Source organism: Salmo trutta, chromosome 8 (assembly GCF_901001165.1).
Source record: "Salmo trutta chromosome 8, fSalTru1.1, whole genome shotgun sequence".
NCBI classification, from domain to species: domain Eukaryota; kingdom Metazoa; phylum Chordata; class Actinopteri; order Salmoniformes; family Salmonidae; genus Salmo; species Salmo trutta.
The window spans coordinates 40021767-40124642 of NC_042964.1; the positions used below are offsets into that span (position 1 = coordinate 40021767).

The following is a 102876-nucleotide window of genomic DNA, read 5'->3' on the forward strand; positions in this document are numbered from 1 at the left end:
TGCCTTTGACAACCAATGTGACTGTAAAATAAAATGCTAGTGAGGTATTGCATGATCTCAGTCAGCCTGCATCCCAATCAATATTACATCCTCGTTAGAGAGACAAATTACCCCTTGTCTCAGTATACAGATGTCACCCCATCCTCATCGTGGTAATCCTGGCTCTCCCATCTCCCCATGTTGAGATAATTTCTAATTACACCTAAAAGGAGCATTTTGATAGAGATTAATTGCATCCCTTGACACCCCCTCTCCCATACCCATTGATCCCTTACCCCCCTGTTTCTCCCTGGGGTATCAATTTAACCCTGGTAAAACAGCCCATACAAAGACAGGGTACAGTATCTGCAAGGAAGTGATCTCATCCCTGGGATCAAACTGAGTCACCAGGGAGGTTTGAGGCAGTTATGGAGAGGTGGATGCGGATTTTTGATTGTGTGTGTGTGTGTGTGTGTGTGTGTGTGTGTGTGTGTGTGTGTGTGTGTGTGTGTGTGTGTGTGTGTGTGTGTAGAGCAGTAGTTTTTACAGTGTGTGCGCTGGTCTTTTTCTCCCCCTGGTTCATACTCCACGCCTGAGTGGCTGCCAGATCTGACAGTTGAGCTTCCCAGAATTCCCGGGAGACCGACCTCTAGAGGTTACAGGGTCCCGTTGCTATGTGAACCGTACAAAGCAAGATGCACCGCACCGAGGGCTATTTTTCCTCTCCCAGCGGCATTTCAGGGCAGCGAATGGAATATGTAAACCACTGGAGCCTTAGACAGGGGGCAACGTCGGACTAAGCAAAACAAAAGGACTTGCTGATGCTCGATAAACACATGCATAGTCCCTCAGGCAGAGAGAAAGAATGCGTCAGGAACATTACCTTCTGTCTGCTCATCTTTCTGTCTGTTTATCTCTGTTGGAATCATCTGTCTTTATGTCGGCCGATATCTCGGAATATCCAAAGTTCTGCTTCTCCTCAATGCCAGCAGCACCCACTGTGTCTGTTTACCAGACGCAGCACGTATCTGACTATCTTCCCAACTGCAGGTCAGACCCCAGGGGGTTCGTCAGACAGGGAGATGGTCAGATGTGAGAGAACAGGTGTGAGACGAATGTTGTCACTACAGAGAATACCTCCTCAAGTCTTCATCATCTGCCTCATTTCATTACAGGAAATGAAATGTATCTCTCAGAGACACCGGAAAGGAAAATTGAGCTCTGGGTATCAACACATTTCACACTTCTGACTTTATTACAAGTCAACCATTTATTGTTGGATATGATATGATTTTTATACGTTTCTCTAACTTCATCTTTGTAAATGGTGATTTTATAGTTGTTTTTTATATTGTTTACAAGTAGTAGTCATTTTGGGAATACTGTATAGCTAGGCTATCCTTTATAGACAACCATACCACTGGACTAGGTCTTGCTCAGGCTAGGAAATATGTAGCGTTTGGGAGGAAATGGGTTCAACAGCATTTCAAGAGAAGGTCAAATACAAAAGGTCAGATTCAAAAGAAACCATAGTACAACAACATGACTACAGTAATGTCTGCTGCAATGGATACAAGATTATTCCTTCCAGTATGTTCCCTTTTTTAAGAGATTTATTCGGCTACTCTGTGGTTTGTTCCTTTGTCCATTTAATTATGGACTTTACCAAACTTAACCAGACAGTCTTCGTGGTATCCTCGGTATATTGTACTGACTAACATATCCTGCATTTTGTCGAAAAACCCTGCATTTACCCAGAGAAAGTAATTTGCACATATTTTCCGACTGTTTATGCTTCTATACCCTTCAGGTATGCAATCAAACCAACCAATGGGATTGTGGTGGCACTTAAAAATCTGGAATCGCAAACCCAGAGGTATCACAGACGGAGATGAATGAAATTAGTGGCAAATTGAAATTCATGATTAATGCTTGGTCCACATTTCTGGCTGAGCTCCAACGAGTGTCTATAAAAAGAGCAGTGTGTGACTCTCTGGCCCCTCTCCCAGTTGTGGCCAGGTGCTTGGGCTTATACAGGCCAGGGGAAAAGGGGTGGAGGGGGTAGAGGGCAGGGAGGCTTAGGTGGAGACGTTTGGATGTCGTGAGAGGAACATCCTGTCCCTGACATGGTCACTTTTGCTTTCAAGTCATCGCCCAGGAAATGGGGGGCTTGAGGTCGCCCCTATCATCAATTACCCACGCCTAGTCTCTGAAGGTATTTAATCCTGCCTCTTTGCTCCCTTAGTGAGCTGGGGCGACAGTGGTGTCAGTGTGCGTGGGCAGGGCGGGGAGATAGCTCTGTGAGGGATTGAGATGGGAAACCTCAGAGGTAAAACAGGCAGACTGTAAAAAGTATATTTTTAGATTTAACAGGCTAGGTAAGGTCCAAGTCATCTGGTGGCTGGCATAGAGATGGAGATGAGGAATAGATGTGGTAGAGTGGTTATCAAATCACCTTTGCGTTCAGCCTGCGTCTATATTGTGCAATTCGATCACCATTTAAAAACAAGGTGTATTTGTAGTGCTTATTGGATTTGAAATGAGAAACAGAATGGAACCAGTCCAGGTCTTAGGCAAACTGACTTGCTAATGTCTACTCTACTCTACATCTCATTACTGAAAAGCAAACAGTTAAATGTAACACTGCCCTGTACTTACTGCCATATATGCCTCACACAGCTACACAACACATTGGCAAAAAATAAATTTTATCAATAGGCTGCTTTGCCAGGAAATCATTCACCTATATAATTACAAATCGACAAAAGGCAATTTGCGCAGTATCTGATTGCAGGTGAGAAATGCATGTGTGGAGGGTAAATATTGTTTACCTCAACCAGATCAATATCCTCCTCAGTCCCTCTTGATGAATTCTGTACTCATGAGGATGTGTCTGTGTTTGTGTCCTAACACATAGGCCTAACCGTTTCCTCACCTCAGAGAAGCAGCTCTCTTTCACCTGTTTTCACACTCTTCCCTTCAGTTTTTCATCTTTCCTGACATTCTTTCTCCCCTTCCTCCTTCCTCTCTCTCTTGCACCGTCTTTCGTTACCCCAATCTCTCCATTCTTCTCTCATCCTTTCTCTGCTTGATTCTACTGAAAACCTGCCTATCTTTTCCCCTCCCCCCTCCCACTCCTCTACCTCTAACCCTCTCTTCCTTTGTCTCCACCTCTTCCTCTCTGTCTACTACCCTCCGTACCTGGGATGGAATGTGTGTCTCAGAATAATAACGTGTCTATCTGGCTCACCGCTGCTCTTGATGATAAGAGTTATTGTGCTACCTGAGTCGGGCTGCGTCCAGCCTCCTGCCTGACAGGGCCACTGGGCGATACAGGCGTGGATGAAGGTGACTGGGTATGACAGCCAGCCAAATGCCTTTTTACCTGCGGCTGATTGCTAAATGCACACGTCCTGATTTAGACAAATGGGAGCGGGGGCCAGCCATTACGGCGTGGCCGACCTTCAGCCTGTGTCTGCGCGTCGGTGTTTGTCCCTCTTTGATGAAGCTGTCAGATGCTTCGAGCCCGACCCTTTACCTTACTCTCTCCACAGACAAATGTATGCACACACACACACACAAACACACAAACACACACACACACAAACGCAGATACACACCGAATCACACACATACTCAGATACACACACTTCTCACCTTTTCACCTGGAAATACGTTTACTTCCCTGATTTCTTAGGTAATAGATTAGGTGCTTGTATATGCAGAAATATTTCAAATGAAATTGATTTGCCAGCTATTCAGACATTTTCTAATTTGATGTATTCAACATTTTCACAATAAGCACTTTGTTTTATGACTCATTTTCTTGATGAATCTTCTATTATGTTCATTTATTATGTAACAACAGGTTCTTCATCACTCTCCGAAGTTTCTCAGGAAATGAGAAAGAGACAAGGGGAAAAATGCCCCTAAATTCTTCATGTAATGATTAAATTTAAATACAGAGGTCAAGAGCCCTCATTATTTGCACTGAAATATTAAAATACTGTTAATATTTCATGGGCCCAATTATGCAGCTAGGGGTGTAATGCACCCATTATTTTAGATGGGGCACGAAGTACGTGAAGATGGAGTGGGAAGTCAGAGAATGGAGCATTTTCCAAACACTTGAAACATATTTTTCCTGGAATCTAGAGCCATAATCATTATGCCTAGTTCTATGTCAAAAAAAGTTCTGCATAGGTTATCTAAGCATACCTCTTTACCTGTTCAATTGTTAATGAGGGTGTCATTCTGACTGTTGGAAATCACACATCTCAATATACTGCACTAACATGCCTAGGATTTTACACCATAGTGCAAAATTACTACATAGTACATGGTGGATCATGACACACATCACATTACCTAGCTGGCTAACGTTAGCTAGACTAGGGGTTAGGGTTAGAGTTAGGTTTAAGTTTACGAGTTAGGTTAAAGGTTTAAGGTTAGGGTTAGGGTTAGGGGAAGGGTTAGCTAACAGGGTTAGGGTTAAGGGAAGTTTTGTCTAAAAGGGTTAGGGTTATGGGAAGGGTTAGCTAACATGCTAAGTAGTTGCAAAGTAGCTATATAGCTAAAATGCTAAAGTTGTCCATGATGAGATTTGAATTCGGAACCTTTAGGTTGCTAGAAGTTTGCGTTATACTCTGACCTATCCACCCGACCAACCGCCCTACTTTCGTTTTTGCCCTAAGTAAACACCTGTCTTATGTAACCACACCATAGGTAACATATCATACAAATTTGAGCGCCCCAGATCTACTTTTACTGTTACATGTAGTCTATGAGACCAGGCTGAGGTTAGGGTTAGGTTTAAAATCCGATTTTATGACTTTTTGGCTGTGCTAGCTAGTGACCACTCTGCAGAGCTGCCTCCAGGTCAAGAGTCATGATAATGAATGCCAACCTGCCAAAAATGTAGCAGAGGAAGTTTTGCCCAAGAATACAATATTGGGATTCTAAAATGTTCAGAAGCGCAGTGCATTGCAGGTGTCTCCTCTTGCATCAGCTGAAACCAGCATGACGCAATGAATCATGGGTAAAAACATCTGGTGCACCTGCAGATATGTTTACCCTCATCTTGATCACCTTCTCTTGTCTCCGTGTTTAGACAGACTGGAATTATCCAGGGGTAGAAACACACCCAGGGAGTCATGAATTTTCCAATGCTAGACATTCAATAAGAAGCCTACTACTTCCATCACTTGGCTTTAAATGGTGATAACCAGAGTCACGGTAGAAAAAAATATATATATATATTAACAAAGATTAATTTCAGTTAAGCATTATTGCAACTTCCTGTTTCCAAATTATGTTTAGTGGTGCTTAAAAAAATCAACAAAATTGCCATATTAAATTTACTTACATACTAGCTAATAAGCAATACTGTAAAATAAAGTGTAACCACTAAGACAAGCAAGTCAATTATTCAATCACAACATCCAGAAGTAACCCAGATACTCCAAAACAGAAAAAACAACAACACAATTCCAGAAGTTTCTGAATAGAACAAGCTAGCGTGATGGACAGGTTTAGAAAATTGTCACATTCCAGCAGAAGCCTTTTGATATCCTTGCATACATTCGGTAAGACACGTCGTGCCTGGATAGTGAGGGAACTCTCTTTTTCAGCTTTAATTAGTTCTGCTCTAGAAACAGGGAAAGTGGCGAGATAATCGTCCTAACTGTGGTGGGAAAAACGCTTCTCTGGGACACTGGTTCTCTGGTGGGGCAGAGGGTTATGCTGTGGCACAGTGGCATTAGCTGTACTGTACAGAAAGAGGGCCAACATAAAGCATAGGGTACATAAAGAACACAGTAAGGTCAATTTAATCAATGTACTGTACTGACTGCAGGACAGCTACTGTACCCCACTGTAATTGTGTTGTGTTGAGTGTGTCACATCAAAATCATGTGTTGTGTCTTTGAACCGCCAAGTTAAATTGCCTCTGTCAGTCACAATTTGTTATATTTACACCATACACCTGGTGTTCCATGTAAGTGCCACTGTATGAATTACTTGGCATTGTACTATCACACTGTATGATTTACATTTGTGGGAGAATCTCCACATTAGTTTAATGAGATTAATCGAACAATACACTTGGACATGTCATCATTGTCTTAGATCGGTTTTGTTCCCCTAAAACCAGTCTTTTTTTCCTAGGTTTGAGGTTTATCTATTCTGCACACGTGCCATGGTAATGTTTCAGCTGCCATGCAAGCTAGTAATGTGGAAAAATGGATCCCTCTCATTTTGACACACAGGTGTTAGGCAGACAGCACAGGGACAGATTGCTATTATTTCCCTGTATTTTATCTCCCTCCCAGCACATTGTTTCACGCACAGTCACACACCCCCTGTGTACAGTAATAAGCTAGTGCTGTACGGTGTGTCGAACGATAGTTTAACAGGAAGAAAAATGACCAATCATCTTGGGTTTGTAGCATTCTGTATTCTTTATTATCATTATGGAAATAATTGCTTATCACTCCATACTGTGTATATTTTTAACTTCAGATGTATGTTTTAATGGGCTACATACAGCCGCACTGCTATTTTTGATGTTTTCCAGCCCACACAGAACAGTTTATAAACCCATTCATGTCACTACACCACACAGCTTCTCAAAACCTGTTTAAACCAGAACGCATTGGCACTGCATTGTGTGCCACCAGGAGAGCATCCTACAGTATAGCCAGAGGACATGGCAAAACACCAAGTGCAACTGTCACTGAGCTTTGTACCTCTGCCCAACTGAGCCAATCCCTTGTGTTGAGCTACATCCTTAGTCACTCCAGTAACAGATCATAGCGCAGTCACAATTGTCTTCTTTTCACTGAAGTTATGATTGAATCACTCCAAACTACTCCCCTTATGTAGTCCTGCCCACTTGACTCAGTTCCTGATCGAACACAAATGTTTTTCTACTTCCGGGCTGGCTCAATGACAAACAAGCGAAACCATTGTTAAATATGAGTTACATTTGTCAAAACTATTAAATAAAGTGCACAGAATTAAAATATATTTAAATTCTCTGTTGAGAAAATGTTTTTAAACTTTTTTTTTCATGTAGTACAAGCACTCGGAAGTCAACGTTAGCATAATTAGCATTTCCATAGATAACATGGCAGGTTAGCTAGTTAGCTTATTTGATTGTATCTAATGGTCGTTAACCATACAGGCTGTATTCCTTTTCAATCAAAGATCAATGTATGAAAGGCAATGTTGTTAGACACAGAATGTCAATGACAAAAGACAGAAATTGTTCCAAAATGTTTTATGTCGATAACATTTGGATATTTGCAATCTAATGTGTGACAAAGCTAACTAGCTAACCCACCATGTTATCTCTGTGAGAATACTTATTACGCTAACGCTGGCTTCCAAGTGCTTATGCTAGATGAAAATGATCATTTTCCTCACCAGAGAAGTACCATATCTTTCAAATTCTGTGCACGTTATTTAATAGGTTTTACATGTCATTTATATTTAATCACCAACTGCGTGTCAACACGCCAGAAGTTGGAAAACAACCGCAACAAATTGGCTGCACCCTTGTTGCCAGGCTGCATAAGGTGGATTGGCCAATTGTGTAAGGACCGACGCTGGAGTAGAGAAGCAGGTACGGCAAGTCAAACATTTAATCGGAACAGACATGGAACAAGACAGGAACAGCGTCAGCACACGGGTATACAAGGACATATGACAATCAATGCTGAAGCGGGGAACAGAGCGGGGGAACAGACAGATATAGGGGAAGTAATGACAGAGGTGATTGAGTCCAGGTGAGTCCAATAATCACTGATGCGCGTGACGGGGGAAGGCAGGTGTGCATAATGATGGTGGCAGGTGTGCGTAATTCTGGGGAGCCTGGCACCCTCGAGCGCCAGGGGGGAAGAGCGGTAGCAGGCGTGACATATTGATTCAACTTGTCTATTTTTCTTTCAAATATTGATTTGGAAGTCAGAGTATGCTGACTTCCAAATGCACCTTGTTCTTTGAGGGAATATAGGCTAGTCAGTCCCTGTCCTGGTTGTAATGGCAGTCTTGTATAAGACAACGCATTAGCTTCTAAACCTCCCACAGTACAGTAGGATCTGAATGTAATCACAGCAACACTTGTCATCATGCAAATCATGACTTTGATTGGGGTCTTAGTGTTGCAAATTGTCTTTTGTTATATCCCATCTAACCTGCCTGTGGGCTAGAGGGGTTATTTCAATATAACACTGAGAGCAGTTTGAAAACAGTAAACATTCTCACCTGTCATACCATTTAAACAGCAAACATTCTCACTTTCTCATCCAACAACCTCTACTCTCAACTATCGACTTTTACTCTTCCTATCTCTTCACCGGCGCTTTCCCTACCTGTCCCTGTATTACCTGTCCCCTCCCTGCCTCCCCCTCGTTCATTCTCCTCCCTCGCTCCCTCTTTCCGCTGACTGACTCCTTGAGATGGACGTAATGAGACGGGCCCATGCGGAGGGAGATGGAGCGAGGGATGGAGGGAGAGAGCGCCGCGGAGGTGTGCAACCGTAAACAAGGTGAAAAATAATCAGGGATTGGGTCTCTCTGAGGGCCATGCCCAGCCCAGGGCTCGGCTGAACATAGAGCGATGGGACAATACATCACATTCTCTTTTAAAAATGACTCTTTACCTTCAGTCAGGTATGGTTAGGTATCCCTCCAGTATATTCTTTGTTGTGTTCCCCATCTGGTTTTCCTGTTTTTTGAAGATCTATGCTGAAAGATTCAAACTGATCTGGCATATAAGAGTGTTTGTGCCTGCTGCACATACAGCATAGATGTTTTAGCATTGACCGCACTTGATAATGTTGTATTCTTATTCCGTATAGCCAAATTGTTACGCTTTGTACAATTATTTTATTTTTTTTTACAAATGATTCATTGTTTAGTCTTCCTTTAAAACAACTCTCATGATTGTCTGCACAAACAAAAACGCAATTGGGTTATTGTAGTCCCACATGTATTTGCTAGTTTATAGCACTTTTGAACTATAATGTTAAGTTCATTTAAAGAAATTGCTTTTTCTTGGTCAAAGGAAATGTAATAAAGTACAATTTTCTTTAAGGAAATGCAAAACAGATGACCCGTCCAAGAATATGCACAAAAAAAATAGAAAATGGAAGACTAACGTCACAATCACAATGGGCACAATCATGTCCTGTTCAAAAACACAGACCTCCACAGTCCACATTCACTCTCTCTGTATTTTCCCAGGACAAACCACTTCCAATAGACTGTTCTCAATCTCTCCACCACGGTCTTGGCTAAAAACACACTACTCATTGGCATTACAGTATGTAACCGAGGGCCTCAAGTACCGTTCTATAAGAATACGAACAACCCAACACTTTTATAGGCCCCCACTTCCCTTTCCCAGTCTAGATGATTCGCTTGAGTTCAAGCGCCCATAAATGTTGCTGACGCGAGCGCAGGTATAATCAGATCCTACTGTGGATGCTGCCTCCCTCCCTTGGCCGCCGATCCAGATTGGATGAGTTGAGTGGGGCCAGCGTAGTCTGCGTGGTCCCCAGGCCTAGTGTGGACTTGGAACGGGGTGTGCAGACACAGCACTAAGCCACCGTGACGAATGACCCAAGCTAACGGCCCCTGGAGGCAATTAAAAATAGCTGGCGGACAGCCTTTCGACCAGTTAACCCTGGAAAATGTTACACTTCAAAACCATCTCCCAGAGGTACTGTAGGCTAGGTTACCCACCGGCTTGTCTGGGATACTTTGTTGTGATTATTCTGCTGGTAAGAAGCTTGGCTTCTAAAGGGAACAAGTTGGAGTTCTCATCAGAGTTTTGGCTCTTATACTTTTTGTGAGTAGTGTTATTGAGTAACTGTGTGCATCTCAAATAATAGGCAACCTCATCAATGGTAGTAAAATAGGTCTTTGATTTGTAGCTGTTAGCTGTTTGTTGATTGGTTTTACAAGTTCAGCACAGTGCCATAGTGAATAAATAGCGGCCTTGGAAGAGCTATTAAAGACCTACTCATGATTCACTATTTTACGACTGTATCTTTTTGTCCAGTGTGTTGATGTGTCGGTGTGTCAATTCTCACTTCACTTTCAAGTGATGAATTATTGGCAGTGTAGCTATTAGTCTTGCATTGAAGAATCAGTGTGTTCTGCAAATAATCTCTCAGGGTTTAGAGTAGAGTGAATGCTTTGATTTCCTTCTACAGTGTACATGCAGTTTATTCTAGTAGTTCCAAGGCAAAAATGATCCAACCAATCCAAGCTTAGTAATCTATATTTTCTTTTCACCGTATAAACCAGGGGTATTCTGATATTACCGTACGAGGTCCTGACTACTGCTGGTTTTCTGATAATTAATTGCACCAACCTGGAGTTCCAGGTCTAATTCAGTCCTTGTTTAGAGAGGAAGAATGAACAAAAAAGCAGTGACTGGCTTCGAATTTGAGATTTGAATTTAAGGGCTGTAGACTGTGACCATGGTCCTAGTGATAGAACATTCTCTTCTTAACAAATTAAATACACTACTGATTTGGATTTCTGCCCAAATGATTACTGCTGAGAATCAATTTAGCGGTTGGGTAATTGATTGGACAAAAGGCCATTTCCACAACCAGCATATCCAGTGGCTCCCGGGGTGCAATGGCAGGGGCCACTGAGAACAAAACGACAGGCTACTGTTTATGTAATAAACAGTGATAGGGGCACTTGTCCTTTGTAAAATATTTTGGTCTTGTGCAATATAATGAGTACCAGATGATTCAGAGATATAAAAGTTTGAAACTGCAAAATACCTATTTTTTGGTCCATTAATTTACCTTGACAGTTATTCAATTGGTTCATTGGTTACATTATATAACAGTTCAAACAAAGAGACTCAAATAGGTTGTTTCTAAAATATGTGGGATAAAATATTTTTATTACCCAGCGGACTCAAAGGTATCATAATGCCCTTCACGCAGTAAAATGTATTTGTGTTTTACGAGGCCTCTCATAATTCGTTTAGTGGACTTTAACGCACAAACACTGAGGAGGCTATGGTCAATGGCTCATGTTTAGCTGGGGACTGACCCAGCCATTCAACGAGTCCCCTTTAATCCTCCACTGTTTGAATTGAAAAATAAAACGCTAACTAGCCTTGATTGCTTCCCTGTGTAGACGATTAGAGGATGCAGATACGTGGTTCCCTGCCCTATTACAATACGTGATTCCCTACGACATGAAGATGTAAAGGTCTGTGCAATTAAAGACAATTAATCCTCATTGCCTTACATTTCATTAGTGCAGGTAGCAATCTGGGCTCTAGTCGAATTTGCGAACCCGCGCTCGACATTAGCGGCCAATACCCTCAGAGGCCTCCGCCATTACAAGGGGAGAAGCCGGTTTTCCAGGAAAGCAATTATTCATTAAACAAGTGTGGAAACGAGGTAAGGGTGGTTGCGTACTGATGAATTACAGCGGCGAGTAATTTGCACGGTAATTAAAGATTGGGGGCCCATGCTGTGGCGGTGAGCATAAATCACATTTGCAAAGGTGTTGGCGGGAATCTGTGATGCACTTTACCTCACCGGCCGTCGCCAACCTGTTTGTGTTTTCTCTATTTGACTTAATTGTTTAGCAACATAGTAGAATTATCTATAGATCAGGAACAAGTGAAGTACATAGCACAGTCTTCATTCCATTAGATTAGCCCATTACATTCAACAATTTGAACAGCAATATTCTATCACTGACAAGCTTGTAGCCTATGTGTTGATTCATTTAGTAGGCAGCAGTACTGAATGAGATGTGTAGAAAAAATGCTGGAAAAAAGTCCCTCTGGAAAATGACAGTTTCTAAGAGATGCAAATGTACAGCAGCCACACTCATTATGGTATGTAGGATTTGGCAGTTGTTGAAGATGGTAACCTTCTCATAAGTCATCATCATCCATTTATTTCTAAGTTGCTTTGTTCAAGGCCATTTCACAAAGAACTTTAAGAATGAGATGTATCATCTACTCCAGAATGGGAAAGCCTAAGGCAACAGCGGCAATGCAACGTCTCCAAGAAATAATGTTTGGTGGAGGAGGACATCCCACAAACTCTCAATGAAATTCTCTCCCATTCTCACATACTGTATACATTTGGCAATAGGTACCACTCGAATCTCTGTGACAAGGATTCAGTATGTTCCAGACCAGGATCATGTACCATATCTGCCAGAGATATAATTCTACATCTCTTCTTCCTAAAATATCTATTTTTTTGCTCTAGCTTTACGTTGCTAATGAACTGGGGTCTCGTCTGATATGCTTACGCTTTCTGACGTTCTTCCTTTGCCAGACAACACAGCAGATACTTGCCATTGTTTAATTAAGAGGAGCTGCTTTGCCACAAAAGAACATACATATTCTGGGAAGATGAAGAAACTCCTCTGCTGGGATTTCTTTCTTCTGTAAAAGAAAAGAGTGTGTGGGTGGAGGAGCAGAGAGATGCACGCTGGAAAAACCGACTCCCTCCCCTATCGCACCAATTCCCCAGTCCCCCTCAATACTGACAGAGCCCCGGGGGAGTTTGTGCAGAGCAGAGCATTACTCCCTCTCCCTGAATTCCCTTTACCAACAGCTTTTGCAATGAAAATGACTTGTGTGTTGCTAATTCATCAGGACCATTTAAGCTCTGTCTTCTTTAGCAGTGAAGGCTTTGAATGAGAGGGAACCATTTTCCAGAACCCTGTCCCTAGAACTGAAGGTGTGATTTAAGGGACTGTGGGAACCCTGGAGGTGTGCAGCTCTTCAGTACCATAGAGAATAGAATACTCATGATATAGCATTCCAATCCATCATAGCATATTTCATGCCATCATATTTTTATTTTACCTTTATTTAACTAGGCAAGTCAGTTAAGAACAAATTCATTTTTTCAATGACAGCCTAGGAACAGTGGGTTAACTGCCTTGTTCAGGAGCAGAACAACAGATTTGTACCTTGTCAGCTGAGGGATTTGAACTTGCAACCTTTCAGTTACTAGCCCAACACTCTAACCAGTAGGCTACCCTTTTTTTATAGGGGGGGGGGGGGGGGGGGGCGGGACGGGACGAAATACAATGGAACCTGCGCCTACAGGCCATGCAGCAACTGTTTAATCATGCAGTGCCTCCATCATTATTTTGTTAAAAGTTACTAGGCTATATGATAGGCCTACGTCATGTCTGTAATATTGTCTGGAATAACATCATTTGTTGAACACTCAACATCTATCTACTTTACTCCACACTAGAGGTAAACTCTTCTTTGAGAATATTCCTCGAAGGCTTCCTGGAAGTGCACGAACCGATGGCTCAATATTGTCATGTCAAGCTGCCGGTGTCTACTCCCAGTTTTAATTACAACCCAAGCACCGTTAGCACTGAAAGCTAATGGAAGCTCTGAGACTATAAACTGCCAAAGGTACCGAACACCATCTGCGACTTCGGCCAGACAGTTCCCTTGCCCAGCCCAATCAGCCGAGATAACACGCAAGATCTGCTGCATCAACACTTCCTGTTGAGATCTGACGCCGCTCTCAGCGGCGAGAAGGGCTTCTCTTTACCTGGAGCCAAGATCTGACTGCAGCACTTCCTCTCTCCAGCTCCCTCTCAAGCATTGGGGAGGGGAAGACCAGGCATGCCTCATGTTTTTGCAGAGGAGGATGCGGAGATGAGAGAGGCTGTCAAATTTTCTATGGCACCTGACCTCAAGATAGGATCATTCAACTGCTGCATGCCTGCAAACCAGCACACAGTGCTCCAGTCTTTTCATCCTCTTGTCTTGGAGATGCCCAGAAAACTTTGAATAGACTTTAGGCGATTGTTGTAGTGTCATGTTTTCAAGTAAGTGGATTTGAAATATTGGTTTCCTCTTACCACATCTGCACATCTGAACAAGACTTGTTGTTTAGCTGCAAGGCTGAATGATTGGCAGGGAGTACATTCTGGAAGGAAAAAACAATTCCCCCCCAGTTTACAGTAGGAATGAAAATATATTTGTGAATCACTTTAGGTTGTTGTGGACTGTCCAAACTAAAACAGACATATACATTCTATATTGGCTAAACAATGTAAAGGATTTGTTCTGAGCGAAGCCGGTTTACACAGTTCCCCCTTGACCTACTGTATCTTAGTCCTTCATCCTATATGGAAATAAGATGCTTTTGTTTGACCATGTAGGCTTACTGTAATTTGTGTACAAGGGCTGATTTGCAATGCATGCAATGTCTATTCATAGGCTCTGCCTTAAAGTTGAATCAAAAGAAGATTAGTAATACACTGAACAACTAATTACAGTGTTACAAACGAAGATGTTGGATTCCCCATAAACGTGTCTTCACATCAACATGATTAAATAGCAGATGAGGGAAACAGTTGTGCCTTGAACACAAATAGCGTTTGGTTTACAGCCTCTCTGTGCGTCACAGGATACATGAGGGAGGGGGAAGCTAGCTAGCCTGCCGTGTGGCTGATTACTTTTAGGTGCTCACAGCGCCGGGCTCTTGGAGAAAGGGCCTGTGTGGTGCCTGGTACGGCATGAGGGCACCAGGTGGGAGCCATGGAAATGAGAGGGTCTAATGTATTCATACAGGTGTCCCAATACCCACTTCAGCTCAGCCTCTCACTAAGGCTCCTGTCTGCAAAACAAACAGTGGCCTAAAATGTAATGAGGGCATCTGTTATTGAGTAGCAGAGCTCACAATGAATCAGTAGGCTGCATCCACTCATCATGGAAAGTAGAGAAATTAGGAGGAGGGCGAGATTCATTGTGTGTGTGTGTGTGGATGCCCCATTTGGTGATGAATGTCGCACGGGTAACATAGAGTAACATAGAGTCTGTAACTTCCCAAAGAATGTTAATGACTCACTCTCATATTACACAATACTGGAAGGAGAAAGAAGGGGATACCTTCTAGGAGGTAGTCCTATACATCTACATTTAAGTAGCCTCTCTACCATAATTTTGTTGGTTTTGTCATTTGTGGATTTTTTTGTTTTGTGGGTTCCAAATAGAGGTTCCCGATAAAGAGTTCTCCTTTCTTTTGAAACCAGCACTGATCTGATCTAGATAGTGAAACATAGATAAGACTACGTCATATTGCTGCCATGTTGCTTTTGCCTATCCACACAGATTTGGAGTGTAGCCAAGGAAACAAGGAAGTGAACCCATTAAACTTATTGGGACATAAAAGTGATCTGCCTGGTCGCAGTCCTCTGTAGATCAATACGAAACAGCTGATTAGTCTTCTCCTCTGAATTCACTAAAGCCTCTGCAATAGGGTCACCTCAGCCAACCAAGTCCAATTTTTCGCCTTCAGTCAGACAGAATACATCTTACCAGCTCATCCCTCCAGAGGACGCTGAACCGAGTCCTCCAGCCATGACGCCGATTGCTGTTCCGCTTCCATGGTTCCTCCCTGTTCTCCCCCAGCCCCACCCTCCCATCGCTCTTTCTCGAACCAAGACCTGAGCCCAAATAGAGTTGTAGAAATGAGCGAAGGCCAGGCTTAAAGAACAAAAGGAGAGGTAGAGTTCAAGGGAGCCGGAGAGATTAGAGACGTCAATCCCAGTGTCTTTTGCACCATCCAAGGCCCCCTTGTGGGATCAACCAGAAAGTTGTAATGAAAGCGCAAGAACTTTTCTCTCCCTCCCTCCCCACAACCTCCTTCCCTCTCTATTCAATCTCACTGCATTGGTGTGGAGGTGAAGAGAAGTTTAGGCGGGGGTGAGTGGGTGGGGCGATTCTGATGCGGACCCGCAGAGAACTTTATCTGAACTTGTGTCGGCTTTGTGTCTCCTGCTTTCATCTCAGGTCACTGTCAGTGGAGGGTTTATCGCAATAAAGATGAGACAGCCGTAAAAATGAGGTTGTCAGAGGCCAGGCTTCCATCGCAATCTAAAGGATCATGCTTTTCTTCTTTCAAAGTGTAAAGTCCGGGTTATGACCTGGGATGTTGTCAAGAGACTGATGTACACAGATGAGGGCAGGTAGTTCAGTATTGTCAAATAATTAATAAGTGAGTTGAAACATTCTTGAAAGGAAAAAGTAGAAGTTTACTAATTATACTGTATCACAAATTCAAATTACTTCAAAAACCCACCCATAAAAGTTTGAATTATAGTATTAGAGGTCATGATAAAGTTAGGATAAATTTGAACGGGTATAAAAAAAAAGAGGGCAGTCGTATAAGAATTATTTGATTATGATTCACCATAATTCATTAGCAACAGACTCATCTAACAATACCACAAAACAACTTGGCCACCAGGCCTTGATCATAAATTGAATGGCATGCCTTCATACCATGCTTTAATCATGCAGATAAAGAAACAGGTCAGAAAACAAAGAACCTGACAAACCCAACAAAGACACTACCCGCTTTTTCTGATGTTCCACCAGAAATGTGACAGTTATTAAAATTGCCTGCTTTCATTGAAAACCCTGCTATTTCACTCGTTTTAAATTGGTTATTGTCAATCTCTTTTCACCATTGTTGTTGCAAGCCGGGTATTCAACGCAGGGTTCTCGCAAATGATAAATTCATAACACAACAATGGGCGATACAATAGCAGTGCAAATCACTGTGGCAGCCGTTGTCGTGTCTGCTTCTCCTCCATTGGATGCATGTTAGACAGGTATATAGTATGCTTGATGACAGTGATAGGGAGGGTCACCGGCTCATCCAAAACATCATTCGTTTGCTTTATTTATTTACAATTGGTTGAACTGCGAGCCAACACCTAATTTACCACCCCTTTCACGGGGAATGAATCCATTTTTAACACATTAATAAAGCGGGGAATGTCCGGCGCATGACAGACAATGCAGAGATGGCTTTGTTAAATGTCTTTTCTCCCCAAAACATATCCTATGTCAGATGGCCAGATTTCTATTGTATATATTTTTGTTGTGTTGTTGATTTCTTGTGCTCACACCAGAATAATGTGATGCTTTTTAATACATTTATTTTGGCTTAGGAAGTTACCGCCTACGCAGGTTTATATTGATAATCAAATTTGGTGTTTTCCCCAAAATAATTGACTGACTGCTCCTCTAACTACAAGGTTCTGTGTCCAGAAAATGTATCATAAAATGAACTGCTATGAATAATAATTAGGGTGGATGTGATGCAACTCTGAAAGCAAGAATTTTTTATGGCTGCCCTTCATTTAGTGATTCCATTGACCTGATTTGAATAGAAGCTAAACTAGACAAATAAAAATCTATACTTTTGAAATCCAGTCAGTTGAACTCTCAACATCCCACTGGGCAAAAATTGGTTGAATCAACGTTGTGTCATTTCAACCCCAAAAATATATGTGATGATGTTGAATAAATGTGGAAAACTGACTGGATTTGCAAAAGTCATCAACTTAAGGCCATGTCTTTTTTTCAGACAACTTTCAACCTAAATCCAATGACAGAGTGACATTTTTTGTTGATTTCACATTGAATTCACATTAGTTGACAACTCAACCAAATGTAAACCAAAACTAGACGTTGAACTGACGTCTGTGCCCAGTGGGATCAAAATTCCAACATAGGCCTACAAATATGGCAAGGGCATCCTATCTTGCCATGACAACTGGAGAGAGAGCCTCCAGTTTAACCATAACACGTTATCATGTTCACTAACTCTATCAACTTACGGTTATGAAAGTACAGTGGTATCAGCCGAGCGGATGAGAACTTTGCAGACCTCCCTAGGCGTTTGATTAGAGAGTGCACTGATGAAATGGAGAGCACAGCCAAGCCTGTACTTTGACACAGAGGCAAGGCATATGAGAAAGAGGGGGGAAAAGTATTTAATCTATCACTGGAATGAATCTCCTCCGCTTCCTGTGTTTTACCAGTATGTTCCCTCACTGTGCTGTATGAACGATGTTCTGGTGAGCTCGGGGGAATGAGCCTGCCCAGCATGATCTGTCATGGTCTTAATTAGTGTCTCTCGCTCTCACTGTTGAAATTGGGCTGAGATAGACAGGACACATGTTGAAACATTATCCAAAATTTCTGCTCAGTCATTTCCTGATCCTCCCCCATCCCCCCGTTTCAATTCAGAATGTAGCCTTCACAGGGCCGGCTCTAGTGAAATTTGGTTGGGGGACCCCCCCCTACCCTGCGGGCAAAACATTTTAGGGGCCCTGTCTATACGGCGGAGAGAAAACATTTTTGTTTAATTTCCTACAATTTTGCCATGGGGTCTAGAAAAAATGTTGCAGTTTTAAAGCAAGTTTGCTGCAATTCTACACATTTGACATGGAGCAGAGAGAAGGTTTTTCAGTTTTCTAACTTATGTCATGCAAATCTACTCATTTTGACATGGGGCAGAGAGAAACATTTTCATTTTTACAGCTAATTTCCTGCAATTCTAGACATTTTGCCATAGGTCGGAGAGAAATGTTTGCAGTTTTGAAGAAAACTTTCTGCAGTTCTACACAATTTGGCATGACTTACGCTATGCTAATATGAAATCTGAGTGAGAGTGACTGACAAAGTCAATGAGGTCAGAGCCCCTTAGAGGTCAGAACCCCTGAGCACATGCCCTGCGTGCCCAGTTGGTAATTTGACCATGATTACTACAAGTTTAGATAGCTGGCTAATTGAGTGACTGACATAACAAGAGAAAAATTGGTGATGCACAATTTTGAAATTGCATCTACTATTCAACAGTAAGTTGAGACCACTTACCAGTCCTGAGCTTTCATACAGACTGTCAACTTCCAATTTATTGTTCTATATATCCACCAGTCTATGCTTTTTTTTATTTTACCAGGCAAGTCAGTTATGAACAAATCCTTATTTACAATAATGGCCTACCAGTGAACAGTGGGTTACCTGCCTTGTTCAGAATGACAGACTTATACCTTGTCAGCACCGGGATTCTATGCAGCAACCTTTCGGTTAGTGGCCCAACGCTCTAACGACTAGGCTACCTGCCACCCCACTTAAACTTCTTACACTGACACTTTATACACTCCTTTAGCTACATTCTTTAGTTCTGTGGATACTGTATTTTCTCCATAAAGACCACAGAGGTAATGTTATGCTGACAGATGGGCAAAGTAAAATAGGTTTAAAAAAATGATCCTCTCTTAATGATTTATCACCTCTGTCAGTGCAATGTATCAGAGATCTGTGACATTGTGTGACCTTTAATGGGGTTAGCCAAAAGATAGATGGAAAAGGTAAGACATAAGAATAAGGACTAAAAAGTTTAAATCTAGTCACTCTTTTTGAATTGGCAATGCAGTATCATACGGTACGATTGTCAGACTCATATATTGACATTCTTGTCAAGTGAAAATGAGTAGTGAGCTATGAACTGGAAAACAACCTGTGCTAATTGACTCAGAAAGCTTACTCGTTTGGAAGTTCCCGCAACTCCTTTTGTATGCTAGACTGACTTGTCTCACTTCAACAGTACTTTACAGTAACACTACCATACATGGTCTATTGTTCTAACAGGGAGATTTTTAGCCACGCTCTCCTTGAATATTTAACTGTGTCAAAGGCAGATTTAGTGGCCTTATCCTCAAGTACATAATGAAGTCGGAAAGTAACCTTCTTTCAAATAATTGCAAGCACTAGAGTACAGTAGTACCCACGGGCTATATGAGATGGACCACTCTGAAAAACTCTAGATTTACAACTATCTTGGTATGTGGAAAAAATGCTGAACTGGAGACATTTTCTGACTGCTGACAATAACATTGTCACCTTATAACCATTTTGTCTTTAATGGCTTATTCATCTAGTTTGCTATCCTGCATGGCTTATTAGATCCATTATCTATTGTATAGGCTACCTCCCATCCCCACGAACTAATATTTAGTTAACATTGGCAGACTTTTTACCCCATTGTTCTCTGTTAAAGGTGCTACACCTAGAATTTCTCTGAATATCTCCACTATGTGGAAGCTAGGTGAATTGCTACAGCACTAGCCTGCATTCAAAACAAATCTCCCACCTCCCCCGCATCCCATTTCTCCATAACATGGTGGAGACTCGCGCTTGAGCGTTTTACTTTTGTCCACTAGCTTCAAACAGCTGTAAAAACGATATGTTTTGTTGTTGAGAAGATATTTCACATCGATTTAGATGGTACAATGATTGTTTTCTCACATAAACTGAAATTGAGCGAACAGTGTAGAATGTTAGCAACCAGGAAATGACAGAGTGATTTTTACATTGGCCATTTGGCCATGTCCACTAGATAACACAGCCACAAAGTCAAAACAGCTTTCCCATTTTGACAACAGATGCCGCTCCGGCTTGAGAAATCAATAGGCAAATATCACAACCAATCACAACACTGGCGGGTAAGTAATACTGTGAAACACTATCATGACACTATTACTGCAGATATACACTGAGTGCACAAAACATTAGGAACACATTTGTAATATTGAGTTGCACCCCTTTTTGCCCTCAGAACAGCCTCAATTTTTCGGGGCATGGACTCTAAAAGCTGTCGAAAGTGTTCCACAGGGATATGTGTAGCATCTTTAAGGGAAGGGCAAGGCGCAGCTTGTATCGATTATTTCTATTGATTTTGTAGGCAAATTTGGTTTCGCTCAAATAATGTTCAGCTCAATTGAATGTGTTATAGCTGTATAATGGTGTGCCATGGCATTATTGCATTCTAAGTGAACTTTGCCATTTATGCTATGCATGATGTATGCAAGCAACATGTCCGCTTGGCCATTAGGAGGGTTCAGAGTTTTTTTTGCTAGTCATGGTTGACTGGGTTTGCTGTTCTTTGGTTTCAACCAAGCAAACGCACCATTACAAGCCATGATTAGATAATGAAAATCAAACACATGAAGTCTTCAAGAAGATGAATAGATGAGGTGTTTTACATGGTCCTTTCATGAGGAAAATTTGGATTGTTGTTGTTGTTTTATACAAGTGTTGGTGTTGTTAAATAGGTCATTTCAAGATCGTATTCACGATCGAACATGGAAGCATATGCAAATGACATAATTAAGCAATAAGGCCCGAGGAGGTGTGGTATATCGCCAATGTACCACGGCTAAGGGCTGTTCTCTGCACGACACAACAAAGAGTGCCTGGATACAGACCTTAGCTGTGGTATATTGGCCATATACCACAAACCCCCGAGGTGCCTTATTGCTAATATAAACTGGCTACCAACGTAATGTTTTGTCATACCTGTGGTATACGGTCTATTATAAACTGGGTGGTTCGAGCCCTGAATGCTGATTGGCTGACAGCCGTGGTATATCATACCGCATACCACGGGTATGACAAAACTGTTATTTTTATTGCTCTAATTACATTGGTAAACAGTTTACAATAGCAATAAGGCACCTCGGGGGTTTGTGATATATGGCCAATATACCACGGCTAAAGGCTGTATCCAGGCACTCCGTGTTGTGTCGTGCTTAAGAACAACCCTTAGCTGTGGTATATTGGCCATATACCACACCTCCTCGGGCCTGATTGCTTCTTAAATATACCACAGCTGTCAGCCAATCACCATTCAGGGCTCGAATCACCCAGTTTATAATTAAGCAAGAAGGCCTGAGGATGTGTGGTATATGGCCAATGTACCACGGCTAAGGACTGGTCTTATGCATGACGCAATGCGGAGTGCCTGGATACAGCCCTTAGCCGTGGTATATTGGCCGTATACCACAAACCCCCGAGGTGCCTTATTACTATTATAAACTGTTTACCTGTCACACCAGCCTTCACTTTGGCTCCCCCTCCTGTACAGCTCAGGCGTTCTGCGTCGCCGGCCTTCTAGCTGCTGCCAAACCTGCTGCTGGCAAACGCCCTTCACTCCTCAACCCCGGACTTGCATCGTCATCATTACACACATCTGGTTCCATCCCCACGCTATCACTGTATATATACTCCCTCTGTCATTTGTCTTTGTTGGTCATTATAAATGTTTGTTTTCCTGAGAGGAATCTCTCCTACTATTTCCTGAGTACTTTATTATTTTGCACATTGGATTTCATCCCGCTTTAATAATTATAGTGCTTTACTAAACTCAGTAGTTCTAAACCTGCGACTGCCTCTTGCCTACTCCTCTCTACACTTGTGACATTAACAACATAATTAGAGCAGTAAAAATAACTGTTTTGTCGTACCTGATATACCACAGCTGTCAGCCAATCAGCATTCAGGGCTCAAACCACCCAGTTTATAATAGACAGTAAATCACATTAATTATTGGTTATTGTGTGAGCACTGTGGTCTGCTGCCTTGAGCAATGATGTATTTTTTTGCCCCCAAACCAACTTCAAATACTTACAAATACAACGCTCAATTTGCGTTCTCTCTCTCTATCTCTCTCTCGCACACAAGCATGCCCACACTCATACAAATACCTGTATACACAAATGTATGGTAATGCAGCAGCTCGGTGGTGGGTTGTAACACACCCTTACTCTCACACTTTACAGTGAAACCACATTGTAGTGAAACCACAGTTGTAATGTAACCACAGTTGCATTTGGGAGTGCCGTTTGATGATGACGAATGCCTCATGTTGATCTTTGATCTCACCATCATCAGTAGAATAGGAGCTTAGACAGAAAAATCATGGGTCCTCTGATAGAGGTTGTGTGTATATCATTTGTGTATGTGTGTGTACAGGATCTTAATTTGATCACTCTTTTGTTGCTGATCATTTTCCTGTGCTGCAGGAAATGCAGATTAGCTTCATGATTTATCATAATTTCACTGAAAACCCGCACAAAAAAACAGTTAAATTAACATTATTGCACTTTTCATGTAGCCACATTTTGGCAAGCTAATAGCCTAACCACCGATCAAGCAACGTTATGGACTAAACGTTAAAATCCTTTTGCTGCAGGATTATTTAGCTGCAACAATACTGGTAAAATTAAGATCCAACATCTCTGTGTGTGTGTGTGTGTGTGTGTGTGTGTGTGTGTGTGTGATTAAGGTTTAATGAGGGCTCTGGCTGCTGGCTGTGCATAAGAAAACTGGTACACCTTGGACTGATGTAGAGAACATGAAAACTATACAATTATCGGCCAATCTGACCACCAGTCCTACCACAATGTCATTGTTTAGAGCTTTGTGTTCGGGCTTTAACTGTTTCTTATTGGAGGACACCATGGTGCAGTGTTATTTATGATTCCCATGACCTGTTAATAGCAGCTCATTTTAAAGCATTTAAGAAAGAAAGGGGACCAAACAGGTGATCATCATTAGCAGCTGAGAAGCAGAATGAATCACAGGCTATGACTCGTACAGTCCGTCATGGAGCTGCTTCAATACAGCAGGTCAGAGGAGGGCAATTTGAAGTTTGGCTTCGTAAAATGTCTTTGTGCGTCTTGGTTGGCTGCAACAGTGAATTGATGAGTAGGATAAAATGTTCTACTGGCAGGAGGTTGTCCAACATGCAGGTTGTAGGGACCATTAGCAATTAGTGTATTAGGACTTGGGTCTACAGAATGCATCAATATAAAAGCTGATTTTTGTGCTTAAAGTGCAAGTGCACTGCTGATCCTAGAGCTGTGCTTACCTGGGAGCTCTTATTATTACCCCTGGCATAGAAGAAACCCCTGCAGCCCCACAAGGCACTAACTCTGGGGACCCATGCACCCCATCTCACACCTATGTCTACATTAAAAAAAAAAAAAAATTCTAATAATTTGACAGTAACCTCATTTTTTTATTTCCACATGTAGCGAGTGAATTGTTTGTGTTGTCCAATCTACATGGGTAGTAGGTGAAACAGACAGACAATATAGTTGTCATGCATCTAATTAGCCTATTTCTCAGCGGCGGCTACAAAACTTTGCGGGGGGGGGGGGCAGAGAAACTGTGCTCGGCCAGTAATTATTAGGAACAGGAAATGATGTCATTTTGCTGGTTCTCCACACATGCTGTTGACTAGTCACTACGCCTACTGTCAAATGAAATACTATGAATTGTCTAGTGAATGAAATAAGAAATTGTCTGGCTAAATGCGTAAATGCGAAAAGTTCATTATCGGCCAAATAATCTCCCCATATGCTGTCTCTTATCGAAGTCCACGCTCAAACACATATCTCCAAGCCTGAGGAAAGTTTAGGGGAAAAAAACTATAGGCTATCAACACTCCCTGTCTTAAAATGATTAGAACGATTCATTCCATATCTATGCTTTTTCCAACATGTAAGCCTGACAAGTCCTTTTGTTATGCAAAACTATAAAATGAAATGAAAGTACAAAGCTGGCGATAGCATCACCAGTGTTTTACACTGAGCTGCTTTAATGAAATTTTCCTTTCCCAGAGAATCGACAAGCTCCATTCCCCTGGCGGAGCATTTAATTACAAAACCCACATAAGATTATGAAACTATACAGCATATGGTGAGAGGAACGGGATTCCTTTGATGTGCACTTGTAATGGCAGCAGTGGAAAAAAGAACGAGACAAATGCCTTTACCTCATTTGAATCAAGAAGCATCAGAGAAAGAGAGAGAGAGCTTCCAAGTTCAGCTCACTGTTCTCTCTTTTATTGCTAACTCCACCACCTCCCACCCCACCTCCCACCCCACCTCCCTCACCTTTCCCATCACAGCATTGAGACGTGTCAGAAAGCGGCGGAGAATCTGTGAGGGTTGTTAAAATGTCAACCCGTTTTAACGCTCTGAGGCTTGCAGGGTGTCATGGCCTTCCGACGGTGGAGAGCATGTGTTGTTCCGAATGGGGCGCCCTTTGTAATCGAAGGTGAAGCTCTGTGTTTAAAGGAAGCACTTGCTCGTCTAAGAGGAATCCACAAAACATGACAAACTGAGACGCTCGGGGCAGCAGCGCTTGTCTTCTGCTGCCGCTTCAACACATTTCACAGACTTACGGGTGGGAGCGCGTTAGCAGGCTTGGAAAGCCATGTCATTCAAGACGGTGTTGTTTGACAGTCGGAAGCGGTGCGTTGCAAAGAAACCTCAGTGGTTCAGTAAGAGAGGGCATTGAGGCTGCTGGGAGACGATATGAGTCAATCGTACAAGGATTGTACAACAATAAAACATGTGTCCATGAAAATCTATAGAGGAGCAAAATGAACTATATAAACATGAGGCACCTCCTTGAACCTTACTGTACATCGTACCTTGGTCAAGTAGACTAGAGTACAGTAATGAATCCATATTGCCATGACCTAAGAAAACAAAATAAGTAGCCTACTGTTTTGAGCCTAGTCCTTTCCATACAACTGACAATCTAAGTGAACATGCTGTTTTTCCATGTTATATTGCCCCAAAGCAACTATTCACTCATAGAATTACTGCACTGGAAATACACATTTTAATAGCTTCAAGAAAATCATTATTATTATGTTGACATTATGCCAATACGCCATTCATTTACTGATATTATTCTCGCAGTTCCATGCCTTTTCAGTTGTGATTTTATGAAGGTATTTTCTCTCCTGGCTGTCATGTTCTTGGAACTCAATAACCCCTAGATTTCATTAGCTCCTCTCTCGGTGTGATGTATTTACTCTGGTGACATCAATGTTTGTCTGCCCATGAAAGGCAAACAATGGTATTCTTGAGGGGGAGTGTTTGAAAAGGTAGGTTCCAGTTGAGTGGGGGGACAACTGACTTTGAGTTTGTGGGCTTTGCTTTCATAATGTTCCATACAGTACCAATTTAGGATTTGTAGTTTGCTATGTTTTTATCTTTTATCATTAAAATCTTTAATGTTCTGAATGTACATTTTCAAAGTGTGTGTGTACGTCTTTAACTATTCTTGTGGGGACCAGAAGTCCCCACAAGAATAGCAAACAAACAAAAATTTGACCAACTGGGGACATTTTGTTCATCCCCACAAGGTCAAATGCTATTACTTGGGGGCTTAGGGTTAAGGTTAGAATTAGTTCAGGTTAGAATTAGGTTTAGGGTTAGGAACTAGGGTTAGGTTTAGAGTTAAGGTTAGGTTTTTGGGTTAAGGTTAAGTTTAGGTTAAGAGTACGGGTTAGGGATAGAGTTAGGTTTAGATTTAGGGGTTAGGGAAAATATGATTTTGAATGGGACTGAATTGTGTGCCCCCACAAGGTTAGCTGTACAAGACTGTGTGTATACATATTTGTTTTTTGTACACTGTGTTGTGGCATAGCCCATAACGAGGACTCTGAAAGGAATCAATGTTCCATTCCACAATCGAGATGCTCAATCTAAGGGCTGTTGCATAATCATTATGAAGCCTTATCAGCTTCATACTGTAGCCTACACTGTGTGAAGCATAGCTAAACAGAGTCAATCTCTGGTTTCTTCTTCCTACACCTGAGGAGGTTAAGGGTCACATGACAAGCGTTAAGTTAAGACACAACCACAGTTTATTATTCGAAGATGTTATCACTTGCACAGACGAAGGAAGCGTCAGAGATACCTGTTGAAAAGTTATCAGCGAATCAGAAATACATTTTAAAAAGTACTTAACCGGCCCCTACCAACCCCATGGACTATTGCCAGTATTGTAGAATGAATGCATTTTAGCTTGCATACATTAACATAAACTTTACATGGCCATTCGAATCTGAGCTTCAGCATTGTGCAACATAGACAAACTAACTGGATCAGCTGGCAGTTGATAGGAGGATTTTCAAAAGAACATAAGCAAACGTTAAGCACACTAAGGGTAACTCATTTGCACACCACTTTCATTCATGTGTACATTTTCAAAAGTATGCACCTAGTGCCCCAATCTGCTCTAGATGAAATGAAAGATGATGCCCTTAGAATAAAACATGCAAATCAAACATGACCTTCAGTTTTCAGTTTTGGTGGTGTAAATCCTACACTGTAGTCTGCCCTATACATCAGTAGTCTACATCAATTTGTCCTTGGATACATCACATTCTCTCACTTGCCATTGGTTGGCCATTGATTGCAACTCTCATTTCAATAAGCTAAGTTCCCTACGCGCAGCACCATCAAGAATGGCCACCCATTTAAAAAATATGGAGGTGTAGATACGCCAATTCCAGTACCTGTGCCTTTTTTGTGCTCCTTTGAAAATCACCCTGCATGTTCAATGATTGGCTCAATACAATAAGGTTCACCAATTTTATATTTCTTCTTCTTACTATTTTCTGACCATCATTTGATTGTTAAAAACTGGATCGAATTCTTGATATTGATGATACTCTGTTACAGTAATGATGCACAATGCATTCTGAGGGTGGAAAAAACTATTTCCCTAAGGAAAACTATCACTTTCCAAATAATGTTTAGGCAAAATTCACCATTGTAATCCACTATAAGCAGAACAATGTTAGAGAATAAAAAGACATCCTGATGTCCAATGTGGTGATAGTCATGTCTGGGCTTTTCAAAATAAAGGTCCCCTCTACTGAGCAATCATTTAGTAGTGTCCACTCTTCTCTTCTCATCCAGATGTCCTTTGTTACCCTGTGCTTGTAAGTCTTCCAGAAGATTCATAGTATAGTCTCCAATAGAGGGAGTCTCTATTTACAAAAAGGGTCGCTGCAATGTTCTTGAGTCCATGATGGTATTCCACAGGTAAAGACCCAGTAACATTTATTGATCCACCTGTAACACAAACACATTTCCATGAACATCAGACCATCCAGATTTCATCTCACAATTAATACAGTATGTGCAGTACAAGCAACGCCACTGTTTTCACCACCCAGTTGTTGAGTTATAAAAGGATTATAGAGTGTCTTTGAAGTGTAGACATAAAGGTTAATGAACAGATTAATTAAAAATCCATTGTTCTACATTCAGTCCCCAGTGACTACAGAGTCAGTTTCTATCTTGTACTTTTCCCAGAAGAATTTGAGGTTATTTGGTGCAAAGTAATCACAAGTCTATCACAAGGCCTTTTGCATCTAAAGTTTATGGTTCATCTGCTTGCATTATGAAATGACCTTTTTTGAAAAGTTTACAATTCTTAATCTCATGACCTAATCTTGTATGAATTAGGTGGTTGGTTTTCTTTGCTAGTTTTAATGAGAAAAGGCAATAAAGTGAGCAAAGAAAAGCTATCAGGTGATATTAGCGTCTCCGCTCACAGTGGTCAACAAACAAAGCAAACTCATTAGCGTTCGCAGCCACTGAAATTACCTCTGTCACACTGACTGCACAAGTCACACATGATTTTGTCCACTTCTTTTTCCAGATAGGGGCAAAACAATAATGATAAGCATAATACTAAATCAAGATTTGAAAGGCACAAGTGCTTTCCCCTGGATAAAAATGTGCTTTCCCAACTAAATGCCTTCCCCCATCCGTGCTGGGAAATTATTTGTAGTGATAGGGCTACACTCAGTGGGAGGAAATTCCTTGAAGGAAATTGAAACAGAGAATATGTTTTGCAGTTTAGGACAAGTTGTTGTTCAAATTTTTCCTGTTCCACCTTCCATATCAGATTCTGGCCTTTGCTGACAGGGATGGTGTTTTTATCTTGATAAAGGACTTGTGTGGATAGAATTTACCTTACCGTACAGACTGAGGTTTTCTGCCTCCCCTAGTTTAATGCTGTCAGATACTCTCAGCACTTCGGACCCTTCACAAGATTAAATTGCCCGTCATGAAGCTCCGGCTCTGACTGACAGCTCCTCGGCTCAGGCAAAAGTACATTCCGGAAAGGGCTTAAGAAACGTGCCTTGCGAGGAACACCCATAACACCTTCATAACGACGTTCCACTATCGATTCCAGCAGACTGTCTACCGACTAGGCCAGTCTGACAGCTGAGGGAAGCTGCCACGGGAGTTGTCAAGCTACATTTTTACTGCTGAACTTTGCAAAGAAAACAGGCACCTTTGACAGACTAATCAGCAATTTGACTGTGGACAGGCCCATTTTTCATATGTCATAATACACTGTATTCTCTGTCTCTGAATAAATTATCTTAAAATATAGTGATAAAAAATGTCAATGACAACCCCCAGGCATCGCCTAACTTCATATTAAAAAATCTCTCATAATCATATCAAACACACTCTCAGTAAATTCCACAGATATTTAGGTTAGCACTACGCCACTTTGCATATGTGTAAGGAGAGAGCGTCTTCTTGTCGTTCATATTGCAATAAATTCTCCCCCTCAACGAGCCATTTACATTTCCGAGCTGTCACTGTGATTAATGTGGTACTAATTTGAGAATAATTCCATGCTACAAAGACAAAGAGCAGACGCAGGCTTTTGTCAGCAGAGAAAGGAGCCTACACGAGACAGATCTAACGGCATCTCAGTGGAGTTGTCGCAGAAGGGGAAAATGAATGCATCGACTGAGATCATCATCACCAACAGAAGACAGGAGGAATTAAATAGGAATGTGGCACCTTCTGAAGGTTTTTCAGGCTGCTTTTAAAACATTTAACTCATCTCTTTCTGAATCATGTTCAATCACATACATTGTGTTAAACCTAAGGCTGAGTGAAAACAATGAGCGAAACAGGCCTATAGCTGTATGGGTCAGAGGGTGACTCATGAAATCCGTAACACAAAGATACCCAACCTGGCTCGGCTCATTATTCACTGTACAATTATCATTTTCCAATCTATAATGGCTAAATGGGTTATTTGGACATGTTATGCTAGATAATCATTCTCCTGTTCATTCTCCTGCATTCTCAATAGGTTTTGCCCGTGGCAGGGAAGCACATTAGCGGGTAGATGGAAATATGCTTTCATTTTAATGTAAGGCAATTTTATTGAGATGGCATAATCACATTATGGGGAAGCAATGTATTTTCCATCTTCCAAAAGATGTTGAAGTATCTTGGATGGCAGGTAAAGCAATTAGAACACTCTCTCCAGCTGTTTTGTTGAATTTATCAATTTAAACCATACATTATCCATGTATAGTCATTACTTGCATCCTAATAAGTACAATTAAGGAGCATGGTGTAAATCTTATTTCTTCATTAAGCAAATGTTCAAACTAATAGAAATGGTTTGTTTGCTGTTTCTCACCAGCACTTGACACAGTAGGATGCAGATAATGTTTAAACTGTAATATGCAATATTTGCATTAAATGCAATAGTCTGAATTCAGAAAACAATGAACATTAACACTGATACTGGTCTAATTCAATCAAATGTATCTAACAAGATTGCATCACCTTGATTCGGTTCCGTGGCATCAAGGGTTACCAGAGCTGATCCCTGTCCGATGAGATCTTTCCGGCGTTCCGTGTTAACAAAGACAGGGGAAAAAGAAGAAGTGAAGAGATGGGTTTTACATTTCAAACCAGGCGAAATGAACACGTGCGTGAGGTTATTATGGTTGATCAATCCATCAATACAGCTGCAGCAATACCGGCCACCAAAAAAAAGAAAATCCATTTTGAGGTCCCGACTAATCACTGGATCGATAATTACAGGCTCCAGACAGGTGTGGTGTGGCCAGTTTAAATAATTAAGTACATGGAAGGAGGCAGAACTCAAGTCTAGGGGTCGTCATAACCCAGGGAAGGATATGGGCATCGGGTTACCGCGTTAAAAGCAAGTAATTGGAGTGAGTAATTTGCACGTTTCGGTCCTCAAATGGCTCTGATAGTGCTAAGGAGACATGTTGGACCCTCAGATATAGGCCCCCGGGGTCCCAGTAGTGACTGCAAACATTAGACCGTTTTAGCAATGGCACGGCAGAGTGCTGTAATTTCAGACTAAACAGTTTGACCTTGACCAACGATACTAATAGGCAAGGTCAATAGATTGAGAAACATATAGGTGCCTTCTTAAACTGAAGTTGACTGTACTTGGCTACTATGAGGACTACTATGACCGCTACCATGTTGGTACTCTGTACAGCTGAAATTAAATTCAATGGCTTGTTGCCACTGTCTAAAGTGCAATGTGTTGATTACGATGACCCTTACCTTGGTAGTCTTTATCTTGTTCCCCGTGGCGCAGCTCCATCCCTTTAGATCTGGGAGGACTTTACACTCCTCCCCATCCAGACATGGATGCATCTGACACCACCACTTCTGCTCCACTATAGAGGCTAGGGGAGAACAGAGGCACCGTTATGATGAGCAGCTTTGAGAGTTACTAGGGAGACATACAGGAACAGACATGTTCCTTGTTTTACAAAACACTAGGGCTGGGAATTGCCAGGGACCTCACGATACAATATTATCACGATACTTAGGTGCCAATACGATATGTATTGCGATTGTCACGATTCTATATGTACTGCGATTTTGATGTTCCAAACGTATTGCTCACTATGTGTCTGCTGCAGAGAGAGACATGAGAGAGCCATGAGAAAATTAGTTTTGATTAGTCAGGGAAATACAAGTGCTGAAAACATGTTGGCCCGCAATTTAAAAATAAGATGGAGAACAAGCTATAAGGATGAAAAATAGCGGCGTTTTGGCGCATGTACAGCTAACGAGCGCTACCTAACGCTTACGCTACCTACCTATTTCTTTTACAAATCAATACTTGGAGTCAAATATTGATAGAATATTGGCAAAAAATAATATGGTGAAACGTAACGGTATCGATTTTTTTCCCCCTCACCACAAAATACCATGAAGTTGTTGTATTGTATTTAATGAGAGCCAAACCATCATGCACAGAGACTTATTTGTATCCCACAGGCATGATTATAACAGCAATTTTGTGTAAAGCACCTTTAGAAGTGACAGTAATTGTACAACGTTGGCTGTATCATACGGTTTGATGTCCAACCAAACTGTTGGAACAGAATACATTTCAAACACTTAACAATGCTTTGAGGAGGTGATCAGGCTCAAACTGAGATGAGAGCTCAGGTAATCCCTGGATGTATAAAAAAGAATAATTAAAAGGTTAAGTGCTGATCATTTTTCAGAGATCACCCGTGGAGCACTTTAAACTGGGCGCCATTGGCACAGCACTTTAATTTGCTGAGAATGTCAATACTCAAATGTCATCGAATAGGTCAAACGCATCTGGTGCCAGACTTTAGGTGTGAACTGCTTTTCAAGCCCAAATTGAGGCAGCTCTTTCTGCCTGGTTGGTGGTCTGACTGCCACATTAGTGTGGGTAAGTGATGTTCTGGGACTGACATCGCATAGATGTAAGTCAACTTCAAGTGCCTTTTTTGAAAATGTGAGGGTTTCAAATCGTCCCCTTCCCTTAGAAAGCATAGGTATTGCTGTGCACTTTCTATTGATTTCAAAGCAAAAACGAGTGTTCCCTTCCCACTTCCTGTAGACCTAGTAGCATAATAAGGACTTTATGGGACAATGATACATTAGTCTTAACATTCTGATATACAGCACTGTATTCTGATATACAGCACTGTTCACCTACATTCACTTTGCAATACAAGGGAACAGGTTTGGAGCCTTGCAAATTAATCTGTGAGCTTTTGAATATGATACCAGGTGCACAAGGAATGCAGCAAATATAATATAAGCTAAGCAAAACTGGGAGGTTTGTGAATTCACGGTTCTGTGGTCAAAACTTCAGCCTTGTGGAATTATAAAGCGGTTTTGAGGATATGTAAAGCTGAGTTGACTTTGCAGTGAGGCCTGTTGAAGTGTAGCTAAACCTTGAATGTGGAAATCAGAGTGGCTGTATGATATAACCCAATGAAAGGAAATATGGCGCAGCAGTCGTCAGCTTTATGCTTCAGAAGCAGCACATCTACCATGAGGGCTCCCGTGTGGCACAACGGTCTGAGGCACTGCATCTTGGGGCTAGAGGCATCACTACAGACCCTGGTTCGATTCCAGGCTGTATCACAACCGGCCGTGATTGGGAGTCCCATAGGGCGGTGCACAATTGGCCCAGCGTCGTCCAGGTTAGGGTTTGGCTGGGGTAGGCCATCATTGTAAATAAGAAATTGTTCTTAACTGACTTGCCTAGTTAAAATAAAGATATGTAAATCAAGTACATATCTTTCTACTGGCAACTTTGAAGCACTCAAATCTACAGTTCACATGCAAACATACACTGATTTCATCACTGATACAGCATTAGACCTAGAAAATGATGGTCAGTATTGACATTCGTATTCTGTACATTGAAAACCTCTTACGAATCAAGAAAACAGTTAATAGAAGAGATTTAAGGAATACATCCGTTTTTGAAAGCCAAGAGTACTATTGGCATACTTCGCTCACCACATATGAATCAAATGTATATCTAATTTCACACTTATTTCACAGAAACACATTCCCTGCTTGCCACACATGAGAATTGCTCCAAAACAAGGAGCAGCCACTTATACCCCTGATCTGTCAGTAATTTGAGGATTAAGTCGTACGGTATTAATGGGAGGTGAATCTGGCTTCAAATCAAATCAAATTGTATTAGTCACATGCGCCGAATACAACAGGTGTACAGTGAAATGCTTACTTACGAGCCCCTAAACAACAACGCAGTTTTAAAAAATTCGGATAAGAATAAGAAATAAAAGTAACAAGTAATTAAAGAGCAGCAGTAAAATAACAATAGCGAGACTATATACAGTGAGGGAAAAAAGTATTTGGTCCCCTGCTGATTTTGTACGTTTGCCCACTGACAAAGAAATGATCAGTCTATAATTTTAATGGTAGGTTTATTTGAACAGTGAGAGACAGAATAACAAACAAAAAAATCCAGAAAAACACATGTCAAAAATGTTATAAAATGATTTGCATTTTAATGAGGGAAATAAGTATTTGACCCCTCTGCAAAACATGACTTAGTACTTGGTGGCCAACCCTTGTTGGCAATCACAGAGGTCAGACGTTTCTTGTAGTTGGCCACCAGGTTTGCACACATCTCAGGAGGGATTTTGTCCCACTCCTCTTTGCACATCTTCTCCAACTCATTAAGGTTTCGAGGCTGACGTTTGGCAACTTGAACCTTCAGCTCCCTCCACAGATTTTCTATGGGATTAAGGTCTGGAGACTGGCTAGGCCACTCCAGGACCTTAATGTGCTTCTTCTTGAGCCACTCCTTTGTTACCTTGGCCGTGTGTTTTGGGTCATTGTCATGCTGGAATACCCATCCACGACCCATTTTCAATGCCCTGGCTGAGGGAAGTAGGTTCTCACCCAAGATTTGACGGTACATGGCCCCGTCCATCATCCCTTTGATGCGGTGAAGTTGTCCTGTCCCCTTAGCAGAAAAACACCCCCAAAGCATAATGTTTCCACCTCCATGTTTGACGGTGGGGATGGTGTCATTCATATGTTCATTGGCAAACTTCAGACGGGCATGTACATGTGCTTTCTTGAGCAGGGGGACCTTGCGGGCGCTGCAGGATTTCAGTCCTTCACGGCGTAGTGTGTTACCAATTGTTTTCTTGGTGACTATGGTCCCAGCTGCCTTGAGATCATTGACAAGATCCTCCCGTGTAGTTCTGGGCTGATTCCTCAACGTTCTCATGATCATTGCAACTCCATGAGGTGAGATCTTGCATGGAGCCCCAGGCCGAGGGAGATTGACAGTTATTTTGTGTTTCTTCCATTTGCGAATAATCACACCAACTGTTGTCACCTTCTCACCAAGCTGCTTGGCGATGGTCTTGTAGCCCATTCCAGCCTTGTGTAGGTCTACAATCTTGTCCCTGACATCCTTGGAGAGCTCTTTGGTCTTGGCCATGGTGGAGAGTTTAGAATCTGATTGATTGCTTCTGTGGACAGGTGTCTTTTATACAGGTAACAAACTGAGATTAGGAGCACTCCCTTTAAGAGTGTGCTCCTATACTCAGCTCGTTACCTGTATAAAAGACACCTGGGAGCCAGAAATCTTTCTGATTGAGAGGGGGTCAAATACTTATTTCCCTCATTAAAATGCAAATCAATTTATAATATTTTTGACATGCGTTTTTCTGGATTTTTTTGTTGTTATTCTGTCTCTCACTGTTCAAATAAACCTACCATTAAAATTATAGCCTGATCATTTCTTTGTCAGTGGGCAAACGTACAAAATCAGCAGGGGATCAAATACTTTTTTCCCTCACTGTACAGGGGGGTACCGGTACAGAGTCAATGTGTGGGGGCACCGGTTAGTTGAGGTAATATGTACATGTAGATAGAGTTATTAAAGTGACTATGGATAGATGATAACAACAGAGAGTAGCAGCGGTGTAAAGGAGGGAGGGGGCAATGTGAATAGTCTGGGAAGCCATTTGACTAGATGTTCAGGAGTCTTATGGCTTGGGGGTAGAAGCTTTTTAGAAGCTTCTTGGACCTAGACTTGGCACTCCGGTAACGCTGCTGTGCGGTAGCGGGCTTGGGCCCAACGTTGCAGTGAAGGCGTAAAATTGGTTTCTGGTGGGAAAAGACAACAGATTTCTGGGTGCCTGAAGATAACACTCATTGAAACAGCTCTGAGATTCACAACATCTACTTTCACGTCCTATAGGTACAGTGCCTTCAGAAAGTATTCACACCAGTAGAGGCTGCTGAGGGGAGAACGGCTCATAATAATGGCCGGAATGGAGAAAATGGAATGGCACCAAACATCTGGAAACCATGTGTATTGATGCATTCTGCTCCAGTCATTACCACGAGCCTGTTCTCCCCAATTAAGGTGCCACCAACCTCCTGTGATTCACACCCCTTGAGTCAATACATGTTAGAATCACCTTTGGCAGCGATAACAGCTCGGAGTCTTTCTGGGTAAGTCTCTAAGAGCTTTGCACACCTGGATTGTACAGTATTTGCACGTCATTCTTGTTTATCTTTGCTAGACAGCCATTTTCAAGTCTTGACATATATTTTTAAACCAATTTAAGTCAAAACTGTAACTAGGCAACTCAGGAAAATTAAATGTCATCTTGGTACGCAACTCCAGTGTATATTTGGCCTTGTGTTTAGGTTATTGTCCTGCTGAAAGTTGAATTTGTCTCATAGTGTCTGTTGGAAAGCAGACTGAACCAGGATTTCCTCTTGGATTTTGCTTGTGGTTAGCTCTATTCCATTTCTTTTAATCATTAAAAAAACTCCCTAGTCATTGCTGATGACAAGCATACCCGTAACATGACGCAGCCACCACCATGCTTGAAGAATGGTACTCAATGATGTGTTGTGTTGGATTTGCCCCAAACAACACTTTCTATTCAGGACATAAAATGTATTTCTTTGCCACATTTTTAGCAGTATTACTTTCTGTATAGTATTACTTTCCTTCATTTTTTTCACTCTGTCAATTAGGTTAGTATTGTGGAGTAACTACAATGTTGTTGACCCATCCTCACTTTTCTCCTATAACAGCCATTCAACTCTAACTGTTTTAATGTCAACATTGGCCTGGTGAAATCCCTGAGTGGTTGCCTTCCTCTCTGGCAACTGAGTTAAGAAGGATGCCTGTATCTTTGTAGTGACTGGGTGTATTGATACATCCAAAGTGTAATTAATAACTTAATAACTTCACAATGCTCAAAGGGATATTCAATGTCTGCTTTTTTTACATTTATACCCATCTACCAACAGGTGCCCTTCTTTACGAGGTATTGGAAAACATCCCTGGTCTTTGTGGTTGAACCTGTGTTTGAAATTCACTGCTCGACTGAGGGACCTTACAGAGATGAGGTAGTCATTCAAAGATCATGCTAAAACACTATTACTGCACAAAGTCCTTGCAACTTATTATGTTACTTGTTAAGCACATCTTTTACTCCTGAACGTATTTAGGCTTGCCATAACAAAGGGGTTGAATACTTATTGACTGAAGACATTTCAGCTTTTCATGTTTTATTAATTTGAAAAACATTTTTTAAACATAATTCCGCTTTGACATTATGGAGTATTTTGTGTAGGCCAGTGACAAAAAAAATCTAACTTTAATTAATTTTAAATAAGGGCTGTAACACAACAAAATGTGGAAAAAGTCAAGGGGTATGAATACTTTCTGAAGGCCGTGTATTTGGCATGTTCAGCTCATTCTAATAGGACCACATGGTTCTACAGACTATAGGGAATGAGAGGAGGAGTACAATTCAGCAAGGCCATTACTGTAAAAGGCAGAGACACTACTGAGTTGTAAAGCATCAGACTCCACTAAATGTAAGGAATTTTAGGTTGAAAAACAAGAGACCAAACTAATTTCCCATGAGGATACGACTATGGCACAGGAGCACTTCTGGTAAACACTGTTTAACACATTTCATTACAGTTTAACACTTGTAAAGTGCATTGTAAAGTTTAAGTATAAAACAAAGTATAAATGAAGCCTCTGTGGATGGCTATGACTAAGCACCTTGTGGTCTGAAGCGTTACACAATTAACAACAATTCTTAAGAGCAGTTTCACTAAGGAAGACGGTGCGAGCTCACAATATAAAGATTTAATGATGATCTCAGCCTAATCTCCTCCTATTAGTCCGAGTGGAACAGACCATCAGCAAAAAATGACACATCGATAGCACATTAAATATTCAGCTGGAACGTACCATCTACACAGGACGGGGCAGCTCTGGTCGTCCCGGCCACTTGTCCAGGGAAGCAGGAGCATTTAACCGTTTGGGAGCGTTCTTCTATTTTGTTCTTGTTGCAGCATCGATGCAACGCCACAACCTCACAAGTGCCGGTTCTGACTTGATGCACTGTAGAAAACATAGAACAGACTGAAATCAGAATTAGCCACTTGAGAAGTCAGTAAATGCTTGTCAGAACCAAAATAATGCAACAGTACTTCCACATAGCCTAAAACTCAAGTTCTTGTCATAGTGCAGCACAGAAAAAAGAGCCACAACGCAAATACTATTGTGTTACTTATGCTGTGTGACTGCAAAAAAACGTTAGAATCAAGCGTTCATTTTTAACAGGCAATAGATTAGGCCTACTATATATCAATTGTAGAGTTAACTTTGTATTAGGTTGGCTAACAGCCTGTTCACATAATCAGAACACTGGAGGCAGGTAGCCTAGTGGTTAGAGTGTTGGATGTGTAACCGAAAGGTTGCAAGATCGAATCCCTGAGCTGACAAGGTAAAAATCTGTTGTTCTGTCCATGAACAAGGCAGTTAACCCACTGCTCCTAGGCTGTCATTGAAAATAAGAATTTGTGACTTGCCTGGTAAAATAAATAAAATATACCTGTTAAGGGAGGCTCCCAAATACTTTCGCGGTATCCAAACCCTGAAGGTACAGAATAACTCCAATTAAGCTTTAAAACAGTTTTTAACGGCAAGTATCAGCCGAGGAATTAGTAGGCTATTCTGCCATTCAAAAAACAATTGAAAAATACCTATCTTAGGAGTTGCTGTATTTTGAGCCAATTTACAGCTCAGGCTACATTGTCTGAATTATTTAGAGACTGTGCTGCTTCCTGCTCTTTTAATTACATGTGACATTTTCACGAGGAGTCCGTCCTTCTGCAGAGGCAGTTATTGCTCACTTGGTAAACAACAAATGAAAAGTGCTGTGGAACCTTCCCACTGATTGCTTTACTTTATACCAGTGAAGCCAGCCAAGCTTATTTAATTAAATTGCTTTTGCATGCCTTGTTATGTTATTTTCTTTTTTTCAATTAGGCAGAAATGTCGTAGGAGGAGGTAGGGTATTGAGTCGACTGTATTGCAGCTGCATCAACACCTAAAGTAACATCCTCAACACCACCATCACTGGGACACAATGTGGAAGAATCACACCTCAATCAATAACATTTGAATGTTTCCAATGGCTTCGATCAAACTGAATGCAGTGGTTGATGAACTCACAGTAGCAGATAAGAGTATTATTGCTCAGGTGAGATTCCTCACACTAACTGTCAGGAGTTCAAGCAGATGAGTAGTCGTGCCATGTTATAGAGAGGTGTTAGGTATAGGCCTATAGATCAAAAGACAAGCAGGAAGTGAAAAGGAGGGAGGCGGAGCTCTTTTTTGATAATACACAAGTTTTGATAGCGCTTCTGCTATCGCCGTCCCCCCTGTCCCTGCTCATACATCAAAATAACTGAGGAGCAATCGCTTGAACGTAGCGGGAGTCTGACTCACACTCTAGTCGTATCAAAAAAGATATGAAAGACAAATACGTTTCTGCCGGCGTTGCTTAGATCTATGTAAAAGTAGCGCCACGCTTCACACAGAGAGGAATAGTTTTTTTTTTTGTAGATTTGGAGCTCTAGCCGTATGACCAATGTGCTGTCCTGCTATGAAACAGAGTTTTTTTTATGTACTTGGGAATGAGTCTTTTCCCAGAGTCCCAGAGAAGCGCCTTTCCCTGCTGGGCCGGTGCATGGGAAAGGAGTGAGTGGCTTTATACACTGGTGAAAAGCATATTCCAAGGTGATGAAGAACTGGTGACCCATGTAATTGCTATGCACTGACTACAAATTGATTCTCTGGGTCCGTGTTAGGAAAGTGGTACCAACACTACAGTTCATGATTATATTCACTTTTTATATAGCCATTATTTCTCTCTGTTTGAGAGGCTTTTGGCCAGGCCGGTCTCAGATGTACAGTACAGAATGTCTCGATTTTTTTTAACCTTCAAATCAATTCTGAATATGCAATTTTAGCAATAGCGCAAGTGAAGACAACCAGCGGCACAAATAGCTTTTCAAATCATTGATCCTTATGGTGTTTTGCATCTGACATCCGTAAAGCTTGGGCCATAGATAGAAACGTTTCTTATCGTTTTTATCATGTAAATTGGTCGTGAACACATAAGATACATTTTATTGCAGGGCTCCACTGAAGCGGACAGTCTGTGTAGTGAAATCCTCAAGGCACTCCACAAATCAGATTAAGAAGTGAAATCAAATGTATTTTCCGAGGGCAATGCAATTGCTGATCTATTCCTCACCAAGAAGTATTGATTGTGCTGTTTCAGAAAAAAAATAAAAATAAATAAGACTCCCAAATGGTTGGGAACTGTGCTCCTGAGGAAAAGAACAACGTTCATTTTTTTGGCAATCCATTTGCACTGTTACCAGCCAACGGATTTCCCAACAAACACTGGAAATCGACAAAGAAGATAAAATGCACTTACAGACATAATAGGATCCTCGTTCTGGGTTGCCCATAATTCAAATAGAATTGCTCCAGTATAATGGGGGGATAAGGACATTCTCACAATGTTTTTAAGTAGGCTGAATAGGTCGTAAACCTTTGGAGTGAGACCATGCTTCATTGTACATTTTATTGCAATGCGCTAATGGTCTATGACAGTAATTGGACAAACTAAAGCTATATGTTTAGTCTAAGTGCTAATTGTATGTGTCCAGTGTTTTCTCATTGGATCAATACTTGGAATACTAGGAAAAATATAGATGATCAGAAACATTCCTCCATTGACTTTACAAGGACAGTGGATCATTGTAGTGATAAGGATTGTAAAGGTCCTTGGACATCTTATTCCAAGGATGTGTATCCGGTAGGAGTGCCCATAGGGTCAAGTGCTCTTGTTGTGCCTCTCCAGTATTGCACCTTGACCGTGTAAACAACTCAATACAATGGCAAATACAAGGTGAACCAGAGAGAGCAACTCGGAAGGCGAGGCAGATCACTCTTCCTGCACATCTCAGCAAATTAAAGCCAACACGTCAAAGCGCAAAGAGGGAAGAGTTGTTTTGAAGATATACAAATTTATGCAGCTTTTTGCTGACAGAAGCCACTAATATAAAAAAGTATTGCGAGCACTCAAATAGGACACAAAGTGCATTAGAAAATCAATTTATTTGCTTGCCGAAACCAACAATATTTACTTAGGGTGGTTCTTTTTTTCAATGGTATAATTTATTTTTTTCGACTTTGAACGTGTTCTGGATTGATTTCATCCCTGGAATGATAACAGGTTTACAGCAACAGAAATAACACCCGAGGGAAATTAGAGGGCTGCTGAAGCTATCAGATAGAAATTGAACGTGTGCGAGATTATTCTGATCCAATTCCTGCAGAAATGATGAGCGCCTTGAGTAAGGATCGCTGCCAATCAAAAGCCACATGCTGGAGGCCCATGCCCTACTTTAATTGGTCGACAGACAGAAGAAAGCTAAATATTTTCTGTCATGTCCACGAATGGCCACCCTGCATGTCTACGGAATCACATTGCCAATTATCTGCGACAGTGGATTGTCAGTGAGGTTCTCAGTGTTGAAAACAATGAGGCTAAAACATTCGAGTTGCCCCACACTTGTAATGTTACTGAGATGCCATAATTGATCTCGCTGGGTTCTAGTGATGTTCTAGTGGTGTCCCAGCATGTCAACAGTCTTAACAAGACAAGGGAACTATTTTGAATTCTATCTCTTTCACACATTTAATCCCTATCCCACAATCCTTTTTCGATGGAACATCAGGTGCATTTAATCATCTCTGACCTAAGATAAAACATCTAGGCATACTATAGGCTATAGAAAGTTATTATAATGTGAAGGCTCAGAGATCAGACATCATCTAAACTAGCAAGATGAATGTAGTTGCACCCCCTTTTGCCCTCACAACAGCCTAAATTCCTTGAGGCATGGACTCTACAAGGTGTTGAAATCATTCCATCGGTCCGCCTGGCACCTACTACAGTACCATGCCCCGTTCGAAGGCACTTAAATATTCTGTCTTGCCCATTCACCCTCTAAATGGCACACATAAACAATTAATGTCTCAATTGTCTCAAGGCATAAAAATCCTTCTTTAACCTGTCTTCTCCCCTTCATCTACACTGATTGAAGTGGATTTAACAGGTGGCATCAATAAGGGATCATAGCTTTCACCTGGATTCACCTGGTCAGTCTGTTCATACTGTTTTGTACACTCAGCGCATATACAGTAGGCATCTGCCAAAATGAGCGTAAAAAAATGCAATGAGCATGCTCCACTTTGTCCACGACAGCCAACAGACGCTCATCATAACACGCCCCTTCTTACAGGTGTACCGTACTGTCCTTACCTCTGACACCTTCTGTTGGTCTGGCCGTCTCCAGCAGAGTCACCATGCAGACCATTAGAAGTAGAACCCCTTTACTTCCTTGCTGTGTGTGTCTCTCACTCATCCTGCGAGAGAAAAACAGAGAGGGTGAAGAGAGATGCACGGCTACACTTAGTTTGTTTTAACAATGGTTATACACTTATACACAAGCATCCCATTGTCTACTTCAGCATCTCGCACGTTAGGCATTTAGGTCATCCAAAACATGACCGTTGCGTCTCAGTGGTCTTAAGAGACTTCCTCTCTCCACATAGCTATTATTCATCAACGTTGATCTGTAACAACTGAACGGGTGAAAGAAAATCATCCCGTTGCTTTCTGCCATATTACTTTTACCGTTCGTGTCTATTTGGATCAGTGCGAAAAGAGGAAGACATTTGACTATTGATGTCCCATGGTTCACATTCATTCTGCTCCTGCCTTTTCAAATCCACTTCCAAGAAAGGCACAACAAGTGTCCATCTAGTAGTGTCTTCTCCTGTGTTGTAGGAGATGTGCTTTAAATTGCATCAGACATCTGGCCAACCTCTGCTGACCGGAAGCCTACACACTAGTCAACTACTCATCTCCACCTTCATTAACCCCCTCTATCTTTTTCTGCCCATCCCCTCTTCTCTAGTTTCATTCACTTGCTTTACCTCCGTCTCTACCATATTTCCTAATTAACTCTCTCTCTCTCTCTCTCTCTCTCTCTCTCTCTATGACGGAGCCAAAAGGGCCACTCAGAGCAGGTGAGGCCCTCTGCCACCCCCACACAGGCCCTCACCATTTCAGTAGGGCAGTAGGGCAGAGGCCCGTGGGCTGTGGCTCCACACAGGGAGGAGACGAGAGAGGAGCCTGGGTTCTTCTACTCAGAATTAATCCATTCCTTCTGCCTTACCCTGGGCCCTGCACTCTTTTCTCCCTAATGAAGTGTGGTTGAGATTGGGACGGAATACATAAACCATTTGGCATTGCTTGCTATCCTTGACAGGAAATGATCAAATTTCGAACACAAGACACAAGTGGTGCAGTAATTACTGGAAGAGGCGAGGTATCAGATGCCATGAGGCAGAGACAGTTACATGCTTCGTCTACCCCTTTTATTTCACCATCCCCTGTCTTTCTCCACCTCGATCATTGACATATAGATTGTGTATCTCTCACAGGGATTATCAGATTATTCATGTAGTTCATTTTATTTTTGCAATCATGAAACGGGAGCTGGCCTTTTGAGTGCGGAAATAGTGATTAAAAGATGGCCGATCAACAAAACAGATAAGACTGACCATTCTAATACAGCACTGAGCTGCCATTGTGGCCTTGCACAGGATTACATTTTCCAATGCAAGATTTGTAAAATGTACTGTTCATTCCACGTCTCCCATAATAAGTGGATGTTACTATGATGCTGCATAACTGTGCCAGTATATCAGCCATGCACAGCACAAACAAACACATTATTAACCTCTTTCTAGTCAACAACCCCATTTTTCACCTTGTTCACTGACTGTTCAAAATTATTCCGATAATCATGAGGGATCAGTGAGTGTTGATTTAGCAAACTATTCATCCCCTTCCTAAATCTTCACTCCTCCCTGAACACTCACATATACCACTACCTCACATGAGGGGTTTCTCTGAGAAAGCACAAGTCTGTGAAGTAAAGAACCATTTTGTGCATTATTAGTATTCTTGAAAGCCTTTTGATTGCAAGGGAAACTATGAAAGGGTGCAGATAATAACAGTCCCACTTCAAGCAGTGGGATTTGAGTTACCTCCATATTCCACATCACCATTGTGTGAAATTACTATTTTTAATTGTACTGTAGTTTTAGACAGAAAGGAGGAGACTCACACTTATTTTCGAGTTAAGATAGTGTCAAAGTGCAAGCATCAAGTTCTAATTTGTGTGTTTTATTCAAATACAACTTCATGTTTAATGCATGGATTTTGTCACAGAATAGACCCAGAGGAAATATGCATAATGTATGCCACTGATTGCTGCAGGCACAAAACACAAATATCACACAAAAGTTTAGAGGAGAGCAAAAACAAACCGAACAGGAATAAACCACAGAGAAATGTACTGTATAATTAAAATATGGTTTGTGAGGATGAGTTTCTTTTTCTTCTGCCTCTAATCTATGGATGTGTGCTGATATTAATGATACAATACCTCTATTAAAATTGTTAATTTGAAGAACATAGTATTGTTCACTCGTGCCACCTCAGTGGTTTGCCTTAATTGATATCTGTGTTCAAATTCATTTGGAATGGGACTTTTCTCCCTTTATATCTCTGTAGCAGTAAGGTCTGTTGTTCGATGTATGGCCTATGGAGTGTAGATTTGATTTTCTTTCAAGAGTACAAAGTGCATTCGTTTAAAACTGAATGAAGCAAGAAAAATGTTTCCTTTCCTGTTCGTATGCCCCTTCCTATTCTATTGACTTCTTCTCTCTCTGAAACATATTGAATAGTTACAGACCAATGAGCAGCCTTTCAAAAGACTCAACTTGACCTTGCAGAGGGGAGCGGTTGCATTGGCTATGGAAGGACCACTTCAAAAAGAGTTTTCCCACACAGAAGAAACGTGCATACATAGCTGATCTATATGTAAAATTAGCTGAAGTGAGTGCAATGAAAAATAAGGGATTGACTGTATATTTTGATTTCATTAAATTATAATATAAAAGGTATAAAAGGCTATATTATGTTGCATTAATAAGATGTAAATACGCGTTATTACCTTTTTAATGTAATAATATCTATATTTAGCAGGTTTTCATAAAGTCAGGTGTTGGATGTTAAATGCTGTTACTGTTTAATGACCAGCAATAACACGTGTCTTCATTGAGCGCCAACAATTACTAATGCAAATATGATTTATGTAATTATGCTGTTTTTGCACATATTCATGTTAATTACTATATTCTTGATAAATATCTGAAACTGTGTCATAATGCATGGGTTTGATATGAGAACATTGCCACTGCTAGCAGTGAAGTGAGTATTTGCCTCATAACACCAAATACTCTGGAGTACAATTATTGGTTAGATTGAATAGTATTACTAAATAGGCCAACTGTGATTGGATGAAGACCATGTGATTCATTCCTATCCACAAGCTACGATGAACTGCTTTACGAGGCTGGTCCTCACTGTGGTTCCAACAGGTCATTAGGTCAGCATGTGGTTCAAATCAAATCAAAGTTTATTTGTCACATGCGCCGAATACAACAGGTGTAGACCTTACAGTGAAATGCTTACTTACAGGCTCTAACCAACAGTGCAAAAAAAAGTATTAGGTGAACAATAGGTAGGTAAAGAAATAAAACAACAGTAAAAAGACAGTGAAAAACAGTAGCGAGGCTATATACAGTAGCGAGGCTATAAAAGTATTGAGGCTACATACAGACACCGGTTAGGTAGGTAGGTTGAGGTAGTATGTACATGTAGATATGGTTAAAGTGACTATGCATATATGATGAACAGAGAGTAGCAGTAGCGTAAAGAGGGGTTGGCGGGTGGTGGGTGGCAGGACACAATGCAGATAGCCTGGTTAGCCAATGTGCGGGAGCACTGGTCGGGCCAATTGAGGTAATATGTACATATGTACATGAATGTATAGTTAAAGTGACTGTGCATATATGATGAACAGAGAGTAGCAGCAGCATAAAAGAGGGGTTGGGGGGGCACACAATGCAAATAGCCCGGTAGTCATTTGATTACCTGTTCAGGAGTCTTATGGCTTGGGGGTAAAAACTGATGAGAAGCCTTTTTGTCCTAGACTTGGCACTCCAGCACCGCTTGCCATGCGGTAGTAGAGGGAACAGTCTATGACTGGGGTGGCTGGGATCTTTGACAATTTTTAGAGCCTTCCTCTGACACTGCCTGGTGTAGAGGTCCTGGATGGAGGCCGAGCAATTGCCGTACCAGGCAGTGATGCAACCAGTCAGGATGCTCTCGATGTTGCAGCTGTAGAACCTTTTCAGGATCTCAGGACCCATGCCAAATCTTTTTAGTTTCCTGAGGGGTTATGGTCAGCCTTCCACTGAACGTTAGCCTATTCCCCAAAATCATTACTAGATTCTGCCGAGCTCCTTGGCTGATCTGTGGAGAGCGAGGTCGTGTTCACAGACTTTGATAAGTTCCCCCTGTGCCGTTGTGGTGAGGAGAAGGTCGTAGGTCAGCCTTCCCCATGGACAGACAGTGATGGGTTCTGACCTGAGGTAAAAGCGAGATGCTGGCACTCTACAGACAGGGCAACATACCAAGATCTCTTTCAACCCAGAGTGAGTGTTTGCATCAGTAAGTCTTTTCAGGCTGATACAAGAACAAAGACGAGCGATGGAGTGTTCTCACAGCCAATGGGTCAAGCTGCTGCAAGTTTTAGAACTTTTGTCAGGGATGGATAGCATAACTAGGTTGCTTTTTAAGAAACTTGAGATTCAATAATTTAAGAGTGGGGCTGAAATCTAAGACCACGTTTGCCAAGGGGAAGAGATAGTGGAAAAACTGTATTCCCTTGTGAAGACAGACTGTATCAACGGGATACATGTCAAATCATTCTGTCCTATTTGTTAAACCTAAAAATATTTTGCCGCGTAACACATATGTCACTCATATCCCAGCCTTGAAGGACCAATCTATAATAGTTTTCATAATGTGGACAAAAGACTCCATCGACCTTGGCCTACATACATACTGTAAAGAGGAAGGAACTCAGGAAGGGAATTTATTCATCAAGACTTACAGACGTAGGATGTTAATTTGAGCCAGTTTGCAACAGCAGGAAAATAATCCTGCAGCAACAGGAAATGTGAATTATTATGTGGATTAAAATGAATGGACATTTTTGTGGGGCTTGATACATTTCAAAGTGGAAATTACTAGCTTCAGAAGCCTTTTTATACCTCAAATACATTACAAATTTTACATTTCCTGTATTGCAGGACAGTTCTCCTGCAACAGGAAGATCAAATTAAGATCCTACATCTGTATTTACATAGTGGAAAAAAGTAAGGGCCCTATTAGCAAAGAAAGAGGCCATACAGGAGAGGAGACTCTGATGGTACAGTAATGGTGGAGCCATTATAGTAAGTAAGATCTGCTGAAGTTGCAAAGCTATTACACAGTTAAGCCACGCATGATGAGAGCTGTTCCTACACCACTGTACTGTGCAAACCTCTTTGAGACGACCCACAGTAACCGACAGAGGGATTTGGGAGGCCATAGCAACAAAGAGCCCTGACACATTCGGCGAACAAACATAGGCTTTTATTCCTATAGACATGGCCCAACATATGATAAAAGTCTCAGTGTAATAAAGTGAGGGAGAGGGTGGCGTGGGAGACAGACAAAGCTCTGGATGGAGAGATTGGCAGGCAAGGGAGTGAAATCGTTAAACTGCAAAAACCTGGACTTTCCTCTCTGTCTCTGGAGCTGGATTTGATACAGGGATTATCTCTCTCGTCTCTCTCTCACTCCCCCTCTCCCCCCCTCCCTTTCTCTCTTTTCTTCGACCGTGACAGGGACTGTCACCTCGGACAGCTGCAGTGGGCCGATTGCACGGTCACAGAACAAGCATCTCTGCTACACAGATGTTCTCCACTGACAGTATGAAGCGAAAGTAATGCTTTTTCCCCTCTGTCACACCAAACACTTTTCATGATCCTGCTTTAATGTGAATGTAAACGAGACGTGACACCAGTCATAACAGTCTATGATTTTTAGGTCAAAACTATCAACAAAATCACCAAACCCTGTCACAAAATATTCTCTGGTTCAATGTCTATCTTGAGCTAACCGGGTCACTCTGGCTAATGGAAATTGCAATGCATGTCCGGCAGAGATAAAAAACACAAACAACATGTAGAAGCTTCCCAATATACTGTAAGTGTAACTGACATGAAAATGCAGGGACCCCTAAATGCATGACCTGACTTCAGTTTTGAACCCTTTCAAAAGTTTTCACTTCCAAGTGTTCACTTGTTACCAGACACCAACGCTGAGTGCCCTTTCCGAGTGGTAACCGTCATAATGACCTTCCGTAATGACACCTTCCGTAATCACACATTGGAGATGTGAAGCCATTTAAGAGGGCAAGCTCATAAACGTAGCAGGCTGCAACATTCAACCCCGTCTCAGACAGGCGTACGGGGGTCAGTGTGATATTTCAATCCGTTTCCCATCAAGTTCACTCTGGCACTATTACCAATCAGGAGAAACCAGTGCATTCACACCAATGGATTGGATGGCTGCCTCTCTTGCTCTCCTTTTCACACTTCCTCCTCCTATGAGTTATGAGGTCATAGTACAATGGTCTATTTTGATATGGACCGTAATTGCTCTCTTAGCCGAGGCTTTATGAATTATGAATGAATGTGGTCTAAACATTTTAGTAGTAAGGCATTGCATATCTTTTGAGTGTTTACTTTAATGAAAGGTAGTACAGGAAGTAGTCATACAGGATGGGCTCCTTGACTGCTACCCAATAATGACTTCCACATGAAAAGATTGATCAGAGAGAGATGAATATAGGGGGGAACTATGAAATAACGTCTTTGAGTTCTGCCGTTTACATTCGCTAGTTATGCCCTTTTGTACGTTCTATTAAGTTTGTCTTCTTGATTGATGCGACTGAAATAACTGTAAAGAACCCAGCAAGAGCTATTTTTCTTTAACGCATATTGGTCTTGTCAGACTTGATAACAATGGTAATATTACTTACTTTTTTTCCATCTACACACAATACCACATTAGGCCTACCTCCTCGGTACATTTCTTACGTGCACAGCTGATATTGATGAAGTGGTGATTATTGTTGTGGGTGACCTTTGTCGCATCCGCAGAGGAAATGTGCATCACCTGCCTGTACTAGTAATGACCTGATGAGGTTTGTGTTATTTATATGCAGCATCCGCACCGCCACCCAGGCTGGCGATGTCTGAGCAAACAGACATATTAGACTTCCTGTGCAATTCAGACACTGGTCTCCACCAGTCTCAAAGAGTTAGAGCCTTGAAATATTTGGGTCCTTTTATCTAACCACATATCACCACTGTCTTCCGTGTCTGTCATAAAATGTATTGGTTTTGATTTGGCATTTTTCTCGTCTTTATATTATCCTTTATGTTTAATCGTATTGCTTTATTCTGCTTTTGTCATTTATTTATGATAAGGCCTTTGGGCTGCACCGCTGTATGAATTACACTATTACAATAACATGTATCATGAATGTCAATAGATGAGGGTATAATGTGGGATGTCTTCCCTAAGTGTATGCAGCATATTTCCCCTCTCGTCACTCTTTACCATTCTCTCTTCAGAAGTGCAACACTCGTTACGGCTATTGACATGCTAAGGCAGCCGTTTGAAATATTCATGTGCAATATTTTTTAAAGCAATGTTTCCATCCCCTTACAACCTAATCCCAGAAGACGATGCTACAGAGAGAAAGCAGTGTATTGGGTAGGGAACATAGGCTACGTCCCAAATGGCACCCTATCCCCTACAGGCCTATATTACATAGGGCTCTTGTCAAAAGTAGTGCAGTATGTAGGGACTAGGGGGCCATTTGGGATGCTGCCATAGAGAAGTGGCACCACATTATGCCTTAGTGCTGCAGGGTGAATAGGTCCTAGCTGTTCAGCAGGGAGCAAATGACTTCAAAGATCTGGCACTTGACAACATGTCAAAAACGGAGAGCCACTTGAATTATCCAATCATGGTGAATGATGCAGATTGTTACGGAAGGTGTGCGTGCAGGAGTGTGCACGTGGCCATGCCTGTAGTGTGTGAGGCCGTGGGTGTGTATATGTGTGCGTTTGCGCGTGCATGCGTGTATGTAGACTATGTGTACACATGCTGTGTGCTAGCATTAGACACCAAAACACCGTAATTTATTCTTGTATAGAACCACCTAGGCTTCGGAGTGTTTTCCCCCAGTATTTGCTTGAGGTGCAGTAGCAACATATAAAACAAACCGAGGGTGCCAAGTGGTCTGACCTTTTAGGGTAGGCCGCTTTTCACAAACACTTAACCACCGTATGGGAATCAACGCAGAATCACCACAAGACAGGGGTTGCATTGATTCTTCTTAGAACAAAAGACAATGAAATGTGACCTGTTATCTGCAATTACAAGATGGGGCTCATAAAGGACACAGTAAAGGGTACCGTTCCTGATCCACCACCATTGTTTTGTAGCATCCACGTGGGTGATGCAGCTAGGACGCTAATTTGGGACAAATAAGAAACCTGAACACCCCTCTTGTTTTCAATCATGACGTCACTACAACAAAAACTGTCATTATGACATCACATCCAACTTTGCCCACTAGGGAAAGTGACCTTCAATCGAGACCCTTGGGAGAGCTGGCGGGTACACAGATGCCGAGGCACATTCACACCTGTAGCAGTGATTTGGTTTAAACAAGCCTAATATTACATGTAATTTAAGGAGCTGTTGATGCGATCGGACAGGAGAGCTGAGAACTAATTTAGTTCCAGACACATCGGGATGACATGTTTCACCAGTGTTAATGCACTGACTTTGTTTATATGTCGTAGTAGAATTGTGTTCATGGGCTTGGCTGTTTAACACACCTCTAAACCGTTGTTACCTCAGACTCCATCTGTTGTGACTAAAACGACATTCCCTATAAAGGTCCAGTGCAGCCATTTTTATCTCAATATCAAATCATTTCTGGGTAACAATTAGGTACCTTACTGTGATTGTTTTCAATTAAAATGGTCAAAAAGAAATACAAATTGCTTAGCAAAGAGCAGTTTCTCAAGCAAGAATTTTACTAGGACTGTCAGAGTAGTCTGAGTGGGGAGGGGAAAACTGAAAACTAGCTGTTATTGGCAGAATGGTTTGGAACTCTTTCTTATTGGTCTATTAACTAATTTGATGACAGCAGGCAAGCCAAACTCCATCCCCCCAAAACAGACACATTTCAGCCGCTCTTTCCAAATAGCTATTACACTAAAGGGTCCTTAATCATAATTTTCACAGCATTATTTCAACCTCATAATGTGGAAATATATATAAATCACATTTTTGACTGCACTGGGCCTTTAAAGTTAAGATACTGTACTGTTAAATAAAGACACAATCTATCCCCCGGGTGCCGCATGCCGCATTCAAAGTCACAGGCTAAATTTTCTTAGCCTAACTTGGTGTGATCGGAAACCAAAAATTCCTACCTCGGATTAACGGAAGCCAATAAGCGAGAGGAAACATGAATAGAGTGTCTAAGCCGTGCTCGGGCGCGCTGAGCTCCTCTTTGATGAGAAAGAGAAGGTGAAAAGTGAGGCGTCAGAGCGAGGGAGCACTCTATTTTTAGGAGGCTTGATGAAACTTCTCATTTCTGTACCAAGGACAGGCGAGAAGAGACAGGTGATTATTTAATGCCTTTAATTAGCCACAGAGACTGACTGTTCTACCTGTTAGCCAATTATTGTCTGAGCACTCTGCACCCGACTCTTAATAACTTACTAACTGAAGCTGTAATATATCACTTCCTGGAAAACATGGAACTGAATATGTTGCTTTATTGCACAGTAAACCGTAGCCAGGGATGGGAAAATGATGCACAGCAAATAATGGGTAGTACTGTATGTTGTTTGGTACTAAACTTTTCATTTCAAGTATTCAAGATGTAAGAATTTCTAAGACAACGGTAGGGCTTTATTATGCTATCTGTACCAACTACCTTGGTGATGGATTAACCTTATGAAAAGGTGTTGTAAAGCACCCTGCCTGCCACATTGTCAAGCTGTCGAAGATCCGTTAGGTGTGATTTTACAGTACCTCAGCTGGAATAGAAACACCTTGCAGCAAATGTCATCATATCATTACCACTCATCAAGATCATGTGCGTGATCAAGCCGGTGATTAGCCTGACATGATTCTATATTACAGTTGCTGTCTTCATCTGAGGTTATATACAGTAGCGTAATTGTAACTGGAGCTATTGGAGATGCTATTCAAAAGAGTGACTGGAGATTTCTGTTCTGCTGTCCTTGCCTGCAAGTGGAGAGACCTTGAGGAGCAATGTTTCAAAGGCTCCTTCTTTCCCCCATTGAAGCCGGGGCACCATTTGTTCAGAGGTTCAAGTTAAGACTGATAGGCGTGAGAGCCAAGGTGAGCAGCGCTTCCCCAGAATAGCACCGTGTGTGTGTGTGTGTGTGTGTGTGTGTGTGTGTGTGTGTGTGTGTGTGTGTGTGTGTGTGTGTGTGTGTGTGTGTGTGACCCTGACAGCTTATCAAAATCAGGCTTCAAAACCTTTCTTCAGTGATAATTTGTAGGTCAGTGCCACTGACCATTCCGAATGCACAGCCTATCACAAGCTATGCCAGAGCAGGCCATGAATTAACAACACCTTTCATTCTCTTTCTCTCACTCGTGTCAGCCTCATTCACATGTCAGCACAGCTACGTAGGCATAGGGGTGGAGTGGGTGGCTGGGGCCAACCAGGCATTGATTTAGATTAGCGAGGGAGGCTCCTCGAAGTCCAGAAGGGGATCAGGGTGTGTTCAAATGGAACAGGCAGGCCTTATTTTAATGGGGGGGGGTGAAGGAGAGAGGAGGGGGTGACAAAAAATATATATTTAATTACACAGAGAGTGATTGAGCGGATTAAAATGAAATGGTACACTTTTTTCTTCCTCCTCTCCTCTCCTCTCCTCCTCCCTCCCTCCCTCCCTCTCCTTCCTCACTCTCCCTTTTTTCTTCCTTCTCTCCCTCTCCTCTCTCCCTCCCCTACCCCTCCCTCTCCTCTCCCTCTCCTCTCTCCCTCTCCATCTCGCCACTCTCCCTCTCCCCCTCCTCTCCCTCCCTCTCCTCTCCCTCCCTCTCCTTCCTCACTCTCCTCCCTCCCTCTCCCTCCCCTCTCTCCCTCTCCCCTCTCTCCCTCACTCACTCACCCCCTCCCTCTCCTCTCTCCCCCTTCCTCTCCTTTCCTTCCTTTCCTCCCTCCCTCCCTCCCTCCCTCTCCTCTCTCCCTCCCCTCCCTCCCCCTCACTTCTCTCTCCCTCTCCTTCCTCACTCTCCTCTCTCCCCCTCCCCTCCTCTCTCCTTTCCCTCCCTCTCCTTCCTCCCTCTCCTCCCTCCCTCTCCCTCTCCTTCCTCACTCTCCTCCCTCCCTCTATCTCACCTCTCTCCCTCACTCACCCCCTCCCTCCCCTCATCTCGCTTCTCTCTCCCTCTCCTTCCTCACTGTCCTCTCTCCCCCCTCCCCTCCTCTCTTCTTCCTCACTCTCCCCCTCCCTCTCCTCTCTCCCCCTGCCCTCCATCTCCTCTCTCCCTCCCCCCTCTCTCCCCATCTCACCCTCTCCTCCCCCTCCCTCTCTCCCTCTTCCCTCCCTCTCCCGTTTACATCCAGGAACAACGAAGCAGAAGTTATTTGAGCTTGTGCTCTCGCGGGGGTTATAATCCGGCCTAAGTGACAGGCTAATTTGTGGTATTAGATTACTTTCATCAGCGCGTTTCGTTGGGGCCTCCTTTGAACGCAAAGGGGCATAAACGGCCGCTCTGCTTGGATGGCCACGGTGACTCGTGTGCTGTTCATGAGGACTGTCAAGGGGGGTATCACAACACCGTGGTGGCTCAGAGGAGTCACACACACCTGCCCATTGCCTTGTTCCAACTCCTTGATGACTCACTATGAAAACATGTGTACATGGATTCTACACAGATGATGTGGCATGTTATAATTTTGTCCTTTTAGCAGGTGTCTGGCATTGCATTGCAGTACTATGCACGTGGCTCCCAAAGGTTATGTTGCCATAGACATTGACAGAAGACTCTTACAGAGCTTGAATGTAACATTAGGGGATCATTAAGTAGACCACTTGGACAAGCATCCGTTCACAGTCCACATCAGCTGTCTAAAACCTTTATGAAAATGGTCCAGAAATGAAAAATGACCTGCCTAGCTAGTCATCTCAAATGAGGATCCACCAGAACAAGGTGTCACTCATTATCAAACTATAGGAGAGCACACACACACAAACAGAAAGAGAGAGTGAGAGAGACAGAGACAGAAAGAGTGAGACAGAGAGAGCCTTAGAGAGAGACAAACAGAGACACGGAGAGACACAGAGAGAGAGAGAGAGAGAGAGAGACAGAGAGAGAGAGAGACAGCGAGAGAGAGAGACAGAGAGAAGCAAAAACACATGCAAACATTTCTTAAAGTCACAATGGCAAATGCGTCTAAGTCAAGTTATTGCAGGAGACCATTCAGAATGTCAGAGGCCAGAACAAGTAATTAAAGGCAATAGAAAAAAATGAGGATTAGTTGGAATTAATCCGCAACTTTCTCATTTTCTGGGCTGAAAACGCTGAAATGGAACGATATGGAAATGTAGCCGAGCATGGCAGAACTAATGGGGCTGCAGCTTCTCCCTGAAATGAGAAGTAGCTAATGGATGGCCAGGCCTGGATAAGATGGCTGAGCGAGATTGCATGTGGATTTAAATGATTAGGAACATGGTGGCCGGGGCTCTCTTTGTGCAGAGAAAAGTAAAATGTGACAATGAATGCTAAAATATGAAATCCGCCATTTAAGAAATACATTTTATTTTCTCTTATTCAAAATACAGGCCATGTGACCCAGAGACACAATCCAAATCCACCATTCTGGAAATGCATGTCATTTAAATGTATTATTTATCAAGGGGGGGTGATAATGGACATTTGTGTGGCGTGTAACAGTGAGCATCTGCAAACAATTCCTTGCACCGTTAAATACATTAATCAACATGGTACTTAGATGTTAACAGGTTGTAGTTTGTATCATTTTTTTTTTTACTCAGCCAGCTGTAGATTCTATTGTGTGCACAGTATTTAAGACTCACACACAGCTTGGTGAAAGCAGAAGCAGCTTACTCTAGTCTGAGTCGACATCAGAGACAAAGACTAACAATAACCTCAGTAGGTGGGTGGTTGGGTGGGTAGAAAGAGAAGATGGGGAATGTGATGGGCTCTGACACTCAAATGGAGAGCTGATCGCTGATGGCTGTGGATCAGAACAGGCTCCACCCTCATTACAACCAGGAATAGGAAATGGAAGCAGCGCTCGCTGCTCGCTGCTCTGTCGGGAGGGACTGGAGCATGCAGCCTGACTACTTCGCTGTTCCGTACAGCTGCGACCAAGTTGGACAGGTGCGGGCCGATAATTGGTTGCCGTGTCGACGGGAAGCACGCCGAGCCTGTCTCCAGGAGCTCATTACTATCACTCAGAACACGTCCAACCCCCCCCCCCCCTCCCAAACTGGACCAAACCTCCAAATGGCTAAACTTATTTCTGTGTGGGACATCACTTATTAATTCTTGTGAGGTGCCACTGTTTAAGGAGAGCATAAAATACAGAGCAGCGGCAGCCATCTTTGATGGGTGAGCAATGACCAGGCTGTTTCTAGAATGTTCTAATAGGACTAATTTAAAACATGATTTACAGTAAATGAACCTGAAAGTGACTAAGACATGCTGTTTGGAGCATCTATGTCCTACAGGTTCCACCACCTTATAGTGCCATTGTTCCCTGAACCATTCTAGACCAGTGCTCACCAACCGGTCCATCTTCAAAGCATTTCTAGTCGATCACCAAACCAACGATAAAGCCAACGATAAAGCCTTACGCTCCTATTGTATTTTCTTCGTCTTGCACTGTTGGCGGTAGGTGCACTTGATTCAGAATCCCTGCTGTGCATTGGTCTGAAAGGACAAACTCCGCCTACCCGGCGGACCAGGAGAGCTGTGGCTTAATCAAATGCACCTACTGTGCTGGCCAATCGGATAGCTCAAATCCCCGTGCCTACCTACAGTTTCCACGACCCCACAGCAAAGTTTGATACAAGCCTACGTGAGATTTCATCATTTTTAAAACCATGACCAGAGAGAGACTGTCAAAGAATACAGCAGTTCTGCTGTTTTTATCAGGGAGTTCATGTTTACATTTTTATTCAGCACTGTCAACACTGTTTTTAGTCAACACATTAACAAAACATAAAACGCTCTTTTCCCTACTTCCACTCGCGTTGCAGCTGCAATGAACGAGTATCCAAGTGTATAGATAGCCCTGCGTTTTTATTATCAGCAGCTCGTAGTGTCTATTTTAATATAAAGGAATATTTCACTTTCTCTGGTCATAGGAACAACATGAATTTGTGCATGAGGCAGAAATAATGCAGTGCGACTCGAGTTTCGCCATCAGGTGGAAGGCGGTGTCCCCTCTCTCTGGTCAGTCTCTCTGGTCATTTGCAGATACCATCAGTCCGGTAAAATAAAATAAAACATTATCAGCAAATTACTTCAATTTATGCTCAGCTGTACCTTGCAATTGATACAACAACTGATCTAGGCCTATTTTGTTATCAAAGCTTGAGTTTTTAAATATAATATGGTCTGAGATTAACAATATTGGCATGCCAAGCATAGCCAATTTACTATGATAATGTATTGAAACTATTGCACAACCCACTGGGCACACACTGGTTGAATCAACATTGTTTCCACGTAATTTCAATGAAATTACGTTGAACCAACGTGGAACAGATGTTGAATTGACGTCTGTGCCCAGTGGTAAACCTCAGTCCTACAGAACTGTTTGTATTACGTTAATGTTGCAATGTCTACCTGAGCGGTAGATCTCGGCTTGCTTTTTGACAGAGAAAGTGATCTTGACTTGACAAGAACACAAAGTTGGACACTTCTGAGAAAAATTTTTGAGCCTTACGCCTACATTCAGGGAATGTCTTGAGACCCCAAAATGATTGTCTGGTTTGTAAGGCATACAGAAGTTGATGCGTTGTTGGAACTGGCAGTCACTCTCCAAAGCCACCAGTGGACACAAAGCCATGACTGGGGGGCATCATTAGGCTACAAAACTCAGGCCTGTGTAGGAACTGTTGTCTGAGAGCACTCTGTGGTAGCCTACATAGTCAGAGGGCTGTGAGGGACAGGCTGAAGAATTACAAGAGAAAAATCTAAGTATATCACATTTCCATGATGAACAATTGGGCTCGGATAAACACTGTGATGTACTGTATGATCCAAACCAAATTTCCCCTTTTTACTAAATGCATGCTGGATAGTGGTGCAGGGTACAATTGTCCTGACAGCTTATGAATGTATAGCCTATAGCCCACAATATTAAGATTCAAATTTTAAAAAATCTATCTGCCGTAATATCAAACAATAGGTTAAAAAAATAAGCCTATTTCTTTTGAGAAGGACTCCTGATGAATTGTTTTCCTTTTCTGAATAAGAATGCTAGAACACACTATTTCCCCTTGTGTCATCTCAACACACACACACACACACACACACACACACACACACAGAGAACAGAAAAATGCATCGCTGAGCAGATGCTGCTGAGTATGTGTCTGATCTTGCGCCTTTAAGTAAAGTCTGGTGAGAAAAACTAACGCCTCAGAAAACTGCTGCAAATTGGTGGAGTGTGGCACTGTCTGGGTAGTTCTATAACAGCATGGTCTAGGAAATACATATGAGCATAGAGGACTGACATATGAGCATAATATAATATTGATGAACCTAATAGGTGACTGAATCAGCCTTCGGAAGAAAATACAATCAGGCTACACTGCAATAAAGTCCTTCACACACTGTATACTGCAAAGACCCCATAACAGGCCTACATTTTTCACAACCTTTAATAAACAGCAACCCACTTTTTTTGCCACCCTTTTGCACCTTATTGATAGGATTATGGATTTGCTGTTTAAAAAGCAGACTGATAGTGAGGGGAAAAGCCTGATGCATGGACAGAAGGTGAAGCCCTGTCCTTGACAACTACTGAGATTGAACGACCATCCAATATAGATTTATCTGCTATAGGCACACATTGAGTTGACTTTGTCATTAACTGCAGATAAGTAGCTTGCAACAACACTTGACACGTGATGGGACACACTTAAAACAGATTTGCATCAGTTTGTCTGATTTAGCTCACTGTGGTTGACAAGAAATCCAATTAGGCTAACACTCAATTATCAACTACAGTCTTAGAAGAAAAGGTGCTATCTAGAACCTAAAAGCTTTGTTTGGCTGTTCCCTTACGAGAACCCTTTCAAGAATATTTTCTGGTTCCAGATAGAAGCCTTTTGGGTTCCATGTATATACAACAATTCCCAGAAGGTTCTACATGGAACACAAAAGGGTTATCCTATGGGGGCAGCCAAATAATTTTTCTAAGAGTGTACAGCAGGGTTCCCCAATTGGCGCCTGTGGGGGATTTTATTTGCCTCCCCAAGTTTTTGGGGGGGTAAAAAAAGATAAAAAAGAAAAAAAGACTAAAAACAACAGGAAATCAGCTCCAAGTGATTTTTATTCAGGAAATCTATTCCAAGTATTCCCATGCATAATAGAAAGACACGTGATAGTATACATGTAAGCAAGGTTTGAAATGATTCTATTTTAGTCAAACATATCTGTTTGGGCTTCTTGAGGTCAATTTGCAGTCTACAAATTATTTGTAACTCTGTTCCGGCCCCCCGACCATCCGCTCAAGAAAAGAAATCTGCCCGCAACTGAATCTAGTTGATGATCCCTGGTGTGTACAGTATGCGGTATTTCCCAACATCCTGTGTGACCCTTTAGGGGCTGACAATGTACAGATAAAGCATGCATCATGTTAAGATAATGATATTTACAGGCAGTGAGCAAGGTATACTATACAAATCCCTCTGACTGAAGAAAAAGCAGAGCCAAACAGGTGGAGGCTGGTGTGTTTGTGGGATAACAGAAAACAGACAAGCATAGCGAGTAAGGCATGTTAAAGCAACAGCATGGCACCAATAAACTCCAGCGTATGGCTTGTGCGCAGCAGGTAGTGATGAATGTAATTGGTGCAATATCAGCTGAAGCTATCACTCTGGTTTCCTGCATGAACCGCCTTCTCTTGATTAATGAGTGACAAACTTCTTCATTGCTAAATGATTCATGTGACCTAGACTAGAGTCCCTGCCTGCAACCATAACAACCAACAAGAGCTTGGAGTCTACTGGCTTGTGCCATTGGCTTAGCAACAAGAAGCCTTGTTTTTATGCATTCACGGCATGTTACTGTACGTGCATTCTGGTGTGATTGGATTTCTTTCTCTTCCCCTCAAGTCTGCCGTATTCTGACATTCAGGAAGTGTGCCCGGGTTGACAGGGTACTACAGGGCCAAAGACGTGGCTTTGAACTCCTCAGAGTTTCTTCTACCACCTCCGCCACCTCTCTCACTTTCTCTCTCTCGTTCCCTCCCTCTTCCTCTCTCTCTCCTGTGGAATCATTTCTGGTACAGTCACCCCGGTAGAATGCAAATGAGAGCGTGAGTGAAGCGTCCGTGCTAGTGTGGGCCCCGCCGTGGTCCCAGATCTCGTTAGGACCCGGGTTGACATTTACCCAGGGAGTGTGTTGATTCGCCATGTGTTGCACAGAAATGTGAACACAGAAAAAGCTTTTGATAGACTAGAATGGTCATATCTTTGGTTGCACTTGGCTTCAATTTCATTAAAATATTATATGCCAATCCCTCAGCCATAGTAATAAACATGCAATACCTGCTCTGTTCCATTCAGAATAACTAGAAGTAGCAGGCAAAGTGATCCCATCTCACCTCTGCTATTTTTATTGTCTATGGAACCCCTGGCCCAGGCAATTCGACAATCAAAATAAATTACACTAATCTCTCAATTCTACAGATCCGGTCATCTCATTATACGCAGACAATATCTTACTTAGACAATGTCTCTCAAACCCTCCCAAAGACTTTGAAGATCATAGACAAATTCAGGTCCATCTCAAGTTATGAAATACATCTAACCAAATCTGCCCTGCTGCCTCTCAAGACCATGATGAAGTACTCCATCTCTACTTATGGAATCCCAAATGTTTTCCATTCTAAATATTTGTGAATAGATATATTTCCTCCCTTAAATACAATCATTGCCAGAACCATTAACAGAAAGCTCAAATAATTTCAACCCAACCTCAGTAGATGGACTAATATCCCAGTTGCAGGCAGAATATCTATTGTCAAAATGAAAATATTGCCATGACTGAATTTCTGTAGTTTGCTTCCCTTGTCTCCCCCTTCTGGCTATTGGGATAAAATCCATAGTGCGGATTAAAAATATGAATTGCAAGGTAAGCAATCCTGGATAAAATTAACAAACTTAGAAAGGGGGAGGACTATCTGTACCAAACTTTAAATTGTATTTCCATGCACTAGCATTTCGTCCCATCCTAAATTGGTTTAGACATCATTCTTCTGCCCCCTGGATGAAATATGGTGTCTTCTATTGACCTGGAAGAGGTGGTTTTCACTGAAATATTCCTTAAACAATATAAACTATGCTTTGGTCCTATTATTACTCACATAATTTCTATTTGGTGCAAAATGTAAAAAACGATGTAACTGAGAATCAAAATGGCATACCTGTACTCCCATATTTCACAATAATGCCTTGCGATCCCTAAGGGTGGCATTTTGCATCCCCCACAATGGTCCAATTGTGGAATGCGTACCCTTGCCGATATCATGGATAGTAATGGTTTGAGAACATTCCAAGATTTGAAAGACTCGTAAACATTACAAGTTAAAAATGTTTTTTCTATATTATCAACTTTGGTCAGCTATGCTGGCCTATGGAGTCCCTTGGGAAACTCAACTACAGAATCATCCAATGCTGGATTTTTTAACCTCTTACATCTAGATGTTCCGCTAGCGGAACACCTGCTCCAATATCCAATGATGGGCGTGGCGCGAAATACAAATTCCTCTAAAATCCGAAAACTTCCATTTTTCAAACATATGACTATTTTACAGCATTTTAAAGACAAGACTCTCGTTAATCTAACCACACTGTCCGATTTCAAAAAGGCTTTACAGCGAAAGCAAAACATTAGATTATGTCAGCAGAGTACCCAGCCAGAAATAATCAGACACCCATTTTTCAAGCTAGCATATAATGTCACAAAAACCCAGAAGACAGCTAAATGCAGCACTAACCTTTGATGATCTTCATCAGATGACAACCCTAGGACATTATGTTATACAATGCATGCATGTTTTGTTCAATCAAGTTCATATTTATATCAAAAAACAGCTTTTTTATATTAGCATGTGACGTTCAGAACTAGCATACCCCCCGCAAACCTCCGGTGAATTTACTAAATTACTCACGATAAACGTTCACAAAAAACATAATTATTTAATGAATTATAGATACAGAACTCCTCTATGCACTCGATATGTCCGATTTTAAAATAGCTTTTCGGTGAAAGCACATTTTACAATATTCTCAGTAGATAGCCCGGCATCACAGGGCTAGCTATTTAGACACCTACCCAGTTTAGCCTTCACCAAAATCAGATTTACTATTAGAAAAGTTTGATTACCTTTCCTGTTCTTCGTCAGAATGCACTCCCAGGACTTCTACTTCAATAACAAATGTAGGTTTGGTCCAAAATAATCCATAGTTATGTTCCATCAGCGACGTTTTGTTCGTGCGTTCTAGACACTATCCCAATGGTAAATAAGGGTCGGGCGCATGGCACATAACGTGACAAAAGATTTCTAAATATTTCATTACCGTACTTCGAAGCATGTCAACCGCTGTTTAAAATCAATTTTTATGCCATTTTTCTCGTAAAAAAAGCGATAATATTCCGACCGGGAATCTGTGTTTCGGTAAATAGAGGGAAAAACAGAGCCTAAGCCCTTTGTCCTCTGATAGACCACTTAGCAAAAGCGCTCGTGTGTTTCAGCCAGGGCTTTGAATTACGTCATTCAACTTTTTCCCGGGCTCTGAGAGCCCATTGGAGCCGTAGGAAGTGTCACATAACAGCAGAGATCCTTTGTAATGGATAGAGATGACAAAGAAGGGCAAGAAATGGTCAGACAGGGTAGTTCCTGTACAGAATCTTCTCACGTTTTGGCCTGCCAATTGAGTTCTGTTATACTCACAGACACCATTCAAACAGTTTTAGAAACTTTGGAGTGTTTTCTATCCAAAGCTAATAATTATATGCATATTCTAGTTTCTGGGCAGGACTAATAATCAGATTAAATCGGGTACGTTTTTTTATCCAGCCGTGAAAATACTGCCCCCTAGCCATAAGAGGTTAAATGAATTATCTGGGCTCCCGAAAGGACTGATCTCTATAATATATAAACAACTTTTGGAAAGCTCATATTCTGAGCGAGCCATTAAAAAAGTATGATCTACAGATCTAAGTGAATCCTAACGACTCTTTAACTGAAAAGGAATATGGAAAAATACTACCTTGGCATCACGTAATCCCAACCATCAATTTATACAAGTTTGTTCACAGACTGTATATAACAAAAAGGAAATGTTTTACAAGGAAATTGGCCCCATTTCCCAACTGTTCATTGTGTCCCCTAAATCAGGTAGGCACTTTCCTTCATATGATGTTCCCTGCAGTTAAATGCTTCTGGTCCAAAGTAAAAAAAAATATTTTGAAGCGCATGAATGTAAATATTCAATGCGTTGCATCTACTATGTTACTTGTCGATGATAGCTCCTTGAATCTCTCAATCAATCAGAGAAGATTACTGTTGACAGCTAGCATGGCCGCAAAACAAATGTTGCCTCTTAGATGGCAATGACCCCACTCTCTCCCAATTCGCCAGTGGATAAAGTTACTATTAGAAGTTAGAACATTAGAATTATCGACAGCGAGAAAAAATAGTGCTAGTAAATGAACAATTGAGGCCTGGACAAATATACTTGACTCCGGGAAGTATAATCTCAGCTAAAGCCTAGCACATACAACTAAACAATCCATAAAGCCCAACACATACATGCAATCAATGTACATGCAAACACTAAACATATAAAAGTATGTGGACACCCCTTCAAATTAGTGGATTCGGCTATTTCAGCCACACCTGTTGCTGACAGGTGTATACAATCAAGCACACAGACATGTGATCTCCATAGTCAAACATTGGCAGTAGAATGGTCTTACTGAAGAGCTCAGTGACTTTCAATATGGCACCGTCATAGGATGCAACCTTTCCAACAAGTTAGTTCATCAAATTTCTGCCCTGCTAGAGCTGCCTTGGTCAATGGTAAGTGCTGTTATTGTGAAGTGGAAATGTCTAGGAGCAACCGCTCAGCCATGAAGTGGTAGGCCACACAAGCTAATAGAATGGGACCGCCGAGTGCCCAAACGCATTGCGCATAAAAAAAATCGTCTGTCCTCGGTTGCAACACTCACTACCGAGTTCCAAACTACCTGTGGAAGCAACGTCAGCACAATAACTGTTCGTTGGGAGCTTCATGAAAGGGGTTTCCATGGCCAAGCAGCCTCACGGCCACACAAGCCATGGCCAAGCGGCCACACAAGCCTAAGATCAACATGCGCAATACAAAGCGTTGGCTGGAGTGGTGTAAAGCTCGCCGCCATTGGACTCTGGAGCAGTGGAAATTCTCTGGAGTGAGGAATCACGCTTCACCACGGACAAATCTGGGTTTGGCGGATGCCAGGAGAAGGCTACCTGACCGAATGCATAGCGCCAACTGTAAAGTTTGGTGGAGGAGGAATAATGGTCTGGGTCTGTTTTTCATGGTTCGGGCTAGGACCCGTGAAGGGATATCTTAACACTACAGTATACAATGACATTCTAAACAATTCTGTGCTTCCAACTTTGTGGCAACAGTTTGGAGGAGGCCCTCTCCTGTTTCAGCATGACAATGCCCCCGTGCACAAAGCGAGGTCCATACAGAAATGGTTTGTTGAGATTGGTGTGGAAGAACTTGACTGGCCTGCACAGAGCCCTGACCTCAACCCCATTGAACACCTTTGGGATTAATTGGAATGTTGACTGCAAGCCAGGCCTAATCGTCCAACATCAGTGCCTAACCTCAGTAATGCTCCTGTGGCTGAATGGAAGCAAGTCCCCGGAGCAATGTTCCAACATGTTGTGGAAAGCCTTCCCAGATGAGTGGAGAATGTTTTAGCACCAAAAGGGAGGACCAACTCCATATTAATGCCCATGATTTTGGAATGAGATGTTCGACGAGGAGGTGTCCACACACTTTTGCTCATGTAGTATATACAGTGCCTTTGGAAAGTATTCAGGCCCCTTGACTTTTTCTACACTTTGTTACGTTACAGCTTTAATCTAAAATGGATTAAATAAAACAAAATCCTCAGCAATCTACACACAATGCCCCATAATGACAATGCGAAAACAGGATTTTATACATTTTGCTAATTTATTACAAACAAAATACAGAAATACCTTACTTACATAAGGTATTCAGATCCTTTGCTATGAGACATGAAATTGAGCTCAGGAGCATCCTGTTTTCATGGATCATCCTTGATATGTTTCTACAACTTGATTGAATTCCACCTGTGGTAAATTCAATTGATTGGACATGATTTGGAAAGGCACACACCTGTCTATATAAGGCCCCACTGTTGACAGTGCATTTCAGAGCAAAAACAAAGCCATGAGGTCAAAAGAATTGTCCATAGAGTTCCGAGACAGGATTTTGTCGAGGCACAGATCTGGGGAATGGTACCACAACATTTCTGCAGCCTTGAAGGTCCCCAAGAACACAGTGACCTCCATCATTCTTAAATGTAAGGAGTTTGGAACCACCAAGACTCTTCCGAGCTTCATGAGGTAGTCACCTGGAAATAATTTCAATTAACAGGTGTGCCTTGTTAAAAGTTAAGTTGTGAAATTTCTTTCCTTCTTAATGCGTTTGAGCCAATCAGTTGTGTTGTGACAAGGTAGGGGTGGTATACAGAAGATATCCCTATTTGGTAAAAGACCGAGTTCATATTATGGCAAGAACAGCTGAAATAGGCAAAGCGAAACGACAGTCCATCATTACTTTAAGACATGAAGGTCAGTCAATTCGGAAAATTTCAAGAACTTTGAAAGTTTCTTCAAGTGCAGTCGCAAAAAACATCAAGCACTGTGATGAAACAGGCTCTCATGAGGACCGTCATAGGAAAGGAAGACCCAGAGTTACTTCTGCTGCAGAGGATAAGTTCATTAGAGTTAACTGCACCTCAGATTGCAGCCCAAATAAATACTTCACAAAGTTCAAGTAACAGACATCTCAACATCAACTGTTCAGAGGACACTGCGTGAACCAGGCCTTCATGGTCGAATTGCTGCAAAGAATCCACTACTAAAGGACACCAATAAGAAGAAGAGACTTACTTGGGCCAAGAAACACAAGCAATGGACATAAGACCGGTGGAAATCTGTCCTTTGGTCTGATGAGTCCAAATTTGAGATTTTTGGTTCCAACAACCATGTCTCTGTGAGACGCAGAGTAGGTGAACGGATGACCTCTGCATGTGTGATTCCCACCGTGAAGCATGGAGGAGGAGGTGTAATGGTGTGGAGGTGCTTTGCTGGTGACACTGTCAGTGATTTAGTTAGAATTCAAGGCACACTTAACCAGCTTGACTACCACAGCATTCTGCAGCGATACACCATCCTATCTGGTTTGCGCTTAGTGGGACTATCATTTGTTTTTCTACAGGACAATGACCCAAAACACACCTCTATTCTGTGTAAGGGCTATTTGACCAAGGAGAGTGATGGACTGCTGCATAAGATGACGTGGCCTCCACAATCAAACGACCTCAACCCAATTGAGATGGTTTGGGATGAGTTGGACTGCACAGTGAAGGAAAAACAGCCAACAAGTGCTCAGCATAGATGGGAACTCCTTCAAGACTGTTGGAAAAGCATTCCAGGTGAAGCTGGTTGAGTGTGCAAAGCTGTCATCAAGGCAAAGGGTGGCTATTTGAAGAATCTCAAATATAAAAAGACCTCAGATAAGAAATTGTAGACCTCCACAAGTCTGGTTCATCCTTGGGAGCAATTTCCAAACACCTGAAGGTACCACGTTCATCTGTACAAACAATAGTACGCAAGTATAAACACCATGGGACCACGCAGCCATCATATCGCTCAGGAATGAGACGCGTTCTGTCTCTTAGAGATTAACGTACTTTGGTGCGAAAAGTGCAAATCAATCCCAGAACAACAGCAAAGGACCTTGTGAAGACGCTGGAGGAAACAGGTACAAAAGTATCATATCCACAGTAAAACGAGTCCTATATCGACATAACCTGAAAGGCCGCTCAGCAAGGAGGAAGCCACTGCTCCAAAACCGCCATAAAAAAGCCAGACTAAGGTTTGCAACTGCACATGGGGACAAAGACCATACTTTTTGGAGAAATGTCCCCTGGTCTGATGAAACAAAAATAGAACTGTTTGGCCATAATAACAATCGTTATGTTTGGAGGAAAAAGGGAGATGCTTGCAAGCCGAAGAACACCATCCCGACCGTGAAGCACGGGGGTGACAGCATCATGTTGTGTGGGTACTTTGCTGCAGGAGGGACTGGTGCACTTCACATAATAGATGGCATCATGAGGTAGGAACACCCCAGTGTTTAATTTGCCATACTGTAATACTTTTGCCACTATGGCCTATTTATTGCCTCACCCCCTTATCCTACCTCATTTGCACACACTGTATATAGACTTTCTCTATTGTATTATTGACTGCATGTTTGTTTATTCCATGTGTAACTCTGTGTTGTTGTTTGTGTCACACGGCTTTGCTTTATCTTGGCCAGGTCGCAGTTGTAAATGAGAACTTGTTCTCAACTAGCCTACCTGGTTAAATAAAGGTGAAATTATAAAAAAGGAAAATTATGTGGATATATTGAAGCAACATCTCAAGACATCAGTCAGGAAGTTAAAGCTTGGTCGCAAATCGGTCTACCAAATGGACAATGACCCCAAGAATACTTCCAAAGTTGTGGCAAAATGGCTTAAGGACAACAAAGTCAAGGAATTGGGTCAAACCTCAATCCCATAGAACATTTGTGGGCAGAACTGAGAAAGCATGTGCAAGCAAGGAGGCCTACAAACCTGACTCAGTTACACCAGCTCTGTCAGGAGGAATGGGTCAAAATTCACCCAACTTATTGTGGGAAGCTTGTGGAAAGCTACTCAAAGTTTGACCCAAGTTAAACAATTAAGGCAATGCTACCAAATACTAATTGAGTGTATGTAAACTTCTGACCCACTGGGAATGTGATGAAAGAAATTAAGGCTGAAATAAATCACTCTCTTCTATTATTCTGACATTTCACATTCTTAAAATGAAGTGGTGATCCTAACTGACCTAAGACAGGGAATATTTACTAGGATTAAATTTCAGGAATTGTGAAACTTAGTTTAATGTATTTGGCAAAGGTGTATGTAAACTTCCGACTTCAACTGTAGGTCTAAAAAGGGCCTAAAATGGCTACTTTCATCATGATTTTCTCAAACATTGTTTGTGATACAAATGTAAATTGTCCCACCAACCCCAGCCTGGGATCTATATAAGCTCAGCAAAAAAGAAACGTCATCTCACTGTCAGCTGTGTTTATTTTCAGCAAACTTAACATGTGTACATATTTGTATGAACATAAGATTCAACAACTGAGATATAAACTGAACAATTTCCACTGACATGTGACTAACAGAAATGGAATAATGTGTCCCTGAACAAACAGGGGTCAAAATCAAAAGTATCAGTCAGTATCTGGTGTGGCCACCAGCTGCATTAAGTACTGCAGTGCTTCTCCTCCTCATGGACTGTACCAGATTTGCCAGTTCTTGCTGTGAGATGTTACCCCACTCTTCCACCAAGGCATCTGCAAGTTCCCGAACATTTCTGGGGAGAATGGCCCTAGCCCTCACCCTCCAATCCAACAGGTCCCAGACGTGCTCAATGGGATTGAGATCCGGGCTCTTCGCTGGCCATGGCAGAACACTGACATTCCTGTCTTGCAGGAAATCACGCACAGAACAAGTAGTATGGCTGGTGGCATTGTCATGCTGGAGGGTCATGTCAGGATGAGCCTGCAGGAAGGGTACCACATGAGGGAGGAGGATGTCTTCCCTGTAACGCACAGCTTTGAGATTGCCTGCAATGACAACAAGCTCAGTCCGATGATGCTGTGACACACCACCCCAGACCATGATGGACCCTCCACCTCCAAAACGATCCCGCTCCACAGTACAGGCTTCGGTGTAAAGCTCATTCCTTCGACAATAAATGCGAATCCGATCAGCACCCCTGGGGAGACAAAACCGTGACTCGTCAGTGAAGAGCACTTTTTGCCAGTCCTGTCTGGTCCAGCGACGGTGGCTTTGTGCCTATAGGCAACATTGTTGCCAGTGATGTCTGGTGAGGACCTGCCTTACAACAGGCCTACAAGCCCTCAGTCCAGCCTCTCACAGCCTATTGCAGACAGTCTGAGTACTGATGGAGGGATTGTGCGTTCCTGATGTAACTCGGGCAGTTGTTGTAGCCATCCTGTACCTGTCCCGCAGGTGTGATGTTCGGATGTACCGATCCCGTGCAGGTGTTGTTACACGTGGTCTGCCACTGCGAGGACGATCAGCTATCCGTCCTGTCCCCCTGTAGCGCTGTCTTAGGCGTCACAGTACGGACATTGTAATTTATTGCCCTGGCCACTTCTGCAGTCCTCATGCCTCCTTGCAGCATGCCTAAGGCACGTTCACGCAGATGAGCAGGGACCCTGTGCATCTTTCTTTTTGGTGTTTTTCAGAGTCAGTAGAAAGGCCTCTTTAGTGTCCTACGTTTTCATAACTGTGACCTTAATTGCCTACCGTCTGTAAGCTGTTAGTGTCTTAACGACCGTTCCACAGGTGCATGTTCCTTAATTGTTTATGGTTCATTGAACAAGCATGGGAAACAGTGTTTAAACCCTTTACAATGAAGATCTGTTTAGTTATTTGGATTTTTACGAATTAACTTTGAAAGACAGGGTCCTGATAAATGTACGTTTCTTTTGTATATTCATGTTTTTACTTTCCTTGCTTTCAGGCCCACGGGGAAGGGGTGGTATGTGGAGGGTTTTATCTGGATGCCGGGGGGATGGGATGGGGAGTTGGGGGTGTAGGCCCACCTCTTTATTTATTTTTCTTTAAATACCAATTTGACTATTACAATATCCTCAATATGGTAATTTGTATTTCTTACTATTCTTTTTCTTTTCAGTGGCAGCCAAAATATATTAACAGAATTTGATATTGGACCTGTAAACCTCCCAACAAAAAATGACAAAACAAATAAAAACTTGGTCAATTTTCTTTTAAATAATTACAATACACACAGACAAACACACACATCCACAGCAAGCCTGCACACACACAAACACTTAACTGCTAATTCCATTGACTGCTATATCACTATGTCATAGTATTTGACTACCAGATATTTCATGCTACTCTTGCTGGTTCCCGGGAACCAAGGAACAATGTTAGTTTTAATTAATTGAATGGGGTCCTCATTAATATTTCTCAGCATTCCTGAGGCCAGTGTTTTCCCTTGAGGAAGACTCAACCCCCCTGTTTTTCTGTGGTCTTCTTATCCTGTTAGTCTCGCCTGACTCCATGTCAGCCTTATCTCCATCGTCACTACAGTCGGCTGCCTGATAGAGCACTGGCTGTAAGCTATTAAAATGGCCTCTTCACCAGATAAGAGCAGGAAAGTGGTCAGATTGAAAGCCACAGTCTCTGAGGGTAGTCTTTAGGTTACAGCCCCCGCCAGGCTCTCTGTGTGTGTGTGTGTGTGTGTGTGTGTGTGTGTGTGTGTGTGTGTGTGTCTGTCGCATCTTAGGGTCTCCAAATCTACAATTAGGCGCCACCTCCATGCCAATAGGCTAGTATTCAGAACCCTTGACTTTTTCCACATTTTATGTTACAGCCTTATTGTAAAATAGATTTTTTTTAAATCCCTCATCAATCTACACACAATATCCCATAATGACAAAGCAAAAACAGGTTTTTAGACATTTTTGCAAATGTATAAATTAAAAAATACGGAAATAAGTATTCAGACCCCCTTTACTTAGTACTTTGTTGAAGCACCTCTGGCAGCGATTACAGCCTCGAGTCTTCTTGGGTATGATGCTACAAGCTTGGCACACCTGTATTTGGGGAGTTTCTCCCATTCTTCTCTGCAGATCATCTCAAGCTCTGTCAGGTTGGATGGGGAGCGTCGCTGCATAGCTATTTGCAGGTAATTCCAGAGATGTTCAATCGGGTTCAAGTCCGGGCATTCAGAGACATTTTCCAAAGCCACTCTTATGTTGACTTAGCTGTGTGTTTAGGGTTTTTGTCCTGTTGGAAGGTGAAACTTTACCCCAGTCCTAGTGCCGGACCGCTCTGGAGCAGGTTTTATATCAAGGATCTCTCTGTACTTTGCTCCTTCGTCTTTCCTTCAATCATGACTAGTCTCCGCCGCTGAAAAACATCCCCACAGCCAGTGGTACCCAATTGTCCTACTTGACTAAAAGTAAAGATATCTTCAAAGAAAATGACTCAAGTAAAAGTGAAAGTCACCCAGTAAAATAGTACTTGAATAAAAGTCTAAAAGTATTTGGTTTTAAATATTTATTTGACTAGGCAAGTCAGTTGAGAACAAATTCTTATTTCAATGATGGCCTAGGAACCGTGCCTTGTTCAGGGGCAGAACGACAGATTTTTACCTTGTCAGCTCGGGGATTCGATCTTGCAACCTTTTGGTTACTAGTTCAACGCTCTAACCACTAGGCTACCTGCCACACCCAAATATACTTAAATATCAAAAGTAAAAGTATAAATCATTTGAAATTCCTTATATTGAGCAACCCAGACGGCACGATTTTCTTGTTTTTTTTAATTTACGGATAGCCAGGGACACACTTCAACAGTCAGACATAATTTACAAATGAAGCATTAGTGTTTAGTGAGTCTGCCAGATCAAAGGCAGAAGGGATGACCAGGGATGTTCTCTTGATAAGTGCGTGAATTAGACCATTTTCCTATCCTGCTAAGCATTCAAAATGTAACGAGTACTTTTGGGTGTCAGGGAAAATGTAAGGAGTAAAACGTACATTCCTTTCTTTAGGAATGTAGTGGAGTAAAAGTTGTCAAAAATATAAATAGTAAAGTAAAGATACCACAAAAAAACTAGTAAAGTAGTACTTTAAAGTATTTTTTCTTAAGTACTTTACACCACTGCTGTAGCATCTGCTTCCAACTCACACTCTTAAACACACAGATCCCCTGAACACAGCTCACTTTCCAGCCCAATTTCCAGCTCACACTCTCAAACACATAGATCCCCTGAACGCAGCTCACTCTCCAGATCACAATCATTTGAATTCTGATCACCTGTTCACACACCTGTATGTCATTATCACACACTATTTAGTTCAGTTCTTTGCACCCCATCATTGTGAAGTATTGTTTGTTTTATGACACACTTCTAGTCTGAGCTCTGTTTATCCCATAATTTAATCCTCCCGTGTATGACAGTTTTTGCCTGCCTCACTAGTGACGCCTTTTGCCTATTCCCTGCCTGTACTTTAGCCTATTGAATTTCCTGTTATCAACCTATTGCCTGATCTCCCGGATGACGGTACTAGCCTTTTCCCTGCCTGTACTGTTGCCTAGTTTGGACCCCCTGTGTATGACCTTCTGCCTGCTCCTGGACCCAGCTACCTGCCTCCTCCTGTGGTCCTTCAATAATAAACACCTGCTGCGCCCTGCGCTTGAAACCAGCTCTGTCTCCTATCGTGTTCATTACAGAATACATCACCAAAAACGACAGATGGATTCAGCGGAGCTGCAGCTACGTCTAGCCCGACAGGAGGAACGAATCGCTAAACTCTGCGACCTCCTTCGCCAGTCCATTCCTCCTTCACCAATATCAGGTGCCACAGCCTCCTCTCATTCATCTCCCCAAATCCATGCCTAATAAATACGACGGCTCCCCAGGGAAATGTCAAGGATTTCTCATGCAATGTAACCTGTACATAGACCATCATCCTGCAGACTTCACCTCTGACAAAGACAGGGTGGACTTGATCATCTCCCTACTCACAGGCAAAGCTCTGGATTGGGTCACAGCCCTGTAGGCCGCTCAAAGTTCTGATCTGTCCTCTGAATCACGTTTCCACGCAGGAGGTGTTCAACCATTCAGTTTCAGGTTGTCACACCGGGGACCTGTTATGTGAGCTGCAACAGGGCCGTCGCTCCACCATTGAGTATGCCCTGGAGTTCCGCACCATGGCTTCCGGCAGTGGATGGAGGGAACCAGCTCTCCTTACAGTCTACCAGAGGGGTCTAAATTGGAAGTTACAGACCAAACTGGCCTGCAAAGGAGATTTAACGGACCTAAACCAATATATCCAGATGTCCATATCCATTGGCAACCTACTGGTCTCTCGTCCACCATGGTCTAATTGCCCTGAACCCATGCAACTCGGCCGCGCCCCTCTCACGCCTGCCGAGAGACATCGGAGGTTACGTGAAAACCTGTTCCTCTATTGTGGAGAGAGTAACCCCCTACTCAATAGCTGTCCCATCCCCCCCCCCCCCCCCCACGAAGGGGTGACCACAACCCCCCCACTTCCGCCCGGGTAAGCATCTCTACGTTTTTGAATATTACCAAAAGGCAGTTTGGTATCCCGGCTCTTCTTTCTGCAAATGGGGTCACTCAGTTTGTGGAGGGACTTGGGGGCCGCAGGTAATTTCATTGATGAACAATTGGCAAAACAGTTAAGTGTCAAACTAATCCCTGTTAATCCTCCCCTTAGGATTAATGCGCTGGACGGACAACCTCTCGGGACTGGTCTTGTGACTCACATGACCGAAAGTAGAGCCGCACGTGGAGGGTAGCGGGGGGGGGGGGGGGGGGGGGGGGGGTACTGTAACGTCTGCTTCCAACTGATACTCTCAAACACATCAATCCCTGAACGCAGCTCCCTCTCCAAATCCCAATCACCTGAATTCTGATCACCTGTTCACACACCTGTATGTCTTTATCACACACTGTTTAGTTCCAGTTTTTGCACCCCATCATTGTGAAGTATTGTTTGTTTTGTGACACACTTCTATTCGGAGCTCTGTTTTTCCTGTAATTTAATCCTCCCGTGTATGATAGTTTTTGCCTGTCTCACTAACAACGCCTATTCCCTGCCTACCTCACTAACAACACCTTTTGCCTATTCCCTGCCTGTACTTTAGCCTGTTATCAACCTATTGCCTGATCTCCCGGACGACGTTACTAGCCTTTTCCCTGCCTGTACTGTTGGGTAGTTTGGACCCCCTGTGTATGACCTTCTGTCTGCCCCTGGACCCAGCTACCTGCCTCCTCCTGTGGTCCTTTAATAATAAACACCTGCTGCGCCCTGCGCTTGAAACCAGCTCTCTGTCTCCCATCGTGTTCATTATAACTGCCGACAGCATGATGCTGCCACCACCATGCTTCACCGAAGGGAAAGCAAAGTACAGAGAGATCTGCTCCATAGCGCTCAGACATTAAGACTGGGGTAAAGTTTCACCTTCCAACAGGACAAAAACCCTAAGCACACAGCCAAGACAACACAGAAGTGGCTTTGGAACATGTCTCTGAATGCCCGGATTTGAACCCGATCGAACATTTCTGGAATTACCTGAAAATAGCTGTGCAACGATGCTTCCCATCCAACCTGACAGACTTAACATGATCAACAAGTGGATCTCCCAGCAACACAATGACCCCAAGCGCACATCAAAATCCACAAAGAAATGGTTAATTGAAGACACCTATCTTTTAGAGATTTTATTTAATTACTTGTTCTTTTTCTCTGAGCAATTGTAGAGGTATAATATAAATTGAAGGTTATCCCTAAGCTAAGGACCCTGGGACTGAACACCTCCCTCTGCAACTTGATCCTGGTCTTCCTGATGGGCTTGGCCCCAGGTGGTGAGGGTAGGCAACAATAGATCTGCCACGCTGACCCTTTACAAGGGGCCCCCTCAGGGGTGGGTGGTTAGTTCCCTCCTGTACTCCCTGTTCACCCACGACTGCGTGGCCGTACACAACCTCAACACCATTATTACGTTTGCCAATGACAAGACGGTGGTAGGCCAGATCACCATCGACGATGAGACAGCCTATAGGGAGGAGGTTAGAGACCTGGCAGTGTGGTGCCAGGACAACAACCTCTCCCTCAATGTGAACAAGACAAAGGAGCTGATCGTAGACTACAGGAAATTGAAGGCTGAGCATGCCCTCATTCATATAAACAGGGCGTTAGTGGAGCGGGTCAAGAGTTTCAAGTTCCTCTGTGTCCACATCACTAAGGATCTATCATGGTCCAAACACACAAACACAGCCTTAAAGAGTGCACTATAACGCCTCTCCTCCCTCGTGAAGAGGGCACGACCACACCTCTTCCCCCTCAAGAGGCTGTAAAGATTTGCCGTTGACCCTCAGATCCTCAAAGTTCTACAGCTACACCACCACTTGGTATTGCAACTGCTTGGCATCCGACCGCAAGGCGCTAAAAAGGGTAGTGTGTACGGCCCAGTACATCGCTGGGGCGGGGCTCCCTGCCATCCAGGACCTCTATACCAAGCGGTGTCACATTTTTTTATCCAAAGACTTCAGCCACCCAAGCCACAGACTGTTCTCACTGCTACCGCATGGCAAGTGGTACCGTTGTACCAAGTCAGGAACCAACAGGCCCCTGAACAGCTGCTACCCCCAAGCCATAAGACCTTTAAACAAGACTGCTAAATAGCTAATAAGATGGATATCCAGACTAAATGCATTGACCCTTTTTTGCACTAACTCTCTTGCACTGACTCTATGGACACACACTGGCCACTACCCAAACATTCATACATACAGTACTTACACTGACACCCCAAAAGACACACAATACTTACGCCCACACACATGCATACTGACGCCCCACACACACACACTCGCTGCTGTCTATTATCTATCCTGTTGCCTAGTCACTTTACTCCTACCTATACTGTATGTAGAGTACATAGCTACCTCAATTACCTCGACTTGGTACTTCTACTCCCTGTATATAGCCATGTTATTGCTCTACTCCCTGTATATAGCCATGATATTTTTACATGTTATTTCTATTCCTTATTCACTGTGTATTATTCCTTTATCTTATTTTTAACTCTGCATTGTTGGAAAAGGACCTGTAAGTAAGCTTTTCCCTGTTCGTCTACACCTGTTGTCTACAAAGCATGTTACAAATACAAATGTATTTTACTTGAACAGGAAGTAAGCTATTTGCACTGCATAGTTATGTTGAAGGTATGTGTGATGCCAGACATTTATAAAGGGGGCTAGTCTAAATCTCTAGTCAGGTATTGACAGCCTGGAGGTTGTGGTGTCACCTTGTCTTTGACCTAAAGACAGCAATTGCCTCCAGGAGCTACAACCTTGGCTTTAGCTCAAAGGATTAATGCTGTCAGTTTTGAAGAGCCAGAGACCTACTGGTAAACAACAGTTTGATGTAGCTACCGATTTGCCCCACAAACCAACAAAAAGCAATGAAAAGAGTCTTCTTCCTACTGTCAAAAGAGTATTGGTATTTGTGGAGACTTCTCTGGGCCTTGCTGGCAAGCTGCGTGAAGGCCGCATGTTTTTAAGCCACTGGGCCACACGCAGAGCCCTGTTAAGACCCTGCAGGAGAGATAAAACGGCCTTGGTGGGGAAAAGGCGGACGCAGACCAGCGGTGTGAAACAGGATCACAGACGACTGGAGGACAGCCCATGAAGAAGGAGGGGGAGGAAGGGGGAGGCGGAGGAAGGGGAAATTTTGGACTGGGGATGTGAGAGCCACCGCACCAGTAGAGAAGGATTCTGGGACAACAATGGCTGCCAGCCATCTTCGGAGACAATCACAAGTATAGAGAAAGGGAGAGGTTATAGATATGTTCGATTGGTGTGCACACATGGAGTCCGCATGTAATGAGCATGGAAACGTAATGAAGCATACCACTGGGCACTGACGTCAATTCAACGTCTAGTTTTGATTTACATTTGGTTGAGTTGTCAACTAACGTGAATTCAACCAAGCACCCTGTCATTAGATTTAGGTTAAAAGTTGGGTGAAAAAAACACTAAATTCCCTTACACTGATGACTTTTTGCAAATCCAATCAGTTTTCCACATTGATTCAATGTCATCACATTTCATTTTTGGTTAAAAGTATGTGGAAACAACGTTGATTCAACCCGTTTTTGCCCAGTGGGCTTGGTCAACAACATGGAACTTAGAAGAGCATCAAGTTCAATAACCTACTCTATTATAATTGTGTAAGTAATGTTGTCTGTGGGTCTAAAAAGGTAGTGGCCTCACATCTCAATTGCTGAAACCGAGTGTCGACAACGGCAAGTACCTTCTCGGCCACCCACTTAAAACCATCACCATCCACAGTAAACAGACGATTCACAGGGCCAGTTTGATAGGCCATTGTAGTACCCTTTAGTCAGTAGAACACACAAACAGGAAGTGACTCAATGCATGGTGAAATGCTATATATTTCACAATAGCTAATCCTACTGTAAACCTCTTTCCTCCTACTAAATTGAAACCACCACTTATAGAAGCACGTGATGCACAACACAGTGCCAAACAGCTGTGCTTCACTCAGTATTATTTGATGGTGAAATATACAATGTACCTCTCCAGAGACAAGAGGAAAAAAGAGAATGAGAGAGAGAATAAAAGAGTGAGAGAGCGCAAAAGAGATGGAGAGGGAGGAGAAGGCAGAGAGATGCGAACATTGTCGAAAACACCACGGACAATGTGTTAAATTGGAAAAGGAACAAAGCCTTCAGCCTCTAAACAAAGACTAACGAAGGCGGACATGATGCTAACGAACGCGTCCACACGGCATTGGCAAATGGATCCTGAGAGGACCTATCAAAACCCTGGCACTACAGTGCCAAAGCCCACAAATGGAAGATTGGATAGAGAACAAGGGGGAGAGAGTAGGAGAGAGGGAAATAACATCTATGAGGTGTATGTTAAGAGTGTGTGTGTGGGGGGGTTGTGTTAGATAGAGAAGGTGGTGAGGGGCGGGACTTGCTGTTATTTTGGCATTTCTGCTCTCTTATTTATTCTGCGGCTGGTGAATTTGTTTAAACTCCAATTGGAAAAGGCTGATCAAAAAGAATGGGACAGGCAGAGAGAGAGGGGAAAAAAGCCCTCGCTTCCGACTTACATCAAACGCAGGCACAGCGGGTGCCAATCAACGACCAATTTTTTTCACACATTTCTATAGTTTCTGGAGAAAGGAGCGAGAGCTTGGCCTCTGAAGTCTTTTGTTTTGATCACAAAGAAAATGGAGCCCAGAACAGTCGAGAGCTACAGTATAGGATCTCTCTTTGCGGAGTAATATAAAATGTATCACATTCCAATGTCTTTCAAGTGACAGCAAGGATATGTCACAATGATATTAAAAGTTGTGACAAAAGTACTTAAGGTCATAGGCTACATCTATTTAGTTTGTCTGTATGTCCTTTTGAAGGATATTCTACCCATGTAACCTAGGCCTGATTAAAGAAATTGTCTACTAGATTAAATCCAAAATGTATTGATTTTATAGAATCACCATTAGGACTATAGGTCATGTACCTGTGACCATTATCAATCTGTGATCGTGGAATGAGTTTACAACTCAGAAATGTCAGCTGAACCACCAAAACTAAACATCAGCACGTCGTCAAAACAAACTCATGAAGGTTGCTGTCAGTGAACTAGGAGAAGGGTTCCCAAACTTTTTTGCATCAGGGACACCTTTTGTGATAGCAAATATATCAGGGACCCTCTCAGAATATCAGAACACAACTCCTATTTAGAGTGTGATTAAAATAGCATACAAGCAGTTTTACTATGACTTCTGCAGTGCATGGCCAGACTAATCAAGTCTCGGACCCTGAGAAAGAACATTTTACATTCTCTGGAATCAGAGAGAACATTTTGCAGTTTTAAAGCTAATTTCTTGCAATTATACACATTTTGCCATAGGGCAGAGTGAAAGAGCTGCAGTTTTAAAGCTTAAATTACACTGCATTATGTTCAAAACAACATTTTGGGGGAATACAAGAAGAATTGAGTAGAAAAAAAAGGTAAATGATGGAGTACTGTGGATACAAATATCCCTGTGAGCCTCCCATGCCCATGTTGGGCATCTAAAAGGTTAAGAACAGAAATTGTGGATGAATAATATTACATTGTATTGTACCCTCTATACTTTTTCCATGCATCTCGCACAAAATTCATTAAACTGTTCTTGCTAGCAATATTCATAAAAAGGGTATTAAAAAAAATATATAGACATATATTGAAGTCTTGCAATGGAACCCCTTCAGTATCCCCACAGACTCCACTTTGGGAAACCCTGAACTAGGATGCCTCATTGACTCTTACTGAAAGGTCAAGCCTGACACTACAGAAAAGCTCCAGAGGGACTTGAACCACAATGGTTTATGGGTTAATATAGCGGCAGGTCAATGTAGGGTTCATTACCCACCAATAAGACATTTTGCTCATTTAAAAGCCTAATCTGTCATTTCAACAGCCTAACCCCTGCCACTTTGTTTGATAAAATAAAGGAATGAGCTGAGGGAAATGTAACCACTCTCAAATTCATAGATGGATGGATCAATGGTAATGCCCTGAATGGGAAAGGGCACAGTACACACCAGGGATGTGACATTGGAGAATCATCATCCGGCTCTGGCCAGACAGCTGCAGACAGTTGGCACCGGGTCACCCAGCTGGAGAGGGCATTCCTCTGTGATATGTCCCCTCACAGTGTAGCCAGTGTGATAAGAGCCAGGGATGTGCCCATCAATTGTCTGTCTGAGGGAGTTGAGGCAGTTGTCAGTAGATGTTATTGATGTTGATTAACTACTATGCATGCACCCGTGTGTGCGTGTTCACTAACGTGCGTGTTCGTCCTCCTGTGAGTGCAAATTCTTCCTGTCTTTGAAATCCGTATGCCCTCTCCCTGAGGTGTAATATAATTGTCACTGGTGACAAATGCTCATGTCATCTGATTAACAATGTCAGTGTGAGACGAGATGAGCAGGAGAGATACAGATATGGGATATTTTAAGGAGTAGCAGCCTGACAAACAGCTTAGATATTCTATTGACTGAGATTTATGATAACGTCATACCTGAACACCACAATGCTCTTCAGACTCCACATTTACCTGATATCATTTATAGTGTATCATGGTATGTATCAAGGCTGTCATTAACTTGCTATGACTGCCAGTAGGATGAGACCACATTTTGAAGTCCATTTCATATCAAGCCTCTCAGTAAATCTTTACGCTGCTGGTGGTGATGCAAGAACACCTCGTGCCTCTGAATTGGTACGGAGGGTGTAAGGTGCAGGCGCACATTCAAATAGAAAGAGACAGACAACCTATTTGATTGAAAACCCAGGTTTTGATAAGACCAAAACACATTTTGCTTCTCCACAGTGAGAGAGCATGTTTGTAGTTTTGCATCCCCATTGTTTTTAAATGTTATCATAGATTTCAGTTGGCCTACATAAATCCCCTATGCTTTTGTTCTGGTATACTGTCTTGGGTTGAACAGCTAGTCATTGGGTTGCATGACTATCCAGAGGACACACTTGCCCTTCTGATGCCTTTAGCCTGTTAATTTACAAGCCTATTTAGTATTGGACCTTGACAGTGGACCAATGTTGAAGCAGCAACTCTGACTTGTATGGCAGCCCACTGAATAAACAATGGTTGCACTGTCGGCAGACCAATGGATGTCTGTGTATAAAATGAGTGGATGGAGAATCGCCATATATGGTTTTCCCTTATTAACGGCCCTAAGACCAAATAGACAACTAATTTGACAGTTGAACCATATTTAGGGGACATAAGGATTATGGGATGTCTGATTTGTAATTATAAAGATAATCTAAATAGTTACAATGATGCCAGAAATGTCAGTGGTTAAACTTTTGATCTAGAGAAAATAAATAATGAGCGGATGCAGTTGGCATAGCCTAATAAATGCAGGTCCACACATCACTCGAGGTGCACTAGAAACGAGATGAGGGCGATTGACTGGCAATTAAACTCATGCTGTGAGCTCGTCTGATCAACATCAAGACTAAAACGAACCCAGTCATTATCGCGCTAATTATTTCAGACTTGATTGGATATTGATGAGATTCAAGTTAAGAACTTCTTGAGATTGCCCACTGGGCAAAAAGTGGTTGAATCAACGTTGTTTCCACATTTCAACAATAACAAATGTGATGACGTTGAATCAAGGTGGAAAACTGATTGGATTTGCAAAAATTAACTAACTAAGGAAAGGTCCTCTTTTTTTCACCCAACTTTTAACCTAAATCCAATGACATGGTGACATTGTTTATTTCACGTTGAATTCAAGTTAGTTGACAACTCAATCAAATGTAAATTAAAACTAGATGTTGAAATGGCATGTGCCTAGAAGGTGAGCTCCTTATAGACTAATTATCTTGCAGCTCGCAATAAAAAAAGTGCTTGACTGCGCACACTTTAAATAAAAAAAAGTGTCAGTAGCTATCATTACAGGACGCACAAAATTGACCAAGTATTCTAAAATCATGATTTTCATACCTGCTGCCCCGCTCCCTTCGCGCCCTCCAAATGTTTTAAGGTTGCCCTTTAATTAATCCATCGGCACTGCTACAATCCAGCGGTGCGTCTGTCCGCGGGCGACATCAGCACAGCCTGGATTTGTGTAGGACTGGTCCAATATTGCTTGACACTGTGATAGATATCCGAAAATTAAATCCACGCGCACACAAATGCAACACTGCTCGTTTTCTTGGAACAAATACTTGACTGTAGATTGATAGAGCACAGAAAATTATTCAGTGCTTTCTCTTCCTTTTATGCTTTCTGATAGACTATTTATTGTCCAACGTGTGAATACACTGTCATAAATGTTTCCCAGTCTTAACGGAGTGTGATCACCCTTGAAGTGAGAGAAAATAAAATAACCTAATATAAAATTGAGTAATAAACTCAAAATTGAAGTGAAATTGTCCCGACTTCTGCCTCAATTGCGGCACCAGTCTGTATTCCACTGAGTTCCATCAGAGACTGACTGCATGCACGCCGTGCGCACTAACTTATTATCATACAGACACCTACCGACCGCAGCGCTCATCACAGACTCTGGAATAACCCATCATAGTGGCACACAAGGCCACTAACACTATCCATCGCCACTGTCGTAAACACACTAATAAGCCTACATTGGTCAATCACATTAAGAGACTACACAAAAATGTCTTTCATCTTATTTGCGCAAAACTGAGCAATGGGAATTTCGATTCATGACATTGAACTGCATCATGATGTCGTTAAATATGATTTTTGAAAGTTGTAGGAGACATGACATCATAGCCTAGGAGTAATATTTGCATTGGTCTATTAATGTGCAAGATTTAATTTAACTTGGCAGATGTGAGCCTTAGGGGACACAGTTTTGCACAAGTAGATATATTGTATACCTTTTAATGGTCATGTGGGAACAGGTGTGGTTGAATATCACACAGACTTTAATTAACCTCTTAAAAGGCCCAGTGCAGGCAAAAACGTGATTTTCTTGTGTTGTGTATATATATTTCCACACTATGAGGTTGGAATAATACTGTGAAATTGTGAATATGAGAAATTGCTATTTGCTAAGAAGCAATTTTGACCATTTTAATTTAGAACAAAATCACAGTAATGTACTTAATAGTTACCCAGAAATTATTTGATATTGAGATAAAAATGGCTGCACTGGACCTTTGATTCCTTGTGAACTTCAGTAGAGTTGGACTTGGACAACAGTGCAGTGAACTGTTGGTTTACAGTCAAAAGTGGTGCAGCATTGCCACCATGTGGATTGTTTCAGAATAAGTTCCAAACTTCACGTTGGCAGTCATCTAATAATAAAATTAAAAATAAGTCACCATACATTTAGCCTACATATCACTTCATTCAATCGTTTCAGGAATGATTGCTGGACTTAGGCTTCAAGCAATAAGGTCAGATGCATTTTAAAGAGCTCAGCCATACAAATTGATCAAAAAGATTTATTCTGTGGTGAAAATGTTCCAGCTACACACCCCCTCCCATTATTTGCACAAATTGCAACATTTTTTTTATACTTAATGCACATGTGGGGAAGAAAAATCAACAATGTATGACATGACAAGCATGAAATGATTGATTTGCTGTGGCAGTTCAGGGAAAAGGAATGTCTTATGAGATATACTTTTCACCAGGTCCTTTGAACTCCTTGCATTAAGACAGAGAACAACTGATAAGATTTGTCTGAAAAGAAAATCTTATAAAGTTTTAAAGGCAATCTAGAGACGTCACCATCAAGTTCCTCTGAGTTTCGGATAGAGTGAATGTCCGGGCGCTCTCGGTTTGAAACGATTGTTCGAGCTGCTTTCCGAAAGGCATCAGCGGCTGTAGTAGTTCATCGCTTTAGTGGACTCCATTTCCCAGAGGCCTCAGCATTCCTCTTTGATGTAGATTTGATCGTCTGTGTCCGACTCTATGTGCTCCAGCCTGTCAGTTTGTCCACTCATAATCTCATCTGGGGTTTTCATGAACCTGAACCACACATACACAGTGGTTAATCATTAGTTAACAATCTGGACAAGTGTATATACATTTTTACTTCAAATAAATATTGATATTAGGGTTTAGTTAAATATTAGGGTTTAGTTCAAATATTGGTTTTAACTAAACCCTACCATACCTGAATAAGAGTCTCTGTCCTGGCTCTTTCCTGATAATGTTCAGTTTGTAGTAGTGTCTCAGTGCTCGTGACATCTTCTCGTACGTCATATTGGTCCTGTTCTGTTACAACCAATAGGAACAAGATAGAATGTTAACACAGAACTTTAATAAAACCTGCACTGCGGGAAAATGCCTTTTCCAATCAAACACTGGTAGTAGTTCGTTACCTTGTGGTTCCCCCACAGGCGAGCCAGGCCGTTGGGGTCCATGATGCGGAAGACTTTGGTCTCTGTGTCCTCCCAGCGGATGTAGTTATCGTACCTGCTGTCTGAGAGGAGCTGGTAGACATAGTCCCACAGCAGCCTGCAGTCTGGGAACACAAACACGTCAACTTTAGCCACACTTCCTCCAGAGTTGGTTGAAGCCGTGAACACCACCCTCTAAGATGGACCCTGAGTAGTTAGGAGCGTTAGTTACCTGCTATCCGTCCAATGGGCATTGCCTGCTCCTCTGGTGGCGAGACGGGCACAATGACGTGGTGGTTCCTGTAGAGCGCCTCCTCCTGCTGATGTAGAGCGTGCTGCTGGTGGTGGGCCAGTGCCAGCTGGATGTGGCCCTTCCCCTCACGCCCGTTTTCATGGGGGGCCTGAAGTGGTGGCCCCCCACGGCTGTGCCTGAAGTCTCCAGCGACACCTCCTCGCCCTGGGCTAAGCAGCAGGGGGTGCATGATGGCGCTGGGCATGAGCTGGATGACACGAGGGGGGGCAGCATCCTGGCACCCGGGGCTGCCTGGGCAGGGGGCTTCACGGGGCGTGGCACAGCGGCCGTTAGGAGCAGCCGGGGACACCGACAGAGTGTACAAGTCCTCGGGCAGGTGGTGGTTGCTGTCGGGCAGCTGGGAGGACGTCTGGAGGTGGTCCTCGGCACCAGGGCGTGGGTAGTTGGGGTCCAGGGGGGAAAGGCGGAGAGTGGGTTGGTGTGGCGAGCGGGAGCGGTGTCGGAGCTCAATGGTGGGTGGGTGCTGGGGTTGGGGCTCTGTACCACGCGGTGTTCGCCGTACCGTTTCTGCAATTAAGGGGAAAGGAGGATACCTAGTCAGTTGTACAACTGAATGTCTTCAACTGAAATGCGTCTTCCGCATTTAACCCACCCCCCCTGATTCAGAGAGGGGCTGCCTTAATTGTCATCCACGGCGCCCGGGGAACTGTGGGTTAACTGCATTGCTCAGGCGCAGAATGACAGAGCAATGTCAGCTCGGGGATTCGATCCAGCAACCTTTCGGTTACTGGCCCAACGCTCTAACCACTAGGCTACCTGCCGCCCCTAGGAAATATGTTTCCAACATATTTACATGATGTCCAGTAGATGTCACTACACACACTTACAAATGTCATCATGTCTCAATGTATGTGGGTGGTAGATTATTAGTGATTGGTTTGAACTGCCCTCTACTGGGTAGGACATTACAACATGTACAGAACACATTTACATGTGAATAGCTAGTATGCTTTGCCTCTAAGCAAGAAAGAAATATCTTTGCTTCTGCATACCAAAACTAGCATACCGAACAACAAGGAAGTCCTGAGCATCTGAATCATCTAACCCAATCACTTCCCCTATAAAACATGTAGAGATGAGGAACTGTAGATAATCAACTCCTAGACCAAAGGTTGTTTAAATATAGAAGCACTTCCTTGTGGAGCAGGTTTCAATGTCAACACCTCTCCTCTCTCCTCCCATTTCCTTCTAACCATGCCAGTGAAAGGAGTCCAAAGTGTAGCACGAAGGTGAAGTCCTTCCTCTTTTCAGGTGGATAGTAAACAGACTTAGACACCTCTCTCTAGAGTCTAAAGTAGACCATTGCACCACTTGTTACTTTTGTCAGATTCACTTAAATCATACTTGAGGTGCTTTCTTGCAATTGTATTGCTACATGACCAACTGACCTTCGCTGATCGTGTGTAATTAAATACTTGAATTGAAGCCACTGTCTAAGATTGTTGAGTAACTCCTGTGAAACAGAAGCCAGATCCGTTGGGTCCTTCAGGGGGAATTTCTCACCACAAAATCCCCTAGACAAGAACAGAATTGTGAAATCCTTCTGGCAGAAAAGTTTGATGAATAACAAAATAATATTGTCAGGAAAGTGACGCAATGGTGATGCGTTCAATATTCCACTCCGTAATGGGCCTCAAACGTTGTTGTCTTTCCCCCCCCCCATAGGCTAATAAGTTGATTTCATATTGGTCTGAGAAATGCTTTCCAATTGGACTGGCTCTCTAAGATCATGTTACAATAATCAACAGCCATCCTAAGGTTATTGAACTCAATGCCACTGCATTCCCCCCATTCAATTCAACGCTTTCCTGTAATCATCTCTCTCTATTCTTCCTTCAGTAAGTGTGATCTCAAGAACATCATCAGGCTGGTGTTCAGTAGGGAGAGTGAAATGTAATGTATAACCTGAACTTGTCTGAACACAGATTTTCATTTGCCATTACAAAGCCTTTTGCTACAGTGTGCCCTAACGAACATCACTGACCTTCCAGTTTGTGGTGCTGGAGCGCTCCCTCTGGCAGAGGGTGGAAGGAGTTGCCGGGGAAGTAGGCGGAGGGGTAGGAGGCGTGCGGCTTCCTCTGCTTCAGGATGTGCTGCAGCAGCTCGTACAGGACGTCTCCTGCAGGGTACACAGGTCAGTGGTTAGAGGTCAAACGTTACCGTATGAGCCCCTCCGATGGTGCACCCCATAGACGTGTCAGCAGTCAATCAATGTCATCAAAAGGATCAGGCTCCGACCAGAGATCTTAACTGGAGTTTAAAAACATGGTCCGGACCAAACAGATGGTAAACAATGCCAACAGACCAGGACAAGAGTCAGAGTGTCGCTAATGATTCAGCCCACCAAGGGGCAGTTCAAGACTTGATATTATTTCCTAGCAACTTCCATACCTCATCTGTTCTCCTACAAAGCAGCCTACTTGAGGTGGTCATGGACGTGACAGAATTCTAATGGCAAGTCTAGTCATAAACCAACCATGTGACTCACTTTGTAGCACCTCCCAGATTTCTGTGTGAAGGCTAGGTTGATTGTGTCAGACAATATGAAAAAAATCCTGTAGTGTCTACAACAGAGATGGCATTAGCATAACATGGTTTATGCTCAATGTGTAAAAATTGCATTATTAGGCCACCCTGAAAGATTTAACTCGCTACCTGTCTATAAAGGGCTCTGAGAGAGTATTTCCCTCAAAGAGAATCAATAGAATGGAGGAAATATTTTCACTTCAATTTGCGAGGCTTCCCGTCAGATCATCAAGGAAATGGTTGTCATAAAGGAAGTGAAGACGCCACAGGCACACACACTTGCACACATAAACCCCTTTCAGTTCTCACTTTCTGGCCCTGCTGGTTAACACGGCACTGCAGGGGAAATTCCTGGTGTTAGCAGGTGACGGTTGAGTTCGGTTTGCACTTCCTGATCGGCCATTTACCCAACCAGTCTCCTACTGCCTCCCCCCCCCCAACAACAAAGACAGACCGCAACGCCAATCAGGAAGCTGCTGAATCACCTGATATTGCTCTTCCAGCTGAGCAGATCTATCAACATATTTTACAAATATAGGCTAAAGGTCTATCAAAGACATTCAGTGTATGCTCTAGACACATGGCCATTATCTTAGGTCAGTGTGCCATTTCTCCAAAGTCATTCCCCCTTCAAAATTCATTATTGTTAAACATGAGCATGTTGTTAGAATAATGTGTTCTAATAACATAGCAACCGTTTGAATTAATAAGGGCCGTGGCGTGGGAGGTGGGCGTACCGGAGTGGGACGACCGGTAGCGGAAGTCCTCCTTGGTGAGGAGGAGCAGGGCCTTGCCGTTCATCTGGAAGCTGCCGCTGGTATTGGGCCGCAGGGCAAACTCTCTCTCGGCCCAGCGTAACCACTGGCCCACGTCCTCCCTGCTCCAGAACACCGGCTGCAGGCCTGGGGGTGGAGGGTGCGAGGGGGGAGAGGAGGGAAATGAGAAGAAAGTGTTGGGAAGGAGGGAGACCGGGGGGGGAAGTAAAGGAAGGAGCAAAGGGAGAGAGGGAGGAAGGAGACAGAGGTGGCAGTAAAAAGGGAAATGAGGAAAGGAGATCAAAGTAAGAGGGATTGATTCGAAGATTAGTGGAGACGGGGGAAGAGAAGGGGGAGGGTATGAGGTGAGATAAGCAGAGTGCAGGAATGGAGGAGGTGTCGAATAAGAGGAAACTTCAGTCAGACATGCTCACATACAGTATGTTAATTTCAAATTTGCTTCATATTCGTCAGTACTTGTGAGTTAACCTTGGTAGATGTAGTTTGCAAAGGAAAACCTGTGGCTTCTCTCAGTCAGTCTAAAACATAGTGTATAAATACATGTGTATTAGACTAATCTAATACATAGTGCATAAATGGCAAGGACACACTGAGGAATACCAGAGGAAACAGCTCTGACGTTTTTCACCCTGCAGGCTCTGAAATATTTCTTTCACTGCCGTGGGAACTTACGAGAGCGAAACATCTGCACTGACGGATCGCCCAAACGCATTAGTGACTGACTGCAATGAGCAACAGCCCAGGAATCAACGCTCACCCCAAATGTGTGTCCGACACCATTACTTAGAAAACGATAAACTTGTTCCTTGTAACCTAAACAATAACAATATGGTTGAATCAAACCTTGAGGTGCATTCCATTCATTCTTTTAGGAAATTGATGTCATTTAAAAAAAATAAAACAATTTAAATCACATTACATTTTTCGTTAAACCTACACATGGACAATACAATAGTATTCAAAGGGAAAACAATGGTGTGGGTGACTGCGGGAATCAGAGAGCAGTGGATGTCTAGAAAGTAAACAGCATGTAATTCCTATCAGCTAGAAAGCCTTACCATGGGTTTATACGGCATATGAGTCAAGTCGTATTGTTTTCCCAGTCTTGCTCATCGTATTGAAATTGAGAGTACTAGATGTTTAGCACATAAATCATTGACAGAAAAGTCATTGTTGTTTGTCAGGAACTATTTTCTTTGGCATCTGTAGCAGGAGGGTATCTCTCCAGGAACAGGGTTGGAGAGCCCTGATCTAGATAACGTCATTGGGTACTGGGTGGCCTATATTTACATTCATATATCTATACATTTGTACTAGGCTCTAACCTTTAACCTGTGAACAGATTTACAGTATCGCTGTGCTTCGCTTCACCTCACACACACACACACACACACACACACACACACACACACACACACACACACACACACACCACCAGAGCAGCATCCATCACGCGTACGCCAGACAAAGAGTGGCAGTTTCTACGTCTCACTTATCGCCAGGCCTCAAACACTTCCTCTTGGAATGGGACAGCTGTTATCTTTGGCCAGTGGCGCGCGCAATGTCACTGTCACAGGAGTAATCGGAACCCGTGCGCGGTTTCAGAGCGATCACTCCCCCCCGCCCGTCAAACGAAGGACGTTTTATACAGGGAACAATCAATATAAAAAGAAACATCTCTTAGACTGCCAGTTTCCCACTTCCCTTCCATATTCAGATAGAGAGAAGAGACATTGGCAGGGCTTGTGATAAACTTTCCCTTCACAAGTCTATCTAGAATATAGCGTATGGACATAACTATATAGCCAGTGAAGAACTTGATGTGTAGATGTGTCATGGAATGTTTATGTAGCCTATTCCATCACTACACAGGGTCTACTTACATAGTCTCCACAAACAGTCAAGCCAGAACCAGTCTGGGAAAAATACTACAGATTGTCACAGGGGCCATGCATCTGGTTGAGCTGGATTTTCAATCAGGGGCCAATAGGCCCCCGATGGGTCACATATGACAAGTAAAGAGACCTTTTATGAGTATAAGTGTAAATCATACAACAGTTGGATACCGGTGTTGAAGAATAACATGAGGACTACAGTCCATTGTTTGTAGGGATTTTAGAATGTCCCAATGAAATATGTTTTCATATCCTTTCAATCTAGATTTATTTTTCTAATGCCAGCTCTAGATTTTAGATTGAACAACCGAACAATGCCATTGACTGCCATGGTGAGAACAAACACCATCAGTAAGTTACCGGTAGCACCTAACAAGAGAACATATCTAATTACCATATGATTAGCATCCACCAGCTGTGTTGCCTACGGGTGACCCCTTAATCACGTGACCTTAGTGATGCGTACAGCGTGCAGGGAGGACCTGGTTGTGAGGTCACTGCCGTGGTATGTTCTCTCCAGGGCTGGATTGAGAGAGGGGAAAGAGAGAGCAAAAGAGGGAAGGCACAACGCTGCCAAAACTCCTCTGATATCCGGCCTGCTGGACCAAGCCATCTGCACAGGGCCCAGCGGAGGAAGGAGTGGGGGAGGGAGGCCCAAACAAACGTGTCCCACAACGCACTTGGGCAGGAAGCGATCCAGCATGGGCTCCGTTTCAGCACAGGAAACTTCCTGCGGTAAGGTTAGGGAGCGACGCTGTGAGGTTTATCAACAGTCAGCAGCAACGGAGAGAGCAGAGAGAGAGAAAAGGATAGAGCAGGGAGGATAGAGAAACAATAACAGAGAAGTGGTAGAAAAAAGAAGACCAACAGGAAGAGAAACGGATATGAAGAGTCAGCACACACACACACACACACACACACACACACACACACACACACACACACACACACACACACACACACACACACACACACACACACAGAGAGAGACAGAGACAAGCTGAGGCAGCCAGAAAAAGAGCGGGAGGAAAGAGAGAGAGTGACAGTGCCTCTTTGATTAGCCCTACATCTTACTCTGTCCCTACATCTTACTCTGTCCCTCACAGGCTCAGAGAAGTTTCCCTTTTTGCCCAATCCTTTTCACATTTCAGTTGTGTAAGAACCGGCAGATTTATTGTTTCAGTGTTCATGACCAAATCACTTTCAGCCCCCGCTCTCGTTTCACCATCCGTGTCTTTGTTGGACACCATCTCGGGTTTCTGGTGTGCAGTCTGTTTGTGTATGAGATGAAACACTCTCGAACACGACCGGCGAATCCACCCGAAAGGCCCTTGACTAAACCGTGGGCTACTAATCCTCTCTGATGACACATAATTTTCACTCTGTGGATTTGCAGGCCCCCGCACGCACACACACACACACACAGTGATGCACGCTGTTGCCGGGGCAACTCGTAAGCGCATGGGATGAATGAAGGAGAGAACGGATGAGATCACTGGTATCTTGTTTCGTTGTTACACTCCACAACCCCCCAACCTCTTTAACTCCTCTCTCGGCAAAACAGAACATTCAGGGGAAATATGTGTCCATTGTGTAGACCGCTAAAGGTCAGAACAGTAGTGTGTGTAGTTTTACCTGGAATGAATAACAAAATATTTTTTGTGAATGTACTGTAAATGCTATAGAAGTTTGCAAATGCTTTTGACAGCTCAGGACTTCGATCAAAACATCAAGTATGTTTCCTCTCTCTAGTCATTCACCTCTTGAATGAGAGGTGGATATTGCTCTTTCATTCTTGATTGAAAATAGCTTTTCTTTATGCAGAGTCGGAGGAGAAGGAGGCCTTTTGACCTTGTGAGTCAGACATGAGGGTGACACCTTACACATTTCCCCTACTCACACCCTCTCTTCTCTCACTCTCCCTGTTTCCTCATCGAAAACTGTGTGTTCCAAATCCAGCCAGATTGGACTTCATCCAGTCAAAACAAGCGTAAAAACAGATTACCAATCAAACCCATCGGTTATTGGGCAGGAAGTAGCGCAACCTGTTTGATAGTATGTTGCGCATTGGGGGCAAGCAAGCTGGCTCATGTACTGTAGTTTGTTTTCAATAAGTTCCTGCCTTCACTGATTCTATTTATGCTTTTTTATAAGAGAAGGCCAACCCTCTTTTAGAAAATGCAAGAACGAGTAGTACTGTACTAATGCTGTACCTCAAAAGCTACACTTGTGAATCTTAAAATGCACACCTACCAGGCTTTCCTTCTTTTTGGGCAAACAGACCACTGAACATGTACATGCTAGATAGAGGTTATTGTTCAAACAGACAAAACAGAGCTAGCTATGCCCTTGAATGTTGCAACGAACTGCTTTTTAAAATCTTATTGTGGTTCTCAAACGTGAGCTTAGCGCCACAGAATAACAACCAAGAAATTAGAATAAATACAATGTTTCACGTTAACAGACCCTTACAGGATTGAAGGTCACACACACACACACACACACACACACACTCACACACTTGAAATCAGAAGTTTACATACACTTAGGTTGGAGTCATTAAATCTTGTTTTTCAACCACTCCACAAATTTCTTGTTAACAAACTATAGTTTTGGCAAGCCGGTTAGGACTACTTTGTGCATGACACAAGTCATTATTTCTGACAATTGTTTACTGACAGATTACTTCAATTATAATTCACTGTATCACAATACCAGTGGGTCAGAAGTTTACATACACTAAGTTGACTGTGCCTTTAAACAGCTTGGAAAATTCCAGAAAATTATGTCATGACTTTAGAAGCTTCTGATAGGCTAATTGACATCATTTGAGTCAATTGGAGGTGTACCTGTGGATGTATTTCAAGGCCTACCTTCAAGCTCAGTGCCTCTTTGCTTGACCTCATGGGAAAATCAAAAGAAATCAGCCAAGACCTCAGAAAAAGAAATGTAGACCTCCACAAGTCTGGTTCATCCTTGGGAGCAATTTCTAAACGCCTGAAGGTACCACGTTCATCTGTACAAACAATAGTACGCAAGTATAAACACCATGGGACCATGCAGCCGTCATACCGCTCAGGAAGTAGACACATTCTGTCTCCTAGAGATGAATGTACTTTGGTGCGAAAAGTGCAAATCAATCCCAGAACAACAGCAAAGGACCTTGTGAAGATGCTGGAGGAAACAGGTACAAAAGTATCTATATCCACAGTAAAACGAGTCCTATAAATCGACATAACCTGAAAGGCCGCTCAGCAAGGAAGAAGCCAATGCTCCAAAACTGCCATAAAAAAGCCAGACTACGGTTTGCAACTGCACATGGGGACAAAGATCGTGCTTTTGAGAAATGTCCTCTGGTCTGATGAAACAAAAATAGAACCGTTTGGCCGTAATGACCATCGTTATGTTTGGAGGAAGAAGGGGGAGGCTTGCAAGCCGAAGAACACCATCCCAACCGTGAAGCACGGGGGTGGCACCATCATGTTGTGGGGGTGCTTTGCTGCAGGAGGGACTGGTGCACTTCACAAAATAGATGACATCATGAGGTAGGAAAATTATGTGGCTATATTGTAGCAACATCTCAAGACATCAGTCAGGAAGTTAAAGCTTGGTCGCAAATGGGTCTTCCAAATGGACAATGACCCCAAGCATACTTCCAAATTTGTGGCAAAATGGCTTAAGGACAACAAAGTAGAGGTCGACCGATTAATCGGAATGGCCGATTAATTTGGGTCGATTTCAAGTTTTCATAACAATCGGTAATCGGCATTTTTGGACACAGATTATGGCCGATTACATTGCAGTCCATGAGGAGACTGCGTGGCAGGCTGATTACCTGTTATGCGAGTACAGCAAGGAGCCAAGGTAAGGTGCTAGCTAGCATTAAACTTATCTTATAAAAAACAATCAATCTTAACATAATCACTAGTTAACTACACATGGTTGATGATATTACTAGTTCATCTAACGTGTCCTGTGTTGCGTATAATCGATGCGGTGCCTGTTAATTTATCATTGAATCACAGCCTACTTTGCCAAACGGGTGATTTAACAAGCGCATTCGCGAAAAAAGCAATGTCGTTGCACCAATGTGTACCTAACCATAAACATCAATGCCTTTCTTAAAATCAATACAGAAGTTTGTATTTTAAACCTGTATATTTAGTTAATATTGCCTGCTAACATGAATTTCTTTTAACTAGGGAAATTGTGTCACATCTGTTGCTTTCTGTGCAAACAGTCAGGGTATACGCAGCAGTTTGGGCCGCCTGGATCGTTGCGAACTGTGTGAAGACCATTTCTTCCTAACAAAGATCATAATTAAATTAACCAGAATTGCACATAATTATGTCATAACATTGAAGGTTGTGCAATGTAACAGCAATATTTAGACTTAGGGATGCCACCCGTTAGATAAAAGAATAAACATTTTGTTTTCGAAATGATAGTTTCCGGATTTGACCATATTAATGACCTAAGGCTCGTATTTCTGTGTGTTATTATATTATAATTAAGTCTATGATTTGATAAAGCAGTCTGACTGAGCGGTGGTAGGCAGCAGCAGGCTCGTAAGCATTCATTCAAACAGCACTTTCCTGCATTTGCCAGCAGCTCTTCGCTGTGCTTCAAGCATTGCGCTGTTTATGACTTCAAGCCTATCAACTCCCGAGATTAGGCTGGCAATACTAAAGTACCTACTAGAACATCCAATAGTCAAAGGTATATGAAATACAAATGGTATAGAGAGAAATAGTCCTATAATAACTACAACCTAAAACTTCTTACTTGGGAATATTGAAGACTCATGTTAAAAGGAACCACCAGCTTTCATATGTTCTAAGCAAGGAACTTAAACGTTAGCTTTCTTACATGGCACATATTGCACTTTTACTTTCTTCTCCAACACTTTGTTTTTGCATTATTTAAACCAAATTGAACATGTTTCATTATTTATTTGAGACTAAATAGATTTTATTGATGTATTATATTACATTAAAATAAGTGTATATATATATATATATATATATAACTTTATTGGTATCGGCTTTTTTTGGTCCTCCAGTAATCGGTATCGGCGGTGAAAAATCATAATTGGTCGACCTCTACAACAAAGTCAAGGTATTGGAGTGGCCATCACAAAGCCCTGTCCTCAATCCCATAGAAAATAACTGAAAAGGCGTGTGCGAGCAAGGAGGCCTACAAACCTGACTCAGTTACACCAGCTCTGTCAGGAGGAATGGGCCAAAATTCACCCAACATATTGTGGGAAGCTTGTGGAAGGCTACCCGGAACGTTTGACCCAAGTTAAACAATTTAAAAGGCAATGCTACCAAATACTAATTGAGTGTATGTAAACTTCTGGGAATGTGATGAAAGAAATAAAAGCTGAAATAAATCACTACTATTATTCTGACATTTCACATTCTTAAAATAAAGTGGTGATCCTAACTGACCTAAGACAGGGAATTTTTACAATGATTAAATATCAGGAATTGTGAAAAACTGATTTTAAATGCATTTGGCTAAGGTATATGTAAACTTCCGACTTCAACTGTATGTATGCATGCATGCATACACACGTACATGCACACACACACACACACACATCACATGATGCATACAAAATTATACAGATGTAATAGGAACATACATTAGCCCAGCTAGAGGTTTCAGAGAGGTTCAAGTGAATAGCTGTTCTCAGTTTGACCTCATTGTTCAATCCAGAATTATTCTGTATTAATCCACAATGTCATGGAAATTAGCATGTCATCTATGCTAATGAAATCTGCAGTAGACCCTTCACTTAAAAAAGGTCAACTGCCCCTTAGGCCGTTTAAAACCAAAGTTGGTTATATGTGGCATCGATGAGAGTTAGAAACATGAATTCTAGGGTCAAAAATATAAAAAATGTGTAAATAGGATAATTTTGGTCATGAAGTCAGTCTCATCCAAAACAGCGTTCTGTAAATGAGTTTGTCGCGACTTACTGGAGGGTTGGGTATGGATTACAATCATCATGCCCACTAACACGAGAGAAGCAGCTGTACTGATTGCGCTCCATCAGCTGCACGCGCTCTATCCAATCATAGCAGCCAGAACCTCCAGACAGTGAAACAGATCTGCCCATTACACAGCGCCTCTGACTTGTTTACAACTGACAACTGATTCGCCAACATTATGTTCAAATAACCCTTGACCCTAAGCCCTCTATGGAATGGCCACTTGCTGAAGTTTGATAGTGTCAATCACTCAAGTCAGACACTTTTTTGGGGCAAAATGAGAATTGAGATGATCAGAGACCACTTTTCAATATCCCGAAACCCATCTTGTGTCCCCCCGCGACCTGTTTTGTAACACGATTCCCTATTAAACACTGCCAGACAGACTCACATTCTGGTAATAGATACTGAGAAAGTAAAAAAATATATTAAAAAAAAAAATAACAGCACCGAAGCACACCTCTCCACTGACTTGATAAGCAGTCTAGCTTCTACTTGCTAGCTTCATTGACAAACAGAGTTGGAACTTTGCTAGCTAGCAAGTGATTTTGTACACTGATAAACAGGATGTTGCTTGTGCTTTCTTTACAATAGTTTGACAGCTTGCAGATGATATTGTAAATATATTGTTCTCAGAAATCAGTCCTGAGCTCGGAGTCAGACTTTCCCAGCTCGATAGACTACGCAGTGCACGGACTAGTTTTTCATGCAAATGTTTTTACTTAAGAATTACTGCACCAAACACCTTAGCTAGATGCAAAATTGCGCGACTAAGACCTCCTCTGCAAAATCATCTAAATTAATTAACATTTTGAGGAAGTGGTTGTTGTTGCAACAGTGACCCAGGAGGGACAAACACCTGCCAAGGTACAATAGACCCATTTCTGTGTTTGCAAACATTGCCTCACGAGGGCAATACACACAAGTTGGTGGAAGAACATGGGGGAGTTCTTATAGAACGCCAGCAAAACAAAAAGCCTCTATATTTACATGTTGCTTTTGATAGCATTTCACACTACTTTTGGATTATAATTGGATTAAGGCTCATATGAATGTTTGTGTCATCACAAATCAACTGCATTTTACTTTTTTTTAAAAACCACTTCAACTTCAACCAGTAAAATGGCTCTTTGGCTAGCTTTTGCTAAAGACTATGTCAATGAGCGTTAGCATTCTAGCTAACAAATGCGGCATCCAAAATACTTATTTTGCAAAGTTCACAACCAAATATAATCTTAGCAACTGTTCAAGCTATAATCAAAACATAATTGTAAGTGTATGAGAACCCCACAAAGTTATTTTGTTTAGAAGTAATAAAATCTAAATCTAGGCTGTTGAATGGGCACAGATGGCAATGGCTTTCTTACTGCAGCCAAGAGCCGCGTGCATCTGTCAGTGTGTCGTGTACTGGAAAGGGTCTATATACAAACATAACACACCCACATCAAACCACACCCCCAAGACAACTCTGGTTTGGCTTCAGTCGTGGTCTCCATTGAGCAACCGTCAAAACAAAGCCAAAGGAAGTGCAGTCGCCCTTTAAAGGGAGAATGGGTAGCATTAGCAACATAGCTATGTCTTATAAGCATCAATCTGTCTGGTGGGCTGAGTTTGCTCCCTGCCTGGTTTGTGGTGGGGAACTAGGACCCCCACTTTCCTCCCAAACCCCCTTCCTTCCATGATGGAATGTGGAGTGTTTCAAACAGGAAGAGAAGGGGGCTGCTCTTCAGTTGGCTGTTGGCATGTGAGAACAGTTTCCCCTTTCAGAGGGAGAAAAGGGAACGAAGGGGGAAAAACAACAACATTTATTCAGGAAGCGCAGTCTGCCCACTCAGAAGATTCCTGAGGAAGAGAACGGCTTCCAGGGGCAGGAAATTTCCCCTCTGAAATGCAATGGGGTATACACAGTCACACACACAGTCACACACACCCTCCTTTGTATGTATTGCACCATTGATATGCACACAAACATCTTTACACATACAGAAAGACTCCACAAACTAATATGCAGGCACACACACACTGTACAATTACACAGAGTGACATGCGGACACACACACAGAGATTGATACACAAGCACACACCAACTCCAACATGCCTGTACACAAAGACATTCTCACACACACTCACACTCTCAGCCACACACACACACACACACACAGTAGAACCCCAGCTGCGAGCAAAGCAAACACAATCTATTGAGAAAGGTTTACAAAGAAAAAACAGCAGCAAGCCAGGTTTCTAAGGAGAGGCTTCTTTCTCAGTCACCCAGCAAGTGATTTCTCATGTTCAATAAGCTTCCATGTTTAATGTAAACTGTACTCTCCATACATATTCCCATAGACACTCACTCCCTATTCTTTGAACTTGTCACTTTGCACAGGTGTCTCAATGTTACATCCCCATCAGTGCCCACCCGACTCGTTGTGACGTCAGTAAATAGCGTGAATCCCTTACTGCAGTGAGCCTGAATGACACTGCTACGCTTCTTAGTGTCTGCTAGGTGGGTGACCTTGAGGCTGACACATCGCAAGACAATTAAGTAAACACGATTAATGTAATGGAATTGTGAGTTGAAAAGTCATCCACTTAACTCAAGTGCTGACATCTAGTGCAACCAAACAGTAGAATGAATAGTGTTTTACAGCTGTGCTTGTTTTCTTTTCATGTGCATGTTCTATAGTTCAACAATGAGACAGCTAACAGACAGGAAATTGGAGGATTAACGTGAAAATCCGCCAATGTGATGGAGAAATGTAACCCTAACTTCACCACTTCAAAAACATTCACCCAGACACACAGGGAGAGGCAAACCTCTCCCATTCAGAGTGGGGTGGTTTCTAACACTCCTGGCTAAAAGGGTTTAAACGAAGAGTAGCCTTCTTTGAGAGTGAGGAGAAGGCTGCAACTCTCACCCTGATCTAATCCACTTCCTCCTCAGGAAATAGAGAAGGCGGATTTCTGCCCACACTGCAATTTCCTCTCCCCCCCCCCCCCTTTCATTCTTTCTTTCTTTCCCCCTGGACAAATTGCCTTTGAATGTGGACGGTTTGTCTCTCGCAGTACGTGTGCCAGTTGGATCCAGCTGTGTGATGTGTTCTGGAAGGGGAGCAAACGTGTTACAAGTTGTCTAAAAGAAGGGTACTTGATCATTGTCAGGAAGAGTGATGGCTTTGAGCCAAAGAAGGTTCTAATAAGAGGTTTGGGTACTGTAGGCCTACAGGTGAAGGGTAGTTTGTATATTTAACAGAGTTAAAGACAGAGTCAACATGTAGCAGAGAGGGAAATCTTGCATAATCTAAAGATTCAAACAAAGAAGTTGAATCGAAGCTCACAGTCCAGCAGACCACATTCACCACACCCAGATAAACGGCTCTAACAGACAACCTCAGACCAAAATAGACACGTTAAACGTTCTTCCTTTTTCTATGACAATACAAAAGGGGAAGTGGAAACGGGGAATTTCCTCTGTATGGTCCACGTGCATAGACACTACAGGTAATTTCTTTTAGATATTGAGATTACCACAAAGTGTGTTAATATACTGGTCTAATTTATGAGTACTGTACCATATCTTTGCCAAAGACACATCAACAAACCGCCAACATTTAGGTAAATTACCCTCAAAAGTTCCCACAACAACTCACTGGCACATACTGGTAGAATTAACGTTGTTTCCACGTCGTTTTAATGAAATTGCGTTGAACCAATGTGGAATAGACGTTTAATTGATGGCTGTGCCCAGTGGGAAGATTTATATCCAAACTCACTGAAGAACTACAAAGATGAATCTCACTAGTCTTCTAAGTCCTAAAAGTCATACATGTTAAGAGGTGCCTGGTTAAATATGAATCGTTTTTCACACAGAGCAGGCCCAGTGACTCTACGACTCTATAAACACCCAGTCTATATCCTGGCCGTGATCCAACCGCGCCTGTTGTTTTATTGGCTCAGGCAGTGGCCGGTTGAGACCTGCCGGCAGCTCCACCAGACAGCACACGGTTGTCATGTTCCCTCCTCTCCTTGTCCCTCTTCCTTCCCTTCCTTCCTTCCTTCCTTCCTTCCTTCCTTCCTTCCTCTCTTTTTTGAGGCCCTTGATTATTTTACTGGTCTTAAGAATAGGTTAAAAAAACATGGTTTCCACCAATGCTCTCACTTTTCCAACCATGTCAGATCAGTAAACACCTCAAATCGAAGTTTATTCGTCACGTGCACAGGATACAGAGGGTGTAAATGGTACAGTGAAATGCTTACTTTCCGCTCTTCCTCATCAGTGCAGAATAATGTAAAGTAGCAAAGTAAATCAATATACGCATCTGCCCTCTCGATACAAATCAAATCCTCTCTTCACCTTACCTCATATTTACAGTCTTCTCCTTACTTTCCTTCTTGTCCGTCCTGTCCTATTCTGTCCTGTAATACCTCACTCTCTCCCCAGCCCAGCCCAACCCATCTCCTACTTCCTTTCTTCTCCTACCTTCTTTACATTTTATACTCCTCCATTACACTGGGCTATTATTCTGTGCTGTTCGCTATTGTCTTGTACTGAGCTATGTTGTGTTGTGTGCTGTCCTTTAGTACCCTGAGGTGTTATTGTACTGAACACGCCTGCGCTGCCGTGTACTGAGTTGTGTTGGCTGTCACTGTCCTGCTGTGTTGCATTCCACTGTGTTCTACTGTGTAGTGTTACAGTACAGTGACTCTGCTATGGTCCAGTAAAGACGTCTTGTGTTGGTCCTTGACCCTGGGTCTGCTTCAGCACCTCAGAGGAGGGATACATGAGTAGGTCTGTCTGTCCACATGGGGAGAATGATGCCCGTTGGAGTCATGGCGTGACATGCAAGTAGCTATAGTAAATCATGGCTTTCAATCTGCCATTTTCTGAGGTCAAAAGCTCTGAAAACAAATGTTTATGGAATAAGGAAAATGCAGGCTGAAAAGACAAAGATTTGTTTGTTGATTATGACTGTCATGTATGCTCTGTGTGCGCCTGTCATGAGGTGTGTGTGTGTGTGTGTGTGTGTGTGTTTGGCGTGTGTCTGCATGTTTGTGTGTGACTCACGCAGGTGCACGGGCAGCCTGGCAGGCTCGTCCTCCATTCGGCTGGCTGGCCTGGCTGTGGGAGCATGGACGGGGGAGGAAGTGGAGTTTGGCAGGGGGCTCGCGGAGGAAGGACTGAATGAGCTCCTCTCCTGCTATGAATAGATACAGAGACACAAAGCATGCCTTAGTTACAAACCTCCCCGAAAACCATCCTTAAACCCAAACAGCCCGAGAATCACCACGGCGAGAAACTATAACACCATTTAAAAACATTCTTTATCTAAGGGATAATGTACATAGCCAATCTTTTTATTCATAAAATCATATTTGACTTATGTGGTGTGTTTGCATGGTCAATGCAGCCAGTCACTAAACAGGAGGTTGAATTTACTGGTATTTGTGCACATTTACTTATACAAAATGTAACCCGTCAACCTGACAATGTATGCATGTGCTGTTGTGTACAATGGTATTCTAACATTCATTTGCCTCTTTCTACTCTGCACCTTCTATGGACAGCAACAGTTAACAGGTGACAGTTGACAGTTAACAGGTATGTATGGGCCAATCATTGCTGCTGAATATGATGTTTATAGGCTCTTTTGCCAACAGCGGCATCTTATAACATGGATTGATGATTCATTCAACCAGTCAATCTAAAATGGCTAGTTCCTATTAGTCTACTGTACTAGAAACTCACTGTGGCATATGTAGCAATGAGCTTTTAATCTCATTTTATTATGCAGACCGCCCTACTCTTCAAGAATACTTAGTGTTTTCAGTAGCCTATAGCCAACAGTAACACACTATATCAAGTCTTACTTTCAGAAGATTTCGAAATTTGTACAGCCCAGATTTGACAAGGTTGTGTACGGTCAAAAAGGGGTTAAGGTACAGATGGGGCCAAGAGGGAGCAAGAGAGTGAGTTTGTGTGAGTGTGTGCGTTTAAGGGCATACATATAGCCTACATTAACTCTGCTACTTTTCTCTGCAAAACAATATAATTTCAAAATATCTTTAGGCCTACTCTTTTAGACTGCATTCCAACAATCCCAAATAGTTTCCTTGTCACTTGAAATTTGAAGATCCATCTTTAGACCGTTATTGTAATGTAATAACATGATAAACAGCATGCATTTTTGCACTGGAACTGTTTTACATATTTTAGGCCTACATATTTCAGGTTTACATATACAAAATGTATTGTATACAAAATTCATTACCTGTGTGTATGCTATATAATCGTGACAGATACATTTATATTCCCATGAATAGTTTCAACCGGTAATAATAATTGGAGGCTAATATGATCCATAAGGATAATAACATTTCTGGTGGTTTTCAAACAAGCCATATGGCGCGTTCAAAACAACTGGGAACTCGGAAAAAACGAGCTCCGACTGGGAAAAATCGTTTCAATGGTCATCCAATTCGGAATTCCAAATCGGAAACGCGAGCATCTTTCTATAGCTCCGACCTGAAGATCACTGACGTCATGATTTGACCTCGTTTTTTCCCCGAGTTCCCAGTTGTCTTGAAAGCACCAATAGCCTATGAAAATGAACGTCGTGACGAAAAACGTTTATCTCAGGTGTGCTGCGAAGTCGGTAAACTTGCGCACAGCATGGATGGACTTACCATGCGCTGCTATAGTCTACAACAGAGCCGCGAAACGTTCCCCTCAGCAACAGATGATTACCAACACACACGATGCAGTTGTCAACAACACGACTGCGTCAAGCGCATCTCACCCCGGGGTCCTAGAACTTGATTCTGCTTTATAAAATCAACAAATACCTTGGTTATGATCTGCGATGGGGATTCTGACATGTCTCGCTAAATTCAGGAAGTTCTCCTCTTCCCACTTTCCTTTTCCCGTTCTCCTCTTTGAAATAAACCAGAAAAAACACCCACGCCCGACTCCCTGACTTGGGGAGGGTTACGGGCCACGTAATAAACACGTTTAAGGTTTGTTATCAATCCATTATATGACCATGTTCATCATAAACGCGTGAAAATTCTTTGTTTTCTGTTGGTGCTGTGCTCTACATTTCGGCGACGCGTTGGTTAATTCTCTTCCTGGAAGACTGGACTAAAAGGCGGACATCTCCGTGATGCTGCTCATTGACTTGGATGTGTAAACGGCGAAATGACGTGAATTCCCAGCATTGAGCCCAGCCCCCTTGTTGCAGAGGGTTTGATTGCAGCCTGGATAAAAAGGCGTTCCTTGTGTAGAATTATCTTATTGGCCTCCCGAGTTTCGTAGGCGTTTCTTATTGGGGAGAAAGATCTCCAAATGGTTCATTGCTAGAAAGAGACGCCTACGAGATCCAGGGAGCCAATTAAATAATAATATTCAAGAAACACACTTAAGTCTAGCCTGCTTCCAGACTCTCTTCTGTAGCCACTTCTCTCTTAATCTTAAAGGGATACCCCATATGTGGATATTGCAGATTATTTTTACACAGGGAAGGCTGAGTGTCTGCATGTTTTTGCTTCACCCTTGTACTTGAGTGGTTGGTTGTCTAGGTCTTAATTGAAAGGAAAAAAGCGAAAACCTGCAGACACTCGGCCCTCCGTGGAATGAGATGTCCATTCATTGCCATCAAAAGTGGGCCCAATAAAAATGTAAATTAAAAATAGGCCCCGCAAACTCAACTCGGGACCTCGAAGCCAGTTCCACTGCATTTCTTCATAGTTCCTCTCTAAACGGGGACTTATTTCATTCTCTTCCTGAAAGACTGGACTAAAAGGTGGACATCTCCGTGGTGCTGCTCGTTGACTTTGATGTGTAAACGGCGAAATGATGTGAATTTGCCCCCTTGTTGCACAGGTGGCAGGTAGCCTAGTGGTTAGAGCGTTGGGCCAGTAACCAAAAGGTTGCTGGATCAAATCCCAGAGCTGACAAGGTAAAACTCTGCTATTCTGCCCCTGAACAAGGCAGTTAACCCTGGTAGGCCGTCATTGTAAATAAGAATTTGTTCTTAACTGACTTGCCTAGTTAAATAAAAAATAAAAACTTTCGACCTGGGAATGAATTATTAGGTAGAAAACACCCAGCAGACTGAAAACCAGAAGACTGTAAGAGTTGAGTACCACTGATGTAGGATATTATATGCTTAATATTGGCTAATTAGCCCTACTCTCCCTATGTGTACTTTTGCATGAAGCCCAAAATGGCGTTCAATGGTACACTTACAACATAGGCCAGACAACAGGGGTTATCCCATCTCTGCCACCAATGTAATATGAGAGGGTTTCAATCCTGCTGTGCAGCCGTGAGTGTAGTGTGTAACTCCCTGGCATATGGTAACAGCAGCACAATCACCAGTGGAGGCTGCTGAGGGGAGGACGGCTCATAATAATGGCTGGAAAGGAGTCAATGGACTGGTATCAACCACAACCACGTGTTTGATACCATTCCATTCCAGATATTATTGAGTCATCCTTCCCTCAGCAACCTCCACTTACACTCACGTAGTATGCAGCATGACACTATAAAAAATGATTCACACATGTAAAGGATGGACATTACAACAAATTCATGGCAATATATTGATAATGACATGTTAAAAAATTCTGATCACTAGAAGTGATTTGACTGAC

General features: G+C 42.5%; 2 protein-coding genes across 6 annotated transcripts; both read right to left on the reverse strand.

Annotated features, from left to right (window-relative positions):
* Positions 1-26303: 26303 nt before the first annotated feature.
* On the reverse strand, positions 26304-80889 carry LOC115198913 (chemokine-like protein TAFA-2). 2 transcript variants are annotated; one of them, XR_003879319.1, is made up of 5 exons: positions 41780-41887; positions 37342-37494; positions 30843-30967; positions 30084-30140; positions 26304-27542 (listed from the first exon to the last, which is right to left on the reverse strand). XR_003879319.1 is itself a non-coding variant. In XM_029761326.1 (5 exons), exons 2-5 carry the CDS (start codon positions 41880-41882, stop codon positions 30111-30113), a joined length of 411 nt encoding a protein of 136 aa, XP_029617186.1. In that variant the 5' UTR covers position 41883; positions 80344-80889; the 3' UTR covers positions 29989-30110. The 2 variants fall into 2 exon arrangements, 1 of the variants encoding a protein (XP_029617186.1); XM_029761326.1 differs by lacking the exon at positions 26304-27542 and adding an exon at positions 80344-80889 and having other exon boundaries at positions 29989-30140; positions 41780-41883.
* A 908-nt stretch (positions 80890-81797) lies between these two features.
* Positions 81798-101453, reverse strand: LOC115198912 (transcription factor ETV6). Of its 4 annotated transcripts, none has more exons than XM_029761323.1 (8): positions 101068-101453; positions 99290-99419; positions 86295-86459; positions 85016-85150; positions 82951-83538; positions 82701-82843; positions 82493-82593; positions 81798-82344 (listed from the first exon to the last, which is right to left on the reverse strand). In XM_029761323.1, exons 1-8 carry the CDS (start codon positions 101098-101100, stop codon positions 82242-82244), a joined length of 1398 nt encoding a protein of 465 aa, XP_029617183.1. In that variant the 5' UTR covers positions 101101-101453; the 3' UTR covers positions 81798-82241. The 4 variants fall into 4 exon arrangements, with proteins under 4 accessions (XP_029617183.1, XP_029617182.1, XP_029617185.1 ...); XM_029761322.1 differs by having other exon boundaries at positions 99290-99422; XM_029761325.1 differs by lacking the exon at positions 101068-101453 and adding an exon at positions 100909-101037.
* Between the last annotated feature and the right edge of the window lie 1423 nt (positions 101454-102876).

What these genes read in the sequence shown, in the direction of transcription:
- LOC115198913 (XM_029761326.1), bottom strand. Translation starts at nt 41,882, where the DNA reads ATGAGTGAGAGACACACACAGCAAGGAAGTAAAGGGGTTCTACTTCTA. An exon ending in ACCAACAGAAGGTGTCAGAG is followed by an intron (nt 37,495 to 41,779) that starts GTAAGGACAGTA and finishes TGTTTTCTACAG; the next exon opens with TGCATCAAGTCAGAACCGGC. An exon ending in ACAAGATAAAGACTACCAAG is followed by an intron (nt 30,141 to 30,842) that starts GTAAGGGTCATC and finishes AACGCCGGAAAG; the next exon opens with ATCTCATCGGACAGGGATCA.
- LOC115198912 (XM_029761322.1), bottom strand. Translation starts at nt 101,100, where the DNA reads ATGTCAGAATCCCCATCGCAGATCATAACCAAG. An exon ending in GCCCATTGGACGGATAGCAG is followed by an intron (nt 82,844 to 82,950) that starts GTAACTAACGCT and finishes TTGTGTTCCCAG; the next exon opens with ACTGCAGGCTGCTGTGGGAC. An exon ending in GGACAGAGACTCTTATTCAG is followed by an intron (nt 82,345 to 82,492) that starts GTATGGTAGGGT and finishes TGTGTGGTTCAG; the next exon opens with GTTCATGAAAACCCCAGATG.